The sequence below is a fragment of the Haemaphysalis longicornis genome, unplaced genomic scaffold (genome assembly GCF_048455015.1).
Source record: "Haemaphysalis longicornis isolate Haplotype H1 unplaced genomic scaffold, Haemaphysalis longicornis Haplotype H1 scaffold_10, whole genome shotgun sequence".
NCBI classification, from domain to species: Eukaryota; Metazoa; Arthropoda; class Arachnida; order Ixodida; family Ixodidae; genus Haemaphysalis; species Haemaphysalis longicornis.
The window spans coordinates 48799374-48943132 of NW_027526204.1; the positions used below are offsets into that span (position 1 = coordinate 48799374).

The 143759-nt window shown below is 46.4% G+C and overlaps 3 protein-coding genes, 3 long non-coding RNA genes and 1 pseudogene across 16 annotated transcripts in view; 4 read left to right on the forward strand and 3 right to left on the reverse strand.

Moving 5' to 3' along the window:
* LOC144158501 (uncharacterized) overlaps positions 1–3494 on the reverse strand; it is a 5877-nt gene extending 2383 nt beyond the window's left edge. Inside the window, exons 1-2 of the long non-coding RNA XR_013320094.1 lie at positions 3293–3494; positions 2599–2685 (exon numbers count right to left, since the gene is read on the reverse strand). This is a non-coding gene — a long non-coding RNA (uncharacterized LOC144158501). The remainder of the gene's footprint in view (positions 1–2598; positions 2686–3292) is intronic.
* A 12588-nt stretch (positions 3495–16082) lies between these two features.
* Positions 16083–42737, reverse strand: LOC144158480 (uncharacterized). Of its 5 annotated transcripts, none has more exons than XM_077689379.1 (6): positions 41738–42737; positions 40058–40204; positions 39934–39996; positions 33367–33447; positions 29350–29452; positions 16083–18103 (listed from the first exon to the last, which is right to left on the reverse strand). In XM_077689379.1, exons 2-6 carry the CDS (start codon positions 40158–40160, stop codon positions 16834–16836), a joined length of 1620 nt encoding a protein of 539 aa, XP_077545505.1. In that variant the 5' UTR covers positions 40161–40204; positions 41738–42737; the 3' UTR covers positions 16083–16833. The 5 variants fall into 5 exon arrangements, with proteins under 5 accessions (XP_077545505.1, XP_077545506.1, XP_077545507.1 ...); XM_077689380.1 differs by having other exon boundaries at positions 40058–40220; XM_077689381.1 differs by lacking the exon at positions 33367–33447.
* A 564-nt stretch (positions 42738–43301) lies between these two features.
* On the forward strand, positions 43302–73307 carry LOC144158484 (uncharacterized). 2 transcript variants are annotated; one of them, XM_077689386.1, is made up of 6 exons: positions 43302–43701; positions 54588–54732; positions 54795–54857; positions 63492–63539; positions 65693–65819; positions 71730–73307. In XM_077689386.1, the coding sequence occupies exons 2-6, from the start codon at positions 54648–54650 to the stop codon at positions 72634–72636; spliced, it is 1230 nt and encodes a 409-aa protein (XP_077545512.1). In that variant the 5' UTR covers positions 43302–43701; positions 54588–54647; the 3' UTR covers positions 72637–73307. The 2 variants fall into 2 exon arrangements, with proteins under 2 accessions (XP_077545512.1, XP_077545511.1); XM_077689385.1 differs by lacking the exon at positions 43302–43701 and adding an exon at positions 43819–43900.
* LOC144158503 (uncharacterized) lies at positions 52735–53579 on the forward strand. Its single transcript, XR_013320096.1, has 3 exons — positions 52735–53165; positions 53267–53345; positions 53454–53579. It is a non-coding gene; the product is annotated as an uncharacterized LOC144158503 (long non-coding RNA).
* A 9524-nt stretch (positions 73308–82831) lies between the features above and the next one.
* On the forward strand, positions 82832–95260 carry LOC144158496 (uncharacterized). Of its 6 annotated transcripts, none has more exons than XR_013320083.1 (5): positions 82832–83067; positions 84710–84778; positions 85396–85891; positions 87349–87645; positions 95063–95260. XR_013320083.1 is itself a non-coding variant. In XM_077689412.1 (4 exons), the coding sequence occupies exons 1-3, from the start codon at positions 83010–83012 to the stop codon at positions 87633–87635; spliced, it is 414 nt and encodes a 137-aa protein (XP_077545538.1). In that variant the 5' UTR covers positions 82853–83009; the 3' UTR covers positions 87636–87645; positions 95063–95257. The 6 variants fall into 6 exon arrangements, 2 of the variants coding, with proteins under 2 accessions (XP_077545538.1, XP_077545539.1); XR_013320084.1 differs by having other exon boundaries at positions 87352–87645; XR_013320085.1 differs by lacking the exon at positions 84710–84778 and having other exon boundaries at positions 82847–83067.
* A 20217-nt stretch (positions 95261–115477) lies between these two features.
* Positions 115478–117453, reverse strand: LOC144159824 (uncharacterized; annotated as a pseudogene).
* Positions 117454–143080: 25627 nt separating this feature from the next.
* LOC144158502 (uncharacterized) lies at positions 143081–143704 on the forward strand. The gene is made up of 3 exons (XR_013320095.1): positions 143081–143296; positions 143396–143474; positions 143580–143704. It is a non-coding gene; the product is annotated as an uncharacterized LOC144158502 (long non-coding RNA).
* Positions 143705–143759: the final 55 nt, after the last annotated feature.

Genomic DNA, 143759 nt, shown 5'->3' on the forward strand with positions numbered 1-143759 from the left:
CCAGCTTTAGCAAATATTCCATGCAAGTTTCGTTATCGTCGGCGTAATAAAGGGCAACCAAGTCCAAGTCTGTGCTTGATAACAACGAATGTACAGCTTGAAACCCAAAGGGTGGCAAGTCAGTCGTGCGGGCCATTGTTGTATCATGGAACAGCCAACAAGGGAGCGAAGAGTGCGAAATCTCGATTTTCATGGTTCCGAAACGAAACCGTGGGCTGGTGGCACGCTTGGCCGCTCGATGCTGGCGCGATAACCTTCAAATCGTGCTCGACTGTACTTCATAGCTGACAAGAAAACTTAATAGTCCCTTTTCTAAAGGAAAATCTAAAACACGAGAATCTTGATAGCAAACATTCAGTGTTGGCCTCCACTTCCTCCCGACGAACTTCGGGGACCGCGCGCCACTCACGAGCGCACTCATGATCACGCTCACGAGTGCGGGTCCGCCTAACCACCTGCTCTGCGGACGAATGATTCGCCCGTGGTCTGCCCATAGACCAGCGAACGGGAATTTAGGTGATCCTAATTATCATCACCATCTAAGCTCCTTAAAGGAGCCATGAAGAGAAAACACAAGTTTGGTTCATTCAAAAGATTGTCTCGTTAGAATCATACTGACACTACTTTTAACGTAAACTTCGCTCAAATAAGCTACATAATTAGGAAAAACGGGAATGGTCATGCGACCCACCAGCTCATTTCCCGCAACAGAACCTATAATGTCACATGAGCTAAGCTCTGCGATTGGCGGAGGCTGGCAGAAGCAGACGCCAATTAGGTAGAGCTTACAAACTAGACGAATGAGCGATTTGCGCTTAAATTTAGGGCACATTCTTTACAAAGCAATAAGAATGATGGGACAAACAGTGGAAGTTACGAAAGCACATGTAAACATAGAAGTACTGTTGCGTTCTGCTGTTCGTACTGCGCACAGCATGCTTGGTTTAGCTGTGCACAGCACTGCGGGGCTTGGGGTTGTCTCAGACGACACTGGCTGATTGACGCAAGCAACGGTGTCTTACGTGACCCCATTTGTCGAGCGAGCACTGTTTCAGGGAACGAATATTTTCTCCCAGAACAAAAACAAGCCAGATTTAAATGCGGGCAAAAACAAACCAAACGCTTGCCACGGTATGGTGGCGCCATCTAGGTTACATAACGTAAAAAAAAACGCGGGAACAAACCAACACCGCTGTACAGGGTGGAGACAACCTTTGAACGGTCCCGTGCCGCCGCAATTGGGCCAACAGGCTCAACGCGTTATTCTTTTCGTTTCCCACGAGACCTAGCAACGCGAAACAGACAATATGATTCGAACTTCTTCAGTAAACCGCGTTGCGGCGATAATTTTAGCGCGGTTTTGACACAATGACTTGCTTCGGCGGCGAGCGAGCAACCGAAAATGGCGGCGCCAGCGTATACGTGTCTCTGCCCTGTACGGCGGATGCGTGAATGAAGGTACTCTAGGCTGCAGAGCGGTCGGTTCCTGTGATGTCATTTGGGACCACGAAAAGCACGATTGAGCGGGAAAATCAAAATTTTAACCTAAATTGTTTAATTTCTCAGTGAATAAAGCACCGTTTGTATCCAGACAAGCGCTGGGGGCACTATAAAACACGAAATCTTTCGAATAAAACCAACTTGCATTTTCTCTTCATGGCTCCTTTAAGGTGGGCTTTACAGTTAGCGTTGAGCATACACAAATCGCATGTTAAAGTCAGTTATTTCAAGCATCGTTTGCAAAACAACGCGCAAGATGCCTTGCCTACATATTTCCCCGTCCCATCTTTTGGTCGACCACGGCTCCCCCCCCCCCTTCCCCCCGAAAAAAAATTCCTTGCGCCTGGCAAACGCCCAATCAGGAGTACGTTCAGCATGCACGTCGGTTGTTTAAAAAAAAGGGTGTAATGTATTGCTCAGAAGACTCAATGCTTGCACGCATCTTGGAGCAGCAACGGCCTTGGCAGATGTGTTTGAGTGGTTTTCCTCTCTCATAACATCCACAGTGCTTTCAGGAAAAGCCCCAGGCCTAACAATTAGCATGTTCCAGTTAAGAATAACGCTGCGGATACTTTACATTTTTCAAATCTTTTTCTTTGTGGAAGGATGTTTGTTTATTGGCGGTACAGCACTAGCGTGCGTAAATCGCAGCCTTCAGAACCCCAATCAGGCATGTTTAAATGGTACAGGCAGTTACATAACTATTTGAAAAAGTGGACTGCAAGGACTGTCAATTCACATGATAAACATCCAAAAAATAGCTGAAAACAGAACTGGTAAGGCTTTATCGAAGACTGAACTACAAAGGTAATAACATTTTTGTGTCACCACCTAAGAAATATGGCTTCACCGTAAACATGACTAACACCAGGAAGTTCGTATACATGGTGATTAACTGCTACGCCCACATTATGATTTTGGGTGAAACTTTGAGTTTTCCGAAATTAACAATAAAGGTTGCCATTGAGCGCCTCATGTTAGGTTATGCATGAAACACCAATAATTGTTACGGGGGAGAGAACTTGTACATACAAGTGATCGAACAATATTCAAGTATGATAGCCCACTGTGCTACCAAAACTGTGTTTGAAAACTTACGTTCTGGCGGCCAAACACTGTTGACAATGCTTGTGGCTCTTGTCCGGTTGAATGGAGGGACGTGATGCGCTCAGACCGTCCAGAGGTCTAAAACGGGATGACACATGATTACCACACATGCAAGAATGGAAATGATTAGGTGCACGAATGTTACGTCTCGGGCAACACAACATTCAGCCAAAATCACTGCCCGCGTACCGCGGCACCGTACACATGGTGAGGTGGCTCGCCGCAAACGCAACGAAGCTTGCGAGGCGCGCACATTCGCTCGCAAACGATTCTCCCTCGCAATTCCCAACACGGCACAAACGACTGCGGTGATCAACGAAGCCGAAAACGCTGCGCAGCACAGTTTAGAGGAGTAGCCGCCCGTGTTCTGATAAACTACGCGTAAGACGTGGTTCGCAGTGGTGAACTCTGAAGCTGTTCAATATAGTGCTGCGGAATGGGAAACGTTACTGAGTTACTGAGCGCCACGGCGTTACTGAGCGCCAGTGCGTTTAGCGCTCAATGCAAGCACCACAATCTTTCGCACATCGCCTTTCTAGAGACGAGCCCTCTAGGTTCAACCTCGCCAGTTCAGTTAAACAATTCACACACGCGTGCTCCTGTTAACGAATCCTTAAAGCGGCGATGACAGCTACAAACGACATCCAGTGACAAGAAAGGCGGCAAATGTGACGAGACAGCTTACCGAGAGGAGCCGACGCAGAAGAGCGAGCGACGTTCAGAGGCAAGCGCCAACGAAATTAGCCGTCTTCAGGTGCCAAAGTTGTTCTCAAATACTCCATCGCGAAGTCGAACACGACAAACACAACCGAAGACGACGAGCTGCCCAATTAATCATAATAACTGCGCTTGTTTAACCGCACACCACTGTAAACACATAAGACGGGTCACGGGGTATCTGTTCCGGAATCCGGCCACGCCGCCGCGCGCCGTACTCAGGGAATCGGCCGCTGGCAGGGAGTTGCGTAAACAAATTAAAACGACAACAATAAATAATTGCCTCTTTTACTGAATATAACATAATCTTTAGGTTTATTATTTATTGTGTGTATTATAATAAAGAAGCTTAGATATTTAAAGTTTAGAAACACAAAACGCGAACTGAAGCTTATGGCGCTCGATTTGAACGTTAAAAAAAGCAGCAGATAGTAAGATAACACTGCGCAATGAAATTTGGCAGTGTTCTAGTGTAAGTAATCGTATTATTATTTGGCGTCTGTTTATTTAGCGCCCGATTTCATGCCCCTACCTCCCCAACTTTTGTTTTCTTTTGATATCTGCCTTGTTCTCCAACGTTGTTTCTGCAGGAGAAACTATGTGGTCTGTTTATTGCATTTGTACACAATATTTACGGTCGCTAACAATAACAATGGAATAAAATTGTGATTGCTAGTACGTTATAACTCCACTGAGTGACGAGAATGACTGTTGTCAGAGAGGGCTATGATTGTGCTGGTGGGGCAGGAGAGGAACAGGGAACGACGAAATGATGATACAGATGTCACAGTTCAAGGCTGTGCTGTGCTCCGTGCAAGGCTGTAGAAAACAAAAAGTGAAAGGGGGAGTGTTATTCTGTCGAAGTCGTAACAAGCAAGGGCTGATATTTTTTCCTGTTTCAACGTCGGTGCTGCCGATGCGTTTTATTGAATTTGGCAGCTTTTTTTTTCTTTTGAACATTTCTGACGAGGTTGGGAGGATGGTGCAATGGGATGTCTTTTTGAAATTATATTGCATGCATGGCCTCAATCAATGAAGAGCTGAACACCTTTCCCACACCCTTTCAACACCCTTCCTAAAAACAGGGTGTTGAGGTTGGTCAACACCCTTTTTTTCACGCAAAAAGGGTAGAGAGCTACGAAAAAGGGTGTGGAGATTCAAGAAAAAGGGTGTGAGGGCCTCCCAACACCCTTTTTTCAATTATTTTACACCTTTTTTGGCCAAAAGGGCGTAAAAAAGTTTAGTGTGACACTTCAACAGCAGCAGGTCGGTGGTGGGTTCGCATTCAGTACGTCTTACTACTGCGCACAAGAAAATTGTTGACTTTTTTCGCCTACTGCAGTTTAATTCTGACGGTTATTTCTCTCAGTATGCTTATCTGCTTTATTGGGTCAATGAAATGCGTGACGTATAAAATGAAGTGACATGTGTAACGAACAAGTATCGCAGTCCCATACGCTTTGTAATACGGGCGCTTGACTGTAGTGCATATCGGCCAGGAGCCTACTGGCTTGCTGTGCAGCAGCTGATCTGGTAGCCCAGCAGAGCGGAGATGCTAGATTTGAGCCCCAAAACTGGATTGCACTGAGTGCTTGCAGGACGTGAAGAGGGATGGCTATTGCCTTCTAAATCCAGCGTCTCCGCTCCGCTGGGTATCCAGATCAGCTGCTCCACAGCATAGCCAGCAAGCTCCTTAGCGGCATCACTCTCGGCCCCGCTAAGCAGAGAATTCGCATATTTGGAGAGATAGGAGCGGTTCACGTTTCACCTGCAAGGCGCTGCAACTCGTTAGATACGCACTATCACAGCCTATTTGATCTGTTTCTTCGCGTGCTGCAATGCGCACACAGATAACCATGATTGCTTTTTCCACTATAAATAATATTTACTACCAAAATAAACAGTGGTTAATCAGCTCCCTTGGTTGTTTCGCTTCACTTTGTCCCGTCTTAGCGCTGTTCAATCCGTGCAACGAATCAACGAACCAACTAGCCCAGCTACAAACACTCCTGCAGTACCTGAGGCAAGCGGACACTTGTTCGCAACCGATGCTGAAGAATTTGCATTGCCACCCGCGTACGCGATATCGTGCGTGGCTTCTTCTAAGGCACATAGATAAGTTCGAAAGCCACGGGTCCGAACTAGTAGGCCCGTCCTTTGAATTTTCGCGCTCAACTGTGGCGGATCTAAGGAGCATAGGACAAAAGAATGGGAATTGTATAATTTTACACATTGCACAAGGTCAAGCGGTAAGGTATCGCAGCAAAACAAGCGATTGAACAATGAACAGAACCACTTACCACTGTAGAAAGAACGTTGAACGACGCGGAAAACGTTACGCAGGTACGCGGCCAAATGGCTCACACATTAGAGAGTTATAGCAGATCGGAAAAACGGTTCCGGTACGGTACACGGTACCCGTTACCGGAACGTACCGGGAAGGCTCGTTTTAAGAGTTATAGCAGACCGTAACTACCGTCCATGCTACCGTGACTGGGAGCGACTTGTCTTGTACGTCGTATGGCAATTTTTCGTGAGTCTGTGGCGTTTCCTGTGCGGAAGTATTAGTTTTCAGTTCTCAAAAGCGCTAAAAACAGTATTAGAAAAAAAAAAAAAACAATCCAACGCCCCTAAGGAGATTCGAATTGCGACTGCGTGAACATGAAGCGGGCATTTTACCTCTACGAAACTTCAATAGATGGCGCCAGCAGGTCAAGCTGGGCTCTCAGTACATACTTTTTTTTTATTGGGGCTCTCAGTACATACGGCTGGCTGTTTCTCGTTTTTCGTTGTATTTGAGAGTCCCTCACCCTGACACCGCCTGTTCCTCACTCGTCGATTTGTAGACGGGCCCCATGTGGCTGTCAATACAAGTTATGTAGCAGTATCACCTTTATTTAATCGAAAAGAAGCTATCGGACATGCGTCGCTCGACGACACAAGCCACGGCAGTTGGGCCGGGACTGTGTTTCGCTTGCTGCTTGAGCTGTCAGAATCGCGCGGATTTAACTTGTTGCAACCTCATTTTTCTTAGCGATCTCATATTTACAATCCGTTCGACTAGGCGTGAGCCAATCGTACGTCTCCCAAACTCGTCCAAAGCGGCCGCCCGCTTTCGAACCACGGACCGTCTCGGTACCGTGCGGCCAAGTCGCTCCGGTATACGGTAAGGTTCTGCGCATGCGCGGTGGCGTCCAGACGGTAGACGTTACCGTACCGGAACCGTTTTTCCGATCTGCTATATCTCTCTTTGGCTCGCATGACAACAACGCTAGCCACAAAGCTACATCACAGAAAAGAAATAATTGTACAAAACACAGCAAACAAACGTTCCTAAAATTAAGCTGCATTTAAAATATTTATGTTCGGTAAATTTGTAGAACCCTTTTATGAAAAATTCCCCCGCATTTCCCCGAGGGGGAGAATGTGAAAGTGCGAATGCACGGTTGTCGGCCCGCTTGCGGCGCTTGCGCTCGGCCCCCGCAGCCCACCGCCTCGCCGCCTTCTCTTCCATCTCTTCCATCGGGTTTGTAGTATCACGTGTACACCACGCAGTTATCAAGCCGCTATAACGCCGCTGAGTCGCCAACGCACGCCGCTGACGACGTAGTTTGAATGCGTTAAAGATATAACGCGCGTTACTCATGCTGAAATCAGCGTGGCGTCCGTGGCTTAGTCGGTAGCGCGTCGCGCTGCGGCCTCAAAGTCCTCGGATCGAAACCTGGCGCCGGATGCTGTTTCTTTTTTAAATATAGAGGAGCACTGCGGACGCCAACGCCGCCGCCGCCGGCGGTGGATGGTTTGGGGTCGCTTATAAAGTGCATTCGCACTTACAAAAAACAGCCGGATGCGGATGTGACGCATGGATGATAATAACGCTTTTGGCCGAAAAGCGTTATATCCACCGGGTGGTAGCAAACACTTGCCAGTACTTGCTTGCCTGTATGTGTATCTCGCGCATATTCAAGCGCTGTTGGTCCGCTCTGCCTGCATCTGTGTCGTGCGCAGACTGCGTAGCGCAAGTAGACAGGATCCCTACGAAGAAAAAAAAAAGCTCTCGCCGTACAGGCTAGTGCCGGTCCTCAGAGTGCTGCGTTCTTGTACTCGTGTTTTTTTGGATGGAATTGGTGCGAACGAAACGAAGAGAGGGAAAGAAACATAAGGACGGGTGCTGGCCTAACAACTCATGTTACATGTCATGTTGGATTTATCACATAGCCATAGCTTTAGCCATGAAAAACATTCTGGCTTTTGCGTGCATAATGCCCCCTGCACTATACGCCTCGAGCGCGGCCTGTAGGGGCGCCACTGAAATCCCCCTAGCGGCCCGTTTCGAAAGCAGGCGCGGGAGTCCCTGGCCCGCTCCCCCCGGTCGCCGTTGCTTTTGGGGCTCGTTCAAGACACCGATTTACCCTTTGTCCGCGTTCGAAATACCGAATAACGTGGAGCAGGCACTCTGTTTGCAAGCCTGGTGTGTTCACGAGAGTATAAACGTTTATGACGCGATCTTAGAAAGATCTATATGAGAGCCGGGCGTGTGTCACAGGCCGGCGTCCCAAAGCCAGCATTTGCATGCAGCTGATTGCAATTCCGCTGCCCTGAAATTTAGTGGCAGTGTCTCCGTAAGCAGTGTTTCCTCCGATGGTCATGTTGCGGCCATACACACTATGATGTAAATCGACTTTGTGCACTATAAAATCCAGCGGAGCACTCATACCTGACAGCACGCAAGTTACGCCTGCCAATATCACAGTATCACATATCAGATATTGGTCAGTACCCTGAACAAGCCAATGCGGCATAAATTTCGCAAACATTGTACCAAAGAAGTACGATGGATAATGCAAAAGTACACTCCGGAGTCAGATCACGGCGACAAATTTAATGCTGGGTCGTCTTGTCCCGAGGTGAGCGCTCGCTATAAGATTCATCTCTTACATTTATCCTCCACGAGAAGCGCGAAGATGGGCTTATAGAGTAATCCGCGTCCGCGACCAAACCCTTCTTCGAAACATCGTCGTATGACACAGGGAGACTGCAGAATCTAGCATAAACCGAAATCAGATACCCTTATCAGATACGACACTCTTCCAACGAGCCCGTGTGTACGAGATTTCGGCGCACCTTAAGGATCTCCAGGTGGTCAAAATTAATCCGGAGCCCTCCACTACGGCGTGCCTCATCGTCTCCGTTGCGTCGGCGCGTTAAACCCTGCAATCAATCAATCAACTCCTTCAGCGACACCTCGTATTTCTTGTGAACTGCTTACCCTGTATTCTTCAAAAAAATGCGTCCGCCGAATGATCAGCCGTTCGTTGAAGGCAAAAAACAAACGAAAAGTGAACACGCAGCTTGTGTGTGTGATTAATAAAACGTTCATTCGTTGATTTCGCTCCGCATTTGTAAACAACGACAGTTAAGCGTCCTCCTCCTCCCCCCCCCCTCCCGCCCCATGTCTAGGTCTAGCGAAATATCAGTGCATTTCGCATCTAGTTGGTCTGGTGAATACTACCTCGCTCAAACAAACGTCTTTAGCATTTCAGAAGCTGGACTCGGTTTTTTTTTATTCCCGTACGACTATTCTATTTATTCCTGACTTGCAGACCATTCATTTTCCCGTGGTTTCATTAACATATATCTTGGTTCATGCATAAGGCATGAGTGGGCACATATCTGACAATGCATAGCCTTTAAGTGTACTTAACATTTTCGCGTGGTTTATATTCCCATAAAAGGCACGAGTTTTTGTACGCTATTGGGTTATCACATCCCCGAAACATATTTTTCTACGACGTACATATTCGAAGCAAAGCCGCATGTGTTGTCTGCGCTGCAAAACGAACCAACCTAGCTCTTACAGTGCCAATATCAAGTCTAAACGAGGTGACAATAAATAGAATTCACTTGTGCTGACGTATTCGAAGGTAACAGCGGTGATATGCTGCTGCCGTCGTCGACGCCTGCAAGAGCGGCCAAGAAGCGCGCAGAACCGCCTCCCCGGGGAGCTCTTACTGGCGTTCGAGCGCTCTACCAAGACGCAGCAGTTTTTTTAAGCGTCCTAAACGTGCAGTTAGCTTACAGACGTCACCTTAACAAGTTGTTTAGTGCGCGGAAAGGCAAAGAGAAGCGAAAGAGAACCAAAACACTGCATGACCGCCTATCAGTCGCGCAGCGCTAATCCCGCAAACGCCGCGGAGAAGCGGCGGCAGGCGGCGCAGCGATCGCGAATCTCGAGGCGTATTGGCGGTGAGATCTTTGAGTGGCGCCCCCTGGCTCTGACGTCGGCTTAGGGATTCGCGCCGCTGTCGTCTGCTACACTCCGCTTGTGAGGGGCAACAGTGCCTGGGCTAGAAATCGCCCGCTTCGTTGCTGTGGTGCGTTAAAAAGCGTATTTCTAGCGACTCAGTTATTTTGGCAGCCTCTGACGCATATGAATAAATCTGAAACTGTATCACCCACAATTTTGCAACACACGATGATATAGAGAACAACTTTCTTCAGAGTATCGGTCAGAAGATCGTGTGTAACTCGTCCTTTCTTGCTTATTCGCGAGGATCAGCGATCAGAGCTTCTCGATAAGTATTAAAAATGCGTAGGCTTACCTGCAGTATTTTTGAGATGCTCCTATGAAGACTCAACAGTCTAATACTACGTACCAAGCAGCGGCCTCTACATGCTCATCGCACAGCAGGAAATAAAGCGGCTTTCTTCTGTTTCTTTCGTTGTTGTCTTGTATCGGATTAATGTTTCTTGCTTTTTTTTTCTGCCCAACGCATTAATCTTTCTGCGCCGTCACCAACTTCTTATTAGGAGGTTTCGGGATGTTTGGGAGCCTCACAAAGGTCGTGTGGATATTTCCTTCATTTTGTATGGCATACATTCCCTTCTTCACAAATTGGCTTTCATTACGGCTGCGTGCAAGGAGGTGCGTATCCGCAGCGTGCTTTGTTTATTCACACAAATACAATGAGAAGGTTTGTGCTACGCCACCGCGATCGCGCCCTAAACAACGTGTTCCACAGTACTCGAAGGCGGCTTTTGTGCTCCGAATTTCTATCGTAATTATATCGTTATCATAACGAACTGACTCTCAACTGGAACAATGATGACATGATTACGGTGTTGAAGGCATGATATACTCGCTAACTAGCGCAATAAATAGTACACGTGCATATATTACAAGAATCGAAACTGATGAATATTTCCAAGCAGCTCTTTATTGGTTTCCAACCCTTTGATTCGCAAAAAACAAATCCTATTATACTCAGTATGGCGTTCTATGAATTGAAGAAAATTACTCTTACTCTCTTGTCCTGGACTGAGGACTCGGCCAACTAACCAGATCGATTTAATTGTTAAACAAAGTTTTCCCCTCCTCCTCTTACTCCTACTCCTCCTCTTGAGTGCAGTTTTCCTATAACGCATATCCGAATATCGGGAAGATGAGGCTGTGCAAAATGTTCCGAAATATCCCTCCAGGTCTTAACAAACATATATGTGTTATTATAAATTTAACGAAGACGTGACTCGTTTTGCTCAATAAACCTCCATACTGGTTAGATGCCTGGCATAGAATTAGCACGCGCGTATATACACACTGGGTTATTTGGAACTCAACCTACAGTTTTTGCAGTCTATAGTGCATGTCGGCAAACTTTCATGCCTTGACAACGTAAAGTGATGTGACAAAACGCGTTCGAGCGTTCGGCAAGGTTGCAAAAACCGTTTTACCTTACATATGATTACCGGGAATCGTGATGACTTCTGCCAAAGCCGACAGCCCTGAAGGCCTAGAATTTGTTTTGGTCTTCCATTTTCACTGTTGTCGGTTATTAGCAGCTGACTGCTCCTTTTGTTCGAATGCTTACATGAGAAGCTAACGCCTAGCTCCGACTCTTCATGCTCCGCACAGGACCGGCTTCGCAAGGAATGGGGTGGGGCCGGCAATGTTTCTCCCGTAGCGGTATCCAAAACTATACTTTAATTGACACCATGAGCTAGTGTATGCGATTTTAAGCCTATTATTATGATAAGAAGTTACCCACATGCCAATTCTGGTGCGGACAAGCATCAGACGTTGACCGAGCGCAAAGAAACAGCAGGGAGAGCGATCCTGAGTGAAGCAGACGACAAATGCGAGAATCCCTAAGCTGACGTCACGGAGGCGCGCTTCGCAGCGCCGCCTGTGTTCGCGCTCACCGCCAATAACTGACCTGAAGTTGATATTGGAAAGTGTTCGGTATCTTTCAGCAGGCTATTCGATTGAAAACGGTACACTGGAACCTGCCAGAGGCAGCGAGTCCATACATAGTTTCAGTAAGCCTGCCAGTGCAGAAGGAGGCCAAATGTGAAGAATATGCAAGATTTTTCAAGTGACAAATATCATCTCATCTCATCTATATGCATTAGGTTGACTTAATTCCTGAACCATATACTGGGTCTTTACAGTGACTTTTCAACTGTTGTCCACGGGTAGTAACAAGATTCTTCACACCACAGGAATACGTGCAAGCAAGAAATGTCAGATTGCCTCTCGAGGAGTTCATAGAGAGCCCAGGATTGATAATTGAAAACCCCTACCGTTGCCGCATAATGACTTCTGTTGAGCACTATTTGGCTTCCAAGTTTTTTCTACTCCCCCTACCTATTTGTTTCTTTCTTGACAGGCTGCCTTTTAGTTTAAAAACAGGGAGACCTAGGCTTCCAAGTTTTTTCTACTCCCCCTACCTATTTGTTTCTTTCTTGACAGGTTGCCTTTTAGTTTAAAAACAGGGAGACCTAAAATGGATTGAGAAGGAAGTGAGAAAAAAGGTAGACATGGCGGTAAAAGAAAGGGCAGTGAAGAGTAAAGCGGGAACGGTGGAGTATATGCAGTGCTATCAGCGGTCCCTCACACAGGCCAACAATCAATAGTCTACCTTCACTGCACCACACACTGCCAAGAATGGCCTTGGTCCCACAGTGGAGGATCAGCACCCTCCCCAGCCATAGGTCGGCCGGTCTAGACTGCATTTGTGTGGGAGAAGCTTCCTCCTGCTGGAAACAGTGCAATGCAAGGAGCAGATGTAGCAGGACATTACAGGGCAGAGATTTTTGAGGTACAGAAGGCAACAAGACCTGATGACAGTTACTTGGCAAGGATTCACATAAGGCGAAGGGAAAATGTGGTCGGCAAAGTGGTTACATTCAGCCTGTGCTCTTGCAACTACTGTATAGAGATCTTGAACTGCGACCACGGATATGCCGGCAGACTCAAAGCATCATCCTGTTACTTGAAGTGCTTCACTGTGTTGATTGAACTAGCATTCATGTTATCCTGTGTTGTACAGTGCTTCCAGCATTGACAGCACAGTGTACGTCTTAGAGAATGAGTACAGGTGACGTCTGGATGGGTGAGGCTTGCGAAGGTGATTCACCCTCCTCTCAGTGGAATGGCTGCTCTTGTGTGCAATGCAAAGTGGGCCTGAGAAATAGTAGCAATGGTTGTATAACACCACAAGGGCAGGCATTACGGTCAGAGGCTCGCCGTGAAAATGAATATAGCACCCAGGCCACTCGCAACTGGAGGAACTTCGATCTTTTTGCTCTCATTTACAAAGTCCGCGATAATGCTGAGTTGGGTGCGTTCCTGCACAAGGAAATAGACGGATGCCAAAGCACCGCGACAGTGCGGATGGCTGATCTATTAAAACCGTCATCTTGGGCCGTTACTGGGTGTAATTAGTCAAAACAGTCGCAGCTGCAGGAGGTGCACTTCAGATTGGCTCACCACTTGCTGAGGCGATACGCCGTGTGAAGTGCAGAGATATATTACCTCACTTTACACGCTTTAAAGGGGTCATGCAGACATAATACAAGTTTATTTTATTTGAAAGATTTTATGTTTTATAGTGCCCCCAGTGCTTGTACGGAAGCAAGTGATGCTTTGTTCACTGCGAAATTAATAAATTTAAGTTAAAATTTTAATTTCCCCACCAAATCGTGTGCTTTAACGACATCTGCAGTGACATCATAAGAGCGGGTCTTCAAGCTAAACTTGGTGTGAAGCGGAGATTTGTTTACCGTTAGTCAACCTAGATAGCACCAGCATACCGTAGCGGGCCATTTTCTGCCTTTGCTTTGTGTTTGACCATATTTGTACCTGGCTTGCTTTTTGTTAAGTGAGAAAATAATCGTTCCGTGACACATGGTGCTCGCTTGACAAATATGGCCCGTAATACGCTGTCGCCTACACCAATCGGCCAATGTTGTCTGAGACAACCCCAAAAAGCCGCAGTGCTGTGCAGCTAAAACAAGCACAGTGCGCGCAGTACCAACTGCTGTATACACCGGTACTTATACGTTTACATGTGCTTTCGTAATTTACACCGTTTACCCCCCATTCTTACTGCTATAAAAAGAATGTGCCCTAAATTTAAGCGTAAATAGCTTGTTCCCCAAACTTATATGCTCTGCCTAATTTGCGTTTGCTTTTGCCGGCCTCAGCCAATCCCAGTGCTGGCGTGTATGACATCATGGGTTCAGTTGCGTGAAATGAGCTAGTGGGTCGCACGGCCATTCACTTTTTTTCATCATTATATAGCTTATTTGAGTGAAGTTTACATTAAGAATGGCGTCAGTATGTATCTAACAAGGCAATCTTTCGAATGAACCAAACCTGTGTTTCTGCATGGCCCCTTTAAGCTTCCCGCTGATCCATGTCGCTGCCCGTGCAAGGCCGACATGAGGGCGATAGCACAGAGAACAACACACCCTGCACTCGACCACACCTCATTCGCGCATTTACCATGTACTACACCGTCACCGCAATCCCAAGCTGAATGTGGTAGTTCGTTGAGCCCTACGCCCTGATGCACACAATCATCACCTCACAGTATTCGCCATTTCACAGCACGGCATTTGTTCGTGTGGTAATCTCTAGCACATTGTTGCATGTTATTGCTGATGGCAACGCGACTTGTAAGAGAGGAAGTGCAGAACGAACGATGGCAAACTTCGTCCTCGATTCTTCAGGAGATGGATCGGTGTCGTCGTGGTCGCCGTTCCTCGTCTTCCGACGAGGGTTCGGCACGCCGGCTTCACCCGTGAGCTGGATCAGGACCGACGCTGCACTTGGGTTAAGTAACCGGCCACGACAACGTAACGCGCGGATAGCATTCAAGTTGAGAGCGGAAGAAACTGGGGCGTCCATAATAACACACAGAAAAAGAAACTTGGCACACGGCGCTGCATTCGGGCTCGAGGCGTGCGGACAATTTTGAAACTGTGCACCACTGTTCAGCTTGGTCCTAATATTAAGATATCTAGCAACACAAACTGGAGTGGTCATTCAAGAGGTGAAAACACTTTATGGTAAGTGACATCAAGATGGCGTGCACTCCTTGCATTCGTCAGCTAGCTCAGCTAGCATTCCATGGCTCAGCTATTTCACATGGCTTCGTAAAAAACTATGCGGCCACAAAAAATAAAAGTGTTCATGTATGTTTCGCCAAAATGTGACACCTTTATTTTGTGCCTTATTTTCAATAGAAAAAACTGCATTCTCAAGTGTCCTACCTGTGTATTTCACAAATTCTGAAGCAAACGAGCCAATAACACAAGCCCACTTTCTTAAAAAAACGTGCTGCAGTGGGGATCGTACGGGAGGATTATAGACTGTTGGGATAGAAATGCACATTCCTAGTATAGTTTTATGAACTATGACATTAGTTTTACGCATTATCTTTTCTATTTAAAATTATACACAAAATTTCTTGCTATATCAAACATACTACTTGCGCACTTTTGATTCCGTTGTTTGAATTTCGGACCAATCCTGAATGTTTGGGTAGACAGATTTGCAATGCAAGCATTGGGCATATACAAAATCCTTTTTTATTTTCTTTTTGAGTAAAATGCTTTATAATGAATGGGTTTTATTTGTGGCTCGAGGTTCATGGCCAATAATGTTCTTATTTGTATCTGCCGTGAGTGTCGTCTGCTTCATTATTTCTATAATACCCAAAGTGTGGAATGAATGCCTGCCATTGTTAAGGTTCAAACTATATAAAATACACAAAATTTGAATTGAGGCTATAGTTGAACAGGTAAAAAGTTTATTTGATATGTGTTTGGAGAGCATAAAATAAGGACAATTCTACAATTCGAGATATGAGCCAATCCAATACAGTATTGATGGATTTTGGAAAGCAGCTGTCACGCGTGTTCTATGCAGTTCAGTTCAAATGCCTAACTGGAGGAGAGCCTTGGCTTTTATTGAAAATTGAAAAGCCTAGTTACAACTGTAAATAAATGAAAACTGTGTCCAGCCGTGTGAATTGTGTTGCGAGCTGAATTCGTCTGCAAGAGCTCAGCAAGTCAACGGCGATCTCACAGTTGTCACATTGGTCATGGCCTTCTTCTGGCGAGTTTATGCATCCAAAGAACATTACGAATGAAATATCAGGCTTTATTAATTTAGCCAGTATATCTGTGAAAAGGCATATGTGTTGTACTTAGTAGCTTGTGTAGTGTGAAATGTGCCTTCAAAAGGTAGTGGCAGGGCTACAGACAGGACAGGATGATAAATAGATAAACATTTGCACATTGTTTCATTCCCACCCCGTCCGCCTTCTCACGAAGTTATGCATTCACCAGCCCATGTTCAAACTCTGGTGAAGTGTACCACAACCAAAACGGCTGTTGGCGATACGATCTTTAAGGGATTAACAACGCACGTGGACGAGGACATAACAGGAAAAGAAGACATGACAAAGCGCTGAACTGCAACTGAGTTTAATTTTGAATAGAAAGACAGATTGGGAAACATCCATTAGGAATGGCAACACTACCTGATGTAAACAATTATCTCCCACACTGCCTATTCCTACTGGTAATGCGATGCTAATTGCTGCAGTGGTGTAGCTGTGTGGACATTTTGTCCATATTCTCTCGCACAGCCTCATTTCCCACTCGTGTGTAAGGGCACTTTGCCTTACAAGTATCTCTTGAAGCTGCCTTTAGAAGGTGCCTTTTGTGCAGGGGGGATTAAAATAAATGTGAACAATGGACTACAGCCTCCTATGCATGCTGCACCATCTGGGTGCACTCTCAGTAATCTGTGCGCATGCGTGGCTCTTTCAGAGCACCTGTGGCCACCATTTGAAGAATAGCAAGGTTCTATTTGCAGTTTTCATTCTTCTTCACAGGTTCTGCTTAGAGGGCTTCTATAGGGACTTTGAATGTGGTTTTCCAGCCTTATGTAGCATAACTGCTGAAACTGATAACAGTGGTAATTGTGGAGTGCAGTAACTCATGATAAATTAGCTGTTTCAAAAAGCCCTTGTCATTGTTTCACCGCATGCATGGCCCAGGTATGCTTGCAAGGAATGCTCTTCCAGTGCATAAAACACCCTGACTTTACGCCAATTTGCGATCTGTCACAGTGCATTATGTATGCCAGTGAAAATTTGACCAACCTTTCTGTTGCTGCACTGTCAATGTGACTTACCAGTGTTTATTTTTGACACGTTATGAAGTGGGTGTTTTGCTGGTATGCTTTTTCTCATATGTCTTAAGTGACTGTCTCAAGTGAATGTTGCCAGAGTGCAATATTTCATGCCTTTCCAGGTCAGCCGTTTCAGAAAAAGTATTCGGACAGAATCTGCACATGTAAGACTTCTTACGCGAGTGCACTTTTTCATGCCTGATCAAGTAGCTTTTTTCAATAAAACCCTTCGAACAGATACTACAAACATGAGGCCTATCCCCGGAGTGCACTTTGTTATGTCTGTCCAGGTTGTGTTTTTGAGAAAAAGTCTGCTGACAGATGCCACATACAAAGGGCCTCTCGCCAGAATGCACTCTTTCATGACGAAGCAGGTAAGATTTATGAGGAAAGCTCTTCTGGCAAATGTTACACACATAAGGACCTTTGCCACAGTGGAAGATTTCATGATTAACCAAATAGGATTTTTGCTTAAAGCTTTTCTGACAAATTTTACACACGTAAGGCCTTTCATTGGAGTGCATTCTTTCATGACAAGCCAGTTGGCTGCTAGTATTAAAGCCGCTTTTACAGATGCTACACACGTAAGACTTCTCAGTAGAGTGTATTCTTTCATGAGAAGCCAGTTGGCTGCAAGTATTAAAGACCTCTTTACAGATGCCACACGTGTAAGGCCTTTGGCCAGAGTGCAATTTTTCATGAACAACCAGATGGGACCTCGAAGTGAAGGCCTTGTTACAGGTGCTGCACACATAGTGCCTCTTAGCAGAGTGCAATTTTTCATGACGAGCCAGTTGGCCACTTTTAAGAAAACCTTTATGGCAGATACTGCATGCATAGGGCGACTCAGTAGAGTGCAGCTTTTCATGTTTAAGCAGGAAACGTCTAAAAGTAAAGCTCTTTCGACAGATATCACACACGTAGGGCTTTTTGCCAGAGTGCAGTCTTTCATGAGCCACCAGGCTAGCTTTCTGAGCAAAGACCTTTTGGCAGATGCTACACACGTAAGAACTCTCACCAGAGTGTGCACTTTCATGAATAACAAGGGTGGTTCTGTGAGCGAATTGCTCATTACTGGTGCTACACATGTCGGGATCCTTGCCAAAGTGTATTCTCATATGTGCACTCAGGCTGCATTTTTTAAGGAAGGCTTTTTTGCAAATAGTGCAGATGTGAAGCGTCGTGGTGGCACACCCTTCGCCAGAATTTGTCTGGTGGTTGGACTGTTCACAGGAGAGGCAGGAATACAGCTTCCCTCCAAACAAGAGCTTCTTGCCGTCAGTGCAAAAATTCCTAAGTAGAAGAAAAGAGACAGAATTGGAATAAACTGTGCAGTAATAATAAAGACCAGATATATGTCAACTGCATAACCAAACAAACCAAAATATGCATAGCATTTCGAAAAATGCATAACATTCAGGCACAGAGCACCACTAGACACCAGAGGTCGACGAACTCACTCATGAGTCCACTCACTCAGACTCATTTGGACTCAGACTCACGCGCGAGTTTGAGTTTGAGTGAGCGCGAGGCTAATGTGGCATGGTGAGTTTGAGCTTGAGTGAGTTTGAGCCTAGTGAACCGGACTGAGTTTGAGTCCAATTGAGTTTGAGTACGCCTGAGACCCAGTGAATTCTGAGCCCATTTTGAGTTCTCAGTACATTTTGAGTTTGAATCCATTTTGAGTTCTGAGTCCATTTTGAGTTCTGAGTACATTTTGAGTTTGAGTACATTTTGAGTTCTCAGTACATTTTGAGTTTGAATCCATTTTGAGTTCTGAGTCCATTTTGAGTTCTGAGTACATTTTGAGTTTGAGTACATTTTGAGTTTGAGTACATTTTGAGTTTGAGTACATTTTGAGTGAGTACATATTGAGTTTTGAGTAGATTTTGAGTTCTGAGTACATATGAGTTTTGAGTCCATTTTGAGTTTGAGTACATATGAGTAGCCTAGCAGGCAGCTATGGTTAGCTGTTAAATTTCATGCATCGCTGTGGGCTCGGAATTCAGGTTACCTGCAGGTACGGCACCATTCGCGATCCCCATGATCGGTTGGGAGGGAGGGGGTGTCTGATTTTTTTTAGTTTCTTGTTCAATTTTCATGACCCCAAGCACTTGCTGTATACCAAGTTTTCGCGGCTGGGTGCGTGAGTGATAATTGACTGGTGAGGTCATAAAAAAGGCATGTCTTAACTTTTCCTGCTGATGGATCCACTAAGAGGTAGGGAAAGGGTGGTGGAAAACACACGGCAGCGCTTGCTTGCTGGTTGTTTGCCTGCTACTGTTAACAGCTTGATATACTAGGGGTCACAAAGGAAGAGGTGAGAGCCGGAGGAAAAGGTGGCGGGGGCTGTCCCTTCTGCTGTTTCAAATGAATTAGCTGAATTTGCTGGGCAACGCCCCCTTAGACAGAATAATGACCGCATTAGATTGGGTGAAAAGTCAAACTGATGACGCTAAGGCGTGTAAGGTATCAAATGAAAGGTCCCGATAACGGAATCACGCGGGGTAAATAAAAAAAATGCTTCCTGTTTGTAGTCACCAGGCATTCATAATGAGTCATAGATTGGGTTAAAATTCAAAATGACACTGCGAAGGCATGTGGTGAATCAAATTCAAGTCTCGATGTGGGGAATCAGTCAGAACAAAAATGCGTTTCCAAGTTCATGACGCTAGGGCATGTGGCGCATGAAATTAAAGGTCTCGATAAGGGTAATCACGTGCTTTCTGATTAATATCAAGATATAGTCAAGGTGGGTCGTAAATTTGGTTAAAATTCACAATGACGCCACTGGGTGTGCGGGGCATCAAATTGAAGGTTCCGATGAGGGAAATCACGTGGGAGAAAATTGCGGTATGGCTATATCATGAGATAGTTATGGTTAGTCATTGACTGGTTTACCATTCAAATTGATTCTGCTAGAATGTGATGGGTATCAAATTAATGGTCTTGATGAGCGGAATCACGTAGGAGAAATACAAAAATGCTTCCTGGTTATAACCATGAGGTAGTCATGGAGAGTCTTATATTGGGTTGAAACCCCGATAGGGTGTTTCCCTACACCCCGCTAGGGCGTGTAGGGTATCAAATTTAAGGTCTTGACGAGGGGAATCACGTGGTACAAATAAAAAAGGCTTTGTGGTTCTAATCATGAGATAGTCATTATGAGTCATAGATTGGGTTAAATTCAAGGTGAGGCCGCTAAAGCATGTCGGGTGTCAAATTGAAGGTTTCACATCTGACATTTAAATAATGCGTCCTGGTTACAGTCATGAGAGTCATGGTTAGTTTGACTGGTATGATCCTGCTAGGGTGTGTGGGGTATCAAATTAAAGGTCTCGTCGAGGGGGATCCCGTGGAATAAATATAAAAATGCTTTCTAGGTATAGTTATGAGGATATAGCAAAAGGTATCTTTCTTTAACAGCTGGGTCGGGTTTAACCAAAATTCCTTGCCAACCCGTAAGGCAGTTGTGCTATATACATGTGAAGGTTTGTCCAGAGATGTCCATTGCTTCCTAGTAATAAAAAAACCCTTGTAATAAAAATATTGGTGTCTAATTGGTGAATCATCGAGGCAGGGTGGCATGGGGTAAAAACAAAAGCCATGCCAAGCTCTCGAACCTAAATCACCAGACTCAAAAACTCTCTGCTAATAACTGCCATCCAAACGTTACTTCCTGCTTTTCCTCGTGTCCCAACAAACAAATAAATCGTTCCGACACATGGTGTCGTGGAAATTATGGATGATCATAGGTAACAGGGGGCATCAGAGCTTATCAGAAAGGCGAATTTCACATTTGTTTATGAATAAGCCTTGCGGCCGCGTCCCGAGCTGCTTTACCGCAGAAATTATTTCTCGGACGGTCGCAAGTGGCTTCTGGTTATCCCACGCTATTTGCGCGCAGATATATGCGCTTCATTTCATGACGACCCGAGCTGTGCCCATGCTGGCGTCATCAAGACATACGAGCGACTCCGCCTCCGTTATTATTGGCGTGGAATGTACAACTTCGTACAGAAGTACGTTCGCTCGTGCCCGGAATGCCAACGCCGCAAGTCGCCACCTGCTCGCTCGCTCGCTCCACTGCAACCACTACCTACCCTGCCCGGAAAAACCCTTTGACCGCGTTGGGATCGATCTAATAGGCCACTGCCTTCTACAGCTTCCGGTAACAGGTGGATAATTGTTGTCGTTGACCACCTGACAAGGCATGCTGAAACTGCTACACTGCCCGCATCCACGGCTCGTGACGTCGCCACTTTCCTACTACGTCATTTTATACTTCGCCACGGGGCGCCTCGGGAGCTCCTGAGTGATTGAGGACGGGTCTTCTTATTGGAAGTCGTGAAAGCGCTACTCGCCGAATGTCACGTGGTTCATCGGACAAGCTCATCATACCACCCACAGACGAATGGGCTCACGGAACGATTCAACCGCACCCTGGGCGACATGCTTTCAATGTATTTGTCATCCGACCACTCCAATAGACCTTTCCAGAAACTGCAGCGCCGCTCCTTCCCCTGGCGGGCCCGCGCAAGGCGTCATGGGAACTGCGTGCGCGGGCGGTGCGAGCGGCGACGGTGGCGACGGGGTGCATGGGCGCCGCGCGCCGCGTGCGCGGAGTGAGCCCGTCAATGAAATGCTGTGCTTTCAAAGTTATGTCACGCATCAATTAAAGCATCTTTAAACCATTGAACCCAAAATAAGAAATAAACTCTCATCCTTCTGAAACTGCTGGCACCGCGTGAGAACCTTTCGTCGTCTGCTAGCAACGTCGTCTGCTAGCTTGGAGAGTGGAACCAGCTGCTGCCAGTTGAAAAGCGTCTTCGCGCTTCTGGCTGCCCGCAGGAAAAGAGAAATTCCTCAACACGAGGAAATAGAGAACAAATGTGACACTTGAGCTACCCGAGAAAAATACAAATAACCAGCTCTTGCTTCCGGCAGCCCGCGGGGAGCCGAGTGGGAAAACGAAGAAGCCCATATCATGTGCACACGCTACTCGTGATGCATTTCCGCGTGTGCAAAGCTACACTCGTTTACAGCCTGCCTTAGCGTTTGTAGTTTACGCGATACTGACGATATGGCGCCAAGGAAGCTGCAGGAGGCGGACAAACGTCCTGTGTGCTCGGTTGGGACAACAATACGTTACGAGACCGGCATGTTTCATTGCACAAGTTTCCGAAGGACAAGACAATTAAAAAGGATTAATGGGTTCGCCGGATAAATCGCCAGGGTCGTGATGACCGATTCGCTTTGTGGGAGCCGTCCGAGCATCACAGGATATGTGGAGCCCATTTCAACGCGAGCGGACGCAAATGTTACATGGACCGTATGCGACCACTTTTACACACCAGGTCTTAGCCAAGAGGTGTCCTCCGGTAGACAGGCAAGCCCAGCATTATAACGTAAATTATGTTTTTTATACGTTTTTTTTTGTTTCCTATGCTGCCGCGAAGTGAACGAAACACCGCCTTCCTAAGCGCCCGTCCCGCTTCCAGGCATCCAAGACAAACTAGTGATATGCAGCACTGTCGAGATACTCCTGTCAGCTCAGAGTAATCAACGCCCGTTTTGAAATGAATTTTAGCACAAAGGGCGTAACAGGGCGATAAAGCAATGCTTTCGCTCCAGCAGACAATGATGCGGTTTATCGAGCGACAGCGACTGCCTGCAGCGTGTCTCCTGCGGCATTGTGAGTTCAGCATTTCGACTATTTCTTTTCGGTCGCTCATTGTGGAATTATTATTTCTCACTTTTAAGGTATGGTGTACTTCCTGAGTGAAAACAAAGGAGACAGCTCGTCATAGCTGACCCAGGATTTTTGATCGAAGATGAGCTCCGTTAAATGGTCGGCGTCAACTGACAGTAGCGGAGCAAACACGCACACAGCAGATCGCCACGCTGAGGAGACACGTTGAGCGAGTTATTCGAGAAGTGAATAACTTGAGAATACTACATGTGGTATGTTTTCCCAAATGCGATGGCTGACAAGCCAAACCAGATATGAAAAACTTGTTGCTACCTGAACAACTTAACACATGAACCACTTCTCAATCGATAAGTAAGCGAAATGTCAACTCGTGTTTTGTATTAGCGCCCTCTGAATAGTTTTACCTTTTAGTCGGTATTGGTTAGTTTTGCTAACCGAATAAAAGTGTACGTGTCTTTTATTGCAATGATACCAAACTAGCTGCCTCGTCTTTTTTCGACTGAAATAAACATTTCTATTTTCATATTTACACACAGCCGAAAACAGCAAAAGAGCTCAGGATTGCTCAATGAGACTTGCCACCTCTTAGGCAACAGTACTTGAAGCGAATACAGACATAGTGTAGCATGAATCGATGGGATACACACTGCAACTCCCCAAAATGCAGCAGTTTGTTGGAGAAATGCGGGCTGTGGTAAGAATGCGTAAGTTTGAAAAAGAAGCCAGTTATCAAAACAGCTGTCCAGGATAGCAGATGTTCTGCATGCATCACACAATGTTAAATGCCGAAGCTGCACCGTCAACAAATGCTGCCTCCACAGGCGCTGCCGCGCACGGCACGGTTTGGCACGGTAGAGCTACATGAAGAGCGGCCCGGGCGGCGGCGGCGGCGGCTGCTGCGGCGCTCACAGTTCCCAGGCTGCTTTGCGGCCGCCGTTTGGGGGCGCGCGCAACTTTCCGGAAAGGTCTATTGGGACCTCGTGCTCCCATTTATAACGTACGCCTAAAACACGGCCACACAGGCGACGACGGGATTTTCCCCGTTTTTCTTGCTTTACGGACGTGAGCCGACATGCGCCCTGGATACCATACTCCCTTACAACCGCGATGCCACAGAATACACACCGGTATCACAAATGGCGCAGCACGCCGAAGAATGTCGACAACTAGCCCGTTCTTTTACAACTGCTGACCAACAGCGCCAGAAGCATCGTCGTGACGACTCCACCGGTCCTAAGACGTTTGATCCTGGTTCGCATGTGTGGCTTTGGGTGCCCTGCCCAACACCTGGTCTCTCCCAAAAATTGGTGGCCAAATATCACGGTCCCTACAAGGTCATTGCCTGCACTTCGCCAGTGAACTACCTTGTTGAGCCCATTACTCCGTCCTCGGATCTTCGCCGCCGTGACCGTGAAACAGTCCACGTTGATAGGCTCAAGCCTTACTACGACCCGCTCGTGTCGACATCACCCTAAGTCGCCAGGTTGGCTCCTTCTGCACCGGGGGGTGATTGTAACGAGGGTAATGAACATATACAATAGACGCAACATGCCATCAAGACATCGGGGTATGTGCCTCACCAGCATAGCCCATATAGGATTATGCCCAATCCACACACGGGGATATGCGCCAAAGAGGTGTCAGGGAAGACGATGAACCCCAGGACGTGCATGCGCCAGAAAAGCGCTTGGTGATCGCAATGCTCAGACCTGCGTTATCCATCGGCTTCGCTCCTGCAATTAAACAACCTCAACCGGCTACTGGTGTGTCGGCTGTCTTCTTAACAATATATATATAAAGGAACAAAGCTTCCCTGGACGCCGGTAGAAAATACACAAAAGTTTTCCACCACGGTAAAAAAGAGAACTGGTTTAATAACGTTTCGGCCGAGGAACCGGCCTACGAAGGCCGGTCCCTCGGCCGAAATATATATATATATATATATATATTGGTTGCATTTTCAAAACTCAGACAGCAGCATATCATGGAGCGTTCTTGAGTGTTGGTCACCAGTGAGTCACGCCGCACACACCATAAAAACGTTCTCATTGAACACGTTGTGGATGACCGGCGGGTCACGGCATTTAAAAGATCAAAAAAACTTTTCTGCCTATTTGTAACGCCATGCAACAATAATCATATCACTACGTTTAAGTGGGATGAAGTTATCACATCAGCAACCAGATGCACTCTCACAACTTTCCTGCCACGTAGAAGGAGCACAGGCCGCAACCCACCAGTGACCCACAGTGGAGTGAACATGTTATTTCGCTGGAAACACTTAAGTATTTTCCCACAGGCTGGGAAGGGTGGTAGAATGTGCTGGCATCGATGTTTTTTTTTTGTGAACCAGACCCATAGGTCTCAGCTGACACATGAACTCCAAAAAGGTGACAGACCCCATTCGCTTACTAAAAAAAACTATTTATTCCGTGAAACTGTGATGCCATGTCTGACATCCTGCTCACGTGTAAGTGATTATTTACATCAGATAGGGCACTGCCTAAATGAGGAGTCATGTCATCATTACTCCCTGATAACTGGCACAGGCAATAGTAATTTTGCCATCTTTTAGTGCAAAGTCAAGTGCTCACCCCACCTTACAAAGGCCACCAAAAGGAACAAATACTTGCTAAATACCCAATGAGCAAAACCAAGGAGAATTATGCAATCATTTAGCAAAGACGATTCTGCTATGATTCTTTACGCTTTGTTGCCCATGAGTGTGACTGGCTTCAGTGCTTATCACATGTTCTGTCACTTGCATGGCTTCACATTTTCAATTTGGTGCTGTTAACATTCCTTTCTTTGCTTCTATTTTTGTCTGATATATTACACAGCCCATTTAATATACTTTCATATCGTAGTAAGTGTTGTGTTGTCAAGCTTGGCTTCATTGTTAAGCTTAAAGTTATCATAAATGTGAACCAATCAGGTGAAATCACCGCCTTAGTCTAAAATACATTATGATGTTATTAACTACGATATGCCAATGAAACTTGTTGGCATTTTTGGCATTAGAAAGCTTTTCTGTAATGAAGTCCACATTAGGTGCAAACTTATCTATTGAATCCATGGTTGCACCGCTTCTTTCTATTTTCATTCATACAAATGCATACTCAACTGGCAATGTCGCACTTCATAATTTTTTAATGTGCAAGCGCACACACCTCCTAAACTGAGTTCCCAGAGGGGTAGAAACAAAGTGCTAAAGCTGTGTCAAGGGATAGGACTAGGCAGGCTAAGGACATTGACTGAGAAAGGCGAAGGGCTTAGCCTTTTGCCCTTCACCCTGTAGAGCGAAAAGGAAACACAACATGAGCTATCTAGACAAAATTTGGAAGCAAGCCCCGCGTTGAGTATGTTGATGCAGCTGAATGTAGACACCACAAGGCATACACAATCACCGCAGTAAACCCTGAAAAAATCTATCGATACCGCAACTATCGAGACCCTCAGTCGTGAGACAGCAAAAGAGGCGGCAATGGCCTTAGCACTTTCACTGCAACCCAATCAGTCATTTCGGATTAAAAAATGCAATACAAAATTTCGCCGCCGGCTTAATCTCTGAAGCAGCACTCAAATATGAATCGACATCTCCCTCTGTCCCTTGTAGAACTGGTCGGGACACTGGTGCTTTCTGGCTTCAACAAAAACGAGGCAGCTCACAAAATAGCCTGAGCCTCGCCAACCGTGTCAACTAGTCTATATCCAAATCACAAAGCCAAGTCTGCAAGGGACAGACTCTTGTCTCACAATGAAATTACATATGACTGCCCCTCTTGCCAGGTCTAGCCTCTGGCTGACAAAAAACTAAGCAAGGAGCAAGCACACGCCTGGTGCCTCCTATAAACAAACGCTTCTCAAACCCCCCAAAGCTAACACACATTCGGTCATCAATATTGGGGAGGAGATATTAAAGTGGTGCCCTATACTCGGGAACAAGTTAAGAACGGCACCAGCTCATGTACGGTATCACTCCGCCTAAGCGACGGACCCGGATGTCAACGGGCGCGCGCGTTTTGAAAGGAGACTGCCACGAATGCGTGATATCGTCTGCCTTTTCTCACGTAGTTTGTTTGCCGTCGCTGCAGTAGTTTATAAGCATATTAGGTCCAAAAAGATACAAAAACGGCTCGTGCCATGTTCAAAATATTCCCAGTAACGCGCTACTTGTGCTGCGCGGAGTGACATCCGGCTGCGGTGATGAGGCACAGCGGCAACTTCGGTGCCGTTCTTAAGTTGTAACCGAGTATAGCGGCGCTAATGCGAAACTGCATAGAGAAGAAACAAAGCAGACAATGCAGGCTTTTTCCCATGGGGGACGGGGTGCCTTATATTTCTGGAAACAAATATTTAGCAACATATACAATTCCAGGGAGCCCTTTTGAGTATATGTTGATCTGAAAGAATTAAGGCAACTCTGCCCATCACCCGAGAAGATTCTGCTGGCTAATTTACAGCGTTTTGTCTGAACGAAAACACCATGCACTTGGGATTCCAGCGTCCTTCTACGAGAGCAGCCACACTCAGCAATTTTTACCATGCATGAGTAGAGAATGCGCCCAACTGCTCCATGAGAAAACATTCTAAAAGAAAAAACACAAGAGCAAAAGCAAAGTCTCCAATATTTAGTTCTCAGCGTTCGAATTAAGTTCATGTTTCATAAGAAACTGCATTAGCGTCCGTGTACTGGTTCACTGTTTGGTGCAAAACGTGGTCTTCCACACTCAACATGGTCGCACCCAGAAGCTGCTAAACGTGCCAAAGTTAAAATACCATCACAGGTTCTTTCAGACGCTATACATGCCAATACGTGTGCACAAACCATAAACGCATGAAAAGAAGCTTCGCCAAGTTCGCTAATTGCGTGTGGCCAGCCTGCTTTCTCTTTGAACGCCATTTCTTTGGTGCTGCCGTTCATGAGAGGGAAAAAAAAGAGCAGTATCCTCCTGCATTGTTGTCTTTGTATTGATTCCGACAGTCAAATAAGTGCAGACTGCTGTGAAAGAAAAAAACAAGGGAGGGGGAGGCAGCTAGCTTCCCCCTCTGAAAGTTCCCTGCCTCAAATGTTATTCGTCTTTCTTTGTTTTGTAGGCATTTATTTGCAGGCAGAGCCACGGGTGGCATGACTGTCTAGACCAGTGAGCGTTAGGGTCGCGGCGACAGCTTGTGTCTGAAACGTACTGGTTTTCTCTCGACGTGCTAAGGCTGCGCAAGGTGTGCGCTTATTGCCGGTTGAGTTAGCTGGCCTGTGTAGGTGTGAAGTATGCCCATTTCGCGGTTTTCCTTCGATTTCCTGTGCTTGATCCATCACTGTCAACGTGTCAGCTTGCCCGTCTTATATGCGCTGCTGTTTCTCCGTGACGTCTAATGACCATTGGATACTTATGCGCACAATAGTGTGATACGTGCAGCGCTGCCTATTTTGTGCGAATTACGGTTCGTCGTCCGTGCTAGGAGCCTGTTTTGCGTTGCTACGTGTGAGTACCGCGGTCCTGACTGCTACGGAACTGGTGCAAAATTGAAAAGAAATCTTTTTGTTTAACCGTGTTATGTTCACTCTTTTGTATGTTTGTAGAGCCGTATCCTGGAATTTTTTTCATCAGAGCTTTCATTGGAGCATTGCAGCTGACCGGCGCTAAGTGGCTTGTACGCGTTTTTGATGGGATGATTGCGTTTTTAGACCCCTGTGACGTGCACTGTTTGTTTTGAAGCGAAGGTTCCTAGCGAAAAAAAAAACATTTTGAGAGCAGCTTTGTTCAGCATGTTAAAGTTTCATTTTGGTGTAGCGTGCACTCTGGGGTATCGGTCATCTTCGTAAGTGGTGCCGCATACATTGCCGCATTGACTCGCAGATCAATTTGTAGGTATAGAACTTAAAAGCTACCTACACACAGTGTTCACTAAAAGCGACCTAGGGTAAAACTTCTTTTGTCTCTGGTAAGGCCGAACATTCAAAGCGAATTCTTGAAAAACTTGTAACTTTCGGCGGCTTGTATCCCCCCGGGTAGGCTGTCCGACGGAACACCTGTTCTTTTAAGTCCCTGTCTTTTCACGGCCGCGAACGATTGTAAAGCCTTTTGGGTCGGCTTTTCATGTCTGTTGCAATTTCTGTGAGCTAATTACCATTTCCGCCTGAGATGTGCCGAAACACACTGCGATGTTGTGTCCACTGCAGACCAAGTCCAACGTTCCTTCAAAAGTTCAGCTTTGATATACATACCTTGTGTTGGGTTTCAGGCTGCGAAAATCGATGCAATGCAAGTTGTGTATACTGTAGATTTCCATTGCCCCACTGCGCATAATTTCGCTGTGCATTAAATAAAACTTGTTTGACCGACTAGTTCCCTATACAAACCAATGTATTTTTGTCGTCTGTTTCCCCTCTATAAAAATATTGCCGTTGTGCCCCCTAGCTAAGTGATGCCACCTATAGGACGATCTCCTCGCCAGTACCCACCCCTGATTTCCCCCTATGCGGCACCCCAGCCAATCTACCACACATAATATGGGCCTGCCCTCAATGTAAGTTTCCCCTATTCACATCCAACGAGCAATGGGAAGTGGCAATGCATAGCCTGCACCCAGGTGTGCAAACCACTCTGGTCACGAAAGCAACCAACGTCGCCACCCGGTCTATGCCCACAGCCACGAGTGTCCTCTGACCCAAGCAGATGCTCAATAAAATGTGTTTTCTGTTTCTCTTGTCAGTGTCCTGTAGGCACCACACCTCCTGCACTCAGCAACACGAACGCCTGTTTTAGGCCTGAGGTTACCACAGTGTTTGTGTTCCACAAAATACACTGCAAGCATTGCAACCTACCCTGTGTTGCCAGAACGTGGGCGGCAGGAGCAAGTGCGAAGACCACCTTCTACCGCAACCTCAGCACCATCTCCGGAAACAGAGAACTTCTCCAAGACACAACCTTGGAGCAAAAAAATAAAAGAATGGTTAGCAAATGCCCATATTTTTTATCCAGTGTGGCTTGATAAGAGATATTCAACTTTATGCACGATTTTACTTTAACTGCAAGATATTATAACAATGTTTTACTGTCAGTGAACTTTAGTAACCAGTTACCAGAGAAATATGAACAAAAACATTAAAGAATGCTAGCAAATGCCCATATTTTTCCTCCAGTGTGGCTTGATAAAGGATATTCAGCTTTATGCACGATTTTACTTTGTCTGCAAGATAATATAACAATGTTTTACTGTCAGTGAAATCCACTCACCAGTGACAGAAATATGAAGCACAAAACTGCAGCTTAAGGACAGCCATATGTCATTAGTTTTCATGTGGCAAAATTATTCTTTCAATTACGAACAAAATACTGGAGCCTAATTAGGTAATATCTTACGGATCGTTAAGAGGTTGCTTAGACAAATATTCTTAATAAATGGTATGGATTTGTAGCTTAGGACCCATTATGCATGCTCATGCTGTTTATATTATTGTAAATATTGTAAATACTGTAAAAAGGTGAGGGAAGAATAACAAGTTACAAATTACTTTTATATGTTGTGGTAATTCATGCCAACATTTATTAAGTGCACCTACACTCCTCCAGAGCTTTTTATGAATTTCATTAATACGGCAATCCCAAGTAAGATTGGTAGAGAAATGTACACCTAGCTTTTTCATGTACTTGACTTCAATTACGCCTTCACCAAGGACAAGATTTGGCAAAATAACCATTATGCTTTTTGGTCTAAAAAGTATGGCTTTTGTTTTTTGTTCAGAAAATTGTTAAAAAGATTTGCTAAATGTTCGTCAGATACACTGTCACCATTGAGGCAAATGAAACCAATTTGGTTAAGCCCGTGCATGCGTCCCAGTACTGAGTCTATTTTCTTCTAGGTAATATCAGGCCTGCTTTTATCTATAAGCAAATAAGTTAGAATATGCAAGAGAATAGAAAAAGGTCCCCAGCCGTTAGGAAAGCTCGCCGCAGTAAGGTTGAGCAAGTGGAGGAAATGACCCTGAATGCGATAATGGTGAACGGCCTGTTCCTGCTACAGCTAGTGTTCTGGGTGACTAGGTGGCAGCACATAACCCACAGTTGGCGGGACTACCTCGGTTTGCGACCGTTGAGCGAATTCACGATGGACTAGCACGGTGACACTGACGTTCCTATGGCCCTCAAACTTCAACAACTTCGAGATCCAGAACTGCACTGTCCAGTGGAATGAAGTCTACCACATGTAATCGGGGAGTCATCTTCACCCTGTTGTGAATGTCGAAATTTATGCATTCTAGTAAAGCAGTGTGTTCTAAGCCATGGTGAGCTTGTTGAAGCAGCTGTCCGTTGATACAGCCTCGGCGAAACTTTCATCTTTCCTTCCTTTTTTGGGACTTGGTTGCTTTTGGAGCAACCCTAGTGAAGAAGCAACTTCTGAAGCCGTGCTACAATTGCCAGAAATGTGAAGCAGTGGTGACCAGAACAAGATGGTGTTGACGCCGCCTGCCTTTGAATTGAACCTCATGCCATCGTTGACCGCAACATGCCATCTGCTTCGAGATAAGATGACTCGCCGCCCAAGGTGATCCGACTTAGCAGTCGCGACAACATTGTGCCTGCTTCCTGTACTAACACGTCCTCATTTGTGTCGGCGGACCTCAAGTGCATGATGAAATGTTCACGATGGTATCTCTACACCCACTTTTCCTCCCCTGTGACTTCTGCCGTTTCTCCCCTACTGATTTTCGTAACAAAGTGTACTTTTCAGTGAGTTGGTAGTTCAGTTGGAAAAAAATAGCTATAGAGCAAATAGAAACTAGTTGGACCGATGCAGCAATAGAAAATGATTGCAGAAAAACGACTTGAAAAATATAAAGCCAAATAATACTAACTCTACAATGTTAACAACACTAGTACATGCCACAAAGAACCGTTCATATGTTCTTTGTGACACATGGCAATGCCCCAGGGTGGCCGTAAAGCCATAAAAAAAGCCATGGACGATAACAGATAAAGAAGGCCATGTCTACAGATGCGCAGACACATCGCAGCAAACTCAGTTTACAAACGGGTTTGACTTGGATGTTTAAATAAAGGTGACACTAGACACAAGTTTATTTTCAGTTTCGGTTTTGCACCAGAGAGAAGTGCTACCACACATTTTCGAAATGCCCCTTCGGCGCACATTTGGAGCAAAAATTCCTTAAAACGACCATTTGGAGCAGCATGGAGCAGAAGTTTCATCTTGGAGCAATTGGAGCAGCACTTCTATCCCTGGGAGTGCATTCCTGAGCAGCTCACAGCCTTCCGGCGGCACCGGGATGCGACGGACTTCATTGCCAATGTGGTGGCAGTGCTGGACTATGCCTTACTAGCAGGCATGTGGCAGCCCTGGTGCTACTAGATGTCAATGGTGCCTTCGAAAATCTGCAGCATCCCACCATCTCACTGGCCATGGAGGAGGCAGCCATTGCGGGCAAGCTGGGGGGCTCTATCGAGCCATTCCTGATGGGTCACAAGTCACGGGTGAAGGCGGGCAGTGCCCTGTCAGCGCCTCGGCCAGTGGACGAGGGGTTCAGTCAGCCCCTTCCTCTTACACCTGGTCATCGCCTGCCCAGACGAGGGGCAGAAAGGGTGGACATGTCTGTGTATGGCGACGATGTGGCTCTGTGGGCACTGCGACCCGAGGTGCGCTGCCAAGGCGTCGTTTTGCAGCTGCAGGCATCCCTAGATGTGGTGCAGGCGAAGCTGGCCAGCTGTCGGACAGAAAGACGGAGGCTATGCTGGTGCACCCGGACGGCCAGTCCATACCTGCCAACCTGAGGACTTCGAAATTCGGGAGGTTCACAGCGAGGGGAGGGAGGGCATTTTTTTTTAATGCAGCACATGCGATGTCTAGTCTACATACAAAATTCATGTTTCGTTTTTAACTAGGTCTTATGGCCACACTGATGCCGCACATACCAGGCCATTTTTCTTTCCACGCATTACATTTGCATTATCAGCACCAAATTCAGTGCAATTAGACGCAGGTATATCAAGCGAACGCAACACGTCGAGAACGAGGTTGTCAATTTTTAGGCCAGTAGTAGCCTCTCCTCGAAGTTCTTGCACGCACAAAAATTCCCCCGCATTTCCCCGAAGGGGAGTATGAGGAAGTGCGAAGCACGGGGTGATGCTATGTGGGGGAGTTTGTTGAAGTTTGGTGGCATTTTGCCCGTTAGTTACATTAACACCCCCTCGTGATCACGTTCGGCTTAACACGTCTCGTTTGTCCCTCTGCGGAAATCTTGGTGAATTAACGTGTATGTTCGAGAGATGTTCGAGAGGGAATGTAATCACGCACACATACACACACACGCAAAGTAAAGTGAAACGACAGTATTTATTTCAGCACTTGTTTGTGTTGTCGTTGTATGCGACGGTCATTACGACCGCCTTGTGGTCGCTAAAGTGGACCGTTAAGGGTTGTTGCAGCCGCTATAACGCCGCTGAGTCGCCAACGCACGCCGCTGACGACGTAGTTTGAATGCGTTAAAGCTATAAGGCGCGTTACTAACACTGATATCAGCGTCGCGTCCGTGGCTTAGTCGGTAGAGCGTCGCGCTGCGGCCGCAAAGTCCTCGGATCGAAACCTGGCGCCGGATGCTGTTTTTTTTTTATATAGTGTAGTGGCCTGGCTGGCGCGCCGAGAGAGGGTGTTGCGAGCTGGAGAGTAGTAAAGGGGCTTTAGGAGAGTAGGCGAGGGGGGAGAGGAGGCGCTATGCGAGCGCCCTCACACGTCGGAAATCCGGCGCCGTTGCTAGGCTGCGGACGGAGGACGGCGGTGGAAGCAGGAGTAGGCCCAACTAAGAAGTGCTTCGCACTTAAAAGCTTACGTTCAACCCGTCCGCATTTCTCTGCGTAGTAGGTCGCCACGACAGGGTAAAGCTGCGATGAGGTGGGGTTGCTGCCGTCAACTGCAAGCGCAAAAACACGACGCTTCAGGCTTTCCACCACTGCACCTTGCACCTCTGTAGCCATTTCACTGACAATGGCAGTTGTCTTTGTTCTGCCGCACCCGTAGCGCTTCGCCTCTTTACACTTGGGAAACATCTTGCACAGAAGTTCCACAACGTGATCACTCACGCTGAGCGGTAAATTGTGCGCGATAAGAAATCCAGTGAAAAGGCACTCCGCACGCACAGCACTGTCTTCATTGCTGTTGCCAAATAAGTTGCTCACAGTCCTCTGCTTCTCAGCAGCACGAAGGAAGCTTTGGTACTTAGTAGTCGCCAAATGCACTCTTAAGACTCCCTTACCGCCGTGGGCCACGGTCGCGTAGCACGTGCAAGTTGTGCAAAATCCGAACTGTTTCCCTTTCCTTGACGGCACGAAACATGGGAATTCCGAATTGTAACACTTCAAGAAACATTGTAAATACTTCTTGGGTTTCAAGGATGCCATGATGTCAAGAAAGCTGTGAAAAGCAGAATGTTACTACGGTCAGTCCTCAACGCATTGTCCCGACCACAGGTGAACAAAGTTAGACATGTACACTCTGAGCACACAAACGGCTTGAATTCCCATCCGAACTTCGGCTAGCTACCCAGCTCATGATGTTAATTGCAATGCGACTGTGCTGCATAACGCCGTTCTTTTTTGTTTTTGTTTTTGAGATGGGAGTTGGAGCTGTTTATCGGGAGATTTATGGCTGTGCCCATACAACCGGGAGAATAGGTAAGAAATCGCGAGTCTCCCGGGTAAATCGGGAGAGTTGGCCATCACAAGGCCAGGTGCGAGGACATCGACGGCATGCAGCTTAGCTGGAAAACCAGTGTGCACTACCTAAGGCTCACACTGGACCACTGCATCAACTTCTGCCAGGCCATCAAGGAGCTCCAAGCCAGGGCACAGACACAGATTGCCACTGCGGACGTGTGGAAGGTGGCTGCACAAGACAGTGGCTGCTCGCAGTGAATGCCCCTGCAGCTGTACACTGCCTCAGCCATGAGGCTCCTCATGTAAGTGCTGCTGCTGGTCACCCTGCGCACGCCCAGCTGGCAGCAGCTGGAGAGTGACCACCGCAGGGGCGTCCGCATCTGCCTGAGACATCCTCGAGACTCGCAGTGCCAGAAGACACTGGGTGAGGCGGTGGCATGAACATTCCAAATGACGGTGGAGCAGCACATCCGGCGCCACATTGACCAGCTGTGGTGGGCCAAGGGGGGCAGCCCCCTGCTGTAGCAGCAGCGCACTCATTGCCACTCGCGCAAGGGCGCATCTGACCCTGTATGAGTAGGTGGTGGACCCCCGGGACGCAGCCCCCCCAGCGGCCACCCCTAGTCTGGTGGCCAAGGTGCGCATGCAGATCCCGGGACTGTACAGCAAGCAGCGGACATCGCACTGCAGGCAGCTACAACTGGCCTAGGCAGTCGTCTGGGGTGACCGGGAAAGTCACACCCTGGCCTACACAGACGGCTCCGTGTCAGTGGCAGGGTTCGGCCACAGCGGCAACTGTGCTGGGGGAGGCCACCATGCAGGGCTGGCTGAACAATGCCGTGTCATCCACTATACCCGAGCTGGTGGGCGTACACCTTGGCCGCGACATGCCACTGAAGCTGGAGCCACACCCCGATCACTGCATCATGCTGTGTGATTCATGGACAGCCCTGCTGCGGATACAGGAGGGCAACCTGTGCTTACTCGTGGTGCGGGCCTGTGCGAGACAAGGCAGCACGGCTGTCTGAACAGGGTGCTCGCCTGCGGCTGCAGTGAGTGCCATACCACCTTCACACCCAGCGGCACACATAGGTCGGCGTACTCACTCGTGAGTACAGTCATTTGTACTCAAACTCACATGTGAGTACGATGATGAGTGATCACACACCCAGAAAAAAACTGTGAGTACGATGACGAGTGAGTACAGGGGTAAGTCCACTACTCATGAATACAGTACTCATGAGTACACTACTCATGAGTGTGAGTACTCATGAGTACAAAATTCATGAGTATGAGTACTCATGAGTACACAGTACTCATGCGTACACAGTACTCATGAGTACACAGTACTCATGAGTACACAGTACTCATGAGTATACAGTACTCATAAGTAGAACACTCATGAGTACAATACTCGTGAATACTGTGTACTCATGAGTATTGTGTATTCATGAGTATATGCACTCCTGTGTACAGTAGTGCAAACAAGTTTTATCACGAGCTCGAGTCTGGACGCGCGTGTCCCGGTCCCTGTTTGGCGCTGTAAGCGTTTTTCGGCGGTCGCTCGCAAAGGGGTCACAGTGAAGAGGGAAAAAGGAGGGGGTGAGGGCCCGGCGGGAAACGCGGCCGCAGTTGCTCTTCTCTGATGGGACTTGTTGACTGCCGCAGTTATTTTTGTTGACGCGGCCTCTGAACGCGTGGCGGCTTCATTGCGCTTGCTCCCTTCCAATTCTTTTAGGGGAGAGGCGGTGGAGGCTGCTAACAACGCACGAACTAGGCGTACTGAAGTTTCTCTTTTTCGGTCTTCAGAAGTTTCCGTAGACGCATGTCACGCTGTGTAGTCGTTTCGTGAGCTGAACCGCTCATTTCAACAGTCGCAGTTAATTTACGTAACTCGCGTCAAACCGACTGCGTGGTTTGTAACGTTAGCTGTGCGTATTCAAGCGAAAGTTTGGCTGATGTACGTGCGCCCATATGGTTTTATTAGGTTCCCGTTTTGAAACATTTTGCTCAGGTTCGCTAGTAATATGGTCTCGTGTAGTGCCATTTCCAAGTGAGCATATAGCCCCACCGTGCACTACAGCGTGCAGGCGCGGCGGTGGAATTTGCCCCAGCAACGGAAATAAAATATCCGAGTACACCTAAGCACGTTTGTGAGTTGTGAATCGGACATCATATCCAGTTCAACGCGTGCGGCGCCTTGTTTAGCCTCGCATATTTTGTCGAAGAGCTCTGTCATCTTGCCGCTGGAGGAGCGTTTTGCTTTCGAATGGCTTTACTTTCGAGTGGAAACCCGATTCGCCGCTTCTCGTTTATGCCACCGTGTAATGAGGGCGCTGACGATGATGGTGAATTTCGGTGGTTGTTATTCCCCTACCTTCACTACTGTTTACAGGCGGGGCGACCACCCCTCGCTAGCAACTATACTGCGGAGTTTAAGCTCGCACTGTGAGTGGCCTCGTGAAGGAATTGTTTTGAATTGATGAACGCCAACGCCAGACGCCGGGATTGCTGCTTAAGCTCCTATCTTGGAACGTCTCGTAAAACATGTGGATTGCACATAACGACGTCACCGCACTTTTTGATCGATCGCTGTCAGCTTCACCGGCGTTGCTCGAGATAAGAGCTGCAGATTTCCACTGTGCAACCAACCTACCAACACGGCAATACACTGACGTCAGTGCAAGCTATCACGCCTTCGAAAAACGCGTGTACAAACTTTGTTCTCGAGTACACAAAGCACGGCAGAGCAGTTCTACGTTGCTGTAACGGCTGCCAAGTACCGGCAGCAACTGAGTGCACTGCGGCCCTCGACTGCGACCGTACCCTCTCCACCCCCCCCCCCGAACACACACACACAGACTGTTGGGACTGGGCCAGCGCACGCGGTTCAACCCTACCGGAAAGTACGAGCTCTCCGACACCCGCTGCTCCCGCTCGAGTCCAGCAGACGAACGACATGACACTCGTGCAAGTAGGTCCGTCAACGAGCAAAGACACGGCCAGCGCACGCGGCATGTCCGAGCCAGAATTAACAAGATCACCGGCACCCGCGCTCCGATCGAGACTCACACTACAAACACCATTTCGTACAAGAGGACGCAACCGCGAGCAAGCGAACTCGCGATAAACGGATCCTGCTTGTATGGGAGAGATAGCGATATAGCATTCTCGAAACAACAGGCAAATAACGAGGTCTTGAGCGACGACACGGACACGGCAAGAACGGCAATTAATGAACCCGATCCAGACGAAGCATCGAATGCCCTGACGATGAAGTCACGCTTGCGACGCCGAGGAATGTGGGACCGAACGGACGGCACGAACTACGTCCGCTTCCCCACCACAGCAGTTTCACTTCCGAAACAACCACAACGACTGCGAGCACGGAGCCGCAACAACTTTGACTGATCAGCCATGCCACCCTACGAAAACGCCCCGCTACCGCACACTACACGAAAAGCCGAACGGCTCCCGCACCATACGCAACGCACGCGTCAATTCAAGCAACGTCCTCAACGCGCCGAACTATGCCATCCCTACACAGCGCAGCTCGCCACCGGACAAACCAGACGACTACGCTCCCACATGCATCAAGCACGCGATGAGGTACACGAACACAATGGCCGACGGAAGCGGCGCAACCAACGCAACGCCGTAAACACTGTCAAGTTCAGGTCTGACGAATTCCACGGCACACACACAATAAAATCAAGCAGATTTGAAATTCACCGAAACTCAACGAGACGAACACCCTCTTAACGAAGTTTCTAGTATCTGGAACAACAAAAAACAAACGCCAGCATCGAGCATCTGTGAACAAGCGGACAGTGATCTGGATACCAACGGACGTCAATCTACGCGAAAGCTTCATTGTGCCTGGGGGCAGGCGCATTTCGGATTCAGAGCACGATTAGGATACGTATCAGCGCGCCCGGAAACGAAAACGGGCGACAAAAGCTGCCACCCGAAGACATGCACAAAAACGCAGTTTACGGCCACGGCCGCACCGACAAGCCCCGAGCTCCCCTGAGCCCGACCCGGCCTGAGAACAAGACGAGACGCCAGGCGCCACGCGAGTGCTTACGTTCCGTTTCGCTTTCTCACATGTACAGTGTACTTGCCTTCGGACAGTAAGTCGCCCAACGACAGTGCACCGCGTCAGACGTTTTCTTCCTCTGTCCTGATTTATATGTAACCTGTGTTTTTCTAATCAATTAAACAATTTATTTTTTCTACTTAGTCTTTCATTCGAGCTACAACCTAGCTAACAGTGCAGATAAGTTGATTATTCGTGAGTAATACAAATGAGTACTCATGAGTACTGATTGAGTACTCATGAGTGCAGAATGAGTAGTACTCATGAGTGCAGAATGAGTAGTACTCGTGAGTGCAGAATGAGTAGTACTCGCGAGTGCAGAATGAGTAGTACTCATGAGCAGTAGTACTCATTGAGTACTCATGAGTACAGAGTGAGTACTCATGAGTACAGATTCAGTACTCATGAGTACAGATTGAGTACGAATACTCGTGAGGACAAATGAGTTTGAGTACAAGTGAGTACGATTACAAATGAGTATTTGATGAGTGAGTACGAGTGATTTTGTGAACAGACGAACTTTTTGAGTCTGAGTTTGATTGAGTACAGCGTAAATAAAAAAAATGTGATTGAGTTTGAGTGAGTTCTTTCTGTTTTGCCGACCTATGGCGGCACAAGCAGCACCCAGATCCATGGATGGCTGCTGGAGAGACCCCACCACCTGTCCAGGCCATACGGTTGCCACGTCAGCAATGCTTGGTTGTTGTGCGACTTCACATGGGTTGCGTGTGGATGGCCGAGCGAAAGCACCGCCTGGAGCCGATCGATGACCTGTCGTGCCACAGCACTGCCAGGCAGCCGTACACACACAGCCGCATTTGGTCTTTGAGGGCCCTCAGTTTGTGGCAGGGAGGGCTGAACTGCTGGCCTCCTTCAGGGGGAAGGGCTCGGCCCTTTGAAGAGATTTTGTCGCAGCTTGCAGTGCCAGAGAGCAGGACGGAGCCCATGAGGCCTTAGGTTCCCACATGGACACCTCAAAACTCCTCCCCGCGCTCCGCTTTCTCCATGGTTAGCAAACTGGACTGTGGCCGCGTTTCTTTTGTGTGTTTGTTTGTATTGGTAGTTTTTGTTTGTTTATTTTTAGCGTATAGTCCGGAATATACATCATCTCCCACTCTTTCTTCTCCGTTTCCTGCATGCATGTTTTCCCCATCCCCCACACTAGCACGCATTCCAGAGTCCATCCTTAGGTGAGACAAAGTACGTCTGCTAGTGGACTTTCCCTTCCATGGTAACAATAAATTCATTCTTTCGTCTTCCATTTATCAGGCTAGACTAAGCGAACTTTAAACAATGAATAAATTAAAAACTTGTCTTTTTTGTAACCTGAAAACTGTTCACACAAAGGCACATTGCAAACCTGTTATTTTTTTAGCTAAACACATCACTCTTAGGATCTGTAATCACTACCCTGAAATTGTTGCGACATCTGCTCACATGAACACCGGACCTTTAATGAACACATCTTGTAAATTTCCAACCTCATAATATCAGCGGCATGCTTAAAACCACTGGTATTCCTCAGAAAGAATAAACCTTCATAGCTTGTAGACAACGCCATGAACAAAGCATAAAAAACTGATACAGCCGTGTTTCCACTGTACACTAGAACGCTCATATGAGAAGCAAAAACATGAACTCTAACCTGGAAATTTCTTTTCGGTTTGGGAGCTTGCACTGATGAGCAACGGCGGAGCGCACTGTGTACCTGCAAAGAAAATTAAGTCCATAATGCAGACGCAGAATGCCACATCAAATTGGGGAAGTACCTCTGACACTCGTAGTAACAGTGGCTTGCGTCTGTTGGCTACAGGATACAACCCGGCTGGAGGCTGCACCCACAGACATTGCTGTAACGCAGCCCTCGGGCATCGAGGATGTTGCACACAGTACGCCTGCTGTCGGTGTTCTGCCGTCTGGAAGCAAGGCACACTATAGAAAATTTTAAACACACGCAAGACTAAAAGGATCTGCTGTAAGCCCACTGCCACCTTCACATCCGACAGATGACGATGTAGAGCCCATTGATATGCCTTCGGCAGACTACTGGTGAAACAGTTGCTTCGTTCCATTATCCTAGGTGCAACTCCAAACTGCGTCTAATCAGGCGGTTTTACTTTCATTTGGACGGATGTATACAAACTTTACGTCGGCTCCGTCGGACGAAGGCTGTGTCTAGCGTTTCGTCCAGACGGAACGGCAACTGTCACTCAAAGTTCCGTCCAGAGGAAACAACTCGCGTTGAGAGCAGTCTCTCTTGATTTTTACCCAACCGGCCAAACCGCTACCGCTCACTGACTAGCCAGAATCACTGATAATTATTAATCATTATTAATAATTACAGATGATCGGACTAACTCTAGCTCTATCCGAGCGGATCTCCAAGCCGCCACCCGATGCCCGCTTCACAATATTTCAGCGAGAGCAGTCGGTCTTGATTTTTACCTAACCGGCCAAACCGCTTCCGCTCACTGACTAGCCAGAGTCACTGTTAATTATTAATCACTGGTAATAATTACAGGAGATCGGGCGTAACTGGCGATGGCTACGTCGCCCTTGGCTCCAGTGAGCGGGAGCGGTTTGGCCGCTTGAGTAAAGTAAAAAATCGAGACGGACTGCTCTCACCGCGTGAATTGTAAAGCGGGCGTGAAGTTTTCCGGTTACAAAACGCTAACCACGCGGCCACACACATACACAAAAAAAAAAAACAAAAAAAAAAACACGGTGCGAGAATCGAACCGGGGACTACAACGTTTGTAGTCAGCAGCAGAACCACTACACCAAATCTCATGACGAGAAACAGCGGCTAATCGGCTGGTTTTGATTTGGCGTTCAGTCTGAACGGAACTTTAGCAGTTATCAGCGTTCCGTCTGGACGGAACGCTAGACACTCTCTTGGACGAAATGCTAAGTTCTCAGTTGAATTCCGTCTAGACAGAAGGTTACCCGCAGTGCTTCGTTCCATCTACACGAAAATTTAGCACGGGTACATCGTTCCGTCTGGACGGAATGCTAGACACAGCCTTCTCGGCATACCACGAGCTTTATTGCTAACATCCACACGAACATGTGCATCGCAGTCCAATCAAATAGACTGCGGTGTCAGTGTAACAACATGCATTTTTAAGCCGCATTTTTTTTTCTGACATATCCTTTCTTTTCTGGGAGTACACTTTTTAGCGCAGAGGGTTTTTTTTTTTCGCGACACCGAAGGCCTATGCGCGGTCTCTACAACGGGCGGCGCCCAAGCTCACAGCGCAGCAGTTACTTTTCGCCACCGCTCCCACGGTCCGCTAACTTTAGCCCTCGGCTGTACCTCGCGCACGTTGCCTAGTACAATTAGCGGCGCGGTTGCGCTTACACTCCAGCGTATCTCTCACAGTGCTATTTACAAAGTCGGCTGCAAATAACTGTAGCAGGTTTTCCGGCTAAGCGTCGAGTACAGTTACCTGAATTCGGTACTCCACGGAAGGCCCAGTTCCAGGCGTAATCACTTTTACACCACGGCCGACGCCCGATGAATCGGGATGCTGCTATAGTAAGCGCGTCACTTCACTCAACTGCAAATAAACTGATGTCGCAGGGTGGCCTTCGATGGGAGGACAACAGATTACTTAGGCAGGTGACACGACGACCACGGCGAACGAAGAACGACAGGCCCTTTCAGAAACTGCACGGCAGTCCACATCGGTGTGTCAGCAGTGGCTCCCGAGGCGTCTTCACGGGCACAGAAAACACGAGTTTGGCTGCGGTTAAGCCCCGTATCATGAGCTAATTACCTAACCTTTTCGCCGAGAAGTTGACGAACGCAGAAAGTATTACGGCCTAATGCATTATACATATGCCAGCCGCATCTGGTTAACGTAGATGGAAAGCGTTTGTCGCTGCGCGGAGCCACGTTCTATAAGTTTTTGATGGCGATGCTGATCCAGATGTCTGCTTCAAGCTGAGGCATTTGAGTGGTTCGCGGTGTCGTCTGCTATGCGATGGCTCCAAACTTTTCCTCGCAAAACCACGCAAACGGACGAGTTTATTTGGCAGTGAAAAAGACACACGTGTAATGTGTGGCACCGCAGAATTACTAGGCCGCGTTTATTGTGCCTTCCCCACAGGAACAACCCCTGTCCTTGGATTTACAATGCCAGTTCCACAAGCATTCAGTAGCCCTTTTACCCCGTCTTCTAGTTGTATACATAAAGGGAGAGTCGCCACATCTCTCTAGACTATTCCCAGTTCTGGTTAGAGCCATAGCGTATCATATAAACTCTATGATTAGAGCAGTCTGACTTGACTTATACTTGATTTTACGTTACCCAACCGCGGTTAAACCACCGACTAACCGGAGTTCAAGATACTTAATTATTACTCCTTTGGTTTGCGTTTCGTAGATACCTTAATCTTTTTTAGCAGGACTTTCGTCCACCCGTATCGTCTTTATAACTTTCTATCATATAGTTTTATAATTACCAGTAAATCGGGTTTCTCAGTGAGCGGTAGTGGTTTGGCCACGTGAGTAAAAACCGAGACAGACTGCGCACAGCGAATCTGTGACATACCCTGTTTCTGTGGTTTTCGGGGCAGGGTAGATTGTTCAATGGTTATACCTGCCCCAGCCGATTTATTTTGTCTTAAACAGATTAAAATTCCGAGCGAAGTTACGGCGGTTAACCAGGTACGTCGATTAACTTCACGCACCCTTTTGAACGGTTTGGGGCAAAATAGACGGGCTTAGGCCATCGAGCAAGCGTTTCCAAATGATCCCATGCCCCGGAAATAACACTATATACTGATGGCAACGGGAGTACGGAACCCCGCTTAAAGAAAGGAATATTGCCTTGACGAAACTCTCAGCAAGCTAAGTAATGACGATATGAGCAATAGTGCATTGTGTCTGCATCTGCAGCGACATTGTGATCATAAACTCTGAAACGTTGCGCCCTCTACAAGAACACCCTTTCCAGTGTTTCGACGCGTCGGGACGGGCATTTATTGTATTGGGGTGGGGTATTCTTGCGTTCGCGTTGTGCTGGGGACCGTTTTGTGGAATTGCACGATTGTAAGGCTGGCGATCAGGCGCAAGCACGTGAAACAACTACAACGTCAGTGCGAAGGTGTAGTTCATAGAGTTAGCTCATGATACGGTGCTTAACCGCTCCCGAACTAAGGCTGTCCTGTCCTTGACCTAGCGCCAGCACGTCGGTCTCGTCTTCTCAGCAGTGCCTTCGCTCACCTTGGTTACGGTGTCTTCTGCCCATCAGAGACCTTTGTTCTTCCCAATGAACGCCAACCTTCGGCCGCAGTTTCTTCTCGTTAGAGTGGCGTGTGTGCATCAGTAGCGTTCCTCAGTCGTCGGAATCGGCCGTGGTGGAGGATTACGCCTCAAACTGGGTCTTCCGTGGAATACTGCTGTCAGGTAACGTTACTCGACACGTAGCCATAAAGCCTGCTACAGTAATTTGAATTACTGTACGAGTTTGCCAGCGCTTTTGCATGCGTCAGCGAATACCACCAGTACACCTTGGCTTGGATGAAGCCAGAACTGTTTTGAAAGCCTGTTAAGAAAGCCATGTATGAAGATGAAGCCAGAACTCCGCCATGGCAATATATGCGAAGTACGTAGCACTTACGCCAAGTTCTACTTAGTGCTATATCTACTTAGGTCAAGTAGTGACCCCATGAGGCAGGAATTATTAGGATAGAAATGGGGAGCAGTGCATTCGACAGGTATTCCCATGTAATGAATGGCAGCCTACCATTGTCCCTGAAGAGAGTTGCATCTTACCGGTACTCAATTACAGGACAGAAACTTGAAGCCAAATTAAAAGGGTTCACCTTCAATTGAGGACGACTCAGCGAGCAATGGAACGGAAGATGATAGGTGTAACGTTAAGGGGCAAGAAGAGAGTGGAGTGGGTCAGGGAACAAACGCTTGTTAAAGACATGTTAGTAGAAATTAAGAAGTGTTCGGGGTCCGGGCATGTAATGCGAAGGCAAGACAACCGTTGGTCCTTAAGGGAAACAGAGTGAATCCCTAGAGAAGGCAAGCATGGCAGTGAACGGCAGAAAGTTAGATGGGCAGATGAGATCAAGAAGTTTGCGGGGATAAATGGGTCGCAATTACCAGAGGACCGGGGCAATTGGAGATCTATGGAGAGGCCTTTGCCCTGCAGTGGGCGTAGACAGGCCGATGATGATGACCTAGCAAAGAGAGAATCATGGATGACCCTCGCAGGTTTCATTAATGTTGGAAGGCTTTTGACTGCAATATATCAAGCAGCGAGGGTGAAAAATTTGGTTGCTTCCGGACAAATCAACCCACATCGCCAGAGAAATGGAGTGTGTATAGAGGGAGTGCGTGGGCCAAATGGCCGAATCCTGCTAGGGGTCGCAAGGCTTACGACTGAGTTATTTCACAGAGTCTCATGGGATCGGCTGCATGCAGGAATAGGTAATGCGAAACAGCCTGGGCAGTCGGTATCGCGAGAACACACGAGAAATCAACCCCGTTGGAAGCATTCCGGCACCCAGCAGAATGTTCTTTTCCATAAATTTTTCCATCCAGGCTCTTGACCAGGTGCAGTTAGTGTGATCTCGCTACGTAGAACGAAGGGAGGTGCTCGGTAAACTTGTTCAGGCACGCCCATTTGAGCAGCTCACAATCGTTGACTGCTACAACACCAAGTGTTGCAGAAAATGGTGCTAAAGCTGCTACTAAAGCATCTCTCGCTGTGGCCTTAATCGCTTTTTAGACATCGCTAAGAAGTACCAAAAACTTGCGTGAACGCTTTGGTTTTGGGTGTGCGTACAAGCTGATGCTTGTGTTTCGCTCTGCGAGAACGCAAGGGGTAAGTAAGCACTTGGTTAAGTTTGTGCAGCACAACGATGAGCTTAGGAATATGGCGAATGAAAGAATGGGAAGGGCCACACTGACGTTTGAACCACCGTGCTGTGCAATGTAATAATACTTTTGATTTGATTTATTCTTGCGCGAAAAAACAACAAACAAATCACTTTCGCACAAAGAGAGCCGGGAAAAAAGCCGTAATAACAGCTTGACGAGCCCCAGCCCCCCGGTGCAGACAGGCGGCAAACGGCATTGGCTAATATTAACAAAAAACACACAAACAAAAAACATATATACAATATATGCAGTGACTATAAACTACACTCAAAATACATACTGAGCAAGGTTTCAAAAAGTAGTAAGCTTGCGAAATACAATAGCAAGAAAGAGAAAGATATTTATACTAATAAGAACATCATGAGTTGAGTGTAAAGATGCTGCGTAGATGGTTAAAAGGAATGGTAGAAATGTTTGGATAATTATTAAGCAAAGACGGCAATCTGTGTCGCAACATTTGTTCCCCATAATTTGTTCGGCATTTTGTTACTTTCCAGGTTTCAGGGTTGCGAGTATAATATATCGGAGAGAGCTTTTCTAATCTGGCTAGATTAATTAGTGAACCGTTATTTATTATAGCTTGTTTGTAACATCGGCAAAGTTTTTAGCTGTAAATAGAATCCATGCGAATAACATTATACTTTTTAAATAGTTCTCGTGTAGGAGAAAGATACGGAACCTTGCTGACTAGGCGAACAGCTCGTTTTTGTAAGACTGTTATTTTGCCTATATTTTCCCGAGTTGTGGTAGCCCAAATGAGTATGCCGTAGTTAAGCATAGAGCTGAAAATAGAGTTGTAAAGTAGAAAGTTAACTGAGACTGGAAAAGAACAACAATGACAGCGCATAAGACCAGTGGCCTGGGATAATTTCTGGACTAAATAGTCAGTGTGTTTATTCCATGACAGAGTTTCTTCAAAATATACACCTAATGTTTTGAAACATTGAACGAATTCAACTGGAGTCTGATTGATTACAATAGGATCAACTGTGCTGATTTTACGACGGGGATGAAAAAGTACTGCTTTTGTTTTGCTAGCATTCAGTTTTAAATTATTGTTTGATGCCCAGCTACAAATACTTGCAAGAGTCTTATTGGCGTGATTTGCGAAATCAATAACTGAGCAACCGGAAAAAAATAAACTTGTGTCATCGGCATATATTATGTATTTAATTGTTTCATCAATGTTAACAATCTCGTTAATGTACAGAATGAAAAGAAACGGACCTAAAATGCTACCCTGGGGGACGCCACACTTAACTGGTTTAGTTGTTGAAATGTATTCTCCAATTTCAACGAGCTGCGATCGATGGCATAGATAAGATGATATTAGCGAATGGGCTTTCCCGCGAAATCCATATCGATGTAGCTTATGAAGAAGAATATCGGGATTTACGTAATCGACTGCTTTTCTGAAGTCAAGGAAAATACCTAGAACGGCATTGTTGTTTTCAAAATTGTTCAGGATAAACTCTTTTTGATCAAGCAATGCCAACTCTGTTGATTTGTTCTTTCTGAAACCGTATTGAGCGGGGGAGATGATATTATAGCGATCAGAAAATGATGATAAGCGCTTCAGAAAAATTTTTTCTATACCTTTGGAAAAAGCAGGCAAAATGGAAATAGGCCGGTAGTTTGAGAAATTATTGCGATCGCCCTTTTTAAATAGTACTACAACTTTAGCGGACTGCATTTTCCGTGGAAAAACTCCAGTTGAGAAACATACGTTAAAAAGGTGTGTTAGACATTTCGCTAATAAATCAATAACAAACTTTACGGGCTTTATCTGGAAACCGTCCACGTCGGAGGAATTGCTGTTTCTTAGAGACATAAACGCAGCAATGACTTCATTCTCAGCTATGGGATCAAGAAAAATAGTGTTGTCCATAGAGCAATTTAGGTATCTTAAACTTTCAGTATTCATTGAAACAGCTGGAACGGAAAGAAAAAAATCATTGAAAGCATTAGCTAAGGCTTCTTTTTCTAGTATCTCACCGTCCTTAATAAGTTTTTTTATGGGCTCCGTGGGATTTCCAAGCATCGTGTTTAATTTTTTCCAAATGTCTTGAGGGCGTCCGTTACATGAACTAAAAAGATTAAAATGATAGCGGTTTTTCGCATCGCGGAGCTCTTTAGTGACGTAATTACGGAGAGTTTTAAAAGCTTTAAAGATGTCAGCATTCCTAGTTTTCAAAAATTTTTTATAAAGTTTATCCGGTTTTTTCATCAGCCTCATCAGGTCCTGAGTTATCCAGGGTTTCCGGGCACATTTTGGTGGAGAATACGTTCTGTACGGGAAACTAGCATTATAGGCATGGGTGAAATTTACCAGAAACTTGTCATATGCAGCATCAGAGCTGCTCTCCATGAAGACATCGTTCCAGTTCGTTCGAGCTATGCACTCTCGAAATTTAATTAGAGTACGGGGATTGACATCCCGGAAAGAGCGGGATACGTGGTGTGGTTTTTTAGTAGTGGCATGACGTTGAACAGACAGAAAAACAGGAAGGTGGTCACTCAGAGCAAAGTTAATTACCCCAGATCTCAGACAAGTTTCATCATTGTTTGTAATAAAAAGATCTAAGAGAGTATCTGAAGTAGCTTTGATTCGTGTAGCTGATTTTATAGTTTGCGACAGGAGTGAATATTTAGCAGGGTTTCAAATTCTGTCTTCGTTCTACTTCTGATGAGGAAATTAATATTAAAGTCACCAACCATGATTAGGCTATATTCGCATTCATTGATAAATTCCAAAAAAGAATCCAGAAAGGAAAGAAACTCTGAAATTACACCGCAATGCGGACGGTAACAAACACAAAACACTTGCGTGTCACACTGAAGAACTAACATTTCGTAATGGGGTGTTATACAAGAGAAATTGGCGAGCAGTTCACATTCCATAACACTGGAAAGCAGCATTGACACGCCTCCTCCTCTTCTGGAATTTCGGTTAAGATAGTAAGTCTTATGACCAGACATTTTAAAAACATCAGCTTCAGAATTAAACCACGTTTCAGAGAACATTATAACATCAAAGTGCGATTTAGCACGGCTAAAGAAATATTCAAGATCATTATATTTATTTTTGCCTGACCTAAGATTGAAATGAACACAGTTACAATGTTGCTGATTATTACATACGATACTGTCATCAAGTTCTAATACGTCTGCTTGGTTATTGGTAACTGAAGCCATGGAGAGAAAAAAAAATACAAAAAAAAAGAAGCTACAGCAACGCGAACGCACTAGGCAGCATGAGCTCTTCAAGGTGTCTTTTGTTGCGCACGACCATTATGGGATCGCCTGCAGCCCTTCTGATAAGTACCTTATTGTTAGTGTGCCAGGAAAAGCGATAGCCATTTTCCTCTGCCCATTCTCGCGTGCAACGAAGTAGCTCACGATTTTGTTTTGTCATGTTCTCTGTGATAGAAACACAAGATTTCGACTCGCGCAGTACCTTCCTGTTTTCCAACCATGCGTCACGAAGCGATTGCCGGTAGAAGCGAACAATGATCCCGGCTTCAGATCCCGGTCTCGATGGAAGCCTATGTACAGCGTCTACGTCATTTCCAGAGAGCGGAGGCAGAAGATTTACGGTTGTAGCTACTTCATTAAGTTTGGCAATTAAATCTTTGTCGGATTTCGGAATTCCATGCACCTCAATGTTTTGTTTACGACTACGCCATTCAAGGTCATTCAGCGATGACTTGATGCTGTCAACATCGTCTTTAGCCCGGCCTCTCTCGAGCACAGAGACGCGTTTTTTTAGATCATTGATTTCCTTGTCGTGAACTGCCTGCTTGTTTAGAATGTCATCGTACTTTTTTGACATCATTTCAATGGAAACCTTCACCTCGTCAACCTGAGTGGGCAAGCAAGATAAGGCGTCAAGCCTACGCACTATCTCAGCCAGACTAGAACTCAGATCTGCGTCTGGGACGGCCTTCCCGGCCGTCCCAGAAATGTTGCACTTTACAATGAGCAGCCCCCAAACCTTTTTGGCGGTCCCTTTGCCAAACGTGCAGTCCCACAAAAATGGAAACTTGGTACTAATATCCATTGTGTCTGCATCAACGCTTGCCGCATTGTGACCGTTGACCCTATTCTTGACCCATTTATGAAAGTCTCAATGTCATACGGCTAAAAATGCAATGCCAGAACTCTTTTACTAACATTTTGAAAAACATCGATTGAGGTTGTGGAAAAATTGCGGCACTGTCATGTGGAAAATGTTGCATTTCATTGGAAAATAAAGCCTGGAAGCAGTTTATTTGCTTTTGAATTGCATTCAAGAAAAGATTTAGATATGAATGTCAAATTTTCAAGTACAATATTTTTGTTGAACTCTGCAAAGAAAACCTGCAAGGGCGAGCCTGATATCTGAGCGAAAAAAATTCAGAACCATTCTGAAATATAAAGAATGGTTGCACCATTATTAGTAAATTGTTTAGATAATATTTATGCGGTAGCTTGTAAGGTCAGAATGTTGTTTACAGCGATGTGCCACTAGGCAAAAGAGTCGCTTGTGAAAGCAGTTCTCGGTGAATGACGCACACTCCATCGTGAAGTTGATGCCCACATTCCTTCTTGTGCCAATCATACCTGTTAATGTTTTTGATATTGCCGTCAACCACGCATTGTGTTTGTACACTTCGGTGGTTTGTTTTTACCATCCGGCGGCGCCCGGCTGTGTTATTAGTGCATCAAGCAAAAAGCGCATGTATCCTGTTGTTCCTCTTGAAGGCCGCACGGGCAATCTTATTTCATAAGGAAAGTGTTTCTCCCTGGCGTCACTGGCCTGGAACAATCTTTGATTTGCAGTGTTGTCGTCGTAATTCGACGTTTCAAGAAACAATCGTGCTGAAAGATAAATACCCGCATGGGAGGCGTCGCGGTATTTGATTCATTGACGCCAGTCTGTGCACGTCACTTCGTTGACTGCTTGCACACTGCTTGTATTTTCTTTCAGTATTGGGTGGGCACAAGTTTGCTAAAAAAACATTTGTTCCTTGAGAGAAACCTGCGTCGTCCTCAACTACGTGAAAATATTACGTGCATGAGGAGGCCAGAGAGGCAGGTCTTTGGAATCGCCAAAGAATGCATTGCACTAAAAAATTGTAAACATGCATTCTACAGAAAAAAATGTGGCTAGAAAGGGCATGTTACTCTGCACTGCAGTATTTTTGATCGGGTGGAGCTGTTGTTTTCGTTTATTTGGAAAGTAAAGAAGGCTGCATTAACCCTTTTACTACCCATCTCAAAATAACTCGGGCAACTACACACGCATAGATACGGCCATGCGTGAGAATACTTTGGCCCTTTTGCCTAACCCCTTGCCACTCACAAGGCAACTCGTATAAAAAAACTATTGTTAGATGTCACATTTTTTATTGAGAGGTCTCATGAGCGCCTAGATATTCCTGGTAAATTTCAGGCACTAGATGGGGCACATGTTCCTTCATGTGTCTCGCCTTAGGTTATTTCAGCAGCACGGCCATGTTGGCAGCGGCTAGTTAGATGCAGAAAATCAGCAAAGAAGTTGCACTATCTGTGTGTTTGCTCCAAGTTATCACTTTGGCGGTGCATCGTTTTGCAGAATATATACGAAATATTCCTCATTAAAGTGTTTAAGTATCCTGCAGAGCATTGCAGTGCATTACTAGCATAAAATTTCCACTGAACGAAGGTGAAAAAGAAATCAGTGCAGGGGGTGAGGACCAGTGACAAAAAAACTTTGTGGTGAAGGGGTTGAAGCGCTTAACAAAGGTAGGAAAAGAGAAGCATGGCATGGCCAGTCATCTGAAACACAGAGCTATATTGGCCGCGAGGCCCACCACTGGAGAGGCCGGCGCTGCGATCGTTTTGACGTCACTTGTAGGATCACCGTTCCTATCTTGCTGCGTAGTTGGCTTGCAGCGCGTGACACTTCGCTTAGGAAGCGCGTTCTGGAAGTATTTTCGTGTTAATTTCCTTCGTTTGAAGTTAATTCTGTGCGTAAAGCGCAGTTCGACCTAATGGTGACTGTATAACCGTATCAACTATGGTAGATTATCCGCAAACACCATGAGTGTGGTGGTGTATTCCGCATGCGACTGAAGCGCATTTCCCCGATCAACAATGTGGACTACGACGATCGCCGAGTGAAGTTTCGAGATTTCCCTTGTTTGCGAGAAATGTATAAAGCAGAAAATCGTGAAGCGTAAACTGCTCGCAGAAGCACACGCACACGCACCCGCCGTGCCTGCCCGCATGCACAGCCGACGGTGCGGCTCGAACCGACGCTGGTCGCGGTAGCAACAACTTGTCGCCGCTTTTTAAAATCACACAAGTCGTGGAAAAGATGTTCCAGATTGGTGAAAGTGGATGTTAGTGTGATGAAAAATTCTGATAGGTAGTGTCATGAGGTGTGGTTTTCAAAGCGATGCTCAAATATCTGCCGCGATTTACGCCGACCGGCCGCGGAGGTCGGACCCGGCAGCACGGCCCGTTCACGCACGGTGCGGCGAGCGGCCGAAGGATGGCTATGCTTGCGCGCAAGAATCGGCCGAGGTCGTAGGTATCTCGATCTTCGATCGCTTCAACGGAAATCACCGCGCTTACACATTTCCCAGCGCGGTGAAACGTTCTGTTAGGGACTGTCACTCGCAACTCTAACGGCGATGAAATAACTGCTGCGACGCCAAGCCTAAAGTTCCTAACATCCGATTACGTGCATCCGAAGCCGGCTGCGAGCTGTTGGCGAAGGCCCTCCCGTCGCGCACGCGCGTGTTGCGTTTGGGTTCCTCTAACTTCTTGGGGGCCCCCAACGCTCGGTTCTCCTATTCTAAGTATCCCCATTACCCGAAATCATGAACGACGTGTTTCGCCTCGTACGCAGCCTCGCCTTCTGTGAGCAGTCGTGAGTTTCGAAATTGATGCTTGAGAAATGCCGGCTTACTGTAAACATACAAAACACGCTGCAATTATAAATTACCACGCCGAGCACCTAATGAAAACTAAATATAGCCTTGTCCGAACCCGCTCGAAGGCGTTAAAAACTCGCGTTCATACCGTTCATACATTGCGGACAAGTCGCGAAAAGTAAACACCAGCCGTGCAGAGTACAGGCTACGGCAGTGATCGTTAATCAAATCCGGGCATGACTATATAACATCGTAGGGGAAATAGGCACTGATTAAGCCAAACTGCAGACCATAACAATACTTTTAAGCATGTGCGGCGAAGCAATCTGATCACCGTTCTCGCATCATTCATTTACCACCCAGCTGAAAAAAACCATTGGCCGACCAATTGGTCCAATTTACCACCCAATGGGTCCAAATGGAAACCCAATTGGGCCAATTGGACCTATTGGAGCGATCCGAATTGGGCCCATTGGCTCGATTAGGATGGCCAGTTGGCCCAATTGGACCCATTGGCTCCAACTATAAAGTTAATACTACTGACTGCTCCAACATGATGACCCCATCGGGGAGCCATTTTGGATAGCATTTGGATAGTATTCAATTACGACATCAATTGGCTGAAATTTAATTCTCTCTCTCACTCTTAATTTGAAACCTTCAGAAATGTTCAGAACTTCAACCTTTACGAATGTATATTTATGAGGCAATTAATTTTGATATTACAATCAGCAATTCAAGATAAAGTCCTTAAAAAAACATAACAAACAAACACTAATGAAAACTTTCCGACACGAGTAGCAAAATTGTTTTGAAATAAAACCCCGATCCAATCGAATCCAATCCATAGACGGACAGTGGACAAGTTGTATTCAACGTGGTGTTGGCGGTGTAGGTTGTAGGCGTGTTGGTCGGTTGCACACGCAGTCTTCTCTGACTGCATTGGAAATGTAAGGTGGTCTGCAAGAGTGTGAGAAGTGGCGACGATGATGTCGCACACCCATGTGTGTTTCAAGATGCATCTTTACGCTGAACGCCGCTAAGCCTCGCACCGAAGGAAGCGTGTCTGTTTATGTGAGTATACTGTTTATATGTGAGTTTTCCTTGCCATTTTCACTCCTCATAGCGTGAGCGGTGTTATTAAGAATTAATTTGTCTGCCTAAATATATTTCAGGGCTGTTCATGTTACGATTGACGGGTTCACGACATCGCCGCGCAACGCAGTTCGCCATGCACGGGACGTTGTTGAAGAGGTGAGCTCACGCCACGCAACATTTCAGTGTCTTGTTGTTTTAATGCGCGAAACTGCGGTTTGTTTTAAAGTTAACCCATTGTTCGCTTTTGCCACTCACTTTGTGAAGGTCCAGCCAGCCTGCGGCGAGCGGAGCGCGGCATGGACAATGGCCTGTGAAAAATTGCTTAAACGACGAACTGTCTGCGTGCTGTGTATACAAACAGAGCAATAAAGATATTCATTCATTCCAAAAGTTCTTGTATTTGTGATACAGGTAACCAGCGCACTGCAGCGGCAGCTCAGATGGAGTGGCTGCGGCAGTGGGATGAACCAACTAAAAGTGCAACAAGTTGGCGGCCAATGGGAAGACCTATTGGCGTTCCAATGGGTCGGCCAATAGGTCGCCTAATTGGACGGCCAATGGGTCGCCCAATTGGACGGCCAATGGGTACGCCAATGGGTGCCTAAAACATTATTGGCCGACCAATTGGTCGACCAATTGGCCGACCAATTGGTCGACCTATTGGAACGCCAATAGGTCGGCCAATGGTTTTTTTCGGCTGGGCAGGCAAGAGCAGTTCGCGCGGTGAGATCATCATAAGTGAGCGACGCGTTTCCGTCGCTGTTACAAGGTGTTTGCTTGCGCACACATGTCCCGTCACAAGTTTTTCATAATGAATTTACAGCGTACTTTTCTCGGCATCAGTTGCATCGTCCTTGGCGTTATATAGTTGGCTTCGTATGTAAGAGCTGTGGGTCGCGATAGTAGCAACTACCTAAACGCGGCGGTGTCGCCGGGAACAAGCGAGTCTCTGATTGCTTGCCCGAATTATTAGGTTTACAGACGACTTTTTTGGTAATTTGCATCAAAATCCACAAGGAGCGGGCGAGACGGTGGCCACAACAAAAAAACACGCTTCGCGTACGCACGGGAAATGCGTTGTAGCAGACGACAACACGATTCAGCGTCCTACAAGTGACGTCACTCGTAGGTGGCGCCACGGTATGTCCTCGAGGCCAATAGCTCCTGTTGTCTGGCCTAGCACAAACAGGAAGGAAGAAGGCGGAGATGAACTGTAATAAGTTGTTCGTGGTATCCGTTTACCCATTTACCTGGTTTATCAGGCAGTTATAGTCGGCTAAATTGTGTGCATGCTGTCTTTTTCAGGCAAGTAAACCTATCAACGGGCTTATTTCTGTTTCTTTTGGCATTGAGTGTTCTTGTGTGAATTGTCATCCATTATGTGTTTTTCTATTTCAGAAGACAATTCGAAGAGTTTCCCTTCCACATTCAACTGCATCGGCGTCAAAGAGCTGCACCATGACAACATCTACAGATGCAGCCTCCACCCGAGAGTTACTACGCAGCCAAAGCACACAGACGGGCATTGCCACGAGTTCCATAGGTACCCTCTCTATTTTGTTTACTGGTAGCTTGTTTCCATTGCTAACTGAATTTTCTGCTCAGGTACACAGTGCAGATCTACGGTACTCTTCAGCCGAAGCTCCCAAACAGCAGAGGAATTTTCAGGTTTGAATCCAGCATTTTTTTACCTACATAAGTAAGCCCTTCAGTACGGAGCTGTCATCAGAATGAAACGTATAATTTTTGCTGTAACATGCAAATAATATATATTTTTCCCTAACTTGCCTATACTCTGTGTGTGGTGATAACATGAAGCCATGAGATTATCCGTGTGGGAAATTTATACTACCCTCAACATACCGCAGCTGCCAAGTGACAACAAAAAACGCAGTTGTATGCACCATAGTGGTGTAGCGCTCTTTTTTTGTGTGTGCTTTTGTGCTCGTGTTGTAAATGCGGCAGTTCCTTAAGAGTCTACAGATTATTGTGCTGACATTTTCAGCGTGTATCAATTGATACCTGGTGTTGTAAATTCACTTGTAGAGGTCTACAATGCTGTTTCATAGCCTAAAAGTAGCCTTGGTGCAGTTCTTGACAAACGTATACACTTACCATTGCCAGTATAGGACGTTCTGCAAACCTCCTTGCATAGCACAGCTTGGTGACTGACAGGCGACACTGTGGGCCCCAGTCCCCCAAACTTAAGCTGTGACCAACCGCGGCAAGGTGTTGAAGGATGGAAGAAAGAAGCGTCAAAGCTGTTGCAGCCCTGGTAAAGCATTAGCTGATAAGATTCCTATCTGTTTACCAGGCAGGGAACCCCAAAACCTGCTGGGTACCAAGGTAACTGCAATGGACTATGGAAAGCCCATTCACTGCTGTTTTCTGCAGCATATCCACGGTTGCAACAGCTGCACGATTGGTGCCATTGAGCGCCAAACTTGCGTACCAGCACCATATTGCGGCAAAACGCCTCTATGCTGCGTGCTGCAAACTCATTGATCAGCGCCGTCCTGCAGCTGAGAACACGAAGTGAGTCACGAGATACGACTGACGTGGTGCTTTGTGCTGGAAAACTTGGCTGAATGTCGTGTTTTCAGTCAGTATGATTATTGTTTTGGTTTCATCAGGGCTATGAGTGGCTATGAAAGTGAGGTTTTTTCTTAAAGGGGCCCTGAAAGGCGTTTTGAGCACACTAAATGAAGTAGCACAATCGTTAGATTGGGTCGTCAACGTCATCTATGCCAAGTATTCCTCTTTTACACGCAGCGGAAAGCTCACACTTTTGTTGCAAAGTTTGTCGCTTTTTCCTCACCCTTCCCTTCATGTTTTTGGACGCCGCCATCTTCACATGTCTACATCATCGATTCCCAGATGTTCGTCATGAGCTAGACATCCTGCTATTGTGCGGCTTATTCACGAACTTCTGGCAAAGAGATGAGTCGTATGCACAGCGTCGGCTCGCCGGCTGATCTGCCAGCGGAGTGCCGGAGTGCTTGGACATTTTACGACAAACGAAACAAGTGTAAAGAAACGCTTAACCGTTTGTATTGAATGCAACACGGCCATAACGCGACATAGATATTCTCTTACCTGAGTACGTTCCATAAAGAAAGCGTTGAAGCCCCGTGGCACTTTCGTGCAATCGCAGAGAACGCCCTGAGTCGAATGCCCGGGTTTGACGCATACATTTTATTCAACCTTAAAACAATCCAGAGATGCGGTTCAAACGAACACGTCACAACATGTGTTGCAAGTCTGAACCGTGATTAACAAACGATGGTTTGCCTCCTCCTGCCCGTCGTAAATTCGGCACTCACCTCGCGCGCGGTTTGCGGAGACGAACAGCAAGTCACTTAACTCTGGCGCGCAAGCTGAGGAGGCTAGGCACACTGCATATACCCCATGCGAGGTTGAGTCGTACATCGCTCGAGAAAGATAATCCAGACCATGGGAAGCACTGTCCACCCGCAGAAGCACAACTTCGCATTTCATCGCGAAACAAAGGCGTCCACAACACACACACCATCGCCTCCTGTAATGCCAAACGCATTTCGCACTTCCCAATAGGAGTGAGTGGTACGCCTGCAGTGCCCACATGTCGCGAGGTGGGGCCCCGAGCTGAACCGGATCATGCAACCGTAACTGACTTCTAGAATGGTTTCTGCCTTGTTGCCAAAGCAACCGATTTTGAGATTGTCAAAGAAATGGTGCTCGCTCCAGCGCTAGATAGCTCAGAGCCACGCCGGAACATGTTTTGCCAATGTTGCCGCTCTCCACCACGCGTCACCCCAAGCTGAACTGGTCACATGATTGAAGCGTTTGTGCACGGGTTCTGTATCGGTTTAAAATGTCTTTCACATGCCGCCCGCAGGAATTACCACCGCCGCAAAATAAGACCTGGCACAAGCGGGGCCACATCTAATACGGCGATTTTTGGATAAACAGTGCGCGGTGCATGAAAAGGACGGGGCGCATGATCCTCCCCGAGTGGCTGTGATTTCGCCGCCGATAAAAAGTCACGTGCCACCGATAGCAACTGCAGCAATGTACAACGTGAAAGGGCAAGGCGAGGCCGCCGCACAAATGCGGCCAGATTTTTTGTTTGCTTTTCCAGCCTTGAGCGGAGTGCGGTATTCATGGTGTCAACAAAGCTTGCCCGTAGCAGACGGCAGTATGAGCGCCATAGCGGAAGTACGTCACCGCTGTGGAGCGCAGCATGATGGGAGGGAAGGCTCTCGCGCCGTCAACAGCGAAAGGAGGAGGAAACGTGGTGCGACGATAATGCGCGGTTTTTGATTTACGATTTCTCAGCTAATACTCATCGCTTTAACAAAATTCTTGCAGGAGGAGATTGCTAATACATTGCTTTATTTGGTTACATGTATATCCATGCATCGGCGGAAGGTATTTCAGGACCCCTATAACAGTAACTGTGAGGCCGCAAGCACTGTACGCTTTCTCCGCCTTCACTTTGGATTTATTTGGGTCCCATTTGCACGGTTTTGTTTGCCTGTGCCGGCCACTGTGCGCAATTGATAGAAAGGGACCAAAAGCGAGTGAAATGTTCTGTCACATCGGAAAAAGAGATGAAGAACAATCATATTTGCATGAAAAATTGCAGATTATTGGAGGTGAACTTCAATTTGGTCAACCATATTTGATGAGCCTAGCTGCATGTATGCACAAACGGTCTTTGACGTCTTGCCCTTGCTTGTTCATTCGGTTCACTTTTGTGGTGAGGTTATTACTCATTTTCGCCTGTGAACTTTGGGGTTAGCTTTGCTTATGTAGAGGATGGTCCAGCATTAATTATGGCTTCTAACACTCTCCCGCTACGCAGTCCACAGTGCACGTTCGTTGACTGTCGCAGTTTCGTGACGGGGGAAGACAAAGTAATGCCTTTCACGCACTGAAACTGCTGTTTGAAAGACAAAATGCAAACCTTCTTTTACAGAATGCCCCCGTGAGTACGCAATTAACACTGCGGTCTAACGGACACGAAGCAAAGCCTGTTATCTGATCCCCTTTGACCCTGTGCGTGATGTTTACCTTTTGAACGGTGATAACGTGTGCATTCGCTGGGCCGAACGTAGATAACTCCACATATCGTAAATTTCCAGATATAGTTCAAAAACTGTGTTCCAGATTTGGGGCAGCCAGAAATGCCGTTTAGCAGGGTCTGGCAAGGCCTTTCTGGCTGCTCTAAGCCTGCTACTAAAGGCAATTTTTACTGCTCCCAGGACTGCTCCCAAGCTCATACGCTGCTCCACCCCTGCATATGGAAAATTCAAACCACTCCAAAAAAAAACGTGATCAGTCCGTGTAACGGAGCTCCACCGAAGTCTCGTCTGCACTCCGAATCGCGAGTTTTCCTAAGCCAAAGAATACTCGTTTTCTTGTGATGAATCACTTGATACAGTACGTCTTGTTGCCTCACAGTATTGAAGGCATCATTGGCAAATCATACAATGCAAAAAACAAACAACCAGACAAATTCTTGTTGAGGTCAGTGACCAAAAGCAGGCCATGAAGCTCCTTTTTTAGTAACTCGTGGTCAATCTGTGTGTCGAGGTCACACCCTGTTGCGACCTCAGCAACTCCCAGAGTGTGACCTGTGAAGCAGACCTGCTAAACAAAGCGGATTCCAATCTTCTGGAAGGCTTGAAAGATCACTGCATTAAAGCTTGAAACACAGTCATCTCAAGAGATTATATCTGAAGATATTATATAACCACTGTGTCCTGTGCTGCGCATGGTCCCAATTTTACTGCAAGTAGAACCATGAATTTAAACACCAGTATCCTTACGGCAGAAGCATATGGCATTTTTCTTTTTGCAAGTCATGACATTAAACATAATAACCTTAAGGCTGTAATTTATACAGGCTCTGAGTGTGGTGCATGCATTGTCATTCACAAAGTCATCCATGAACTTAAACCTCATCCAAAAACCTAAACCGTTTGTAATCATATACAGTAATACCTCGTTAAGTCCAACTCGGATATCTCGAAAAATCGGCTAAGTCAAAATTTTCCGCGGCACCGAACCATTTCCTATACGTCCTATGTATTTGGTGCCCTTTATTTCGAAGTATTTTTGGGTCAAACTGCGGATATCTCGAAATCTTGACAGAGGGGAATGAAAATTTCGCCGCCGCGTACCGTTTCACAAGATTCGCACGATGCTGCCGCGCATAAGCCCCTCCATTTCTTTCTCGTTTAGCCGCGACTATCACAAAGCCGATGTTTACCTTAAACATGAAGTCTGAGCCTAGAGGCATATCGACTTCGTGGCACGTCATGTGACGGTAGAGACATGTGCAGAGGTACAGCAGGATGTGTGCGTGACAGGAAAACTTACGGACGCCGAAATCGTTGAAATAGCCACAAAAGGATGGCGAAGATGGGGGCGATGATGATAAACCTCCTTGAGAGGTGCCGACATATGCTGAAACGGGGAATTTGCTGCGCTTGCTGCGAAATAAGGTTGAGTGCAGCGGTGGGGAAGATTGGCTAATGCCATGCGTCAACTTCGTCAAGCAGCTAGAGGATTTCTTACTATAGGCCCAAGTGCGGCCGCAAAGCAGACCAGTGTTACGGAGTTCTTCTCTGCTAATTAAAATTGCAGTGCTACAAAACCCAGCCCGTGAATGTCTCCTGTATGTTGTTTTTCTCTTTAAAACCTTTATGAAAAGCAAGATTGAAAGTTTAAGAGCTGCTAAGTAGTAGCGCCTTTTGTGCAAACAACTCGATATTTCATGGCAATTCACGCAACTTTGCTTATCTCGAAAATCCGCTTATCTCGAAATATTTCCCAGTTTTTACTACTTCGAGTTAACGAGGTATTACTGTACACCAATTTTAGGTACTGAAATCTGAGGTTCGACGAAATCTCGTCTGGTCGGGTAAAAGGTTCATAGTTAGAAACTTGTGGCTTCTGTACGGAAGCCAAAACGTCTTCTTTTTTACGCTTTTAATAAGCCTTTGGTCGGTGACCACAAATTTTTAACTATGAATTTTAGGTACCCACCGTTTAACCGAAACGCGTTGTATCAAACTCAGACTAAGCCACAACATACTTTGTATGGTGCTTCTTGGCCCGGTAGCTCTTGTGCCATTAAATACAACCATCATCATCACCAGAAAGAAACAAGGACTAAAGGTGAGGCACACAGAACTACCGCAGCCTTCAAACTGAACTTTTATTTCAGAAACAACATATTTATGAACACGCAAACACATACACTTATGACGAAGATAGTCAATAAGATAAGTAGTGGTATGAATTGTACCAAAACCAGTGATACAAAACATGAGATTAAAACCCCCCTCTCACACTATCACGCCTTCTCTTATTTAATCTTGAATTCCAATGGCAGTTCAGAAGCACTTTCTCAGCAAGTAGTGGTATGAATTGTTTTAAAACCAGAGATACAAAAACACTTAAATTACCACCCCCCTCCCTCGTACAATGCATGTGTTCTGTTATTTAAGGTTGAATTCCAATGGCAGTTCAGGAGCTCATTTCGGAGCGACGTTTTTGTTTTGTTTGGAGGAAACATGTTCCATTGTCTGCTTGGGAGCAACCAAATCCTATTCCAATGGCAGATCAAGAACGCCGTCAGAGCCAAGGTTGCTCCATAGAGCAACAAAACTTGCTTTCTCGAAATCACTGAAATCAGCTAGAACTCGCTGGGCGCATTCTCTTCTCTCGTGACGTCATGGCCCATCTGCTTCTGGTCTACCCTAATCTTCGAACCGCCATGCCGTCTGCTTCAGCAAGTGGGCGCAGCATCCAGAAAAGGAACAGATGCTAAACGCCGTGCCGTGCTCATGCTTGCCACATGAGGAAAGCAAGAGTGACTGAAACAGCTAATCTTTGGAATTAAGCAGGGAGGAGCCCAGCTCTAATGACTGGCTGGAAAATGTGCTTTGGGTGTCTTTGTTCTGGCCTACCTGCAAAAAGGCCAGTGCAACCTTTGTCACAGGCGGCGTTGGATGCTGTCGATACCAAAGTTCCTTCATCAGCATTTTGACGATAAAGGTGCTTTTATTGAGATCCAGTAAGGAGAAAACACTTGGAGGGAAGTAGGCGCTTTTGGAAGGGCCAGGCATAAATGCTGCCGAGAAATCTCTTTTCCCGGCATGCTTCGGCATTTGTTCGCATGGGAGCGAGTGCATTCCAAAGGCAGTTTCAGAGGATGTGCTTTTTGAGGGAGCAGCATTCTCTGCTATTGAGCTTTGTGACCGCTCTGCATCTGCCACTGAAATTCAACATAAGAAGTGAAATATGTTACATGAACATTGTTTTGGTTGTGTAAATAAGTTCCTTGGTAAGAAGGACTACAGAAGGCATGCGATGCATTTTTCGCCTAGCCTTGTGATTTACATAGCCTCCACAATTTCCCGTGTCACCTGGTCTCAGTGATACTAAATAACTTAGCATTGGTCAACTTTCTGGGTACACTTTTGGGTAGTGCCCTTGCAATCTCAGCAATGCATGCCTAATTGCCCTTCCACACTAATGTGGACATTGTTATTGTGTTCCGCGAACCTTGTGTTTGGACACCTCCCCATCCCCACATCCTTTTTGCCGCATCACAACAGAATCTCGTAGACTTATCTATGATGTGCAAGCAACAAGCTTCATTTTCAGCACAATCAGGCTCTTGTGGGGCTCTTTTTTCGGGAGGTACAGGCATGGCTACAGTTAGAGGTAGCACGGAGCGCATGGTTACGCTCCGCAGACCACCATGACGGGCGGCGCGGAAGCATTGCAGCACATGCACAACCAATGCCAGAGGCAAAGATAGCTGTGCGTCATCTGATATGGTTTCTTCTATGTTGCGGCACGCTCTTGTATGGAAGCACTGGAGCCATGGTGCTGTTGAAAGTGGAACAGTAGGACGACGTGCAGCTTCTCCGCCTGTTGCACTGATTGCGCATGTCCAGCAAGTTTCCTGGGGAATCCATCATGGCACTTCATAGAGCACGGCCAAGTGCTTCGTTTTGATTTTAACAGTGACCGTGCCTGTATGTCTTTGTGCAAAAGAAAGCTACTTTCCATGGGGCTGAAAAAAACGTGTCAGCAGCATTCCCTGTTTCCTTTACCGTATGGGATACATCATGCATGTATGAAATCACCACTACCTTCCTGTCTGTTTTTTCTAATATGGCCATGCCCTCAACCTCGTTTCAGGGGCCATTTTGCGTAAGCTTCCTTAAAATCCTGCCCTCTACAATATCCCGACGTTCAACTGCTCCACACTTCCAGGAATAATAATCCATTGCTCTATCAGGGCTTACATTCCAAACCTGCACTGTTGCTAAAGTGTCAGCATTTTCGGCATGCTACCCACTCCTGCAGTGGCTAACTTGGGTGGAAAGTGTTTAATATACGACCACCCTACCAAAAACTAATTCTTCCGAATTACAATTGCAGCAAAGCCCAGGGTTCACGTCTGGCCTACTCCAGGACATGTGACAAGTTTTAGCCGGAAAGAACATATTAGCATTAGGATAACAAAAAATATTTTCGGCCTAAAGGCATCAGGGAGTTTGCTTTTTTTCTCGAGGGAGGTACGCCAATGCCGCTCGCTGAGGCAGAGCAGTGCCTGGTTTCTGTAGTGACACCGGGCTGCGAGATGAACTTTGCTCAGCGTCCTCCCCCAGCTGGGTTGCCTTGGTTAGCCCAACGCATCACCGCACCACATGCATAGATCTCAGCGGTTGCAGTGGCAACAAACACCAAAAGGATCGGCTGCTTCTGTTTCACCAGCAACAGTTCTTGCCCTGGCCACACTGCCTGTGCCACATACGGCATTTCTGTGGTGTAGGCCACAGCGGCTGTTGCTCAAATACTGCGTGGGTCCTATACGCTATAGCGAATTGTAGGAGACAGTGGTTCTCATTACAGTTGTTAGTAAAAGTTGGACTTGAAAATATCAGAGAGAATGCACAAGATTGAGATGTGATAACTGAAGGTAGTAGATAGCTTCTTTTCATATCCAGTATTTCCTCGTATCTATTATGTGTTTCATCCTGCTCTTTGTGCATCATGCACGCCAGCATAATGACTTTCTACGGTTCCAAGTACGGATTGAGGGTACCTGGCTTACAGTCTTCATTTGCGAGCAGGTGTTATGTGCTGCCTCGCCAATTTGACATTTCACCTGTTAAATCCTGTTTTTTTACACCTTATGCATATTCACCCCTGATTCTCCATCATAATAGTGTATGTGTGTGCAGGACCTAAGAGGTGTTGCAGTGAAAATATTTTGTTCACCCTTACATACAGGAAAAGAACAAAAGCTGGACCCATTTCCAGTGGATTTTCTGGAAACTGGTGAGTTTTGTTGCGCATGCCTGCTTGTGAAGTGGTAGCATACTAGTTGCAGCATTTTGTGACCATGCGCACCACTAGAGGTTATGTCTGCATTAGCTTTGTGTCAGAAAATAAAATAGTAGCTGTGTGTCTTTGTAAGCTGGAGAGCATTTTTACTGTGGAGCCATTTCTCTACCAAAATGTCGAGATTGAACGTAACTACTTTGTAATAGAAATACAGTACAGTACTGTTGAAAGCAATATTTTTGGACAAATTTATGCGTACAAAACAACTGGATCTGCATTAGTGTAGTGGAGTAGCGATAACAGTAGCTGCTTCACACAGCATGAGAATTTTGTTTGATAATATGTAAATGTGATCCTTTAAAATTTTTCTAGGCAATGCAAGGGTTTGTTGTCATCGTTTATTTTTTTGCAAGGTTAGAAGTGCATGAGTATTTATTGCTACGTGAATAAAACTTCTCTGAAGCCTTTGAAATTCCCATGGCGTCACCAAGTTCAACTTGTAGGCAAAATACAGTTCGCACCAACAAGCGCAGCACCTCACATGGTTTCCATAACACTCATCGCCTTTAGCTGCCCCCATACCATAAAGTTCCAAAGGAACACCCTCCCCCGAAACATCGCCCATTCCCCTTTAGTGGTGAAATATTCACTTTAATAAAAGACCTAAGTGTGGCAGATTAGAGCACTGCATGGGCCGATTTTTTTGCGGCCCGGGCTCGGCCCGGCCTGAAAGCGCCATGCTCCAGACCTCCCGAGCCCGGCCCGGTGTTTTCAAATACGGCCCGTACCCGGCCCGGGCCTGCAAGGCTTGGGTCCGGCCCGGCCCGTCTCAGCCAATTAGGCCTTGAGCATAAATGAGGCACTGTCCAATCCCCAGTTATTGTATACAAGATATTTTCGGATAGGGCTGTGAGAACTTCAGACAACATCACGATTTTCAGTGGTACTGCGTATACCATACCTTCGGTTAATTACGCTTATAACACTTTTGCAAAATACTTGCAGGGCAATATTATAAGCGGAGGCATTGGTGGGTGTCTCATGCACGCAGTGCTAACCACGCAATGTCATTATTGCATTTAAAGGAATGACTACAACATACAACACGCACATAAAATGGAAAAACGGTGGACATTTATAGTTGAGATACATTAATTTCTGACAAGCTGGGACTGTTGAGTAACAACAGCAGAAAATTCTCCTGCAAACTTCGTTTATTGCACAATGCAACGAGACAGGGAAAAAACGCGCTGTAACTGCTCCTGGTGGGATTATGCCAGGTTGAGTAGCTGAGACCGGCAGCCAACTGGAGCCTCTAAATGCTACCGCAGGCCTGAAAGAGGTGCATCTTCCACGATGCATTTCGCAGGAGTATCCCGACGAGAGGAGAATGCGGCATCAGAGGAGGTTGGCTTGCCAAAGCTGGGCCGCCTGACTTCATGCTCCCTCCTAAAATTTTTCTTCCTCCGTGCATATCGCGCGTTCACCGTTTCATGCCGTTGCGGCACCCTGGCTCACCGACGGAGACGGGCGCGGTGGTGGCACGGCGCCTCCTCTCTCATCTGTCTTCTCGTTCTTTTAGAATTCGTTGCCTGGGTTGCGTGTCTTGTAGTTTTGTGTTCGAGCAAACATACGAACCAATAAAGCCAAGCATTAGCAAACGCGCGCCATTACCCACAGGTATGAGACCCGGGCCTAATGGGGGCCTGATTCAGGCCAGAGCCCGGCCCCGGGCCCGAAGCTCATGGTCCCGAGCCCGGCCCAGACCCGATCGAACAATCCCTTACCCAGCCCACGGGCCGGGCCCGGGCTTTTGGGCCGGCTTGGGCCCATGCAGTGCTCTATAGCAGATGGCCCACTTCCCTAAAATCGATGGCTTTAATGCCAGTGACTGAATAAATCTAGACGAATGATCTGTTCATGTTTTGATGCGGTCACTTATTTGTACTTTTCACACTTTACCTGAAAGTTTGCTCATTGTGTATTTTTTCTTGGTATCTCTGCAGTATCTGCTGGTGGTGCAACCACTTTTTTGTAGTTTTTCACACTTGACTTGAAAGTTCATTTATCTTGTATTTTTCACTATATCTTTGTGCTTTGGGTGGGAATTCTTTCGGAACTTTATGGTATCTGATTTTTTTTTTCAGTTCTGGTGGTGCACAGCACCCAAGTTGGTGCCTCGGAGAAACTCCCTTCTTCAGGAGATGGGGAAGACATTGTGGCAGAGGCTGGTACTCGCACCTGCACCTGTGACTCACAGTGCAGCAATATAGGGTGGGTTGTGATGCTTGGAGTGCTGTTAGTTGCAGGACATCAGCACTGCAAAGTACCCTAGCTTAAAACAAGTCACGTTGCTCCACTGAAGGATTTAGTGCAGGAAATTCAGTGGAGCGAGGTCCCCTAAAACGAGAAATGAGAAAGCTGCCACTGGGCTAAAGAATGCTGGAAGGTGTAACTGTCATACCCACATATATCAGATTTACTTTCGTCTAAGCACCGTCTTTTTCAGCAATCTCATTACCTTAAGTCGGAGGAAGCGTTCTGATTCGAAATATCTACAGTGAACACCTCCTTTCTTTTGCAGCAGTATTGACGAAAAGGGCACACCGAATAATGTTTTATTTAACCAAAAATACATTAAAATACGCACAGACAGTGAACCCACAGCTTATGCCTGATAGTCTCACTTTTAGTTGAGCCCGTCGAACTGCTTGAACACCTGCTCTCAGTATCCCACAGCAGGTCGTGTTCTATTCTGTAGAAGTGGTTTGTTATTGAACTTTTCCTAAATGACTTGGCCACAACGTCAACTTGGACCCGCTTCCATGCATGTGAAATCCACCTTGCAATGGTTGACGGAGATGTTTGTGCAGCTTTCTTGTCATGTAGTGTTGGAGCACAGCAACATAAGAAGCAGCTGCGCTAAGCTCAGCAGGCGACAGTACACACCACCACGCTAGCCTGCAAGGCACCAGAAGCCTGAGACTGTGCCACCTGACAGCTCGGTCTTATCAGTAGAGAGCAAGCTCCATTGGCAGCCTGGGGAATGCGGGTTTCTTTACTGAAAAGGGGGTGCTGAGATTCAAATGGAAATATTTTGTCTGCATTTTTTTCTGAAAGTAGGAGGTTGTTTAAAATCGGGAGTTCCTTGGAATTGCTAAATGCAAATTGACAAATACAGTTTCAATCAAGAGCTCTAAAGGCCTAGTTTCAGATGTTTGATCTGCAAATGCAGGTAAACCTGGGTATAACAAGACGGGCTATAACAAAAGAATGGGTGTAACAAGCAAATCATAATTACCCTTGAAAGTCTCCCTAGAAACCAGTGTATTTTAAACCTCATTATATTAAGTTAAAATTTCTATATCACTAGGCGACAGCTGAATTTAACAAATGAGAATTCCCGCTATGCATCCTCCAGCAACACGCGCAAAGCCTGATGGTGCGCTATGCATTTCCTGTGCCAAGAAGCCGTATCCACCATAGAGTTTCATACTAATATATACTAGAGGGAAATCTGGCGCCACTGTCTAGGGGAGACTGCGCTTCAGCGAGCATTCCGTCATGTACCGGGCAGGCACGTTCCACTTGTCCTTGGCATGGCTCATGAACAGGCTGAAATGCTGGCTCTGGCTGCGAAAAACCGACACTATTACTGTAGAAGGTTCATCAGAATGACCTTGTTATTATAAAATTGAACCTCCAAAAAGATTAATTTTTAAGTGATTATGTAGAAGCTTCATGCACGATGAACAAGACAAAATGAATCCTTTTTGGTTGATTTGGCTTCGAGACAAAAAAAAGCCACATGGCGCCACCCACGGTGGACCGCGACTGCAGCAACAGATTTCCCTTTAGTATATATTAGTATGAAACTCTATGGTATCCACCTTTCTCTCGATGTACACGGCACACACAGCATTGGCGTGCTCACCTGCAACTGTTGTCACTTGCTGACATGTGCCAGGGAAGCTGCATTTAGGAACTGGTGTGCGTGCTTTTTCTTAATGCTTCAAGTTTACCTTTTGTTATGCTGTGTTTGAGAGTTGAGCAGCATGAATGCAACAAGCAGGAAGGGAAAGCAAAAGACACTAATGCTGGACCAAAAGGTGGCTATGGTGAAAGCCGTTACACTTGGCACGAAGCTAAATGAGTCGTCGTTTGCATCATAAAGATACATCAACGTCTAGTTACCGACTTCTTAACTAGAAAGTCTGAAATATGAGTTTCGTATTTTGAACTGCAGTAAAGCAGGAAGGCGGCTATTTTCTGGTGCTCCGCCACGCGGCGAGTTCTAATTTCGCTAAAGTCTGAAATATGAGTTTCGTATTTTGAACTGCAGTAAAGCAGGAAGGCGGCTATTTTCTGGTGCTCCACCACGTGGCGAGTTCTAATTTCGCTAACTGTTTTTAGGCGGGATACAGTGCACAATAGTTGCAGTAAATGCCTGCTACAACTATAAGGAAACACTGGTTATAACAAGCAAATCACGGTGCCCCTTCAATTTTATTATAACAAGTTTTAACCACAATGCAACTAAATTGTGTTGTCAAGGACACAATGAGAACTGTTGCGTAGAAGTTCATTTTTTAGCTTGTCTGGTAAAATGGCACTGAAAGAAAACAAGCATCTTTTCAGGCATTGAGGTGATCTTTGGCAAAGTCAGTGAACCCTTATGTAGAGAGAACATGGCCAGGTACATAAAGCATAGAATCCAGTACATGCTACCTTGAAGCCAGTGCACAAGCTTTTTTTTGCTGTCAACCTTGGTGTCAAGCAGCGTATCAATATTTAGCAAGATGGACAGCACATTGTCGTACGAACTTGGTAGGGCCAATTTTGTTTCAGAGAACACGTTGTTGCGCTCCTAGAAACTTTCGACTCTTGGAAGCACGCCCTCAGCAGTTAGCCTTTTCCTTGTTCGTCAGCAACCACTTTCTTGGAACAGACGCTGCTTCAAAGGTGGCTCACTTAGCTGCAGTTTTCTGAGCCGTTATCTCGCGCACCTCACTCGAGTAAACTGGATGTTTCATTTCTGGTATGTTTTTCACAGCAAAATTGAACATGGTTTGTTCAGGCATGATGCCTTACCTTGTCACTGAAGTACAGGCTGTGCCTCAGATGACTTGCAAGTTATACCAATAACCAAGTACACTAGATTTTGTTTGCCAGTGAGCACTTTGTCACAAAAAATTTTTTTTAGTGGTCATTGTTACTCCTTCCCACAGCACAGAAAGCAGTATTCACGTGATCTTATTTCGCAGTGTTGTACGGGCATTTCTTTGTTCAGGCATCTAAGCTCTCCAACCTTTAACTATGACAAGGTTAGAATAAAGTATTGATGCTTTTCTGGTCGTGAAGCTCCAGCCAAAGCTATATATAGGAACAAAAGCTTTTTGGGGTGCCACCATGCATAAGAGGGCCACTGCAACTGTTGGTATTACATTGCCGTTGCTTCTTAATTCAAGCCAGTTGCATGTGTAGTGGTCTTCCCCTTGATCTTTTATTTTATTTATATAGACACGTCAATGCCACTAGATAAAATAATTTCTTCGGCACTTGAGTCTGCTCGCATGCTTTGAACGCAAAAGCCTAATGATAATCAAGGAATTCTTTACCTGTTCGTTGTGTTTACTCCCTTTTCTTGGGTTTCATTTGTTTGTCTATTCAATCAAATTACTTTCACAGGCAGACTGGCTGCAGTTTGTGCGGCAGTCTCTCTACAGCCAGAGCTCTCCTTAGTGCATCTGTACTACTCGGGCTGTCACATTCCACTGTGACACAGCATGCACTGCCACAAAGAATGCACATTGCTGATGACCGTACCATGAGATTGGGCTTCCGGGGTTTTCTTCTACTACCCTTCATCTTTGCTTTGGCAAATGACCCACTGCTACATTCCAACAAATTGCTGAACATAGTTGTTGGTATAGTTCGCCATTACCATAGTGCTATGGTTCAGTTAGCAGTCATTATTAATATTACGGTGCCTCACCAGCAGGGTAGTCCTTATGTCTTCTGCGAGAAACCTAGATGGTAAATCCCTTGCTGCTCTAAGGTTCCTACTGGCAGCAGATATACGTAGTATCTAAGCTTAGGTTAAGTACCAAAATATACAGAAGTGGCCACTGTCCAGCAGGTAGCGTGTGAATAATAAGATTTGGTACTGTCCTCAAAGTGCATCAGCGTGTTACTCCACTCTGCAGTGTTTATCCCCAAAGTCTCGCGTTGCCGACCAAACAAGTACCTACATACTGGCTGGGCTGTTGTCACAGTCCCGTCCTTTATGTGTGTTTATCCTTGAAAAACAATTATCTACATACTGGAATATACCCGAAACTAGTTTTCTTCATACATCTGGAGAACCCTCCAAGAAAAACCACTCCTGGCTGTGTTTTCATATGTTGCCTATTGTATTGTCTTGTGCGGGGAAGAGTTTAATGGTTAAGATCGGCTGGACTAGTTGACTTGGTTGAAATGTTTGGGTCAAAAACCACACACTAACAGGCAATGAAAAGTGAGGACAAGCAAAAGGACAGACAATTGCTAGTGCTGCTTATCAGTGCTTCATTCTCATTTTTATGCTTTTTGGTTGGAACATTGCTGTAACATGGGAGAATTGACACTGCTGAGGCAACAGGGGTCATTTGCCTCGGCCACCTAGTATCAGCAAGAGGGAATTTTCTGAATGATCTTGCAGTCATTCTAAAGTTATCTCCATGGCAGAAACTTGACTCACCTGGCAGAAATTATTCAAACTCCAAGATAGTGCTGCAGTTTTTCCATGTTGTGTTATGGGTGCATTTATTATCTGGGGCTAAAAATGTAGAATTTACTAATGTTTTGGGGTGCACCAAACCTCCGCCTTCCGGAGACACTGCAAACGCTTTTGTGAATCGCATACATGCCTTTACGACTGTGTTCTCAATGTCCGCTAGCACGGGAACAAAAAAGTGGGATTTTTCATTTCCGGCTGTATCAGTGTCAACACGGATTTTTTCACTGTGAGATGCAATTTTATATTTTGTTCTCAGTGAGCCATTTTTGTCGAATCAGATTACGTGATGTCCCATCCTTTTTATAGAGACACTGAAGACGGATTAGGCTAGTGCAGTTGTAATTTTCTCGTGATTATAGCATGCTTGTACGTCATTATGAAAGGGTAAGGTTTTTGAAGAAAGAGTATTTCTAACACACTGGCTGAATGGAATACTCAGATAGCTGGAATTTTCGTCACCTGTTCTAGAGGCTAGTCTTTTCACAATTACCAGGCTGGCTGCTAATGCAACATAAAAATGATAGCTTTTCACTTTATTGAAGTTGTCTTGTGCAACATCATACTTGCATAAGTCCTTCAACTGTGACTTGTGTATTGTGGATGCTAATGTTTGTCCTGTTACTGCCTGGGTTTCTGCTGCAGTTTATGCTTGACTAAAACAGTTTTTGTTTTAAACTCTCTCAAAAAATTACAAATTTTACCTCAAAAAGTTTTATATTTTGCCACTATCCACTGTGGGGGTTCAGGCATTGTGCCTCTGAGCAAGGGAGGTGGCTTCGATCCCAGCCATGCTGACTGTTTTCTGATGGAGCAGAAACGTCACAGTTGCGGTCTTTGGATATTTTGGCGCACGTTGAAAATCCCCAGGCGTTCAACATTATTTTAGCGCCCTCCACTATGGCATACCTCATAGCCGAGGTGTAGCTTTGCCATAATAACCCCATAGTAAAAAATCGAATTATAGCTTTTAACTCTAATGAATATATGATATATTTGCATTTGGCCATAGATTTGGGAGAGTTTGTTCGAAAATGTATATCACTTGAGCGTTTAATTATTGGCTTCCTTTGGGCATTGCTTATGAGGCTTATTTTCAGTTTAATCTTTTTCATAAATATGCAAAACAGTAGACTTGCAATGTGATATATGCATTTAAGAACCATGGTAGTGGTTTTCTAACTTAGTCAATCAGGAAGTCTGGTATACAATGCTTAGGGAAAACCTTCAACAACAAGATTTCACCAACACATGCCTTCTGTACTAAGTGCACTGGTAGTTTCCACACAAACACTATACAGTTATTAAATAAGCAACTTGTTTTGTGGGTGAATCAGTTCACATTTAACTAGTTTCCTGCAGTAATTGGGTAAAATTGTTTAATGTAGTGTTTTATCGTTCCCACTTAGGAGTTCCGTCAACGACAGTGTGGCAGCAGAGTTCAAAGGGAAGCTACGTTCCTGCCTGCCATGTCAACAATGTAATCACCGGACTGCTCGTATGGAAGTGTCTAACAGTAATATGCCCTTCCAATGCACTGTTTGCACAAAAGTCTTCCAGAGAAAACACAACCTGGATGTGCACATGAGAATGCACACTGGTGTGAGGCCGTACATATGTAGCATCTGTAACAAGAGCTTTCCTATTAAAAGTAGCCTGGTGAGGCATGAAACACTGCACTCTGGCGAGAGGCCGTACACTTGTAGTGTCTGTCAGAAGAGTTTTACTAAAAAGGTAAACCTGCTTGTTCATGAAAGAGTGCACTCTGGAGAAAGGCCGTACGTGTGTAGCACATGTCAGAAAAGTTTTACAAGAAGCAGCGACCTGGTTGCTCATGAAAGATTGCACTCTGGTGAGCGGCCCTATGTGTGCAGCATCTGTCAGAAGGCCTTCAATTATAAAAACCTCCTGGTTACTCATGAACGATTGCACTCTGGCGAGAAGCCCTATGCATGTGCCATATGTGAAAAGACATTCAACAAAAACAGTGACCTCGTTCGTCATAAAAGATTGCATTCTCGAGAGACTCCCTACATGTGTAGCATATGCCAGGAAAGCTTTACTGAAAAATACCACCTGGTTACTCATGAGAGATTGCACTCTGTTGAGAGACCCCATATTTGTAGCATCTGTCATAAGGGGTATATTCGAAGACACCACATGGTTCAGCATAAAATGATGCACTCTGGCGAAAGGCCCTACACGTGTAATATCTGTCAGAAAAGCTTTATGAGAAGTAGCGATCTCAATCGTCATAAAAAATTGCACTGTGGACAGTCCTTACACATGCAGCACATCTCAGAAGGGCTCCACTAATAAATGCCTCCGTGTTGCTTGGGAGATTGCGCTTTAGTGAGACCCCTATGTGTGTACCATTTGAGAAGAATTTTAGTACAAGTGGTGCCCTGGTCATTCATAAAAGAGTGCAGTACTGTGGGAGATGCAATATGCATAGCATTTTTCAGAAGAGCATTACTCAGATTTCACCTGGTTAAATGTGAAACCTTGCACTCTGGTGACTGCCTAGCAATTGTTTAGTGTCTATTACGAGTGCTGTACCGACTGTGGTCACCTGTTCACTCAATACTGCATTCTGGTGAGAGTTCTATATGTGTAACATTTGCTGAAAGAGCTTTACTAAAAGAGGATGTCCGAGCAATCATGAAAGGTTGGCGTTTGGTGAGAAACCTGATTCGGTGAACACTGTCATATGTCATGAAGTGCTGCTGCCATAGATGTGCTAGACACGCATTGACCATTTGCAAACTTGTCATGCATGTGTGCACAAAAGAAACGTAACAGCATATTTTTTTGTTCTTCAATCCTATGACCACAAACGAGTATTATTAATGATGGGCTAATAGTACTGCCGGGATAAATTGCGTGACTGGTGCAAAGGAACTATTGCATATGCGCAAGTCTTCCAGTTGTGCCCCCTGGCCCTTTAAGATACATAGACAACCTCTATTTTATCTGAGTATTTTTTGCTCACACATGAGCCCGTTGAAGTGCTTTGGCCTAATAAATACTTATCTCAACTGCGTCTGAAAATTTCAGATGTTTCATTGAAAACGGCCCATTTCAATAAGACACATGCATCTGCATTGCATAATTTGCAATACCTGTGTATGTCTAATTGCCTGCAGTTTGCTATCTAATTGCTAAAAGCATTCGTAGGTGTGCCAAGAACTGCGCTTGCAGCATATTATCCCCCTCTATGGTACATTTTTTGCATAGCGCAGCCTGACCTTCAACATGCATGGAAGAGCCAGGAACAAATACGAAATTGCGTTTAATGGTTGCCATGAGGAACACAACGATATCGATACATATGACGATGACTACTACTAGCACATTGCAGAGACGGAACATGTAAATAAACAATTTCTTACTTGTACAAATATGTGGTGATATGTCATTCCTGCACCTTCGCTATGGTTCAAGTATTGCGTGACTTGGGGCTGCCTTCGCCAGTTGAGCTGGTGGAAGTCTACAATGCTAAGAATGGCTTTGAATCCACGACTCGCCACGAAGGCGACGACCTCTTCGATACAGATGACTATCGACAGTTACTAGTTCCGCAACTATGCAAATAAACAATGATAGAGAAACTTAACTGTGTGTCTGGCAATGTAACGGCTTCGCCGTTCAAGTCTTGTGCATGCATGCAAGCTTCCATTTTTTTATCACGCTCCTCATGGTTTAACAATAACAAATAGTCAACGTTCTCTGGGCACCAACCAACCAGCCCAAACATTCGTTTTAAATATCGCAATGGAGACCTGCAAAGTGATCTATATTAAAGTGCTGCTTCACGTCGTCAACATGTGCATCTTAACCAAGACACGTGCTGCGGGGTACATTCCAAACACCCAGAGAGCACCATCATCATCATCGCCTTGCAGTGTCACTCATCCCACACTCACGAGCCGGGCAATCGCAAGGTGCCAGAACCGAAAAGCAAATAAGAAGCAATCCTGTGAAGAACACCTATTGAGAAGAGTCGGAGTGGAGCGCGTGATCGGGGTGCACGTCGGTCAGGCGACCGGACCCGTGCTGTACCCCAAGAGGTCCTCCACGACTGCAACACCCAGGAGGTCTTCTCCACAAGCAAGTCGGGTGGCCAGGCATCGGTTGCGGACAACGACGCCAAAAGAGAGCTGCGTTCGCCACGACTGTGCGACAGGAGCTCGGAGTGCGCTCTAACACCGCGGCCTCGCACGCCACCTGGACCTTTAAACACCGAAACACAGCTGTGCCTCTGGGACGTGAGGTAGGGCAACTCCATTCCAGCAGTGGACACACGTTGTGGACTATTCATTACCTGACTTTGACTCTTCCCTCATGTTCAGACTGTGACGTTTTCTAGTTTGTTTGGGCTAACGATCGACCTTTCTTGCAAAGGCATAGCTACGCTTGCCTGTTGTTAGTCTTACATCTGTGCATTGGGTTTCGAGTATCACATAAACTAGTCTCGTTTCCAGCTTCTTTCTTTGTTATTGTAGTACAGAACGTGGCAATAATTAGCGATACGACAGGTGCTTAACCGGAACAAACAATTATAACTCGTATATTCTTGGTTTCAGGGGGAAAGACCATGTAATTCACCCCTCATTTCTCGTCTTTTGTTTTAACTGTAATAAATTGCCGTACATTGCATTTTTCTGCTCATTTTATATTACCGAAACTGCGCAGGTGAAACAGATATACCAATACAAGCATGCTGCATTAAATGCCTGGGTTAATACAGTAGAATCTCATAAAGAAAAACTCTGTTATGACGAACTTAATGATTAATACAAACAAAACGTTTGCATTCCTGTAGTTTGCGTAATGCAAAAAAAGGTCTGGTTAAGATAAACTTTTGATAATGTGAACAAATTTTCACCGTCCCTTCGAGTTTATATTAACAGGAGTATACTGTATTATCTCTAGAAGTCCCCAAATGTTAGTGAATTGAAGACTTACTGCGATTGCCACTGGATCTCTGAGCTGTCGGCCCATATTTCATTTTTCGCATCAAGAAACGTAATGAGAAAAAAAATAGGGTGGGTGAAGGAGCACCAACGCTTTTGGAAGTTGGGAACAGTCTGTAAACCACTGATATGCGAGTGGAGCCATAGTTATGGTGAAGCCAGTTGTCCCAGCTATTTGTCTGGGTTTGTGTCAAATGCTGGTCTCTGTCCGGTTCAAAATCTCAAATCTCGGTAGAATTTGCTGTATATGGTTGCTTGAGGAGGTACAAATACTTGAAAGGCAATCATGCCAGTGTGAAAGAAAATAAACATGATTACTATCATGTTCCCTATTTGGCCTCACGAAATTAGGCAACATTCATTGTATGCCTGCTGCTTTGTTTCAGGAACATAACCATAAAGCCACCATTTATCGCTAATACCGCAGCTGAAGGTGCGCTATTTTGAACTTGTCTTCTCTGCACCAAGCATGCCATTGGAAAATATGAACGAACTGCTGTTCATTGCTGAACCACATGGGCAAAAATTTTCCGGACATGACTGGGCGCTTAAGCCAATCAAAATGTCACATACATCGTTGAGTTTGTCTGCAATCTGTTAAGATAGCCTTTTGAGCTTTTGCTATAACTTACGGTCTGTGCTTGTTGACAGTCATTGAAAGCCTGGTATCGTTCTCAGGTATTCAGCCGTCTTTAAACCATTCGCACTACAAAAAAAAATGTCTTGCTTTGGCAGATGTCATCACCTCCAAAAGGTTCCTGTAATATATGATGGGTATATAGAGCAGTGTTAAATGTAAGAGTGAAGTTGATGCATATTCATTTCTTGCTAGGGTCTGCCGTAGCAGTAAAAAAATGTACCAGTGAAACATGATCATGAAAACTTAGTTACTAGAGTCAAGTTTCGATACAACAAATTTCAAGGGACTGCTAAAAATAGTTCGTTATTTTGAATAATTCCTATAGTGAAAAAAATTTAGAAATGCATGGTAAAAATTGTGAACGTAACAAAAGCATCCACCTACCTTTACTGGGAATATGTGCACAATCGTGTTAGCTTCTAACGTGGTTCTGGATGCACGTTTATTTGAAGAAATCGGTGATCTTTGCCTGACGTGTGCCACTCAACTGCCACAAGGCGAACGATTCGAAGCTGCCCACGTTCTTGTGCCTCGGTGGCAGTGGTGCACCTGCTAAGAAAGGTGCAAATTTTTGCTACGCACTGCAAAACATCAGCGTTAGACATGGCTTCTTCGCCTTGGCTTGCGGGCCCTGTCTGAGTGTCGTCATCGTCACTCTCAGCATCCTCGTCGCTGGTTCAGTCATCGCGACGAATGGTGTTGATATTTTCAGTCGTCAGTTCAGCAGATGTGCCTGCTTCATCGTGGCACTGCACGTAATCTTCAAAGGTTAGTGCAGCGTCCACGGAGAGCTTTTCTGTGATCCCATGCATCACATTCTTCACCGTCTTCTTGCCACCACTGTCTAGCATGGCGGCAAGACCCCCCAGTGCAAGCGATGGCGATAGAGCTAACGTGCATTTAGTATGCTGATGATAGTTGTACATGCCCACCATTATTCCTCATTCACACCAACACGAGTAATTTCGTACACTCGGAATTCGTTATTTTGAAGTGTTGTTTTATATGAGGATGATAAAATTCCACACATTATTCTGAAATACTTGGTGTTCTGAAATTTGTAGTAGTGAAATATTTTTACATAGAAATTAATGGGGATTTGGTACGATATTTTCAAAATGTTGGTTAATCTGAAAAAATTGTTAATTTGAGGTTCGCAATACCAGGATTTGGTTGTAACACTTGTCTTCTCGGCTGTACGGCTGTAGGCACATTCATACGCAAGGCATGCTCCTCACCACATCTGAGGAAAGGTGTGCTGAAGCCAGGTGGTGCACTGCTTAAACTTCACAAACTCGTGTAGCACTCGACAGTATCAATTGCAAGTAGATCTACTTTTGTTGAACTATTATTACAAACAGCCAATTTCTCATTTTTACAACCAGGACACCAAAATAGACGAGTAACAGCAAGCAAAAATTGAAAAGGTTTCATACTTCCTTTTCATAAATGATTCGCAAGAAAACTTATGATACTCAAATGCACCAAGCTTACGAGGCAAATAACCAGCAAAGCTTTCATCAACAAACATAAGTGCAAACCGTGATGAACCATAACAAGAAAAGGAAATTTGAATGCGCAAAATTTTATTTGAGAGATGCTGTTTTATGAGTTTCTATGTCACGTTTAGAAGAGAAACTAAAGTTAGCATGTAGGCCCAAGAAGCATAAATGGCAGACAACTTCCCAGGCAGATTGGAAAACCAAACAGGAACTGAACTGGAGTGATATACTTTAGACCTGAACTCAAACTTGGACAGCATACATATGTAGTTAGTCTGACACAGTGCTTCTAAACTGCTTCTGGAATAATTACACCCCGAAGAACTGAAACTGCCTTCAAGTAAGCAATGCTACTGAATCGGCAATCCAACAAGTGGAAAATTTCAATCTCCACAGTGATGCTAAAAATAGACATCACGAACCTTGCCTATGATAGCCAAACTATGTTTTTCACATAAAACAAAAATTCTGTTTCATAAAGAAATTTAGCAAGCCGTTGCAATAATTTCATGGCCAGTTTCGGGGGGTCTCCGACTCCGGCGCATCTCTCGTGTTTCGTTGGTGGTAGCTTTTCCCCGTCCTTCCTGCATTTGTCTGCTCGGTGATCTCATGCCCGCGTGCGGGCAGAAGTGCCGCGTACGTGCGAAAGACAAAAGCCGTGGGAAAAAAACCAACATATAGCAGGTTTCGCGACAACGGGTCGCAGAGCAGTTTCGAGCAGTCGAAATGGAAGAGTGCGCAGCGGCCCATACAGCGACGGAGCGGTGGGGTCACGTGGTGCAGTGACGCCTGGGCCAACTTCGATTTTACTTTTTATGTATAGGCTTCACGTTTCTCCGGCGGCGCCGTCTTCTAACTTTTTTCTTCCTCCATGCCTATGCCCGCTGGCACCATGCCCGACCTAGGTGCTGCCGGACGAAGTCTCCCACCATGTGGAACAGGCGGCAGTCTGCAGGCATCTGCTGTGTAGACATGAAGCCCTGTGGGAATGGTGGCTGGTGGATCTCCATTGATGGTAGTGCAGCTCGGAAGGTTGGCTCTGGTGGCTGGTATTGCCCTGAGGTCAAGGCTACCAGTGGAGGGGGCGAGGCTTCCCGTTCCAGAGACCCTGCTGGGACCCTTCAAGTACTCCCTGCCGTTGGTACCGCAGCGCCGCATGGTAGACACACGTGGCAGAGCGTCCTCGCAAGACTGTGACGCCACTGCTTGAATAGGCGCCCAGAAACCGAAACCGAATCCTGTTCACATGAATCGTGCGATAATAAATTTTTTGGCTATGTCTCATGCCACGCGCGTGGCACGAGACGCGCCCCCCTCGCGGTGGCTGCTGCCACGCAGAAGTGACGTCAGGCTAAAGTAATCACGTGACTTCCTGTGACGTCCAAAATAAACGTCATATTACGTAATTTGATCATGACACTTTTTTGTGCTAACGTCGACGGCAGCACGGTGTTCACGTCTTGTGTCCCAATGTTTTCCGCCCGTGGTTCGAATGGCAGGCCTGTCGCATCGTTACGTTCTTATCTCCCTGTACAGCGGCTGCCTCGCGGCGCTTTTTTCTTGTTGGAAGGTGTGCTTGTAATTATTTAAATTGGGTATTTTTCGTGAACTTGCTGTTGCACGCCTTGGTAAGCCTAACGCATCCGTTTCTGCACGCTGCTTCGCCCCGCTTTTTACATGCTCCTAGGTTACATGCTCCTAGGACTGTCGTGTTGTTTATTGTTTTGTAAGCTTCACGTTGTCTTGCAGTTCGCGGGCTATCGGCTTTACGCGCCTGCATTCGTTAATTGTCTACTTGTGCCTCGCTTCTTTCATGCCAAGCCTTGTGTTCTAATTCTAGAGTGGTGGCGCAATTATAAAACGTGGGGATCAGTATTTTCCATCGCGTCGCGCCGTGCCCATGAAACACAAGTTGTCTTGAAGACGTCTTGAAACAGCCTGAAACAGCTACAATCGTCTACCTCTACGTGAAGACATCTTGCAAACGTTTACCGCTAGCAGTTTCGAGAAGTTTACTTGTAAACGTGTAAAAGATGTCTTGCTGAGAACAACACAAGCATATGCTACACCAAGAGGTTTTAAAAACGTCGCTTGAGAGAGGTTAATCTGGAGACATGGTAAAGAAGTGTTACCCGAGCCTATTTGTTTGTTACGTGTCTTGACACTTTGAAAACCACTCATGATAAATTTACTAGAAATGCTTTCCTTGACATTTGCGCTTAAATACGTCTGAACACGCCCCATCTCAAAACAAATTTAAGCACACACATGCTCTACACTTCTATAGTAAAAAATCCCGACATCCATTCAGCAAGAAATCACCTCCATTTTTTTATCTCTACTATGCTTTTTTAAAAACATCCAAGCCAAATTCTTCTTGTGATCCATTTTACCCGCCGTGGATCTTCAAATCTGCTGATTCAATGAAATCACTGCGGCTATTTTTTAGGTTTAGGCCTCGATTGTTGTAAATATTGTGCTGCTAAAACCACATTACTTTTATTTGCGCTATCTCTGGTCCTCCTCGCAATTCGTGAATTGCACCGTATGCGGTACTGCGAGGGCTGGGCGTGGAGGCTGGGGCATTCAGGTGGCATGGCGAGGCGAATGGGAGTTATTTAAAGGAACGCATTTATTTGAACATTATACAACACGATTGACCACACCGGAGGCGGGCACAAATGAAGCACAAACAAGCAAGCATGTCCCAGACCTCGAATGGGCCTGGAGCTGCGTGGCGTGATGGCACTGAAGGTGATACTAGTGATCCCCCAATGACTACAGCACATGTGGCTGGCTGCTCGCACCCTGCCCCACCAGTTTGGTTGACCACGTCTCGTGGACAGTAATATCCGCACATTGTCCACAACAGGCACAACACTCATACACACGGGGGAAACACTGCCGCACGCTTCACTCATGCAGCAAGTCATCTAGGTGGCTAGACAGCCAATAAGCGCATTGTACCGTTTAAGCTGTGGCTGTACTGACTGCAGAGGTGAGTCTACACTGTCCTGCTTCCTTGCACTGGCAGTTTCATGCACACTGAAGCATGGTAAGGGCCTTAGCCTTGGCTTCGAGGTTCGTGAAAGGCGTGCCAGTTGTCCTTGGACAGGAGGTTGCCGACACCCTCTCAAACAGTCTCATGGAGCTGCATGTGGCACACAGTATGCCACAATTGCTACGCAGGAAGTCCTTGCTTGTCTTGTAGCCAAATGCTGAATGGTCGGTGCTGCTGCAAAAACTTTCAGGCATGGGCTTTTGTCCAGCTGAAGTACATCGATGCCACTCACGAAGTGGTCAGCCAGGTGCGGCACAAGTTGTCCTTAATCTCTTATGGTACCACAGATGGCTCGAGTTGGGCAATGGCTGCTGCACAGCTCGCGCCTGGTTGGCGCTCTTGACGGGCTTGGAACCTGTAGGTGGCTGGCTCACGAGCGTTCTTCCCTTTTTCTGTCCATGGACAAAGTTTTCGGCATGCTGGGCTTGCTGTTGGCTGGGCTGAAAGTAGTTGGCAGGTGGTTCACCGACGGTATGACCTCTTTCTGGCTGTTGAAGGAATTCTGTATGTGCTTGACTTCCTTTGTGAGAACTGGCCTGACAGAACTTGGTTTCGCCACCCACCCGTGTCGAGCATACGGCATCCGGGAGGCTCAGAAGGAAGCGCAGGGGCCACAGACGCCGTACTGTTTGAATGGAAGCTCCTAGCCTTTACTCGTTTTGAATTCGCACAGAAGCTGTAGAGTTAGCGGCTGCTTGGCTGCGATGAGCAAGGCACGGATGATGGCTTTGATTGTAGCTCATTACATTCCCCTTTAAAGCCATGGTTCATTAGGGCCCCTGAGTTTTCAGGAACTGCTTGCCTTCTCCATCGTACCGGTATGAGCGCCGACTGTAGGGCAACACGCTAGCAGGTAAACACGGAGCTTCCTATCAATGATATGGTCAAGATCATCGCTGTGGCAAGCAAAAACAGCTCTGTGTTCGGCCAATGTACCTTTTATAACTGCGTGCTGGCTGGGAGTGGGCTGGCTGCGAAGCGGGACGATGGAATATTGGGATGATGGCGCGCGAACACCGCGTCGGATGCGACGGTGTCATGCGACAGGGGCACTTCGTGAGGGCAATGTTTGGGCTACTAACACTTGCCATGGCGCTGCTCTGGAAAAGGCAACGGATCATGTTGCAGGCAGTCTTTGGCACTGTGTCTGGCAAGGTTAAGTACCGTGGCTGGGTCTAGCGTCAAAGGCACCGCGGCGGACGAGGCAGAAGCCTTCGGTGCTGCCGAATGTCGGCTTTCAGTCGCCGAATTATCTCTTCTTTGAAACCGGCAGTGTCCAGCTGTCGCCGTGCCAATTCTTTCCGTATGAGGTCGATGAATAGGCGCGACATTGTCACTGAGACGAGCCGCTCCCACACAATGCCCGGCATGATATGCCGCCGAGCCGGATACTCGCAGGCGGTCACACACAAAACACAATCTTGCTGGAGCGTCCGCCAGCAAGCAAGCGCAGACGCGCACAAGGAGGCAAGCGAGTGAACGGTGCAAAACGCTTGGGCGAGGAAGACAAAATGGCGCACTGGTCCAACGGCGAAGGCCGGCTTAGTTACAGCGTTGGCGTACTTGCGTGGCTGCGTGGTTGCACATAGGCTCGGGCATCGACTGCGCAAGATGTGAGGGCTGGCGTGAAGGCTGGAGCAATAAGAGGCATGGCGAGGCGAATCGGACTGCAATGTTTTGTGCAACTGTGGAGTTGAACCTGGTTGAACCAGTTGAACCACGCGCACTAACGAGCGCGTCCCAGACCTCGCTTGGGCTGAAGCTGCGCTGCGTCGGCGTAATAGCACTAAAGGTGGCGCTAGTGATTAGCTAGTGATTATGGCCTAGGCTGGCGTTCACAATTCACACATCAAGCAGCATCTTCCGGAGCTAAAAAAACGAACAGCTATGCACCCAACTGGGAACATTTGGGATAGCAAAAGTTATTTTCTACCAAAAAGGCTCGCTAGCGTTCAGCGAAGCAGACGACCCTATTCCACCTTTCTAGAAAATAACTCGTTGCTTCCTTGCTCCACACAGTGCCGAAGATAGGCAGAGTGCCCGATAACGCATGGGCAAAGTACCGAAAACTTAAAGAAGCATTTTGACAGGCGCAACTCCAATTGATTCAATCCAAAATTGTAGAACCGAACCGCAGCAAACTTCAAAAAGCGCGCGCTGAGTGCTCACTCAAAAAAAAAAAGATAAAAAGCCGTTAAACATTGCAATAAAAGAGTAATTTGTTGCATTTAAAAAAACTTGGCTTATAAAACGTTTTTTGCTTTTTATTAAGCGAAAATATTTTACTTTTGAGTTTATGCATTTGTGGTGGTAGTTTTCAGCACCACCAGGGGTTCCTCTGTCGCTTCAATTCAAATTTCAAACATAACAACCGTTGGTCGCGTTTGTCGTTCCTAAAAGTTGCTCTTGCGTTTGTAAGGTTGTTTGCGCAAAAAAAAATGCTTTTGAGAGAGTAAATAGGTAAATGGTGTTTTAAATGCATCTCCAAAATACCTTGCTCAAGCCTTTGTATGCGTGAAGACTGCCACGGTTCCCCAAGCGTCCGGAAACGACTCGGCACGAACAAAGGTGAGTAGCTACTAGCGTGATAAGTAGTAGCAGAGTTTCTTGCGGTCGTCGTTAATGAGCTATCACTGCACAGTACCGTAGTTTAGCGAATTCTGTGCGCAGCACACGCCGGTGCCCAGCACCACAATTTGTGAAGAAGTACACGCTTGGGCTTGCAAACTTTTGGCCTTACCTTTCTCGTTAAAGAAAACTGTTGAAATGGTACAAGCAGTACAACGAATGCACAGGCTATCAGCCGAGCTCGCGCTGAGCCTTTATGGACTAGTGATGCACAAAACTTTCATAAATTTCGGTGATGTCACAGCACAACGATGGAGTGCAATGTAAATACCCTATTAAGGCAAAATGGGGGGGGAGCAACTGTACTTTTTTTTTATAGTTGGCGCCTTTCATGCTGTAACCCCGTTTTTCTTGTTTTTCGCTCACATTCTCAGATTATATATGACGCACTGGCCGAGAAGAAATAATAGTAAAAGAAAGCGTCTGAGAACACGTTGACCAAACAGAGTTGTAGTTTCTTCCAGGCTCCACTCATTGTCTGTTGTCACTGCTACCAAGATGACACTAACAAAAAAAAAGCAAGAAGTTTGTAGTAAGTCCGCATGTACGCAATGTTTCTCACAGATTCCGGAAAATAGCCAGTAGATAACGCATGTGACTACAGAGACTGAATCAGAAATCGTTTGTAAGGTCCCTTTGATGTGATAAAATCCTACATAGGTCAGTGCGTTTAAGAGCACAGTTTAGCGTATGGAAATTACAAATACTAGACAGTTGTTGCGCATTATGGTGCGTCCGCAAACTAAAACTCAACAATACAATAATCCTACTCATAACTCCAAAGAAAACAATGGAAATGACGGAGGAATATTCGTTATTCTGAACACAAATTGTTGGAGTTAATACACCATCTGTTTCCAAAAACCCGTATGAAATGCATGTCGTGCGATTTTGTAATCTGGACCAAAAATAAAGCTGGAGTGGGGCCAATTTAAGACAATTTGCATTGCCACTGACCGTTACCATATCTCCATGCTGCATTTATTGTTGATGTGATCAGTTGTCTTGAGATATTCATGATGGGCATATTTAGTAAATTTCTGTCTGAGCTAAAAATGAAGCTAATAGACTGCACATTTGCCTTACTACTTGTTCCATTTTAGTTGTCTCCTGTCACATAAAACAGTATGACAAAAGGAGTATGGCATATTATCTAGCTGCAAACGTGTGTTTATGGAGAAAGTTTGCAATGGTATTGCTAGTGTCTGACATATTTTAGTTTTCTTCTGCTAACTCACATTTGAGTTATGAGTAGTACCAGACCTTCCCAAAATGTTGTGTGCATGTTCAAGGCACTGCCCTAGAGTTTTATTCATTCCAAGCCTTTTACTGTAGCAGGTTTGAGATTTTTGAATAAGATAAGCTCATTCACAGGCAAAGGCCGGTGAATGAGCTTTTGACTTCTTTTTTGTCCTTGTGCAGTAGGATATTTTCATGTTAGAGTAGTAAAACCCCTCTGCATCCTTGTTTACCTCGAGATAAGTTTTGCTTACCTTAAGTTTCAAACTGCTTTAATTCTCAGTGCTTTAGTTGTGTACACTTTATTATCTTGCATTTTGCGGCATCTGGTCGGTGCGTTCAGGGCGCCTTTTCAAAGCCCTGGATGTCAACAAAACTGCCAAGGAGGTGTCGCTGATCAACCTGTCCATGTGTGAGTAGGCCAAGCCACGCTTGCACAGGGTCAATTAGGACGTTTCTCATTTACAGAAGGTAACCACTTTTTGTGTATAGCTGATGTTGCAATTGGAATTTTCCTTGCAGACCCATGATGTGTTTACAGTGCAATTAACCGGTTATGCTGGGTGCATCAGGTTTTGGCAGGATGTGGTATGCAATTTGTGTGCACTAAATGAGAGAGAAGCTGTGCAATTTGTGCTCACTGCCCTTCATGTTACCGCTTTGCATAGAGCTGCCTTTGTGTCTAGTTTTCTTGTCTTCAGGTTTCACCTAGGAATATTTATAACTACATTCATTGGGTTGTCCTAGGTTGTTATATGTACTCTAGAGTGGCTTAAAGTGGCGTCAAAATGATGTTAGGGCAGGAGATGACAAAGGCTTCAATTTCAGCGTCGTACCTGGGAGATCAAGTAGTTGCTGTTTAGCCAGCTGCAGGGCAATTCGACGGGCTTGCAAACCTCAGAGCTTTGTCACTTGTGGCTTAGCAATGTTTATCACACCGTTATATCCTATTTCCTAAGGTAAATGCATGTTTTCCCCTTCCGAACTGCTATTTGCACCTATTGGTTCAGTAATCATAAAATGTCCCAGGTGGTGGCCTCTGGATGGGAGGGCCCTGGTTGGTCTCCTGCTCTGGTGGCCGAGGTGCAACTGGAAATCCTGGGCAAGCGCAGCAAACAACGGACGGCCCCACTGTGGGCAGCTCAGCTGGCCTGGGCCATCGTCCGAGATGACCTGAAGGGCCACACCCTGGCCTATTCGGGCGACTCTGTGCGGCAGCGACAGGGCTCGGCCTCAGCAGGCGCCATGCTAGGGGAGGTCACCCGGCAGGCGCTGCTGTAGTGTGCTGTATCCTCAGCCACAGCCGAGCTGGTGGGTGTCAGCCTGGACCTGACCCCAGCGCTGTGCCCTGCAATGCTACTCCCGGGTGGCCCTGCTGTGCGTCCGGAGGGCGACTTGTGCTCACTCGTGGTGCATGGAGTGCTGTATCGGGGCACCTGGCTGCGGCTGCAGTGGGAGCCCAGACACAGGGAGCTCAAGGGCAACGAACCAGTGATGTGATATCTGCGCCGAACCGTGCCGAAAGGTAAATCCTGCTACATCCTTCATCATTTCAAGCAATCTGCGCCAATCTTGTGCCGAAGCTTCGTTTCGCCGGGTTTCCGCAATGTGTTGGCTCTGGTGGGAGGAGTCCTTTACGCCACGGGCGTTGAAGGCATCTTTTACGTAAAATGAAGTGGAAGGAAGTTTTTACATAAAATGTGCTGAGTGCCTTCTGCACGACTGCCTTTCAACGACTGCCTTTCATTTTGCAGAGCCTGCGCTTCTTACGCCCACAGCTGAGGAAAGAAAAGTCCTCTAGAGCTCATTTTAGGGTGCTGCAAGTGATCTAACCGATGAATTGACTTTGATGGATGAATACATGCTCGTCCAGCTTGAACATGTTGATCAGATCCGTCTACACGAATTAACGAGTATTGGCAGCAGAGTTTTGAGAAGAAGGAGGCTAACAACAAAACCAAATTCCCTCTCATGGCTTGGCTAGTGAAGGCATTGCTGTGCATTCCACATAGAAAAGCGGTTGGGGAAATGGGCTTCAATAAGAACTGCCGGCACCTTAATGAAAGGGCTCAGTGTGCGATACAAACTGTTCATGGCATCAGGCCCATTGTTTCGTTCTTCAAGTGCTTTGACGGAGATGCAAGTCACTTCAATGTGACACCAGAGGTTTTGAGAGCAGTACAAACATCGAGCAAAGACTGCCAAGAGCGCATTGCGGCTGAAAAGTTCAGGCAGCTAAGCAGTGGTGTCTTGACCCAGCCAAGGCTGGTCCTAGTCATGATGCCCGAGACAGGCTCCAGCAAGAAGTGGAGACCACAAAAATAACATGGTGGCAAATACGGAGCATCTAATTAGCCTCGACATAAAGTCCAAGAGCTTCAGGTATGTCGAAAGTGGGCAGTCTTTTTTACCTGAGGGTAAAGCTAGAATGGTGGCAGCACTGGACAAAATGGCACAAAAAACAACTTTGGACCTGTCACGATAGTTCTACTTTCATGCATGTTTAACCAGAGAAACGTGGGTTTAGCGCAAGTGTCTGTTTTGTTTCGTTACATTTTCTGCTTACTTAAACAAGCTCAAAGGTGTTTTCAGGGAATCTTGTCATATTGTGTTTTATTGCCATGTAGTCGTTTCAGCTTCAGGATGTTGTTTTCGTGTACATCAAACTGTCCACTAAGTGACTGTGTTTCGTTCATTCTGGTTTCATGAAAAGTTCTGTAGCCTACCGAATTGAATGCTACCCCGATAGTCGTTTTTTAAATGAAAGTCAAGTTCCTTCATGATCTGTTGGCTCATGTGGTGTATGTACACATCGCATGCACTCTTTTGGTGCTTGTCCTGAGGCATTTCATAGTCACTGCTAAAAGACGTCTGTGTGGCAGAAACTCGTCTGTACCGAAGGCATTTTACTTGTTTAAACATTTCTGTGTGCCCAGGATGCTGCTTTTGGGGCTCCTCTTAGTTGTTTTCCTCCCCTTCCAGCAGCTCTCAGCCGTCCTGTGCCCCATGTGGGTTCCAAGCAGAGAAACACCACCTGGAGGTGGCTGACAGCCCTGCCTGCTGGCCATGGAGAGTGGCCAGATTTAACAACAGGGAGGCGAGCTGCTGGCCGCACGGCGGAATCTTCGGCTGCTGGACCAGCTGCTGTTGCTGCCGGGCTGTGCCAGGGAGCGGGACAAAGTCCACAAGGTCCTGGGCTCCTACCTGGATGCCTCAGGAGTCATCCCCACGCCTCGCCTCCCAGCCCGGTTGATTTGGAACAACATTGAGGAACTGAGGGTTTGTTTGATTGTTATCTTCTCTTGTGCATGTGTGTGCGTCTTTTTTAATACCCCTTTTTAAGCGTCACTGAAGTGATTTGTAAATATTGCAGGAATACTAGTGCGAATTGTAGTCTGGAGTCTCTAGGCCATATTTTCACCACTCGCGGCATTTACGTGAATTTATTCGGTAGAAATAATCAATTCAAAAATGCGGCCTTCCTCCGCAGCCTTCTTGCTGATTTCCTGACATTTTGTGTGACATCAAAACAAGATGGTTTGGCTGCACTACTGTGCGGCTCGCCGACCCTCCGACAGAGTCAGTCGGTCCAGCGTATAGTCTTCTGGCCGCCAGCGGGTCGTCTTAATTTGTTTGCTCAGTTGAAACTAAGCCATGACCTGTTTGTGCCTGGAAATATCTGCCTTTAGTTTGTTAGTTTGTAGACTGTATTCTGTTTTAACTCACTCCACACATGCGATGCTCCGCTGACTGGTACGTTAGTGAAAAAAATCAAAGGCCAATTGAAGGTGGGAGAAGCTTTATCAAAGTTAATAAATGTACAAAAAAGAAAACTGCACATAAAACAAGGACACAAGAGAAGACAAATAGACACATAGGGTGCAGACTAGCAAGTGATTTTTTATTTTTGTGAAAAACACATCATGAAGGAAACTGCGGTAACCTAGGGCACAGAACAAAGGTAAACAACCAAAACCACAGCCAAAAGACTGAGCGCAACACGGGGGGCAAAGAACCCTACACTAGGCATGTGCAATCGCTTCGCACATAAACAAACACGGTGAGGGCCGGGGTAGTCCAAGGACACTAAAAATCACCCCCAAGAGTCCCGTTACGATACGCGATCTCGGTGCTTAGTAGGGACACTGACGGTGAACTGACGCAATCTTCGCCTTGATTTTCAGAATCGCGTACGCTTCAAAAATCTCCTTGCTGCACGCACCCCTGTAACGCTTTGTCACTTTGCATGCTTTGAGGCGTGGCGCACAGCCTTTGCAGTCTTTACAGTTGGTGGCCAGGTTGCTGCCGGTAAAAGTGCGGAGGCTGTCGGCGTGTACCTTCAGTAAATCATTAATGCATCGGCCCATTTGGCCAATGTACGATCACCCACAAGACAAGGGTGTTTCGTAGACGACGCAGCTTGACAGTTAAAAAAGCAAGGCTAAAACGGGGGCTAGTTGGTCATACATCTTCTTAAACCGCGCTGTTCTAAAACTTAGACAAGGGAAGAGCACACAAGGACGGGGCAAAGCGCGAGTCCCGTCCTTGTGTGCTCTTCCCTTGTCTAAGTTTTAAAACCGCGCGGTTCAAGAAAAGTTAACAAAGCGCTTCTCGTGTCTTTTCCGGCACCTCGCATGTCTATTTTCTTCAGAGTTTACACGCTTACACAACTTGTGTAGCTTGTTAGGTGCCGAAAAAACAACACAAACCCCCACCTTTTCCTTAGCTTTCTTGATCCTGTACCCAACATTGTGGACGTAAGATAAAACGGCCATCTTGTCGCCCTTGTCCCGTTCGCACCTCGTCTTCTTGGGGCGTGACTCGACAAGAAACTTCTTGCCAACTGCCAAGATAAGGTTGCAAGGAAACCCTGCTTCCTTCAGTCGCTCCACCTGTGAACAGAAACTTGCCTCAGCTTGGTGTGTGCACGAGCGCTGCAGCGCATTCCCGAGAGCTGACGTGAAGTGAAGCAGTCCTTTTTGGATCGAGGGGAATAGATCCAACACACATGGTCACAGTTCACCTTGGGCTCCATATCCAAAAACTGCATCAATCCCCCGACCGGTGCTTCTATTGTTTACGAAAAGACATTGAGGGTGGAACGAAAGAGTTCAAAACACTTCTTCAACTTGATGTGTAGTGCCCTCTGGATTGAGCTGCTACAGCACTAGGAAGTCGTCAACGAAGCGGAAAATCTTAAAGGGGTCCTGAAATGCCTTCCGCCGATGCATGGATGTACATGTAACCAAATAAAGCAATGTATTAGCAATCTCCTCCTGCAAGAATTTTGTTAAAGCGATGAGTATTAGCTGAGAAATCGTAAATCAAAAACCGCGCATTATCGTCGCGCCGTATTTCCTCCTCCTTTCAACTGTTTCTTCGCTGTTGGCCTCCCCTCCCATGATGCTCCGCTCCTCAGCGGTGACGAACTTCCGCTATTGCGCTCCCACAGACTGCCGTCTGCTACGGGCCAGCTCTTTCGGCTTTTTCATCTTTGTTGACCCCATGGACACTCCTCTAAAGGCTGGAAAAGTGAACGAAGGACCTGGCCGCATGTGTGCGGCCTGGCCTTGCCCTTTCACGGTGTACGTAGCTGCCGTTGGTATCGGCGGCGAATTCGCAGCCGCGCGGGGAGAATCGTGCACTCGTTCCCTTTGGTGCACCGCGCACTGTTTATCCAAAAAGCGCGGTCTCAGATGTGACCCCGCTGGTGCCGGGTGTTATTTTGCGGCGGTTGTAATTCCTACTACCGGCGGCATGTGAAAAAGGACATTTTAAACCGACACAGAACCCGTGCACAAAACGCGCCGGATTGGATCGCTTTATCAGCGGCGATGAACGGGAAGGCGCAGAGCAAATTTAACCAACGACGCACTCGATCAGCGAGAACCCGTGTTCTGACAAGCTGCACGCATGTGTTGCATTCAACACTGACGGGAAAGCGTATGTTTGCACTTGTTTGGATAGTCGTAAAATGTCCAAACACTCCGGCACTCCGATAGCAGATGAGCCGGCGAGACATTTCGGAAAACATTTGACAGATGGCGCCGTATGCATTAGTGTGTCGCTACGCAAAACTGATTAGACGCTCTACCGCTCTACTAAAACTCCCCTCGCAGTGTTTACGTAGCGGGATGCAAAAATTTAGCGTTTTAGTGTACTAAAACTCTATTAGCAGCAAAATAGCGTGCGTATGTGAGGCCGCTTGCGTTTACAAAGCTGCACGCCGAGCGCGTACGTTTCAAACCTAGTGACATCGTTTAAATACACTGGCAAGCACAGTGTAACGTAGTCAGATATAAACCGTATGCTCAGGCGATAAGCAAGAGCTTGTTTTATGTGATTGCGCATAAAGGCCCGTTCGCACTTGCGACGAAAGCGAGTGAAAGTGGCAGGAATTCCGTCGCTTTGTCGCGCGACGATCGTTTTTGTCGAATGGTCGGGACAAATTTTCGTCGCGCGACAGAATTTCCGTCGCATTCGCTCGCTTTCGTCGCAAGCGGGAATGGAAAGTTCTGCCGCTGCCGTCTGCGCCGCAGCTCGGAGGTAACCGCGCGATCTGCTCGGGCCGAACGAACGCGCACACTCCCGCACGGCAGCGCCCCAAGCTGCAGCCGGCCGCGTACATCGCTCCCGGCGCCCGCCTGGAGGCCGCCCTCGGCACACTAGCCAGTATATTTCAGGCACTATAATGGAGGACATATTTTTTGCTTCCGATTAACCTAGTTCTTTGCCCCTGTGTTTTTAAATACGTGAAGTGGTTAGCACGTCGTCCTCACGCAGCTCTGTATCGTCGTAGCATCGCTGATTGTCCGAACGAAGCTTGCAGCTAAGCCAATGCAGTGACCGAAGCTGTGTGTGTGTGTGCATCGCCTCCTGTGTGTTGTGGACGCGTTCGTTTCGCGATGAAATGCGGCATTGTACTTCTGCGGGTGGATAGTGCTTCCCATGGTCTGGATTATCTTTCTCGAACGACGTACGACTCAACCTCGCATGGGGTATGTGTAGTGTGCCTGGCTAAAAGCATTCTCGCTTGCGCGCCAGAGTTGTGACTTGCTGTTTGTCCACGCAAACCGGGTGTGAGGTGAGTGCCGAATTTACGACGGGCAGGAGGAGGCAACCCATCGTCTGTCAATCGCGGTTCAGACTTGCAACGCATGTTGTGACGTTGCGTTCGTTCGAAACGCATCTCTGGATTGTTTTGAAGTTGAATAAAATGTACGCGTCAAACCCTGGCATTCGGCTCAGGGCGTTCTCTGCGATTGCACCAAATAAGTGTCACGGGGCTTTCTTTATGGTACGTACTCATGTAACATAAAATCCATGTCGTGCTATGGCCGTGTTCCATTCAATACAAACGGTTAAGCGTTCGTTTACACTTGTTTCGTTTGTCGTAAAATGTCCAACACTCCGGCACTCCGCTGGCAGATCAGCGGGCGAGCCGATGCTGAGCAGACGACTCATCTCTTTGCCGGAAGTGCGTGAAAAAGCCGCCCAATAGCAGGATGTCTAGCTCATGACGAACATATGGGAATCGATGATGTAGACATGTGAAGATGGCGGCGTCCAAAAACACGAAGGAAAGGGTGACAAAAAAGCAACAAACTTTGCAACAAAAGTGTGAGCTTTCCGCTGCGCGTAAAAGAGTAATACTTGGCACAGATGATGTTGACGACCCTATCTAACGATTGCGCTAGTTCATTTAGTTTGCTCAAAATGCCTTTCAGGGCCCCTTTAATGATGTTAGTGCGGAGCAACGGAAGCAACTGACAAAGTTGTCGAAACGTGCGAGTAGGAGGGGACTGAAAATTGGGGCAAGACACGATCCTATACATACGCCGTCCTTAGAAACATAGGAACGACTGCACACAACTTGAATTGGCTCAGCTGGTTGGGCCGCTGGCACCGTCGCAGAGTCACAACCGCCGGTTGTGCCAAATCCTTCGGGCCTTGGTATGAAAGATTCGGCACAACCGGCGGTTGTGACTCTGCGACGGTGCCAGCGGCCCAACCAGCTGAGCCAATTCAAGGGGTGTGCAGTCGTTCCTATGTTCCTAAGGACAGCGTACGTATAGGGTCGTGTCTTGCCCCAATATTCAGTGACCTCGTACTCGCACGTTTCGACAACTTCGTCAGTTGCTTCCGTTGCTCTGCACTAACGTCATTAAGATTTCCCGCTTCGTTGACGACTTCCTAGTGCTGTAGCAGCTCAATTCAGAGGGCACTACACATCAAGTTGAAGAAGTGTTTTGAACTCTTTCGTTCCACCCTCAATGTCTTTTCGTAAACAATAGAAGCACCGGTCGGGGGATTGATGCAGTTTTTGGATATGGAGCCCAAGGTGAACTGTGACCATGTGTGTTGGATCTATTCCCCTCATTCCAAAAAGGACTGCTTCACTTAACGTCAGCTCTCGGGAATGCGCTGCAACGCTTGTGCACACACCAAGCTGAGGCGAGTTTCTGTTCACAGGTGGAGCGACTGAAGGAAGCAGGGTTTCCTTGCGACCTTATCTTGGCAGTTGGCGAGAAGCTTCTTGTCGAGTCACGCACCAAGAAGATGACGTGTGAACGGGGCAAGGGCGACAAGATGGCCGTTTTACCTTATGTTCATAATGTTGGGCACAGGGTCAAGAAAGCTAGGGAAAAGGTGGGGGTTAGTGTTGTTTTTTCGGCACCTAACAAGCTACACAAGTTGTGTAAGCATGTAAACACCGAAGAAAATAGACATGCGGGGTGCTGGAAAAGACATGAGAAGTGCTTTTTTAACTGTCAAGCATGCGTCGTCTACAAAACCCCCTTGTCCAGTGGATGATCGACTGAGGGTACATGCCGACAGCCTCCGCACTTTTACTGGCAGCAGCCTGGCCACCCATTGTAAAGAACTGCAAAGGCTGTGCGCCACGCCTCGAAGCACGCGAATTTACAAAGCATTACAGGGGTGCGCGCAGGAGGGAGATTTTTGCAGTACGCGATTCTGAAAAAAAGGCGAAGATTGCGTTTCGTGACTGGACTTTTGGGTGTGATTTGGTTGTTCATCTTAGTCCTGTGCCCTAGGTTATCGCACATGTGTAGATCGCAGTTTCCTTCATGATGTGTTTTTCACTCAAATAAAAAATCACTTGCTAGTCTGCGCCCTGTGTGTCTAGTCGTCTTCTCTTGTGTCCTCGTTTTAATCGCAGTTTTCTTTTTCGGAATGTACCAACTAGCCCAAGCTTGCATTCTATTCTACTTAATATAGGTACTAAGAAAATAAGGTCAACTGAAACTTACCATACAGGGAAAAATCAGGGTGCATGAAGCGCTTTTTTGTGCTGGGTGAACTAGCACAGCAGTCACCAGCACGATCACACATCTATGAACGCTTTTCTGCTAAAGGAATGCAGTCACTAAAGGTGAGGTATTTGTGAAAATTTGAGGGATGCTTACTGCAGAAGCGCTATTCAAGAAATAGTCGTCTGGGCTGCTTGGAATGCCGAACCTAGATAAAAATGTGAACTGGGTATACATTATATACATTATACTTATGCCCTTGCCAACACTGGCTTATGGCGGAGTGATCTGGAGCACTAGGTATATTGTTATGCAATTCGCAAGCTCAAATCCCATAGCACTAAGTGGTTTATTTGTTTTTGGGCGGTATTTTCTATACTAAATTCACAATTTTGGCGCTGTTTCTGTAAATCTGGCAAAACTTTGTCGTTTCTGTAAACCTAGCAAAACTTAAGGGTGTGCAAATTATGCGAGTAAATACGGTATTTTACAGAACTGAAACAAACTGGTTTGAATTCTAATCTTGGACATTGTCCAATTACGTAGTAACTTGTATGAACGTCACTGCTTTAGTTGCTGTGGCTGCCTAAGACCGCGCATGGCAGTTTTTCCCCTTTCAGGCCTCATAAAATAAATACCGCCTTATCGACAGGATAAATGATGAAAAGTGTGTTTATTTGAGCCATTATACGCAGTTCAAACAAAAAAGACAGGAGCTTGACAAATTCACTTCGGTGTCCTTTTAATACCCTACAACCCGCCGTCAGTGGCTAAGGCGTTGTTCATCTGAGCCTTAGGTCGCAGGTTCGCTTCTCAATTGTGGCGGCCGCTTTTCTGATGGAGGTCGAAAGCAAAAACGCCCTTGTGCTCGAGATCCCGTGCAGGTGGTCAAAATGTTAATCTGGGGCCCTCCACTATGGCGCACCTCATCGCCTGTGTAGCGTCGGCGCGTAAAACATAATACCCCCTTGTGCCTTTGTCTCCTCTCTATCTGCCTGTCATGCCCTCCCCCACTCCCCACACGAGTGGACATACTGGTGTCCATCCCTAGGTGTGACAATTTACAGCTGCTGGTGCACATTCCTTTCTGCCTTCCTGGAAATTCATTCATTTTGGTAAAGGATAAAAATTACTGCAGCCTTAATTCTTATACTTGCTTTCTGGCACCTATACCCATCAATAATACAGTCGAACCCCACTACAACGAACTCCGCTTCAACGAAATTTCCGTTTCGACGAAAAATTTCCAATTCCCCATCAGTTAGCCAGAGAAGTCAGTGCAACACAGTCCTCGCCTCAACAAACCATTTGTCTAGCTTGCTTTCGCATCAACGAAATTTAATAAGTAGCTGTCTGTCTGATACCTTTCACTGCTCACTACTGGTACACATTGTAAGTGACACAGTGCCTTGTGTTCTACCCAGGCATCCTGCTGGCACGGGCAACATGGCTGGAGGCAAGAAGCAAGGACACTCAGCTTCATGGGAACAAGCCAGACTGCTGATGACTGCCACATGAAGCTATCATCCCTGTTTACAAGTATATAGCGGGTTGACGGTTACCTTTTTTTGTGAGAGCTTTCTCCTGTAATTCCTTCTACTTTAACGCATATATTGCTTTAATGTTGCACTACAAATAAAGCTTGGTTTTCAAAAGATTACAGGTTGATTTTATCATTTTGTACACAGGACACAAAACATGTGAAATGAGACCTAGCTGGCATGAAGCAACTCTATTCTTAAGAGCTTATGCGAATACCCCCTGTTTATGTTGTGCTAACATCACCTTCAGTTGTGCTGCCCGCTTGATGCCTTCTCTGTTCGCACAGGCCGGTTGTGGATGTTGCTGCCAGCTGTCAACAATTAACACACCCAGTGGTTGCTTCCAGAACACTCGGCATTGACCAGCCCTTCTCCGATTAAGTATCTTTTAAACTGCGTGCCAGTTTAAGCAAAGATATTTATTCGGAGAACAGCGGGCAGTCGAGTCGGTGTTCCAAAAGCAGCTGCTGGGTGCGTCAATTGTGGGGACAGCTCGTAGCGATATTTCAGGCTAGCCTGTGTGTACAGAGAAAGAATTTAGTGAGTGCCACGAAGGAGCCCCTGAGTAAACGTGGATAACGTAATTCCTGAAACCTCTTGAAAAGGTCTTAAAACTCCTTGAAAAGAAGTTGTATAGACGTCAACAAGAAGGTGCTGAGACATCCTACAAGAAGTCCTGTAGATGTCTTGCAAGCACCCAGATAGACGGCTATAAGTGTCGCGTTAGCACAGCTACAAGACTTCTTCAGGACGGCTTTTATAAATAACTTCTTCGCCAAGATGTCTCTAAGCAGTTCGAATCGTCTTGTGTAGATGTCTTTTAGATTTACAATAGCCCTTTTTGCGTTTCATGGGCGAGGTAGCTGTCTTTGATGACATGCCAACGCGAGCGACGTAGTGTCAGCGTGTGCATGAATCGAGTGTCGTCAGGTAGCGCACGGCATCATCAAACGCAATCCGACCTCGCATGTAGCTTCTGCAATTTTTCCCCCGGGGCAGTAGTACTATCGCCAAGAAATGTATCCTGACTATTCCGCAGAAACGATCTGTGCACGCGGCGCTGCAGAATCCGTGCAGGGAGCGCAGCTTCACTTCCGGGGGTGGAGGCGAACTGCCCGTCCAAAGATATCTACTCAAGATACCACTGAAACCATTCGCTAACTGGCTGGCCTCTTGTGCAAGGAGGCTCAAGCTCCAACTGTGCAAGCATGGGAGAAGTGCAGCCGATAAGATCGCCGTGTGAGCCAAGTTTGGAACTTCTGCTAATAGTCCTTTAAAAGTATGGTGTGCATAAGGTTAACAAGTGACAGTTCAGTTATTGTTCATCTTTGCACAGATTTGTTGCTCTTTCAACTTAGAAAATCTTAATGAAATGATAGGCAAGGCTTAAAATTACTGCTTGGCTTTTATTTCCCTTTCCTTCGCTCCAGTACCTTTCGCCTCCTGTAACCTGGTTAGGCAACAACACTGCCTCCTGCATCTGCTTTGAGTATGTATTTTGATAGGCTTTGATAGGCTCGTTCCTTCTTTACTCTTGTGTTTGGCTTGGTTGGAATTGAACATAACCAGCCACAATACTTTCATTCACTCTCAGCAGGATGGGCTAATGATGATGAGAGCTTATCTTGGAGGCTTGCAGTCTATGCACAAATTCCAAGTGGCCCATCCCAAGCACTCTGCGGAGTTCAACTTGATACTAATGCTTGTATTCGCAACTGGTGAAGCGTGCTTAAGCGTCTACTGTCCAAGCCTTTGGGGTAGTGAACAGGAAGAGTTTCCAATTGTGAGGGGACGTTTCACATTCTATTGCTTTTTAACTCCGCACTGTGTAAACTGTTTTGGAAAATTGCCCAAGTGAATTTACTTAGTGGTAAGGGGCATTATAAAATGTCCCATATTTCGTTCACAATGATGCAAGTCTCGTCAGAAGCCAGCAGCTAGAAAACACATTCACGGGTTGTGTGTTGTGTGCCCATTAGCTGTTTCTTTTTCTTCTACAAAACGGGCACTTAAACAATCCTTTAAGCCAACAGGCTTAAAAAATGGTTTATCAAGTACAACTTCAGGGTAATGGTTGGTGTCAAGCGTGACATTGCCCACTCCAAAGAGTACTTCTTAATACCTTGTGCAAGAACTGGAGCCAAGGCCACGTGCGTGGATGTGAATGTCTGTCGGTGTTTGTGAAAGTTGCAGTACAGCTGGAAGGTGTATGGATCATGGGTGGCTTTAACAATAAAATGACTGCTGAACGTACTTTTGCTCTGGTATCAATGAGCAGCATGTGAGCATTGATAAGTGCTTCACTGTTGACGTTTTTGTTACACAAAAGCAGGCCATGTTAAGGCCCCTGGCAAATAGTCATGAAAAACACTGGACCAAAAAGCTGCCAACACATGGAAACCATGTTGATCACGGCACCTTTCCTAGTACTTCAGTACCGTTGAGTGCTGTGTTTTTTCCCCCCAACTAGAAAACTATCCCAGCGTTGCACCTTAATCCAGAAATCAAACACTTGCTTGTCAATGACAAGTGATCTGCCAAACTTCCGTGTCTATGCAAAAAGTGAGTAGCTCTACTTTCTGTGCACTGTTTGTGCTGTGAAGCTCCGTTTCTAAACAAAATACCGAGGTTCTTCTGGAAGATGCACAGCATTAAAACCTCAACAAAAAAGAAATAAGCAAGCGATACTTTCTTGCACAACACTAAGAGTCCTGCGGGAAAGCCAAACCAGCAAGTGATCTTTTTCTACAAAGTGCTGCGGAGGAGCCAAGAAAAAGATTCCTTTTTGCGGACACCAAAGCTACGCTGGAAAGCCAAAATGTGTGGTGTCTGTTACTGCAGATTAGCTGCAAGACGGGCATGTTCACGCAAAGATTTATGAACCAGGCTGGCGGGGTAACAAAATCATTGAATGAGGTTACAACAAAATGTGATGAAAAATGATATAATACTGTTTGCTATAAATAGCAATTAAAGGTATAAAATGGTTTTGACACCAATTAAGTGGCCTGTTGGAAATCATTGGCAAAACCTAAAGAGCAAAATTTCATACAGCTGCAATTGAGAAATAGCAAAGCGTGGTTGGGGCCTGAATTCAGCAGGCATGCTCCAGCTGAGAATGTATAATTGCAGAGCAAAATAATTATAAAGGCCTAGGGTAAAGGTGAGCTTAGTTGAGTTGCCACCAAGGTATTTCGTAGAGAGAATAGTTACAAAAATAAAGAAGCAACATGGGAAGCTTTATTTTCCCTGATTTAAGTTTATCAGCACTGAGCTTCATGTTCTGCATGTTCCATTGAAGAATGTTACACCTGCATGCACTCGGCACATCATATTTTACGGTATAACACAGTTTACTTCAAACATAGGTAAATAAGAGAATATGGCATAAGCAGTTCATTTATACGTGAAATAGAAACAGCAGGGTTTTTAAAACGAAGTCCGTAAGTGTGCTGAATGAAAGGGACCAATGATGAGTTTATGTTGTCACTAATAACAAATTTCAACGACCTTGTCAGAAACAAACCCCTTTCATGGAGGAACTGTGTGTAATCATTAGATTTTTTTTATAAAAGGTTGTAAGTGCCCTGTAAATGTACGTCAAAAGGTATTTTAACGCCCTAGTCGTGGCCTGTGAGTCATCGGCGCTTTTTTCTGGTGTTTAGATGATCAAAGGCTGTTGTACGGGATCCACCTTCTCTTCTCAGTTTGGTCACCATCTTTCTTAGTCACTGCATTCATGTGCTTGGTCAGCGAGCTAGCAAGCGAGGACGAAAGTCGGCACCAACTATCAGCCGAGTTCCTTCAGGCTGGGACAATTGCTGGAGAGGCTAAACAATGTTTTTAAAATCCCTAACTGAGAGCTTTCACTTTTTGTTTTGTTAAAGAACATTTAAGCAACCCTTCAAGAACTGTCCGAAATAACAAAAATGACTTTGTCCCCGTTAAATAGTTAATCTACGCACAGTGAACGATGGCATAAGATCTATCAATGCGAGCCTACCCTTTGAACCTGCTTAATATTTAGCAGAGACTCACTCCATTCATTAGCTGTTTTATGGCACTGTGTGGGTGGGCTACAGATTTCCACCTATGGAGTCTGTGGGCCGTGCTAGTTTCCAGTCCTCCTGTCAAATGTTTTTGGAGACTAGCACTACCCTGCAGTGTGCGAGCCATGGATTCCTTAGGTTGGCCATGGGAAATTCTAGTGAATCGTTACAATCCACCAAAGAAAGTGAGCATTTGTTTATCGACCACTGTTTTGTGGCCACGAAAACTTTCGTTAATTAAAAAGACTAACAAATGACATCAATTTTATTGCAAACTTCAAACAAATTATTGGTATTACAGAAAATGTGTAAAGCAGCCGGAGCTCCATAGCCACTTTCCAGCTATTTCTCCATGCCATCACAGAATTTTGTTTGTGCGACTAACAGATACTGACCTATTCCAATGCAAAGAAACATAACTGGGCGATTGCAGTGGGCCCTCTAGTTCCGTTTGATCATATCACTTGAGTGTTTACGTACAGTTAACATACTGATGACTGTGTTTAGAGTGCATGCACATATAACGTCAATGTAGTTTGAAATCGGGATCTTTTTCACCATTTCTTTTTGTTAAATTCGCCCCTTGACAGCCTTGACGTTTGCCTATCAATTACATTTGCAGCATGCTCGCTGCTTATACCTGTTTACACAAACAATCCGTAGATGCTTTCACTTTCTAGGCACATCTTAAGATTCTCTTTGACGTTGCTCATTGAGCCTGTGCAGAACCCATAGGTTTTCATATGCTGGAGTGCATGTATGTGTATTAGACATGATGGCCGGCCAAGCATACACCCTTCCTATTACCGTCTGTACAGCCTCTTCTCTGACCCTATCGTCTGGGTGTCCTAAATAACTTCCTTTGCATGAGGCACTCAGTCAAGTCTGGCCAACATAGCGTACACCACGGTACAGTGAGACGTGAAAGTTATACCAGTGCAGTGGCTATGAGATGAAGCGTCTAGCTAGTCTACCTTTTGAAGGTCGCAGGTCCTAAACTGTCGTAGAATCATGTATTCTACTTCGAAATCTTTGGTTTCTACTAGGAAATCTTTTTAAGCGCTGAATATCACGCCATTGTGATGCTTGTGGCGCATGCTCACAAGACTTTTCTGCTCATAAAACGTATCGTGGGTGTAAAACAAATTTTAAGCTACAATTTCGTCCACTAGAAAATAAGAACTTTCCGATTTTCGGAAGTTTTCCTTGCTAATATTTCAGAAGAGGAGATCTACTGTAGTGGTACGTACGCGGTACATGTGTGGGGACACCAAAGATTACCTTTCCTATTCTTGGCGCAATTGTCTGTAACTGTAATGCGCACATGTGCCTAGTAAGAAAACAGTTACCGCCACTACCCTTCGTCCTCGGCACTGTACATTCCGATTATCTTTTGGCGCTGCTAAGTTGTCTTCATTTCGAGAACACACACCGCGATTTCAGGTCGCCCATTTAAGCATTCTGAACTTGCCGTGGTGCAAACTGTTGATAGCAGATTCCGCCGCGCCGACATGCGTCGGAAGGTTCACAGAATAACGCTCGGACGGTGTCTTTTCTTGTGTGGAACGTAGCTTGTTCGAACGGGGCCAGTCGGCTGTGCGATGTCGTCTCACGTACGCTGAAACTGTACGCAGGTACCATCGGCGTACACCAAGCATAACCAAGCGGTCACAGGTCAATATTACTCGAGAGGGGCTATTTTGCTGCGGTCTGGAAAAGCTGGCTGGGTCCCCACGCAATACATAATCACAAGCAACTTTCTCACGTTTTCAGATAGTGCTTCTAACAATATGAACTCCGGTTTATCTACGTTGTCGGGCCGAAAAAATCAGGGCTTCATCCCGCTTTCGGATACGCGACTCCATGCACGCGATACGGCAGCTCGCAGCTGGCAGCTGGCAGCAGCAGCATCAGCATCGCCGGCTGCTCCCGCAAGAACAAAAATTGTTTAGAAAAGTTTTAGCAGTTCAGTGGTACGTTATTTTGTACTGCAAATAAAAAAAATGTGTATTTCGGACTACACTACACAAAATAATGACAATTATTAGTGTTGTGACGTCTTCATGACGTCATTATGACATCACGCGTGGCAGCAGCCGTTGCCAGTGGGGCGTGGCTCGTGCCACGCACGTGGCAGGAGACGCTGCCTAAAAAATTATTTCAAGCGTTTTCTGCAACGTTAGGTAAGTGTAAATCCAACATAATTAATATGTTGTTGATTGCAATGCTTTCCTACTGCTCGCATAACGTTTGGCGAACTGTCATGTAACGTTTTCTGTTGTTTTTCAATGTTTTTATAACGTTATTACCTTGCTCACTGGAACGCTGGGGAAATGTAACACAAACAATAATAATATGTTGAAAACTGTTTTCTGAACGTTGAAATAATGTTTGCCAAACATTATTGTAACGTTTTTTGATATCATTATTTAAACGTTTTTAAAAAACGACATTAAGAGTATTGCTCTAACATTACCACCAAACAAAAAATAACGTTCTTCTAATGTTTCGGTGCTACGGCCTGCGCCCATTTTTCACTTCTCAAGTCTCGGACATGATAGAGAAATCTGACTATATCGTTGTCCCATTTGATGACACATTGAACAAATACCTGCAAAATAATCAATTTGATGTTCATCCCTAGCAAAAATTCTGATAGAAACTTGCATTAGTCTTATACATTTTTGTATTAGGTGTATAAGACATGTATTAGCCTTATACAAACTTGTATCAGTTTTATAAGTTTCATATACAAGTTGTATAAGTCTAATACAAATACACCTATTAGTTTGTATTAGTTTACAAATACAAATAGATCTGATAGACCAGAGTCTAATACGAACTAATAGAGACGTATTGGTTTAAATAAAAACTAATACAAATGAACCCGCAAAGTGCGATTTCCTGAATTTTTATTTTTTCCCGAAAATCACAAGACGAAAGGTTGAAATGATCGCCCTTCAGCAATAATTTTTATTCGGTATAATATTATTAAGCGTTTTGTTCACTAATAAATCTCCGTAAATCTCCAACCTAGTTATTATGCAAAATAGGTCAACATTTTTTTTTTTCATTTTCGCTCCTAAAAAATGCGCTACTTGAAGAGAGCTGATGGGAGCTGGGAGTGCAGTGCCAGCGATAAGCCACCTTACCTGACCTTACCTGCGAGGCTGCAAGAAGAGCAGCAACAAATATATCTAAGCCGAAAAACTGCAACAAAGTCAAGCCAAGGCATGCCAATGGTCTTCGTTGGGTAGCCAATATGGCGACAACATCAAAGTGCGTGCGGCTGGCGTGTGTGTACATTCGGGAAGAAGACGGTTAGAAGGAAGCGGCTTCTAGCGTTATTTCACATCAGACGCGTGTGCATCGCGTCATTGAGGAGTGTTGGAGATGTGTCTAACGCCCGTATAACTTTGGCAAGTATGAACCAGGCCGCAGCGCGATCCATCATGGACCCGTCACCTCGTGGCTCCGGACATCTTTGCTCTGTCTACTATGCTGTGTAACGAACGCCTGACATCGAAGAAAGCGTGTGCATCACGTCATCCAGAAGTGTTGGCGATGTGTCTAGCGCCCGCCTAACATTGACAAATATGATCCGGGCCGCGGCCTGACCCATCTTTGACCCGTCACCTCGCCGCTTCGGACTCCTTTGTTCATTCTCAAGGGAATGCCTCACGAAGAAGAGACTCCATTCTAATCACGTGTTGCGGAAGGTTGAATGCCGTTTTGAAGTTGCATCGAAATGGGAATGGTGTTCAATCGGCCATAATGCGCTCGATATGTACCTATGGCTGGACCATACAGGTTTGACGAGCTTTTCTGATTGCATGGTGCAGCAATTTTGTGGATTCGTATTGCAATTTATTCGTTCGTTCTCGATCAGGTTACGAACTTATGTATCATTAAATTATTCAGCCAGATTTCTGTCAGCCAGAGAAATTTGCCTGTGTACGCTGATAATAAAATGTTTCCATGTTTCATTGCTTTGTTCGAACTTAATTGCCACTGGTTCTGATAGAACTAGTACACTCTGGTAGACCTATCAGACTAATACAATCTGATAGACCTATCAGACTAATACAGACTGATAGACCTAATAGACTAATACAGACTAATAGACCTAATAGACTAATACAGACTGATAGAACTAATAGGCTAATACAAACTGATAGACCTAATAGACTAATACAAACTGATAGGTCTATTAGTGGCAATAAGCATATACGTGTATTAGAATTTGTATCAGAATTTTTGCTAGGGATGTGAGACTGGGTATCAATTTGGTGGTGACAACAAGATATGACATCGACATTCATGGGTCACAGCACAGTGGACGAACAACAATAATTTAACGGAAGCGCTGGCGTCGTTTCTTATGGAAAAAATTGTTCAGCTTTCCATGAATAGCCCCAGTGTCAACTGGAGTCATTTCCACAAGTTCCACACCACATGAAAAATAGCTTTCAAGTCCAGTGTTTCTATATTGGATCGTGTGGCCTTCACACAGTGAATAATGCTTACAAAGCTGGAATACATGCAACGGGCTGGCCAGTTGACACATACTTGTCCAGCTTATTCTCACTCTTTCATGAGGGCCCGGGCAGGCATGAAGATTTTGTTCATGAGACAGGAATCACCCAGGCGGCACAGAAAGTGTGTCCTAAGACCGGCGCGTCTATGGCCGCTTTCTGGCACGTCCGGCCAGCATCCAGGTTCTGGCAGCCACTGATCATACCATGAGCGGCCAACATTCGGCAACAAGCGCTTCGGTATTTCTCCAGTCGCCCATGTTCAGACGCACAACGGCAGCTACCCGGCTGCCAGATATTGAGTTCACTTTCGGCTGCCTATGTTGAGAAAGAGAACGGCCGAAGTACGGCTTTAGGACATCCGTTTTTCCTTTGGGAAGCGGTGTTCAGCTGAAGCACGGCAAGCGACCGGCCACCGACTATCGAATTCTTGTGGCAGTTGGTTTTCGGCTGGAGACCGGCCGGAGTGCGGCCCTCGTGCATTCGCTTTTCTTACGGTGAATGGCAAACGTCCGGCGGCAGTTCTTCGAGCAACCGGATGACCGGCCGACGTACGGCCGCAGAGCGTAGGTTTTGCATTCGGTGAGCGGTTTTCAGCAGACTCACGGCAAGCGACCGGACGCCGAATATTTGGCAGCCGGTGTTCAAAAGGATACCAGCTGGCGTAAGGCCCCAGGTTATCCGTCTCGGCAAGCGTCTGGGTGCCGAGAACCTGGCAACCAGTGCTTTGAAGGAGACCGCCCTAGCAAAAATTCCAATAGAAATTTGTATTGGTCCCATAGAAATAATGTATTGGTCCTATAGGTCAGGCTATTGGTTCTATTTGAGTATCTATAGGACCAATACAAAATCTATTGGTCCGATAGAGTGACATGTATTGGTCCAATAGACCAATTCGTATTGGTTCTATTGGTCCCAATGGGACCAATAGCTATTGCGACCAAAAGCTATTGGGATAGTGGGACCAATAGCTGCTGGTTGTATCAGCCTAATAGACCAATAGGGATTATCTATTGTCAAATACATTGTCTGGTGCTATTGGTTTACAGGCACTAATAAAAAGTAGAGCTGTTATCCTTTTTTTAGGCGGTGTGCTGCTAACCCCAAGGACGGGGGTGCGATCCCGGCCGCTGCGGTTGATTTCCAGATCGAGGAGAAAGGTAAAACTGCCCGTGTGTCGATCTCGCGCTGCGGCGCTCGATCGGTACACACCACCGGTGGTCAAAATTAGTCTGCAGCCCTGCAAGCAATGCTTCTTCCCGAAGACATCCGATTCACGTTAGCTGCAAGCATTTTGCATTTCGCACGCCTCAAAAATAATGTCCCTGTAGCGCTTAAAATTTTCTGGTAGCAACGAGTTGCAGCCGCCGGCGCATGGTGGTTGCCCGCAATGCTTGCGACAAGCAAGAAACACCGCGCGTGTGATTCTGTGCCTACAGTAGTTATAGATTTTTTCGCGAGCGTTCGCGCTCGCCTCCATAACCATCCCCTCTAATTTTTCTAATCTCGCCATGAATCTCGCTGTCCCGCGGAGCGGCCATATTCGTTTTGGGTGCCGCTTCAACGGCCGATTTTTAGGATAGGTGTCGTACTTCATATATGTTTACAGAAAGTAAAGCCTACAAAATGAAAATTAGCACCAAAATAATTAACCCCGCATCATAAAATTGCATCATAATTTTAAGGTGAAATACAATAATTAAAACTGCTCAATAATGCTTCTTTGACAATATGAACCTGGCGGAGGTTTCGTATGCAAGACAAAGCAAAATGGCTTCTTCCATGTCTGGCGCTTCGGCACGACCGCCGGCGAGGGCGTTCATCTCAGCGGCCAGCCACCGCGTTTGGGAATTTTAGTGCCACACATTTTATTTGTTAGTTTTAATGTTACGAGGACATCATCTGTGGAGCACTAGAACGTAAAGACATCTTCGACATCGCTCGCATTCAAGGATAATTGTCTTCACGCACGGCGAGGTGACGAACGTGCACGCATTACGCAGCTCAGATTTTCGCATTTGAAGGTATGTATACATTTCTTTTCACCATGATGCTGAAAAACCTTTCGCTTTCCTAATAAATTTTTTTATTATAAATAGCAAAGCAAGTCAACAAGGGGCGCTTTCATTTTTGGAAAAGCCACTATCGATCCAACTACGTGTTAACTGAGTACAATGCATGTAGGACTTTGTGTTCCGATTAACGACTGTGCGTATAGCGTTTTGTACAGATGAAACGAAGTGCCGGGGGTAATATTTCATCCAGAAGGAATCGAAACGGAAAGTCTAGCTTTAGAAGCGTCCCGACCACATCGGCGTACTCGCGCACCGTAGTTCGTTGGGGTCGAGCGGCGTGCTGCCATAGAGTGGTATGTTTCGCCTGGACGAAATGCTAGACACACTTATAAAAATGTGCAGTTATTGCAGAAGTTCCTAATTATTGCCATGCTGCTTTTGCAGGTCTTGCAGCTCTGACTCGAGGAATAAATGCACCGGAAATTCGACAGTCTGTTGGGCAATAAAGCTGCAGCGCATTCAACCAGCACTTACGGTTTTGTGGTTTTTGAAGGGTAGTGGGACCACGTTGTGTTTAGAAACTTGCTGAAGCAAGTGTGGCATGGCCAAATGAATGCAGTGAAGTAAAGGTATTGGCATGCATTTGACCATATTTCAATTGGTGATCCAGTGGGCCCATGATACCAATACACCTATAGGTACCAATACACCTGTAGGACTAGACCAATACACAAATAGGTACCAATACACCTATAGGACTAGACCAATACACCAATATGTACCAATACACCTATAGACTGATACGCCAATAGCTATTGGTGTCAATAACCCAATAGGCTATTGGTTTTGTCTATTGGTAATTTTTGCTAGGGCGGCCGATGTACTATCGGCGTCAAATGAAACGCGAACAGGAAAATATAAACCTTAACGCATAAATAGTGCGATTTGTTTCCATGCAAGCCAAAAAGACGCGTGGCTTAGTTCCAAAGCTAAAATTCCAATAGAAATTTGTATTGGTCCAATAGAAATAATGTATTGGTCCTATAGGTCAGGCTATTGGTTCTATTTGTGTATATATAGGACCAATACAAAATCTATTGGTTCGATAGAATGATATGTATTGGTCCAATACATCAATTCGTATTGGTTTTATTGGTCCGAATGGGACCAATAGTAGGACAAATAGCTATTGGGACCAATAGCTATTGGGATAGTGGAACCAATAGCTATTGGTTGTATCAGCCAATGCGGCGCACGGTATACACCAACAGTGGTCAAAATTAATCTGCAGCCCTGCAAGCGGTGTTTCTGCCCGAAGACATTCGATTAACTTAACCTGCAAGCATTTTGCGTTTAGCACGCCTCAAAAATAACGTCCCTGTAGCGCTTAAAAATTTCCTGGTAGAATTAACGAGTTGCACCCCCCGGCGCATCGTGGATGCCCGCAATGCTTGAACAAGCAAAAACGCCGAGCGTATGATTCTGTGCCTACAGTAGTTATATATTTTTTCGCAAGCGTCAGTGTCATGTGTCAGGGCACCCCCTGAGAGGGGGACGCATCAAACCCCCGAAAAACAGGCAAGAAAAGAACAAAGGAACGGCCATTTGAAGTGCGCGCCAGGAGCGCGCCAATCAGCAAGCGCCAGCGCCGACGCACCAAGGAATCCTGGGAAAAGGTGGCAGCACACTGGTCGGCCAATCAGGGAAGGCCACGCAGGTGACAAGTGGCGAGATGGCCATATAAGGACAGGGAGGAAGCAAGAAGCCAATGGGAGTGCACCACGGGAGAGCACAGAGGGTATAAAAGCGTGGCGCACAAAGAGAAGGGGGGAGGCAAGATACCGAAGAAACCAGGAGGCGGCCGGAGCACGTGCGCTTCAACGAACGAGCCAGGGGGACGCGGCCAGGCCATCGACCACGCCATCCCAGCCTGGGCTGGAGCGGGCCGACTGCGCATCGGCACCGTTATCCTAGGTGCACCACGAACCTGCGTCTTCGTGGCCCCAGCGGCATCGGCTACCAGTGGGTAGCCACCGAGGAAGCACGCCGCCCAAGGGATGACCGCGCGCGTCGCACGCCGGCATCAAGGACCTCCAGCGAGAGCGGCTACCAGGGGGTAGCCACAGAGGAAAGAAGTCGGGACGCGCGGAGCCCACGCCGTCCAACGAGTGACCGCGCGCATCGAACGCCGGCACCGAAGCGAGAAGAAGACGGCTACCACCGAGCCGCGGCCACGCAACGGGTGCGTCACGTCAACGCCGACGACAGCGGGGTAGGCCAGTCCATTATAGGGACATAGTTGTAGAACACAACTGAGGAGTTGTGGTGCAAGAGGAATTAATGAGAACTTGGTTAATGAGGGTATTTAGAGTGTACTTAGTGTGGGACGTTATTGTAGAGACTTTTGGGTTTTGATTTGAATTGTATATTGAGCTGTTAAGTTAGGGGTTTGTATTTGAGTTGCGTTTTGGAGTTGTTAGAGGTTTGAGTGTGTATCATGTGTGTGCAGTTTAGTTATTGTGTGCTTTGCGTTAGGCTTTTCAAGAGTACATTAAATGTGTGTTATGTCAAACTCGTCAACGGCTTCCCCGTGTCCATTGTTCCGAGCTGGTTAAGACCACCCCACCATCCGTTCACGTGACAGTCAGCTCTCGCCTTCATACCCATCACCCCTAATTTTTCTAATCTCGTTGTGCCGCTATAGCGCCGCGGAGCTAGCGGATTCGCTAGCAGAGCTAGCGAATCTAAGAATCCGCTAGCGGAGCTAGCGGATTCTTAGGATGCGTGTCGGATTTTATATGTCTGCGGAAAGTAAAGCCTACATAATGAAAATTATCACAAATAATTACGCCCGCATTATCAAATTTTGCCATAAATTTAAGATGAAATACATTAATTAAAACTGCTCAATAATGCTTTTCTGACAATATGAACATGGCGGAGACGGCGGAGGTTTCGTATGCAAGACAAAGCAAAATGGCTTCTTCCATGTCCGGCGCTACGCTTTGGCACGACCCCCGGCACGGGCGTTCGTCTCAGCGGCCAGCCACCGTGTTTGTGAACTTTAGTGCCACAAATTGTTTTGGTTAGTTTAAAAGTTACGAGGACATCATCTGTGGAGCACTAGAAAGTAAAGACACCTTCGACGTCGCTCGTATTCAAGGATTCTTGTCTTCACGCACGCCGAGGTGACGAACGTGCACGCATTACACAGCTCGGATTTTTGCATTTGAAGGTATGTACACATTGCTTTTCACCATGATGCTGTAAAACCTTTCGCTTTCCTGATAAATGTTTTTATTTTAAATAGCAAAGCAAGTCAACAAGGAGCGCTCTAATTTTTGGAAAAGCCGTTATCGATGCAACCATGTGTGAACTGAGTACAAATACATGCAGGACTTTGTGTTTCGATTAACGACTGTGCATATAGCGTTTCGTACAGATGAAACGAAGTTCCGCGGGTAATGTTTCATGCAGATGAAATCGAAACGGAATGACTAGCTTTCGCAGTGTTCCGTCCACATCGGCGTACTCACGCACCGTAGTTCGTTGGGGTCTAGCGGCGTGCTGCCGAACAGTGGTTTGTTTCGCTTGGACGAAATGCTAGACTCGCATATAAAAATGTGCAATTATTGTGGAAGTTCCTAATTATTGTCATACTGTTTTTGCAGGTCTTGCAGCTCTGACTCGAGGTATATATGCACCGAAAATTCTACCGCCTGTGGAACATAGTTGGGCAATAAAACTGCAGTCAACCAGCGCTTACAGCTTTGTGGTATGTGAAGGATAGTGGGACCACATTGTGTTTATAAACTTGCTTACATGGCCAAATGAATGCAATGAACTAAAGGCCTTGGCATGCATTTGGCCATATTTCAATTGGTGCTGCAGTGGGCTCATGATACCAATACACCTACAGGACTAGGCCAATACACCAATAGGTACCAATACACCTATAGGACTAGACCAATACACCAATAGGTACCAATACACCTATAGGACTAGGCCAATATACCAATACACCTATAGAGTGATACACCAATAGCTATTGGTGTCAATAACCCAATAGGCTATTGGTTTTGTATATTGGTGATTTTTGCTCGGAAAGACAAACATGGGAAAAGTGGATTTCAAAATATACCAATAGCGTGCCATTATATGAAGTCTGCAGACATTATTTTTCAATTTTGCACGGTCTGGTTCATATTTTTGTGTTCGTGTTTCATTTGACGCCGATAGTACGTCGGGGTTTTCCTTCGGTGACGAAAAGGCCGCTGTGGCCGAGCGATGCAGACGCATTTTTATCTGCTAGGTGTTTCTACACTTTAATGAACGACCTTCATTTGTAACGTAGCAATGAGTAGTAGCAGGTGAACCGGCAAGGTGCAAGGCCTCATTGGACATCACCAGTTGACCTTTTAGGCCATCCTAATACATTTATCGCCACAAGAATGTGCCATGCCAACGGGTCCACCTCGCCTCGTACTTCCCTCTCCTGTTCTCCCATTTTCCCTCTCCACATCACACTTTTCACTACCCCATCGATCTGCCGTACCTCCCTTCCACATCCCCTTCGCCTGACATTCAACAGTATCGCCTCCATTTATTCACTTCTCTCCCTCACCCACTTTCTCTTCCCATTTCTCTCCACCATCGATTTTTTCTCTCTTGCTCGCCCTAGTATTTCAACTTTACCCAAATTTCCACTCAACCTTTACCTTAACATTCCAGCTCTTCCCACTGCCCTTCCCCTCGTACACCCCTCACAACACTTTTCATCCCACTTTTACTGATTTCCTTTTTCATTACGCTGCACTCACACTCCCCCTTTTATTTCCCTCGCTATCGTGCATAATCTAGAGCTCCTGCTATTTCTTCTACCCCACCCCGTGTCCTCTATCACCAATTTCCTCCTGCTGCATTTTCTCATTTCCCTCTCACCCGCCGCGGTGGCTCAGTGGCTAAGGCGTTGCGCTGCTGAGCACAAGGTCGCGGGTTCAATTCCCGGCCGCGGCGGCCGCTTTTCTGATGGAGGCGAAAAGCAAAAACGCCCGTGTGTACGAGATTTCGGCGCACGTTAAAGATCCCCAGGTGGTCAAAATTAATCCGGAGCCCTCCACTACGGCGCGCCTCATCGCCTGCGTTGCGTTGGCGCGTTAAACCCCACAATCAATCAATCAATCAATCAATCAAATCAATCAATCATTTTTCTCTCGTTCATTTCATTTTTCCTCCTCCTATCCCGCTAAACTCCTCTCTTCCCCTCTCTCCATATTACTATGCTTCTCTCTCGCTGCCCCATCAAGTGATTCACCTGAGCGTCACACCACCCACAAATGACAAAGTCACAGGTCACTACATAGTAACCAGTCACTGACCACTCGGTCAGTGCAGATTTTTAAAGTCAGGTTACTGCTTGGTGGCCACCATTTGCTGGCGCACCAATGCCAAATGGGTCAGGGTCCCATACAAGTGCATGCCGGTTCACCGTGTGACATTCACGGGCTGATTCAGGTGGCCAGGTCCGTAGGTGACCGACCGAGGGAAATTTTCGCATTTTGGTGGAGCCCCACTTAGCACGGTTTCAACGGTGCCTGCATTTGTTACCAACATGGCTACCCTAGTAGAGATAACGCTGTGAAAGCTAAGTGTGACTAAAGTGACTTTTAAAAAGAAAACTAAAACCTTCAACTTTTTACGCCTAACTTCTGCTGATTCTCAAATGTCAAAAATTCATGAAATGTACATGCACAATGAATTGAATTAATGTCTGAAGTGGGGCCAGTTGGTTCATTATGAACTGAAGCAAAACAGCGCGAAAAAACGAAGGACGAGGGAGAACACACACACGAGCGCTGACAACAACTGAGCATGTTTATTGCAAACGCAAATATATACGCTATACAAACAAAGATATAAAAAACAAACACAAGATATGATGACAGCGTAAGCATTTTTTCGTCGCGCCCGAACTAATCACACCACTCGGGTACTGCTTCATCCTTTCAAATATAGCATCTCTTTCGCAGTTAAGGTGACCGATGGCTTGCTGACCCACTCATCCCCTCTCGCGGCGATTTGGAATGCTTCAACAATTTCCCGCGTGATTTGGTCCTTGTGCTTCTTGATGAGGTCGCATCTTTCGAGAAGAGGCCAACAATTTTTGCAAGATGCGCAGTGGGTGGCATGGTTGCTTCCTGTGCAATTTTTGACTGTATTCGCGTGTTCTCTTAATCGGTCGTTTACGCATCTTCCTGTCTGTCCAATGTACGAGCGACCGCAGGAAAGTGGAATGTCATACACCACCGCGGTGTCGCACTCCCGATAGCGCTTGTCATGCTTCTTACTGCACGGTTGGGCCCTTGGCGCGTCACTATTCACTCGGCGGCACAAACCGTTCAACTTGGTCCTCGCCGAAAAAACTACTCTCACATCAGCTCGGTTTCCCACCTTTTTTAGCCTATGGGAAACCCGTGCACATAAGGAATGACAGCTATTTTCTTCTTCTCCTGGTCACTTGTCTTTTTTGTCCCTTTTCCCCTTAGTTCGGCCACCAACCTTTCGGCAACGGCCCCCAGAAATTCGTTTGGAAAACCCGAAGCAGTCAGCCGGCTGACACATTGCCTGCGGCTACATCTAGTTTGTTTAGTGCCATTTTATTATTTCGTCCCAGATCAAGCTGACACTGGTTGCTTGCTGTGTGGTGGGTGGTAGTTGGTTTGCAACTATGCTGCTTGAGCTTTGTCAAGATTACCAGTCTGCTGCTGTCTCTTTCTGATGTGCGCCAAGCTTCGGATCATTCTGGCAAAAGCTGTCCAGCACGAAAGCTGACTTTCAAGGAACAGGAGCTAGACTTGTTCGAAATGGTACTCTAATGAGGCTGTGTACCACAGGAGCTCAGAAAGAAAGCCCACACAAAACAAATGTACCCGACTGCCTTGCAAACCGGTAAATGCATGGTAATTGAAAAAGTCAGCTTGAACACATTTAGCATTTTCATAATGTATGTAGCACATTTGACGGAAAGAAAATTAAAAATTACGTAGGTTTTCATCCAGTCACGCAGCGTGCAACTGCTGACAAGAGTACCACATGCAGCAGTCCTGGCATAAGCTGTAAACTTGCTAATTTCCTATTTCAAAAGCACGAAACATACGGTAGAATTTAAGACAATTATCTAAGTACTGCAGCTACCAACCACATGTACAGTGCTTGTCTTGTATCATTCCCGTTCAAGTCATTACTATTATTATTGTATTAGCAGTTGATGAGCAACATTGGACAATTTTCACAGAGTGCTGTTTTTATTTCTGCATTGCTCTGTCAGCAGAGTGAGCATAGGGGAGCACAGAACAACAGGGTGCAGATAGTGCATGGAGCGAGCTGCCCTCACAATGCTGGCCCCATAGCAACAGCGCCGACATGTAAAAGCGTGGCATGCATGCTGCTTGTGCCTTGACGGTTCTTGCGGCACCCAGAATCACTTGTGAGCGTTATGGAATCGAGCCTGCAGCGAGTGCAGGGTGGCAAAGGTGGAGAAGTGGGAAGTTTGACTAAATGCTCATACTTATGGGTAACAGAAGGAGGGACAAGCAGCCAAAGCCACAGTTAAAATAAGCAAACCTGACCTCTCAGGCACGTAGCGTGCTGTTTGGTGTACGAAAATGTGTGCATTGGGCTAACGTCAAGAGGGAAAAGATGGTCACACTGTCCTAGACAATCACCAATGAATGTTGAATTTATTTACACAAATTCATCACTTCAAAAACGTGTACACAAGCACAATACAAAAAACATGCCCAATGTGACTTTTTCTCTAGTCCATCACAAACCATCCACATTACGAGCAGGTGGCTTGCCCTTGCCGTTACACTTTCCCTTAAAGAGCCCATGCAGACCAGATATAAATTTTGTTTATACATAAAGCTGGATTGACCAATATGACATTAATGCAAACTCTTAACAAATCACCAAGGCATTAAAGGATACAGGTGAAGTAGTGGCAAATTACCACGCCCTTCTTGGGACCTCATTACACTGCAAATATTTCTTTTGACACTTGGCAGCCATAGACCAAAGCCACTGACAAAAAAACATGACTAGGCAATTGCAGCAGTGCAATCACCTTCCATTTGATCTTATCACTTAAATGCAAATGTGCAATTATTGCTAAATTGTGTGTTCAGTGTCATGTGTTAACGCTAAACACTGCTGATGCCATGCAGCGCAAGACTTGGGAGTTTTTAGTATTACCTGCCTTATTCGGTAAAGGACACATCCTTTGGAGATGGAATCAACTTGAGTGTGGTGTCAAAGATGACTTCTTTGAAATTAAAGTTTTACTCGCTCTACATTACCCTTTAAAAATCTTCCAAGGCAGAAGTACTCTAGCACCATATCTCTCCAACAAACTGACTGACACAATCCCCATGTGCACCATCAAGCAGTCGCACAATTAAAACAAACATGTTTAGTGCAGTCTGTTTACCTCAAAAAACAAACTGGCTTTTCACACTCAATAGTGTAGGCAAGGCATTCACTTGCCCAATGAGAGGTGCTTCTCATAGCTATGAGTTATGTGTGAAAGGAGATAGATGAGAAAAAGAAAGTCGCAAAAATTCTTATGTCACCGTCTAAAAGCCCACAAAACTCTATAAACTTGCCCTCATGTAGCGGCGCGTGTAGTTTACCTGTAAGCAAACAATGCTTGCTGGCTTTGTTTATCAGCAGTGAGCAGACCCCGAATGAAGGGCTGTTGATGGCACAGTCTACTGCACCCCTTCAAAGCTGGGATTGGCAATGCATGACTAACGTTGACCGCTATGCGGTTTCAGCTTATGTGTTTCTTTTCGTTCTCTTTCAAAACAATTTTTTTCATCTTTTAATCTAAACATTTCCAAGTTCTCACTGTTTGAAATCAAGCAAAAACTCAATGTTATCAAATGCTCGCTCAAGCTGCTACCACATGATGCACAGCAATGCACTGGTCTGGACCTTTAAACTTTGTTTCATCAAGCCAAAAATCACACAAGTCCACTCCCTGAAACGCTCCAACCTCAACAGACATATAGTGTCCTGAAAACATTTTTGAGAACCGTACACTGAATGGATTGAATGCCTCAGTTTTTGTAATTGAGGCTTTGCTTTTGTTGGTGCCATTGGTATACAGCCAAACTGCCTGTCACAACAGCTCACTGAAATAGACTACCGTGCACATATTGCAACTAAACCCCAAGTACAAAAACAATTAACGTCTGTTCACTTGCCCAAAGCTGGGCTCAAGGTCGCAGATCGGAATCCCTGCTGTTGCACTTTTTATTATTATTATGTAGGCTCCACTTTTGTTCAATATTTCAACTTAATTAAAGATCACCCGCCACAGTGGCTCAGTGGCTATGGCATTGTGCTGCTGAGCCCAAACATGTGGGTTCTATTCTTGGCTGCAGTGGCCACTAGTCTGACGGAGGCAAAAAGCGAAAACGCCCGTGGGTTCGAGCTTTCGGTGCATGTTAAAGACCCCAGGTGGTCAAAACTAATTTGGAGCCCTCAACTACGGTGCGTCTCATCACCTGTGAAGCGTCTGCTCATTAAACCTCCTCATTAATCAGCTTAATTAAAGATCTAAAAGTGGTTCAAATTACTATGCCTCGCAGCCCAGGTGACCTTTGGAACCTAAAACACAAAAATGAATTTGTCACTTCAGTTCAGGAGTTTCGATCTTGAATGAAGAATTGGGAAGCAGGCGTAGGCATTACCACTTGGGAAGAGACAGAACTTGGCCTTGATGTCGTCAAGTTCCCAGACAAAATTGTTGAGGGACAGTCGGCTCACCATTGCCACGTCAAGCAAAGGTCTTCCACGGAGCGAAAAAGCTTCCCCACAATGCACACTTTCCCGTCACAGCTCAGCATGTGACTCAACAATCGCAAACTTGCCAGTGTGGAGAAGGATGCAATTGTTTGGTTCAGTTGTCTTCAAGGTGCACCCATTGTACACTACTTCTCCAAACTGCCTTGCATTATTGACCCCTGCTGGAATGGGGCCTCGAACGTGTTCATGGGAAAGTCACCGTACATCCTCTGCTTCGCTGGTTACAGAATTTTCCATTATTCGCTTGAAAACTTGAGCCAATGGCCTGTTCCCAGAGCGGACAGCCCTCTTCAAGCTTCCCAGATAGTTTTCAAATGGGAAGCCTGAGAAGCAGTCCAAAGGACGAAATGTTCGAGCATCTTAATTGTGCGAGATGAATAAGTCCGTGCACATTGTACACCAAAACAGTCTCACCATGAAGTTTCTCCGATCGTGCCTTTTCCACGAAGAACTTAAGCAGTTCTTCGGCATATGAAACCAGGTTGTTGGGGGAGTCTTTTGCACACAAGATTCGGATCGCGACATGGAGGACTAGGAAGTGCTCATAAGATTCCTCAGTAAGCATTCCCTTTAGCATGCAGGGGCAGACGTAAAGCAAAAACAGCCTGGGTTCCGTTGCCTTCCACCTCTCCCCATCTTTCATTGGCCGAAGCTTTCTGCTGAAATCGCAAGGCGTATACGGGTGCAGCAAAGAGATCCTTTCGTTGATAACAGCCAGCTGGGTATCTGATCGGCGGACAGTGTACGGCCCCTCAGCCCAGTACTTCACAAACTTTCGAACGACACCAAGCAGCGCCAGGTGCATGTAATCTATTGGAAACTGCGTGACCATTTTCAAACCAAGCTGCTGCATTGGAGAAACTCCAGTGTGATGCTCCTCTTGCAGTTGTGCATTGAATGATGCATCAGTCCGGAGAGGTGCATTCGAATCGGGAAAAGTCATGAGTGCACTTGTCACACCCGTAGTACGAAGTGTGACCATTGGCACACTGCACAAATACCCTTGCAGGGTAATCACACACTACAGCCCGTATAATCACTTGGCACCGCTTTCCAAAGCACACAACACCCTCTCATTGAACTTCACACATTTCTTTCATGAACTCATCGAGGTAGTCATCCAGGCTGGCAGGCTTCTTTACTCCACAGAAAATTCCAATGGGGAAAGGTCCACTATCTTTGGTTTCTTCGACCATTGCCAGCATTGGCCACAGATAGCCGCTAGAGTTCTTGAACAGTGGCAGGCCATCGATGTTCAAAGTTACGTGAAGCTGTTGCACGTCCGCCACACGCAAACCCGAAGACAGGCACTTGGCAAGTCCTGCCTTCAGTCCGAAGTGGACATATTCTCCATTCGAAAGGTGGCGAATAGGAGATTCCCTTGGTGTCGCTAACAGCGTTCTGGCGTCACAGGGGAGGTCCGGTTTCAGCTCTTTAAGAATCCGCAGCAAGTCGTTTAGGGCGGCATGAGAAATGTTGTGGGAGCCAGCCCAATCATGTAGCTTGTCTAATAGACTGGTCTCGGAAGCGACAGATGAACTAGCTTGCTCTTCAAAAGAGCCATCGTCCTCAGAAGTGTCCCCACGTCCTTCGTCAGAGCAATCACCTTCAGACAAAACCCACGATAATGGAGTGCAAACTTCCTCCCGGCGGCTGTGGCTCCCAGGATCATCGCAGTCAGAGCTAAGGGTAGGCTTGTATCTGAAGTAGGGGACTTGAGCATCTCTTAGCTGACTTGCGGCGCGAGCTTTCACCCACCGAAGTTCCCGCCGCCTTGCGTTGCGATCAGCGGCGGCTCGCAACATCGCAGCTGGCAGAGAAACTCGCTGATGTTGACGGTTATGCCACAGATAAAGAAGTGATGCCAGCCGGAGCGACGATTTGTTTTCCGACTCTACCTGTTGCCGCAACCACGCGGTAACGAAGCATACAGCCAAGAAAACTGAGTGGAAAATGCTTACCGTTGACTGAAATTTGCGCGCGCTATTACCACAATGTCTCAAAAAAAAAAAAAAAAAGGCGCCAAAGAAATACATCTTGATTGGTTACCCTTCGTGACGTTGAAATGCAAAAAATGCAAATACAAACAAAACACGCTTTCGGGACGGAGAGAGAGGGATAGCGGGCGTCGTCTATTTAGAACAGCGGTGATGTGACTCGTTCGAGCTTCCAACAAATATTTGCTCTCAGAGATTAAAAACATATTACGCCAGCGCCCCAAGAACTGGTACAAATAAATGTACAGCCCATATATGCTACTAAATTACCCAATATATGTATGTAGCAGAGGATGAGCCGAAAATAACGACATCAAGCCGACTCTTTTCAACATATTATTGCAGCAACAATACTCACGCTTACATTCACAGCGTAGCACTCGCACTACTACACACTGGTTGTTTCTCTTCATCAACGCAGAAGGTTCTGTCTCCGTAGAACCGATAGGCACAACACAGCTGGCAAATCGATCTATCACTCGCCATTCATTTTCATATCCACGAAACTTGCTTGCTTCTACGACGAAACACGTTTCTACGCACTGAAGATTTCCACACTGTCCTTTGAGTTGACCACATAGGCACGCTGACTACAAACTGCGGTGCAGGGCAACTACTTATAAAACACTGCGCTACATAGACATTACACAAGATGTACACATACGAAAACGCAACTAAGCGCAAGTTGCACTTTCGTGTCTGTGCATCTTGTGTTGCGCCGTCCTTCGTCATCGTCAATGTCAATTCAGCCCAGTGTTTTATAAGTAGTAATGTACAAACTAGCCCAGAAGCAAGCTCTCATTGCAGGGCAACGTCAGTTTGAAAGAACGGGCCGGCCGCCATTGCAACATGCCGGATGTAAACAAACTGATGCTGTCGGTGCTTTTGCTACTTGCTACTTTCGGTTTCGGTCGCATTTGCATTTGCAACGATTTGCATTTCCCCATGACAATAAGTTCTTTTTAGGCCTTTCACTGATTATTTTGTTTCTTAGCATTGTGCTGTGTTGAAACATTTTCGCAATGGTTTTTGTTTGTTGGCAGTTGCGGATACCACGGCCGCGGTTCAGCGGCCTTTGAATGAAAGGCACACTGTGCCTGACTTCAGATCGAATCCCGAAGGCCGTGCAACTGCACTGGCACTGCACAGCGTTAAAAATGTGCGAAAAGAAATTTATCACCATGTCCTACAATAACGTCAAGCCAGATACGCAATCATGTAATGAGTGCGAAAGTATATGTATGTCGCGGTAGTAACGTTGTTCGGTGATTAAAGTCGTGCTTGCGGCTGATGTACGTCATCGCGCGAAGCGCGAGATTTAATTGGGACTGTACGTTCTACTGAAAGTGTTTGTTTACCCCGAAGCTTTCTTTAGTCATGGGTGCTGTACACCATTTATTTCCTTGTGCTAACAGTACTCAATTCTAACCAAGCTGGAAATACTCAACAAACCTGGCATTATAAGCGCTTCCTACAGGGAACTTCTCATTAGTCGGACGCTAACATCAATGCACTAGAGGACCTCGCTCGCGACAGGCTCGATCCTATTGAGGGCAGATACTATAGTTCCCTCACCCCAGCTTAAATTATCCAAGCTCTGAAAGAACACCTGCAACGGGCAAGGAAATAAATCCCATCGGCCCCATGCACAGTTTAATGGGTCTCCCATTAAACTGATATCCAGCTGTCGACCTGCCTGAGGAACGGCTCCTGCTTCTGAACAGTTTGCTTCTGGATTGAGGAGCCACGCTCACATTATATGAGTAATAAAGTTATCTCTCTCTCTCTCTCTCTATATATATATATATATATATATATATATATATATATATGTATATATGTATATATATATATATATATATATATATATATATATATATATATATATATATATATATATATATATATATATATATATATGTATATGTATATATATATCTATATATCTCCCTTCTTGTCACAGCTCTCAGTTGAAGGCGGGCTGAACAGCAAATAAGGGTCAAAACACCCCCCATGAAACAGTGGTTTTTCTATTGGCGGCTCCGTGGGCATTGTCACGTGCATAGGACGCACATGGGCTTATTGTACGTTTGCCCTGCAGTTGGGTTCTGGACAGCCGAGTTTGCAGACATGATCGCAATTCTCGGTGTTAGACGATGGCTTCAGACACTAAAAATGGGGAAAGAATCCATGGCGAGGCTTAAACGCGCCGACGATGACATCGCCACCACGAAGTTGTTACGGCCACTATAGGCCACTTTTTCCCCAGGTGTGTGCCAGTTCCATATGCAGGATTAGGAAACAACAAATGTAAGCAAAAGTGACTGCAGTTAGCGGTGGTTTTTACTTTAACGTACCTAACGCGTTCGCCGTTTTCCCACTGCTAGCTCCCATTTAATATTTTGTGTGTCTGTATTAACATTCACATGTCTACGCGAGTCTTGGACGCTTATAGTGGGGCTGCTTGTAAAGAAATAAACTAAACAATATCTTACTACCGAGTTCCATTTTTGGTAACTCGATCAGCTATCGCTCGTGCCGGGCGGTAAGACTGTAGTCCTTTCCTTTAGCGCAATTTTTATAATACATAGAATGATGTGGCTGTTATAATTCTTGCTCATTCGAGAAGTTGTTTAGAGGCTACAAGAATTTTATTAAGTGCGAATGCACTTCTTAAGCGACCCTGAATCACGCGTCCACCGCCGTCCGTCCGTCCGCAGCCTAGCAACGGAGCTAGCTAGCGTGCCTAGCAACGGCGCCGGATTTCCGACGCGTGAGGGCGCTCGCGTAGCGCCTCCTCTCTCCCCTCGCCTACTCTCCAGCTCGCAACACCCTCTCTCGGCGCGCCAGCCAGGCCACTACACTACATAAAAAAATAACAGCATCCGGCGCCCGGTTTCGATCCGAGGACGTTGCGGCCGCAGCGCGACGCTCTACCGACTAAGCCACGGAAGCCACTTTTTTTTTTTGGTAAACAAAAAATTTTATTTACAGAGATAAATACAGGATCACATCAGATGATTGCAGGGTATTCGTCGTACACAATAGCAGCTCTACGCATGCAGAAAAATAGGCGCTTACTGCCTTTACGCTAGCATGGCGTAATCATGTTCTGCCGGCTAGTGTAAGCTAGTGGCATCGCAATGCTGGCACGGCAGCAGAGTTTGGGCGGTAATTACACTAGCATGAACGTTGTCCAATGGATGACAGTGCCTTCTGTGCACCGCTTGAAGGGAATGGGATCGGAGCGGAGGGAGGCGCAGAAGGCTCTGGGCAAGCAGAGGTGAGCAGGAGTGTTACCCGATTCTAGCCATCAAATTGAGTCCAATCTCCTCCGCTCCTTTACCTTAAATTCTGAAAGGACACGCTAACCCTGCACCAGTGCATCACGCAGCTCGGTGTCCGAGTCAGGCCCGTCAAGGGCGGCCACTGCCCACTGCGCCTTCTGAAGAAAATGCCTCCACGCCGGCCGAGGGTGTTCAGCGCATTCAACAGCATCCACCCTTGCCCTCCAAAGCGAGTGGAGTCCCATGACGTGGATGCAATCTCGAAGGTGTGGGAGTTCCGTGTCTGCATCCAAGAACCTCAGGTTGGTCCACGTGAGCTGCCATTGTGTGCCAAAGGAGCACTGCAGCTCGTCCCAGAAATACGATGCCGTATTGCACTCTAAGAATACATGCTCGCCCGTCTCCCGCCTTCCGCACAGCGGACAGTTGGCCCCTCCAGGGAGGAAGAAACCCCGCTCTTCCTGCCTTGCCTTAGTTGTGAGTATCCCTGCGTGCAGACGGAAAAAGAAGTCCTTCGAGCTTGTTGGAACGGGGAGTTTCCGCACACGCCGTAAGACGTCACTTTTAAGGCGGCCTAAAGGTGGGGAGCGGTACAAGGGGGGTGGGAGGGTCTGTTCTACCAAATCCCAGTAGAGAGAGAAAACATTTTATTGAGCATCTCCTTAGGTCAGAGGATACTCGTGGCCGCAGGCATGAGCCGAGCGGCGACGTCGGTAGCTCGGGTGACCAGGGTGGTTTGCACGCCTGGGTCCGGGCTACGCAGTGCCTCCTCGCACTGCTCCTCGGATGTGATTAGGGGAAAGCTATTTTGAGGGCAGGCCCACATTATGTGAGGTAGATTGGCTGGGGCGCCGCATAGGGGGCAATCAGGTGTGGGGTATATTGACGGGTGAATGTGCGTTAGCCTTGCGGGGTTTGGGAAGGCGTTTGTTTGTAGGAGGCGCCAGATGTGTGCTTGCTCGTTAGTTAGGTTTTTTTCAGCCGGAGGGTAGACCCGGCGGCAGAGGCGGTAATATTGCGTGATTTCATTGTAAGACACTAGTCTGTCCCTTGCAGATCTGGCTCCGTGGTTTGGATACAGGCTAGCTCCCGCCCGGATGGTGAGGCCTCGGGCCATTTCGTGAGCTGCCTCGTTTCCGTCGAAGCCAGAGGTGCGCCGGTGTCCAGACCAGTTCTACGGGGGACAAGGGGGGATTTCGGTTCAAAATTTTGAGTGCTGCTTTGGAGGTTAAGCCGGCAGCGAAATTTTGAATTGCGGTTTTAGAATCAGAGATTATTGTGGTTGGGGTGGGTTGCAGTGAAAGTGCTATGGCTATCGCCGCCTCTTCCGCTGTCTCAGGACTGAGGGTCTTGACAGTTGCGGTATCTAAAGGGGACCCCTCGGCGTTTACTGCGGCTCGCGTAGGCCTCGTGGTGTCTATACTCAGCTGCATCAACATACACGACGTTGGGTTTGCTTTCAAATTTTGTCTGAAGAGCTCGAGCTCTTTTTTCCCTTCGCTCTACGTGGTGTAGGGGATGCATGTTTCTTGGGATTGGCCTAATGATCAGGTTTGCATGCGTGTCATGCGGTATCGGGAGTGCGCCAGTTTGTTTAGCAGGATGTTTGATACCTAAATTATGCAGGATGTGTACTCCTGTAGGGGTTTTGGATAATCGGCCATATTGATTTAACAAGTGGGCTTCAATAAGTTCTTCGGCTTTATTGTAAACTCCTAGTCCCTCGAGTCTGGCTGTGGAGGTGCACAGGGGCAGGTGCAATGCGGATTTATATATTTTTCTGATTAACTGGTTCACTTTGTTGAGTTCTGCAGTGCTTGGGTTTAGATATGGTAAAGAATAATTTATTCTACTGATGACAAATGCTTGTACCAGCCTGATCCTCTCATCTTCTTTTAAACCTTTGCGTCTGTTTGAAATTCGGCGAATCAGACCGATTGTTTGGTTGATATGTCTCTCGATTGTCTGGAGGAATTTAGTGTTTACCCTGTTGTTCTGAATTTGGAGGCCCAGGATTTTTAATGATGAGACCTCTGGAATGCGATTGTCGTTAATGTGTATTTTAATGTCGGGGTGTTGCTGTTTACTTCGTTTAGGGGGGATTAGAAGGAGTTCAGACTTATTTGGTGAACATGATAATCCTGCCTTCTCTGCTTCTTCTATTACCAACTGTGAGGCCTTCTGCAGAGTCTCCTCTATGTATGCGTCACTACCACCTCTCATCCACAGAGTGATATCGTCTGCATATAGACTAAATTTCAGGTCAGGGATCAGGCTTAGCTTTTTGGGAATGTTTAATATTGCCAGGTTAAAGAGGAGCGGGGAGAGCACTGCCCCTTGCGGTGTGCCCTTGTCTGAAAGTAAAATAGTGCTCGAGGTGACACTTCCTATGTTAAGTACTGCAGTTCTGTTTGTAAGAAAGTTCCTGATGTAGTTGTATGTGCAAGTTCCTGGGTTAGTTGATTCTAGCCCTTCCATGATGGCAACGTGGGTGACATTGTCGAAAGCCTTGGCAAGATCTAGTGCCAGGATTGCCGCCGTGTCTAGGCTATCTGAAGGGGTTATAATGTCATGAGATAGCTGGAGCAGAATATCTTGCGTAGACAGTCCGGTCCTGAAGCCTATCATTGTGTGTGGGAGCTGCTGTGTATTTTGTATGTGCTGTGTCAGTCTTGCTAGGATGATATGTTCCATTAGCTTTCCCAAGCATGAGGTTAACGAGATCGGTCTTAGGTGTTCGAGAGTTAAGGGTTTGCCCGGTTTCGGAATAAATACAACTTTCGCGTGTTTCCATGACTGAGGGATGACGCCTTCTTTCCAACACTGATTGAAAAACTTCGTGATGTTACTAATCGACTCGTCATCTAGGTTTTTCAACATCTTGTTGGTTATTTGGTCTGGGCCAGGGGCCGACCCTGAGCGAAGTTTAATTATTCCCGCACGCACCTCTGCCTCCGTTATCTCCCTGTCCATCAGAGGATTTGGTAGCCCGCTATACTGGGGGAGGGATTTTGGAGTTCCAGAGGAGAGGTAGGTTCTTCTGACCTGTTCTATCAAGTCTCCGTCAGTGCCTGGGAAAGCCTGGATTATTTTAGTCAGCCTGTGTCTTTGGTCAGTTTTGCTGTGATCTGGGTCAAGGAGATGTCTGAGGAGCTGCCATGTTTTTCTCATGCTCATGTTTCCTTTCATTTGATCGCAAATTTGGTCCCATTGATCTTGAAATAAGCGCGATGAATGCCTTTCTATGTCTTTATGAAGTTTAGATAGTCTAATTTTGAGTTTTCGGTTGCTTTTGTTTTTTAGCCATCTTCTTTGTATGCTTTTGTAGGCTTCCCACAGGTGGTTAAGGTGTGGGTCGACAGCTTCAGATGGTATTTCCAGATCCAGGTTTCTTGTGGCGGCTTTTACATCTTTCAAAAGCTGTTCGACCCATTGATCTATGCCTGTTAAATTCTCCAAGCTATTTGGTTCATCGCTCGACTCGCGGATCTTTCGGAAGTCGTCCCAGTTTGTGAGAGTTTTCTGCCTAGGAACGTGTGTGATTTTATGTGTTAGCGTCAGTACAGTCTGTATTATATAGTGGTCGCTACCGAGAGATGTGTCTGTCACATTCCAAGTGGCTTTCCTTATGTGTAATGTGAATGTGAGGTCAGGGGTGGAATCTCTCTGTACACTATTGCCGATTCTGGTTGGCGTGTTAACTTCTGTTTCTAGCGTGAGGTGATGTATTTGTGCCTGATTCCAGAGGTCTCGTCCTTTAGGGTTGCACGTTGGGTACCCCCATGCCATGTGATGTGCATTAAAGTCCCCCACTACGATGAGAGCATGAGGTCCAGCTTCTTTACGCGCTAGTGAAAATAAGGGATTAAATTTATGGTCTGTAGCTTTCGGAGCACTGTATAAGTTGAGTATGAAGAGTTTGGTTTCTACCCTGTTTTTCGGTAGGATTGTTATAAAGTCATGGGGAATTTTTACGCTGTCGAATTGGGTTCTATGGGCGGGTAGATTTCTGTTCACCAAGACTGCCGTTTTGGGATCATCAGTGTTTTGGAAGGCTTTGTAGCCTGGCAACTTCACTACTGTGCCTGTTTCCTGTAGTGCTATTATTTCAGGAGGAGTTTCTAGGCTTTGTATATGCAATTGTAAACTACCCCTTTTCCGTTTAAATCCTCGGCAATTCCACTGCCAGACTCGCACGGTCCCGAGTTCTCTTTTAGAATCGTTGGCCATACTGGTTATCTATTTGGGGTGCCTGCGCTGCGGGGTTGCTTACTGTGTTTAAAAAACCCTGCATACAAGTGTGCAGCTCTCCTCGGAGGGATTCTACGGCAGCTTGCAAGGTTCCCATATTGTTATGTAATGTGCAGTAGTTTTTCTGTATTTCCTTCAACTCGCTATGGAACTCTGTTATGTGTTTCCTAGTCCATGAGGCGTTGCCTTCTAATATGGTGAACCTCCTTTCATGGTCACTTAGCTGGGCTGCTTCGGTATTCTCTGTCGCTGAGACTGTTTCAGTGGTTGCTCGCTTCTTAGCAGCCGGCGGAGCCGACCCTGATTCGTCGTGTTGTAAATTTTCAATTTGACTTCGGAGTGTTCTGTTCTCTTGTCTTAAGGCCTGTTTTTCCTGTCTGAGCAGCATGATTTCGGCTCTGATGCTAGCTAGTTCTTTCGGTAGATCGGGGGGTAATGGGGGTGGATGTTGTGGAGTTGAAGAGCAGCGAGAGGAAGCACCGGAAAAGCTTACCGACTTGTCGCCGCCCGGCTGCTTGTCTTGGGTTGCTTCCGGGGCCGTGCTCTTGGCAGAGGTGGATCTTCCCCGTTCTGCTTGCGGGATTCTCTGCCGATTAGCTGAGGGGGATCTTGACTGGTGTCGAGACTGGGACTTGGACCAGCTTCTTCTTGACTGGTGGCGGGTTTGTGATTTAGACGAGTTTCTTCTTCCGGTGGGAGTGTTTGATCGTTCTCTTCTTTCGAGGAGGGCTGGTCCGGTACGGGGGTCTTGTGCGCCAAAGGTGTCCGTCTTTCCCTCTGCGACGGCTTGAGCGTATGTTTGCTGTTTTCGTCGCGGCTGGAATCTCTTGGGACAGTCGGCGGAACCCGTGATGTGCTGTCCTTCGCACACCACACACTTGGGAACACAGTTATGTCGTTCTACAGGGTCAGCTGATCCACACTTGGAACATCTGGCAGTGGGCGTTGAATTTGGGCACACATCTTGACGGTGCCCAGGCTGCCAGCACGCGATGCATGCTTCTGTCTTGCGTCTGAATGGCTTACACCGGTACGTGGCAGCCCGGTATCTGATCCAAAAGGGGACCTTGGTGCCGTGAAAAAGGATTTGTGCGTTGTTGGAGCTTCCGAGACGCCTAGCTTCCAAGATCTGCAAGTCAGGGTTGTATTCTAGTATGCTGCTGGTAATTTCTTCCAGTAGAGCTTCCTCGGCTTCACTGCGCACAAATACTCCAAGGAGAAGAGTTCCTGCAAGAGGGCCAGTGCCCCCGCCACTTCCCTGTAAAAGCCTGTTGCACGGGTGCCGTGTGCAAGGTCTGCCGTTGTTACGAGCCAAGGGGCCAGGTGTAGGGCGCCTACACTTTGGAGAACCGCCTGGAGGAAGCCATCGCTGCGATCTCGGAAGTACACAAATCTCTGTACAATCAGTTTGAGTTCCATGTTAACGAGTCCAAGACCCCCGGCTTCGGCGCTCCAGAAAATGTTAGTGCGGCGCATGGGTTCATACGTGGATCTCCAGACGAAAACCGCAAACAACCGGTGTAGCTTGGACACTGAGCCTGCATCAATAGTCGAGACGCGGGCCGCGTACAAGATGGCCGGATATGCCACGGCGTTGCAAACATGTGCCCTAGAAAAGAGGGCAATATGTCGCGCTCTCCAGGGCTCCAAATTCCTTCCAGCCGCTGCCAGTTTTGTCTGCCACCGGGGGGCGATGGCTGCGCCGGTATCTAGGTTTACCCCAAGGTAGCGGGTGATGGCCCCCCTCCATCGAACTCCGTAGAGCTGTTGGGGTTTGGTGAGCCATTCGCCGAGCCATGCTCCCTCCGACTTCAAAAGGTTGAGCTGAGCCCCGGAGAATCGACAGAATTCATCGGCCAGTGCAACAACCTCCCCCGCCAAGTCTCTCTAGATGTGCACACAAAGGCGACATCATCCGCATAGGCCAGGACCTTTAGTTCTTCGTCTCCAAGGACGGCAATAGCGTCCAAGTCCATCGGAAGCCACGGAAGCCACGCTGGTTTCAGAGTTAGGAACGCTCCTTATATCTTTAACGCATTCAAACTACGTCGTCAGCGGCGTTGCGTTGGCGACTCAGCGGCGTTATAGCGGCTTGATAACTGCGTGGTGTACACGTGATACTACAAACCCGATGGAAGAGATGGAAGAGAAGGCGGCGAGGCGGTGGGCTGCGGGTGCCGAGCGCAAGCGCCGCAAGCGGGCCGACAACCGTGCATTCGCACTTTCACATTCTCCCCCTCGGGGAAATGCGGGGGACTTTTTTGACATCGCGCCAAGAAAACATTGTGGGTTGATTCCCCTAAGCAAGTGTAATAAAGGGCACCCTTGCATGTGCCCCGTAATGTACGCAATGAGAGCGGTTAAAACTTGAAGACAGAGATGGAAAGTGATAGCTTCTATATCGCAGAAAGTGAAAAAAATGATTAGTTGCTTCCAGGTTAGAGCCTTGGCAGTGTGAAGCGACTACTTGGTCTACGTATGCGGACTGCCTACACACGAGTTCTGCAATCATGCCTTACATTGAGACCTGGTATTTTCGTGTTTCAACAACGTGAGCGTTCAAAAATGGCATGTTTAAAATCCGGAGATGAAAATTGTACCGTTCCTAACCTTCGAGTGTAGAAAACACCGAAACCCAGTAGCCCTCGCGAGAACGAGTCAATCAAAAAGCAAGGAATTAGAGCTCGAACTTATGCAGATACATTTAGGCTTCTTCTATCTCAATCCCAATTTCTCCTCATCAATTACTTGAGTCACCTGCAATCCACTTGTGAGCAGGCCCGCCAGTACGCAATTTTGTGTGATATGAGTAACAGGCATTTTCAAGCTTAGGTATCCCCCCAAAAGAATAAATCTTCGAAAAAAACCGTAACTATCGCGCAGAACCTGGCAAGCAAACAAATAAAAGAACGTATTGTCAAGACCCAGGGTGCTCTGACAACACCCTTTAGTTTATTTGGCCGCACGAACGGACAGCAGTGCTTACTTATTTTAGGTGCTATATACAATTGTCGATCGAAGCGCCCTTTCACTGGCAGTAGACGGACAGATATGCTTTACGCTACCACCGATTAAAGCGCCCTCTCACTTGTGGTGAACCAGCGGAGCCCGGCTGATAAGGAGGAGTGGAACTGAATAACTGTACATGTTATGACTCACGATCCCTGCGCGGGCTGTCGTTGGCGGGAGTGTCCTTTTTGGCAGCCTCCATTGTGCAACTGTGAAGAGAAGGTGTTGCGGCCTCGACATCCTAGGCAACGTTGCAGTTCGAGATGGCCAAGCCGTGAGTATTTGCAGTTCTTTTCGCACCGTCTGCCTTGCTACGCTAATTACGAAACCATGGGCCTAATTATGTTTGACGGCGCCCTCATTTTCCCTTACGTGTTATTGGCGTGACAAGTGGGTCATTTTATCTTTACGTGGTACTAGTGTGAGAAATGGGTGTTTTCCTTCGTTGAGGAGTCCTAGCATGCGAGGGCAAAGAGGAAACAAAGAACGCAGCTGTCCCTAACAAGCTGCTGCGCTCTGTGCGTGTTTACTTTCTGTACTCGCATGCTAGAGTCCGGCGGCGTTCCGGGATTAGCAACGACTCCCTCGTTTTGACGGCGAGCGCGCGCGGACAACTGCGGGGCGTCGAGGCGAGGACACTAGGATGTCCGCCCGAGGACTGCGCTAGGCGTTCGGCTTTGGCCTTGTGTATGTGCTGCCCACCTGGCAAAATGGTTTGACCACTCCGCGCGGTCAGTGACTCTATGTCTATGAGTGCATGAGAGTGAGTGCTGGGTGACGTGACCGCGGGTGGGGACATGTGTAAGATTGATTGGTTCATGTGGCCAATCAATGGCTCATATCAATTATTTTGAAAGGGGTCTTCGCTCCTTATTTTTATTGTTACAGTTCCTTTAGGTACATATGTATATATATTTGCTGTGTTGCTGCCATTGCTTTATGAATCTGCCTCACTTCTACGCCTGTACCATCGACCATCACCTGCTGTGGAATTTCTGTACTTGCTCCCCCCTTATGTAATACCCCGCAAGGGGCCCATAAGGGTATAATAAATGATGATGATGATGATGATGAACGAAGGAAAACACGCATTTCTCACATCAGCACCACGTAAGGTTAAAATGATAATTAGGTCTCATGTATACATTACGGTTTTCAGTGGGTCTTTTTAACTGAGCAGAATATAGTTTTTTCTGCAGTTCTATTGTTAGGCTTTTTCAAAAAGGCCGTGAAGACAAAATACAACGTACATTGTTCATTCATAAGAACTATAGCTCTTTCTAATTCTTTCAGCGCCATTCCAGCCTCGAAAGATGCTTTGCAACAAAAAGAAAAACGCAACAAATGGTTAATTGATAATGAGGTTTAACGCGCCAATGCAACGCAGGCGATGAGGCGCGCCGTATTAAAGGGCTTCGGATTAGTTGTGTCCACCTGGGGACCTTTAAACGGCACGGAAATATCGAACACACGGGCGTTTTCGCTTTTCGCCTTACCAGAAAAGCGGCCCGCAGCCGGGAATCGAACCCGGGTCCTTGGCCTCAGCAGCACAGCAACACAGCACCTTAGCCACTGAGCCACCATGAAGGGGGGTGGAGGGTGGGGAGGCAAGAAATGTCAGTAAACTCCAATTTAATGCAACAGTGTTTAAAGGGCAGGTGTGGCGCAATGGAGGCCAGCTGTACAAACAGTTATCACTGTGTTAATTGCACATTAGCATGAAAGTGACAGGATCAAACAGAACTAGACACTCCACCACAAGCGCCCCATTATGTATCTTAGCAGTGGCTTTGATAGGCTACCCTTGATTACACACGCAATGCTATGATATTATAGCGGCGTGGTGAGAAAGGAATTGGGCATTTCCGATTGTTTCTTCTGCTTTCTTTAATATGTACATCATTTGTTTGAATTTTGTGATGAAATTGGTATCGCTGTTATCAGAATAAAAAAGTCTTTTCAATGAACCCAACTTGTATTTTGTCTTCACGGCCCCTGTAGTGTGTCGGGTCTCGACTAGATGGCGCCACGGCGACCATCATCATTAGTGGACTCTAGGTGCTCTAATAAAGCAAGCTCCCCGCCGGGGCGGGTTATGTTCCTGCTGGTAGCATCGTATGTGTGCGTGTCTCTCAGGGCTGCGTGCTCTGCCGGGGCGGTCCCTCGGCGTACCCGCTCGGCCACCCTCAACATGGTGTCAGAAGTGGCTTTAGTTCTTCGGTTCAAAGCTCGTCCGTAGTTCAATGGTTCAACCAGTTCAACCCCGTACGCCCGTCACGAGACAACCGCCGCCGCCCCCGCCATGACTCCCCTGCCGCCGCCGCCACCGCACCGCAGCTGACTCAGCTACGCCCACCACCGCCCTTCGACTTCGACAACCCCGGCTCTTGGACTACGTGGCTGCTCCAGTATGAGGATTACACTTTCGCCACGGGCCACTACACAGCACCGCCGAAGGTTCAGGTGCGTTCTATGCTCTACTGTATGCATCCGCAAGCCCGTGTCGTACTCGTAACCACGCCGCTGGGAGACTCAGAGCTTAAAGACGTTGCCGCCGTCAAAAAAGCGTTTACCTACCATTTCATTCATCCGCCCAACGAGCTGTACAAAACGGCCCGCTTTCACCGCCGTGCTCAAGAACCGGGCGAAACTGCCGATGCCTTCTACACGGCTCTCCGCTCGATGGTAAAGCGCTGCAACTACGCGTCGCCGGAAGTCCAGGAAAGGCTCGTCTGCGACCGCTTCGTTGTCGGTTTGCTCGACCGTAACCTCTCAGATAAGCTGTGCCGAAGTCCGAAGCTCACCTTGCAAGAGGCACTTACGCACGTCCGTCCACACGAGGACGCAGAAAACGAGCGCCGGGCACGCGACTCGGCCGACTCGTCACCGCTTGCCGTCGACGCCGCCGCGCGTGTTCGTAACGCGAAAGGAAAGACCGGGTCACCTGACAGGCCCAACCAGAGAGGGTGCTTTTTCTGCGGACGTTCTTCGCACGAGCGTGCAGACTGTCCGGCTCGACAAGCAACTTGCAATTTCTGCAGCAAGAAAAGTCATTTCGAAACTGTCTGCATGAAGAAAAGAAGATGCAACTCCAAGCGCACTCGGTCTTCAGCAAGCTCCGTTGAGCTTCATGCGGTGGCAGAGAACCGCCCCAACGCCAAGTTCATCGAAGTACTCGTGAATGGCTGCCCACTGTCATTCAAGGTGGACTCGGGAGCCGAAGTTTCGGTCGCACCAAGCTCATTTTCAGGAGTTCCGCCAAAACATCAAGTTCCAGAAGGCGGGCTCAAAGGTCCCGGTAATCACACGTTGCCTGTCCGGGGTACATACCAAGCCATACTCACGTGGAAAGGCAAGTCAGTGGAGCAGAAACTGTATGTTCTGGAATCCAAAACAGTTCCCTTGTCAGGCTTCCCTGCAATTCAGGCCCTGGGGGTATGCAAGTTCCTTGACCATGTCTCAGGCTCATAGGACCCAGACAACACCAAACATCCTAAGGACATCCCAAAGAAGGCCCTAAATCCCATGTCCCAAACAGCACAGCCTATGGGCATCCCTGGGACTTCCGCACTGGGAGTGTCCTAAAAATGTCCACGAATGGCTGTGATTGGGATGTATGCGGAAGCGCATGCGTGCTTTTTGCTGATTCGGTCAGCCCAATGTTTTGTTTTTGTGCATAGATGAATAAAACGCATAGGCGCGTGTAATGCGCGTGAAGGAGGTACAGCCGTGAAGCAAATGCCTCGCGTACCCGCAGGTAGCGCGTGATTGTTACAGGAAGTGTTTCAGAGAAAGGCTAGTACACTGATTAAACCAACTGAAAACGCTGCTTTTGAGCACGGGAGGAAAGAACCGTCCCGCTCAGATGGCCTGCTGCTTGGTTCTGGGTCTGCCTTGTTGCCATTTTATTTCGTATTTATGTGCAATATTTCAAACTATAAGTGAAAAACTAAAATTTATATTTTATTTTAATTATATATCAATACATTTTGAAAGCTTCGTTGTTATTCTACACCATTAGAGACGTCTGTGACCTTTTTACGAAACTGGTTCAGCCGATTCAGCCATCGCAGTTTTATAAACATGGCCGCCCGCTCATGGAAATGTACGCCGTGCTCCCGTGCTGCTGGAACGTCATTTCACAAGGTAACTATTGCAAGTCGTTTATATGTACCACTCAGTGTTTAAACCCTTCCAATGCCCCTCTTGTGTTTTATGCATGATTTCTTGCCCTGTGGTCGAAGGTGGGTGCTCAGTGCGGAAACGGTCGAAAGGCTTCCCCCGGGGTGGCGGGAGAAGTTGCAACGTTTGCTGCACTGTTTCGCGTCGCTCAACTTGTTTTGTACCTCTAGCTGTTGATTATTTTACATGAATTTATTATACAACTAGTGTAGAAGGGCATCACTGCAACAGATAAAAAAAAAACGCCGCAGATGCCGGAAAGCCGAGCATGAACAACTCTAGACAAAGAGACATTATTGGGCCTCAATAGTTTGACTAACTAAAACTTTTCGCGTAGCTTGGTTCCTGGTTCTAGGCCTCAATCATCAGTCCCGCGCTACCCGGAACGAAATCACTCATTTCTCGCATGTATTTAGATAAAACCACGTCCCGGGTTTTGTCAACGCGTGAGACAGTCCAGTGACAGCCCTCAATACTGACTGCGTTTTTTTTTCTTTTTCTTTTTTTTCAGAAATGCTAGAGCGGCATAGCGCAGGCGTTATGCGTTATAATTTACGCGTTTAACATTTTTCACTGAGTAGCATGTCAGTGTGTGATGTGATCAATTTACTGAGCTCGCGCCCTTGTATGTGCTAATGACTGTGCTGCAATCTAAATGTGGCTTGGTGCTGTAACTTTGCGGCCGTTTGTAGATGGGCATGTTGGCGACTACACAACCTCCACAGCAAAGAGAATTCCGGCAAACTATGCAACACATGGCAACGTGATCTGGACCGCTTTGAATACTCGGATCTGGGCCGCTTTGACGACTGTTTTAAAGGGCACTGTAGGGGTAGTTGTGCGTCATGTTTAAAGGGCTGCGAAGACTGTCTTCACAGTGCGGTTACTCTTAAAAAGTCTTAACAATTTTTCATGAGCGGTAAACACAACCTTTCACTCATTTTGTTTCTAATCTTTCTCAAATTGCACGATATGCTCTGAATATAGGTATTGCAGTCAGTCTTTAACTGCCAAGCAGCTATATTTCTTTTTTTTGCCAGTTTCCTGTAGTCTCTTGTTGGCAAGCAGACACTCAGAGATGCAGTTAGCAGTTTTTACAGGCAGCTTTAAACCTGGTGGGCATTACCAGAAAACTGCGACTCCCGTGTCTAGTGTCGTCCTTGTTATTGTTACTCTGTTATATTTCATTGTGCTTTGCACCATTGGATCCCAGGGAAGACTAATGTAATGGCGCATTTGACAAACGTTTAATGGTAAATGGCTGCAGTAGCTTGCATGTGTGTGATGCGTTGTGCCAACAAGCATGATTGTAAGAGCCAGTTCAAAATCTTTTGACTGAAAATTATTTAGAAAAACTGTTTCATTTACCTCTGAAGCAGGAGAAATGTTTGGGCAATCATGGAATGTAAAGGTCATGTCCATGAAACAGAACTAAATAGCAAAATTTCTATCACACATTAAATTTCTGCGCAAAACAACCCGCAAGCTCCTCAAGGTTTCGCGTGGCAGCGGGCTGCTTTAGTGTTGTGAGTTCTGGCCGCGAGGTTTATTTTGACTGTAGCGCAATCACGAGAGCATGTATCAGGAAGGGCATTGTGAGAGATCAGCGAAGCTCAGCTTGTACTTGTAAGCATGCCGTTTTACCCATGGTGTGAAATCACCATGGGTAAATCTTTATCTGTACACTTCGGTAAGCTTGAGTTGTGTTTCCTTACTGGCAGTGTTCGAGCTAGCCGGTGTCCGCACTGTTCATTGAATTCATTACAAGTTGTTTTCTAAATTATGTGCAGGCAGCTTCATGGGCCATGGAAAAGCCTCCCTAGCCACAAGGAACTCCAAAGGATAAGAAGACAGCTACACAGTTCTGACGGGCTGCAGAAAGAGCTGCGGCACACTAGAAAATCCTTGGAGCTCCAATGCAGTGACTGCCAAGGAATGATATGAAAGTCGTTTAATCTGATTTTCTTTTTCTTGATTTCTCATGTATATTTTCCCGACACTAATCTAAACTGTTTTTTGTGTGTGTGTGTGGTAAGCTACTACGTGTTAAAAAAAATACGGATTTCAGGGCATCATGCCAAAATAAGGTGCATGGCACCAGTACTCCCTCAGGGTGTGGTTGTCCATTTGGACGTTTGCATGGTCTCTGCTGTGAGTCAACTAACACCACATACATGGCTAATGTACTATTACAAAGTGCAGCCTGTCTAGTTTTGAGTGAAATCAATATTATTTATCTTAGTGTATGAGAGACAAATTCAAATTTAAAACTCGAGAAATCTTATTTTGCTTCACTTGCCTCTGTGTTTTCGAAGTTAGAGAAAACAATTCAGCAGAAATTGGATAGATTGCTGTGCATTCATAATACATACCAATTAGTGGCTGCATGACGGAATTCAATTGGTTTCGAAATTTCTTCATATTTCTGCTAAAAACGTCTAAAAAGGGAAATTCTCTACTTGATATTTACATGACTCAGTGCAGAGCAGTGATAGTTTTTGGACATGTTGGCTGTAGACTGATTTTTTTGCCGTCAAAATTTGGCTGCATTTATTTGGAATTTTTTAATTGCCAAGGTTAAAATGTCGCAATATACATCCTTACACGGTCCCACATTTTCAACGCTAACTCATAAGTATGCATGCACATATATTTCCACATTTAGACCTCAGTGCGTAAAATGGTAACAAAATGCAGCCAAATTTTAAAGGTAGGAAAATATGCATACAGCCAACACGTGCAAAGTGTTATTCTTCTGCTCTAAGCCATGTAATGTTACCTGTTCATCAATTTTCTTCTGTTAGCTTTTATTTGCCTTTTAGCAGGCAGGTGAAAACCTATTTGGCTGTGAACAAATTTGTCATCATGTGGCCAATTGGCATGTCTTCTAAGCACACAGCAAATGTCCTCCCTTTACGTTGAATAGTTCTACATAATTCTTTTCAAATGTAGGTACACGTGATCCAAAATTTTATTCTACAAGTTTTTTTTTTTCATTTGCAGTAGGTTTTAGAACTAGTATTTTATATCAATCAGAACTAGATCAGCTGGCCTTTCGAATGATTTCTATGTGTGTGTGGTGCAAAGCGATGCCTTACGGTAGCCCCATATTGTTCAAAAGTGGCCGCGCTGCCTGAGGGAGTGTGACTGCCACATTAAAGGGCCATGCAGACAAAATACAAGCTTGTTTTCTTCGAAAGATTTGGGGTTTTGTAGTGCCCTTTGCACGTGTTGGGCAGCAAATGATGCTTTATTCGCCAAAAAATTAATCAGTTCAAGTTAAAATTTTGATTCTCCCGCCAAATCGTGTGTTTTGTGACGTCTGCCACGACATCACAAGGAAGGGTCTTCAAGCTAATTTCAAGTGCGCCGTCCTGCCTGCAGCGGACTGCGGAGCCTTGTTTACCATAAATCCTCTTAAATATCGCCACCATGCTGTCTTCACATTTGCTTTGTTTTTGACTGTATTTGCACCTGGCTTGGTTTTATTACGGTAGGTACTAATTGCTTCGTGAAACATGGGGTACGTCTACAATTAGGGTCACGTAAGACAATGTCGCTTACACCGCTCGGACAGTGTCGTCTGAGACAACCCCAAAGCGCCACAGTGCTGTGCTGCTATAACAAGCATAGTGTGCGCAGTAGTTAACAGCAATACGCACTGGTTCTTCTTTTGTAACTTCCATTGTTTCACCCCACCATTCTTACTGCTATAAAATGAATATGCATTACACCTAAGCGAAAATAGCTTATTCTGCAAGCTTATAAGCCCTGCCTAACTTGCGTTTGCTTTTGCTGGCCTCAGCCAATCGCACAGCTGTGCGTATGGTGTCATGTGTCCTAGTGTGGGAAGTGAGCTAGTGGGTCGCATGGCAATTCCCTTTTTTCCTAATTATGTAGCTTATTTGAGCAATGTTTACATTTAAAGGGGCCATGGAGACAGGTCAAGTTTGGTTCCTTCAAAAGATTGCCTCGGTAGAATCAGGTTGACACCACTTTTAACGTAAACTTCACTCAAATAAGCTACATAATTAAGAAAAAAAGGGAATGGCCATGCGACCCACTAGCTCATTTACCACAGCAGAACCTATGATGTCATATGCCAAGCTGTGCGAGTGGCTGAGGCCGGCAAACGCAAATTAGGCAGAGTTCATAAGCATGCCCAAAGAGCTATTTTCATTTAAATTTAGGGCACATTCTTTTTATATCGGTAAGAATGGTGGGACAAACAGTGGAAGTTAGGAAAGCACACGTAATCATTGAAGTACCTCTGCGTACTGCTGTTGGTACTGCACGCACTATGCTTCGTTTAGATGCATAGCACTGCGGGGCTTTGGAATTGTCTCAGACAACACTGGCCAACTGACGCAAGCGACGGTGTCTTACGTGACCATATTTGTCGAGCGAGCACCATGTTTCACAAGATGATTATTTTCTCCATGAATAAAAACAAGCCATGTTTAAATACGGTCACAAACAAACCAAAAACACAAGACTGCTTTCCGTGGTGTGGTGGCGCCATCTAGGTCAACTAACAGTAAACAAGTCTCCGCTCCACACCAACTTTAGCTGAAAGACCTGCTCTTATATTACTCCAAACGTCATTCAAACACACGTTTTGGCGTGAAAATCAAAATTTTAGCTTAAATTGATTAATTTCGCAGTGAACAAAGCATCGTTGGCTTCTGGACAAGCACTGGGGGCACTATAAAACACGAAATCTTTCGAATAAAACAAACTTCTATTTTGTCTTCATGGCCTCTTTAAAGTGTCAAATGTTTATATCGAGGCAATCTTTCTAATGAACCAAACTTGTGTTTTGTCTGCGTGGCCCTTTTAATGGTTTTCAGTAACTTCCTGTGCACTAATGTGCTTTTCCTGTGTCGTGAGACATGTTTCACCTTTTGGTATTTCATAAAGTACAGCACTTTCAGACCTTATTCTTTATGCCATAAATTGCTTAGAAATTAGGCTCACTCTATTTTGTAAATGAATTATTCAGGTGCATGGCACATTTCTGATGTAAAAGAAGAGACGACTCTTATCTTTCTGTACATAACTCGTGCTACCTTTAGAAATTTTTCATGTGAAATTTCACTTCTGCTTCAGCTAGTCGAATTTATTGTCAGAAACAGAAGTAAAGTCATGCATCAAGTTATAAAGAACTTTTGTTTGTGGTATTAAAAGTGTATGGTGTACCTTTAAGACTTAAGTGCTGCTTGATTTTGCCACTGATCTCTGTTATGTACGAAATTCGTCCAATAAAATGGTTTTGCAAGGTTTTGCAGTGTTCTAATTGTGCACGTGAGTGGAGGAAAAGCTCCATTGCAATGGAGTGTTGAGCTATAACCACAAGCATTAATCAAACGTGTCCTGAAAAGGACCTACGAGCACCTTTTTGGAACATCCCAAAAATTTCCTTTCTTTGTTCTACATGGGATGTCAGACCTCCCAGCAAAGTCCTAGTCTGGGACATCCCAGCGAGGTCTTTTTTTGTATCACTTGGGATGTTTTTGGAACTTAAGTGGGATGTCCCTGGGAGTTCCCGAACTCCCAGGTGGGACATCCCTGGCACTTACCTAGGATGTATGTGCGTTGTCTGGGGGAGTCGTCCGGAGAGCTGCTCTTAGACCCTGGCCGTTTCAAGGGACTGGGGACATTGCCTGACGCCTACACAATCCGTTTGAAACCCGGGCCGACGCCCTTCTCACTAAGTGCCCCGAGACGTCTTCCTTTACCTGTCCATGAGCCCATCAAGAAAAAACTGGACAAGATGGAATCGGAAGGAGTGATCCGTCGCGTCGATGCTCCGACAGAGTGGTGTGCTGGACTGGTAGCTGTGCCAAAAGGTGATGGTGATTACAGGATCTGCGTAGATCTCTCTCAGCTTAACAAAGCCGTTCTTCGCGAACGCTACATGCTACCGACGGTGGAACAATGCCTAGGCTTGCTTGGAGATGCCAAGTTTTTTTCTAAGCTGGATGCTAAGTCAAGTTTTCATCGATCAAGTCATGCTGTCTCCACAGTCACAGCTGTACACAACGTTCATTACCCTGTTTGGTCGCTATTGCTTTCTGCGGCTGCCATTCGGCATCACATCGGCACCCGAGTATTTCCAGAAGCAAATGTCCCGGATACTAGAAGGCCAGACCGGCGTGGTGAACATGATTGATGACATCCTTGTCTTTGGCAAGACTCGTAAAGAGCGCGACCAGCGCCTCAAGCAGGTCCTCAAACGGCTCTCCAAGGCAGGCATCACGCTCAACCGAGACAAATGTTCCTTCGGCACCCACAGTGTCAAGTTCCTAGGAGTCGTAGTGAGTGCCCACGGTATTTCACCCGACCCTGACAAGGTGGCAGCGATCAAGCGTCTGCCTGCTCCCGAAGACCTCTCTGGCGTTCGTCGTCTACTGGTACTCGTGAATCACGTGGGACGTTTCTTGCCGAATGTTTCCGACGTCACCGCACTTATTCGCGCCCTTCTTCAGAAGAACTCTGAATGGACGTGGGGCCCATCGCAGCAGTCTGCTTTCGGGAAGCTAAAAGAACTGCTGTGCTCCGAAGGTGCGTTGCAAATTACAACACCCAGTACAAGACAACTGTTTCAGCAGATGCAAGCTCCTTTGGCCTGGGGGCCGTGCTTCTGCAAGAGCAACCATACGGAGAGCGTCGAGCAGTTGCCTTCGCTTCAAGGTCTCTCACGTCGGCAGAAACAAGACACAGCCAAACCGAAAAGGAAGCATTGGCAGCCAGCTGGGCTGTGCAGAGGTTCGACCAGTATGTCCGTGGTCTGGACTTCATCCTGGAGACCAACCATCAGCCTCTCGTTGCACTTTTAGGTAACATGGAAATCGACCTCTTGCCACCTAGAATCCAGCGCTTCCGTCTGAAGCTCATGAGCTACCAGTACAAGGTACTCTATGTACCCGGCAAACTCTTGGCTACAGCTGACACGCTCTCTCGAGCTCCTGTGGATGCTCCTTCGTCGCAGCAGGCCGACCAGGTCGAACTCTACGTGCAAGAACTCGTCCGCTCCCTTCCAGGCCTTGTCTCCACACGGTGGGACGACCTGCGCCAAGCCCAAGCATCTGACGGCGAGTGCGACCTTCTCGTGGAGTACTGCACCAAGGGTTGGCCCAGACAGTCTCGGTTGCCACTTCATCTGAAAAAGTATTGGCAACACAGGGGAGACCTCACTGTGTGTGATGGTTTGCTCCTGAAGAACACTCGCACAGTCATCCCCACCTCTCTTCAGAGGTACATGCTGGAACTGCTCCGTGAAGGCCATCAAGGGATCAACCGCTTCAAGGCAGTGGCACGAGAGTCAGTATGGTGGCCTGACATCAACAGCCAAATTGAACACACCGTTTCCAGCTGCCCCAATAGCGCTGAGACTCGGGTCCAACGTCCAGAACCCATGATGGCTACAGTCACACCAAGTCTTCCTTGGGAGGAGGTGGGCGCCGACCTCTTCCACCTGAACGGCAGGGACTACATTCTTCTGGTGGACTACAGGTTCAGATTCCCCGAGGTCATCAGCCTTGGGTCAACATCAGCAGCAGCAGTAATCACAGCAATCGAGCGTTTTCGCCCGCCATGGTATCCCCAAGTTACTACGCACCGACAATGGTCCTCAGTTTGCGGCCAGGGAATTCGGGGACTTTGCACTGGCCTACCGCTTCCATCACGTCACGAGCAGTCCTCGGTTCCCACAGTCAAATGGGGAGGTGGAGCGAATGATCCGCACTGTCAAAGACCTTCTAGGCAAGTCGGAAGACCCGTACCTGGCCCTGCTGGCCTACTGAGACACACCGGGCGTCAATGGACATAGCCCTGCACAGCTGTTAATGGGCAGACGCCTGCAAACTCGCATACCCAAATCGGGTAACCAGCTGAAGCCAGGCTGGCCGTCTTCGGTACAGGTGGTCCAGCGGGATCGTGCTAACAGGCAAAGACAGGCGAAGGACTTCAACAGAAGACACGCTGCTCGTGAACTTCGTCTGCTTCAGCCAGGTGAACATGTTTGGTTCCGGGATATCAAGAGTCCAGCTGTCGTCTGAGCCCAGCGCAGCGTCCGCGCGCGTATGTGGTAGAGACACCCAAAGGGGTGCTGCAGCGCAACCGCAGTCACCTTGTTCCTACTTCACCCTCACCAGCAGTGGCCACCAGGAGTGAGCAAGCGTCCCCTTCTGCGTCACATGTTGCGACACCACCAACTGTGCGGGAGCCCACTGCGCGTGTGTCACGTTTCGGTCGAACCATTCGCGAGCCAAGAAGGCTGGACTTGTGAGGGGTCTGAAGGGGGATGTAGTGTGTCAGGTCTCGACTAGATGGTGCCAGGGCGACCATCATCATCAGTGGACTCTAGGTGCTCTAATAAAGCAAGCTCCCCGCCGGGGCGGGTTATGTTCCTGCTGGTAGCATCGTATGTGTGCGTGTCTCTCAGGGCTGCGTGCTCTGCCGGGGCGGTCCCTCGGCGTACCCGCTCGGCCACCCTCAACAGCCCCTAGGAGCCTTTTTTTTTGGGTATTAGAAGAAAGCCGAGACACGTCTTTTTTATGGTGATGTTTTTCTGTACGCAGTAAAGCTAATCATTTTTTTCTATTTATTAATTTTTCTAGATCAGCACTCTTTTGCTGGGACATATAAAAATACCATGCTGACATTACCTATCCCCCTGATGTTGGTCGCTTTGCAGGTACTGAGGGGGCATCAAGAAGCTCTGATATAGTGTGTGGATCGTTTTCAGTATTTTAAGGAATTGTTAATTCATTTCAGGATGCGAGATTTGGTGTGTGTTTGTTACCATTCGACTGCAGTACCTTTCAAGATTTAGACAAGACACGTGCATCTTTCCAGGCATAAAGCCACAAAGTTGGGAAAAACTGCAGCCACTGTGAACATCCCGTCACTCCTTATGCATTTCAATTTTTTTTATTGCGAAGTACAAAGGTTACAAAACAATGGAGTTCAATTTTAGGTTATTCACCTGCACGTGCATGAAAAAAAATTGAAAAAAAAACTACACACATACAAGTACATTTGTTCTCATGGGGTAACCCTCTGATGGTTTTGAAATGCAGGTCACAGTAAAAAGCCTAACCCAAATAAATTTTATTCCACAGATTCCATGTAGTCAATTTTTTGGAGGAAAAGAGCGCGTATGCTGTGCCAGCGTGGTGGTTACAAAGGTAGGAAACAGGGATCACTGCTTTTTGGCCCCCTTTTTCGTCCAAGCAACAAGTCATCCAAGCCATGCGAAGACGTGAGCGAATTACAAGGCACTGGGTTCAGCACGATGTGAAAATATTGCACTCGTACAGTAAGTTACATTTTTCTTTTTTTACGTAATATTTAAAATGATATCACAGCACAACCAAGGAGGGACAATTTTATACACGTGAATAACCCTAATGTAGATGAAGGTGGCTTGCATTGTACTTGCTCTGAGGGAAATAATACCCCCAAATTCTGGGGTTTTCTGCACCGAGGTTGCCCATGGGCAATGAGGCATGTTGCATGCAGAGGACTATAAATTTAGACCAACTGAAAAGATTCAACCTGCCCTGAAATCTCATTGCGTACGCTTTTTTGTTTTTGCTTTTTGAAAGAAACTGAGGCAAGGGACAAACTGAAGCTCTTTTTCCCAGCAGGATGCTTTAAGTTGTGAGCTTCCAGGGGGTAAACATCATATATGTAAACCGTGTTTACCCCCATTGTCCCAGAATGCATAAGAAAGTTGTCCCTTGGATAAATGACGGTCATTGGCATAAAGTAAATTTCAGTCTTACAACCATTAGAGCACAAGCATCCCGCTCAGATACTAATATGTGCTACACGGAAAACGGCCACTCAAGTTTCGCGCTGCCACGAGGGATGTCATACGTTCTTTTCTTACTTGGACTCGGTTGCATAATAGCTTTTCTCCTGACTCTAAAATCAACAAGCTTAAAGGCAACACTTTTTTTCTTGTTGGCCGTCCAAGAAGCTCTTAAAAATTTTCTGAAAAATGTATATCTTTTAAGAGCTATGCCTTTGTATTATCAGAATGCCTTCAGACAGCCTTAAAAAAGCAATGTAGGGGTTTATTGCAGCCAAATACGACATTTAAGCTTCTTAATGAGCCATGGCAAGTAAACTTGGAACACGTCCCAGCCGAAAAAAACCATTGGCCGACCAATTGGTCCAATTGGCCACCCAATGGGTCCAAATGGAATCCCAATGGGGCCAAATGGAAACCCAATGGGGCCAATTGGACCTATTGGAGCAATCCGAATTGGGCCCATTGGCTCGATTAGGATGGCCAGTTGGCCCATTTGGACCCATTGGCTCCAACCATAAAGTTAATACTACTGACTGCTCCAACATGATGTACCAATTGGGGAGCCATTTTGGATAGTATTTGGATAGTATTCAATTACGACAACCATTTGCTGAAATTTAATTCTCTCTCTCACCCTTAATTTGAAACCTTCAGAAATGTTCAAAACTTCAACCTTTACAAATGTATATTTATGAGGCAATTAATTTTGATATTACAATCAGCGATTCAAGATAAAGTTCTCAAAAAAACAACAAGCAAACACTAAAGAAAACTTTCCGACACGAGTAGCAAAATTGTTTTGAAATAAAACCACAATCCAATCGAATCCAATCCATAGACGTACAGTGGATAAGTGGTATTCAATGTGGTGCTGGCCGTGCTGGCGGTGTATACGTAGTGTAGGCGTGTTGGTCGGTTGCACACGCAGTCTTCTCTGACTGTGCATTGCATTGGAAATGTAAAGTGGTCTGCAAGAGTGTGAGAAGTGGCGACGATGATGTCGCACACCCAAAGCAGTGTGTTTCAAGATGCATCTTTACGCTGAACGCCGCTAAGCCTCGCACCGAAGGAAGAGTGCCTCTGTTGTGCCTCTGTTTATGTGAGTAACATAGCTGGTTCAGTTTTCCTTGCCATTTTCACTCCTCATAGCGTGAGCGGTATTATTAAGAATTAATTTGTCTGCCTAAATGTATTTCAGGGCTGTTCATGTTACGATTGACGGGTTCACGACATCGCCACGCAACGGAGTTCGCCATGCATGGGACGTTGTTGAAGAGGTGAGCTCACGCCACTCAACATTTCAGTGCCTTGTTGTTTTAATGCGCGAAACTGCGGTTCGCGCATTAAACCCATTGTTTGCTTTTGCCACTCACTTTGTGAAGGTCCAGCCAGCCTGCGGCGAGCGGAGCACGGCATGGACAATGGCCTGTGGAAAATTGCTTAAAGGACGAACTAGTCTGCATGCTGTGTATACAAACAGAGAAATAAAGATATTCATCCATTCCAAGAGTTCTATTTGTGATACAGGTAACCAACGCACTGCAGCGGCAGCTCAGATGGAG

Coding starts and splice junctions, on each gene's coding strand:
- LOC144158480 (XM_077689379.1), bottom strand. CDS start 40,160: ATGCCCGAGGGCTGCGTTACAGCAATGTCTGTGGGTGCAGCCTCCAGC. Junction 39,997..40,057: donor TGTTACTACGAGTGTCAGAG/GTACTTCCCCAA, acceptor TTTTCTTTGCAG/GTACACAGTGCGCTCCGCCG. Junction 29,453..33,366: donor GAAATGCGGACGGGTTGAAC/GTAAGCTTTTAA, acceptor TTTTGCTCCAAG/GTTGTGTCTTGGAGAAGTTC.
- LOC144158484 (XM_077689385.1), top strand. CDS start 43,859: ATGAAGATGAAGCCAGAACTCCGCCATGGCAATATATGCGAA. Junction 43,901..54,587: donor GCCATGGCAATATATGCGAA/GTACGTAGCACT, acceptor TTTCTATTTCAG/AAGACAATTCGAAGAGTTTC. Junction 63,540..65,692: donor AGTGGATTTTCTGGAAACTG/GTGAGTTTTGTT, acceptor TTTTTTTTTCAG/TTCTGGTGGTGCACAGCACC.
- LOC144158496 (XM_077689412.1), top strand. CDS start 83,010: ATGCGTGAAGACTGCCACGGTTCCCCAAGCGTCCGGAAACGACTCGGC. Junction 83,068..84,709: donor ACGACTCGGCACGAACAAAG/GTGAGTAGCTAC, acceptor CGGTGCGTTCAG/GGCGCCTTTTCAAAGCCCTG. Junction 84,779..87,348: donor GCTGATCAACCTGTCCATGT/GTGAGTAGGCCA, acceptor CTCCCCTTCCAG/CAGCTCTCAGCCGTCCTGTG.